Below are 144,179 nucleotides of genomic sequence, written 5' to 3' on the forward strand. Positions count from 1 at the left end.
GAGTTATGTGATGAATTTGAAATTAGACATCAATTCTCGGTCAAGTATACTCCTCAATCAAATGGGCTAGTTGAAAGAAAGAATAGAACCTTGATTGATATGGCAAGATCAATGTTGAGTGAGTAAAATGTGAGTCATTCATTTTGGGCCGAAGCAATCAACATGGCTTGCTACTATAGCAACCGACTCTATTGTCACCCCATGATGGAGAAAACACCTTATGAGCTTTTAAATAGAAGAAAGCCCAACATAGCATACTTCTGGGTTTTTGGTTGTAAATGCTATATATTGAAGAAAGGCACTAGATTGAGCAAGTTTGAAAAGAAATGTGATGAAGGTTTCTTGCTTGGTTACTCCACTACTAGCAAGGCTTATAGAGTTTGGAATTTGGCTAGTGGTACTCTTGAGGAGGTTCATGATGTGGAGTTTGATGAAACAAATGGTTCCCAAGAGGAAGATGAGAATCTAGATGATGTAAGAGGCACTCAATTGATCAATGCAATGAAGAACATTGACATTGGTGATATAAGGCCTAGAGAGGTGATAGATGTTGAAGATGACAAGAATCAAGTACTCTCTAACTCAAATGTGCAAGCTAGTGGTTCTCATGATCAAATCCAAGCAAGCACTAGTAATGGCAATGTGCAAGATCAACAAATGGCTAGTTCATCATCTCAACCAAATGATCAATCAAATGCTAGCAATCAAGTGCAAGTGCTTCAACCAACCAATGTTGCAAGAGATTATCTATTAGACACTATCATTGATGATATTTCAAGAGGTGTGCAAACAAGGTCAAGATTGGCTTCATTTTATGAGCATTTCTCATTTGTGTCATCCATTGAACCGAAAAAGATAGATGAAGCTTTGAGGGATGTTGATTGGATCAATGCTATGCATGAAGAGCTAAACAACTTCACAAGAAACCAAGTATGGGATTTAGTTGAGAGGACTAAGGATCATAATGTGATTGGAACTAAGTGGGTGTAACACCCTAAAAATTGCCCCTTTTTAAATAGAGTTAAAATGATTTAAGTTGGAATTTTTGTGCACATGAAATATAGGAAATAAAATTTTTCATTAAATTAAAATACATCATAAGGTAGTAACATGTGTGAGCATACATGCTGTTGCATCTTATTTATTGTGATGGATGGTGTTGATCCAAAACTCCAAAGTAAATTGGAATGTTTATGAAAAGAGTTTGAAAATGGCTTTGAAATAAAAGAAAAGAAAGAAAAGAAAATTAGAGAATAGAAGTATTTCAAAAGTTGTAAAATTTATTCTTTGGAAACTTACCAAAATTTCTCATTTATATTTGAGATGAAAAGTATATTGAAAACATACTTGAATTCGATTTGAAATTGGCTTGGAATTGGAAACTCAAAGTAGAAAAAGGATTTGTATTTGAAAATGTTCCTTTTCTCATTTTTAGCCCAACCTAGGAACCGGCCCGGCCCTTTTCTCCCTTTCCCTCCTCCACTTGGCCTACTGATCGGCCCAGCCACACTCCCTCTTCCCTCCCTCACGCACCCGGCCTGCTCTTCCCGGCCCCGGCCCACTGATCGCGGCCCGCCTCGGCTTCGCCCGCACGCGCTCGGCAGCGCACTGCTGCGGCCCGCTTGGCCTTCACCGCGCGCTTACGCCGCTCGCATGAGCTGTCTGCTCCCTCTCGCTGCCCGTGGGTCCCACTCATCAGCTGGCCACATCCCTTTCCCCTTCTTCCCTTTTCTTTCTTCTCCGGCCGCATCTTTCCTTTCCTCTGCTCGCCGATGGCGCAGCCCCGAATGGCAAGCCGCCCGCGCCCGTATGGAAGGCGACCGAATCCTGCCCGCGCCACTGCTCCCCTTGCTTGTACGCCACAGCCGCCCACCTATAAAGCTCCAGCCGGACCCCCCCTCCATCTCTCCCTTTTTCCAGTCGCAATCGAAGCTTGCCACTGCCGCCGGCGAACTCCCCCTCCCCGAGCATTATCCTCGTCGCCGAAGCCACCCGAAGCACCGCCGTACTCCCCTGCGCCCGTTGGTAACTCCTAATTCACATTTTGGTTTCATTTTCATCGGATTCCATCTCACCCGCACCTCCCTCTCTCTCTAGACGTCGCCGCCGCCGTCGACCCGCCCCATCAAAGCCTTCCAGACGTCGAGACCACTCCCTTCGACCCCGCAGTGAGATCCTCCACCTACCCGTGCTCTCCTTTCATTGAATAACGCTCTGTAGCGCTATATCAACGAGTTGCCGACCCACCGGCCATGGCGCCGCCATGGGTCATCATCCCGACGCGCTATTCCCGCCCTCGGTTTGCATCCGAACGTGTTCACGATTGCCCGTAGACCGTTCCGGTGTGTTCGGTTTGCTCCGAGGAGGTCTAGAACGTCCTCCCGACGTCCGCCGCCAAGCTCGGCTCACCGCCGGCCATGGTGCCCTTACCGGCCGGTCTGTGCAGCCACCGGGATCACCCGCGCACACACCTACGCCGTTGGTTTCGCGATGAAGGGCCACGATTAGATACCCCTTCGGGTTAAGTAACCGGTTCGCCGCGGACAGTGGACCCGGTCCACCCCGCCGCGTCAGCACGCGTCTACCACCCGCGTGGTGCACCGCACTAATCACGTCCTGCCGCGTGTCGCCCAGTCAGCGTCGCAGTCAAAGCCACAGACGTTTTGCAGAAAAGCCCCCGTGTTTTCCAGTAATCAACCCGCAATCCAATCAGTTCAAAATAATTTCTTTTAGGCCCTGTTTTTATTCACTTTAGACCCTGTGGTTTCCAAAAATAGTATGCCCAGTCCAAAATGCATTTAAATTCAGAATTTTAATTGTTTTAATTCAAAAATGAGTTTGAGTTAATTATAGAAATACCACTGAACCTTATTTTATGCGTAACTTTTGCGTTTGAAGTCCGATTTGACCCATTCGAATTGCGTTAGGACCGTATTTACGTTATCTACGTGTTTATACTACTGTTAGGCATGTTTTCAACACTTGAAATTCATGAGTAGATTTAATCTATTAATTAACCAAAGTAAAACTTGTTTAAATCATAACTTATTCATTTCAACTCCGAAAAAGTTCGTTCAAGTTGCGTTTGTTTCATAACGTCGAGATCTACGCATTAGTAATGATGTTTACTACATTACTATTTCATAAAAATCATAGTTTAAATTATATCTTGATTAAAGATTATGCAACTAGGTTTTATACATACAATATGATTTGTTTTACTTTTGTTTTATAATTCAAATCTAAAGTTGAATTAATATAATCTATATTATTTATAAAATATCTTTTATATATGAATTCATATAGTTAACATAAATGAAGCCTATAGCTTTCTTTTCCACGTATTAGGCAAATCTCTCGGTAGTTGTAACTTTTCAACCGTAGCTTCGATTAGCGTGCTTCTCGCAACTGTGTGTTCGTAGTGATACGTAGAATCGTATATCAATCTCTTTTACTTAATTTTTCTATGATTGGTGTACTATTCTAATATAGATGCAATTGTATGCTATGCATGTATGTGCATGGATGTTTGTGTGGTGTTCTACGATTGTCCAGTCGGTGAGATACACGTGGTGATCCAAGAAGAAGAAGAAAGACATCGAAGATTAAAGCTTACCGAAGGATCGGTGTGTAAGGCAAGTATAGCATAGGACCATCCTTGTTACCTATTCACATTTAATCACTAAATTCAAATTGCATGTGTCTCCCTTGTTACCATTAAGGATATCCTAGATATTTGATAACTTGTACCTTGAAAACCTTTGGGATATTGCATGGGATAGTTTTTGCTAGTGCTTAATCAAAACCATGATCTTGTAACTTGACTAATGATATATGCAATAAACATTAAAACATGACTTTTTAGTAACATGGAAACAGGGGGCTGAAGTGTTTATATGCTTCAGATTCCTCTCCCTAAGGACTTATTTGTAAGCAATCATCCGGGACTTATAGTACAGCTGTGAGGGCCATATGGCTCTGGCTTTAGCTCAGTATGAGGATCTTTTCTAGCTTGTTAGTGGTTACCGTTGAGGCATAGGGTATGTTTCCTTTGCTACTGGGAAGTGTGTACCGTGCTGCGATGCCCACGCGTGCCACTCCTAGAGATGAGCCACATACACCTGGCGGCCCTAACTTGTTAGATGAATCTTTTGAAAGGCTTCATAGTGAACCCTACCGACCTTCCTTGGTAGTGGGTCAAGAGGCTGATCACCTCGGGCAAAAGGGTAAATCACGACTCACAGTGAACGTGTACAACCTCTATAGAGTGTAAAACTGTTATAACAACCATGCTCATGGGCACGAGCGGCCTTAGACCCTTATGAAATAGAGATGATCACTAATGGATAATGATGATGCTAATAATTGATTCTTTATGCTATACATTATTCATGTTTACCTGATCATGTGTTTATGGGAATGATAAATTCTTTGCCACCCAACTGCTTAAAAAGATGAACTATTAAAGCTAATCGCAGTAAACCAGTGTCAGTCCTTTTGAGCCCCATGAACCCCATGATATAATTGTTAAGTATGACATGTACTTACGCTTGTTTTATTTTTCTATACATTGGATAAAAATCTAGGATGGGTACCAGATTGCTGGTTTGGAGAAGTTAGGCTTGTGGTCAACCAGTCAGTCGTCCCTATGGATTTGGAGTCTTCGCTAGAAGATCGGAGTCAACTTTCCACTGTCCATACTCTGAGGTTATTTTCCTTTTACTAATACGTTATGTAATAAGTATTGTCTCTTGATATTACCTTTAGTTGTGGCTATATGTGGGATTTGACTTCCTAGGCTCACATATAGTGTGTATCTGGTTTTGTCTTTAAAACCGGGTGCTACAAAGTGGTATCAGAACAATGTTGACTGTAGGATGCAAGCCTAGATAGAATTAGACATTTTAGCATGCTTTTATCTTGCTTAGTTCTTGATTTCTCTCCAACCTTGCTATTTGCTAAAACTTATGCTCACTTCAGCCTCTGTCTGTTATGAAAACTTTGTCTCTATTCTCAATCCTCTATCTTTGTCTATATAGATGGATCGTAATGAGGAGACCACCGGTATCAAAGGTTAGGAGGACCACGCTACGTTGTCCTTGACTACATTTAATAAGGAGAAGTTTGTAGCTATGCAACAACAAGCACCAGAAGGTATGGCTCAACCTAAGAGTTTTCAACAGTGCTTGCCACAAGGTCAAGCCAACATACCAAAGGGACCAGTGAAGAGACAAGTAATAGAAGCTTAGAATAATATGAAGTCCAATGAAGATACTGGAAGAAAGGCACAGGAATGCCAGGATCACCCACAGCAGAAGCAAGAACAGAAGGTCTAGAAGAAACAGGAGCAAGGAAGTAAAGCAAAGAGAAACTACATCCAAGGAAGATTGAATAATGTGGATATGACGACCACTCATGGAGCTAAGGAGGTTGTGTGTGGTTTCATTTCAGTAAACTCAACTTCCGCCACAGTGTTGTTTGACGCTAGAGCTTCACATTCATTTATCTCTAGTGCATACGTAAAGGAACATAAGATAGCTATGCTTCTAATGAGGAAACTAGTGATAGTTAAGTCCCCAAGAGGAGAAATGAAGGCAAACCGCATATGCCCAAGAGTTAGTCTTAACATCAAAGGAGTAAAATTTGAAGCAAACCTCATTGTATTAGAGTTAGTAGACATTGATGTCATTCTTGGAATAGGATGACTATCTGCTTGTAAAGGAGTGATCAAGTATGCCCAGCGTTCAGTGCTTCTAACAACACCGTCAGGAGAAAGAATTGAGTATGAAGGTATTCAGCCTATACCTGAGGACAATGTGGATAAGAAGAGAAAGGAGATCTCACCAGAGTTAGAATCAGGAAGCAATCAACATTTGAGTTCTATTACATCATCACATCCAACTCCAACCCCTAGTTAGTTAAACTCAGACTCTAAAGAATTAGAAGTTTCTCAAGCTAAGGTTACTCCACTCTTTCCACATAAGGTATGCATAGATGGGTGGACAATCACCTACACAGAGTTTCAACCCCGAAAGATCAAGCGAGCAAAAAAGCGGTCTAGTCAAACAAAGATGAACTTATAGAGTCAGCAAGCTAACAATACTCTAAGCAACAATTCTGTGGAGTATGACATCACTAAAGATCCAGCTAAGAGAAAGTGTTATCATTGCCAGCAGGAAGGACATTATGTTAAATCTTGCCCACAGAAGAATCAACAATTATGCCATGGAGGTAGCTAGAGTTAGGTCAATACAGGACTACCACCAGCAAGCGATGGTGACACACAATACAAGGGAAGCCCATGATGAAATTGATGTAGTGGATGATGTGTCACTCCCATGCGAGAGATGTCCCTGTAATCATTCCATTTTTAAGAATTAGGAATTTGTGCCCCTTATGTAATAAAAACAATAGCATCATAAGTTGATTCGATGATTGAGTTGTGCATCTTTAAGTGCTTTATTGATTTGTCATTATGTTATGCCTATTTTGCATCTTTGTAATGATTGCAATGATCTTGTTGGGTGTTCCCACAATTTCATTTAGTTCATAGGTTTAAGGTATAAGGATTAATGAAATAAATAGTTGGGTTATCGTTCTTCTATTTTTACTATCCTGTCTTCGGAGCAGCATGTCTATTCATATCTCTAATTTTGGACAGTCAAAAATCCTGAGGAAATTATGGACAATAGTAGACTTCAATCACAAGACGATGCAAGCTATACTTTGGTGTCCCCTACTTTACCTTATCTTAAGGGGGGTAGCCAAGTTGAGGAATTCATAAAATCAAGTATCACACGTTCGAGTTTGCGCAGCGGAAGCGTGGTGGTACCCAAAGATGCAAGAGGAACTTAGAGTTTCAATGAGGCTTGGTTAGAAGTCCAAGAAAGTTTTATCCAAGATCATCAAGATTTTGTTAGAGCTACTGGAGAAGCTTTTAAGTTAGTTTGGATCGAGAAACCTCAGTCAAGTGTTTGAAGGAATCCAAGAGGTCTAAGTAAAACCTGAGTATTAGCTTTGTTAGATCAGGACAAGAGCTTTCTATCTACAATAATGCATCTGTGAAGATGTGGGATGTGTCCTTACATGTGTGAGTGGAACTAACCTGTTATTTGGAGCTATCTATTGTAGAGCATGGAAGTACCATCTTCTTGAAAGTAAAAGTGACATCTAGGAGGATCACAAGAATATATAGGACATATTCACTAAGTTGATCTTGAGCTTGTGATAACCTCATTGGAATAAGATCAATTGTGACTCAGAAAAGTGCTATCACTTCGAGAAGCAAAGTCATGGCCGATGCCCTTAGCAACGGAGAATTGCGCTAAGACAGTTTGAGTGACACTAAGGATTAAGAGTTGTATTCCCAGTTTGAACAACATAACTAGGATCATTAATGTTTTTAAGATTGGTGGTAGATTCTCCTTAGGACCAAGAACATAAGGAAACTATGTTGGATGGTGAACATATGAGGAAAGAGAATTATGACCTAGTGATTACGGTTACCTGACAGTTGTTCAAGGTACCTGTCAAAATTTTGGAATTAGTTAGGCAAATTACTTGGAGTAAGGGCAACAAGTATGCAAAGTAAAGTGGATCTTTATCAAGACGATGGAACTGCACGAGAAAGTGAAGAAGAATCCAAGGACGGAGTATTCCCATATCTTAGTCGACGTCTTCCGAATCTCGAGGACGAGATTCATCTTAAGGGGGTAGAATTGTAACACCCTAAAAATTGCCCCTTTTTAAATAGAGTTAAAATGATTTAAGTTGGAATTTTTGTGCACATGAAATATAGGAAATAAAATTTTTCATTAAATTAAAATACATCATAAGGTAGTAGCATGTGTGAGCATACATGCTGTTGCATCTTATTTATTATGACGGATGGTGTTGATCCAAAACTCCAAAGTAAATTGGAATGTTTATGAAAAGAGTTTGAAAATGGCTTTGAAATAAAAGAAAAGAAAGAAAAGAAAATTAGAGAATAGAAGTATTTCAAAAGTTGTAAAATTTATTCTTTGGAAACTTACCAAAATTTCTCATTTATATTTGAGATGAAAAGTATATTGAAAACATACTTGAATTCGTTTTGAAATTGGCTTGGAATTGGAAACTCAAAGTAGAAAAAGGATTTGTATTTGAAAATGTTCCTTTTCTCATTTTCAGCCCAACCTAGGAACCGGCCCGGCCCTTTTCTCCCTTTCCCTCCTCCACTTGGCCTGCTGCCCTGCTGATCGGCCCAGCCGCACTCCCTCTTCCCTCCCTCATGCGCCCAGCCTGCTCTTCCCAGCCCCGGCCCACTGATCGTGGCCCGCCTCGGCTTCGCCCGCACGCGCTCGGCAGCGCACTGCTGCGGCCCGCTTAGCCTTCAGCGTGCGCTTACATCGCTCGCACGAGCCGTCTGCTCCCTCTCACTGCCCGTGGGTCCCACTCGTCAGCCGGCCACATCCCTTTCCCCTTCTTCCCTTTCCTTTCTTCCCCGGCCACATCTTTCCTTTCCTCTACCCGCCGATGGCGCAGCCCCGAATGGCAAGCCGCCCGCGCCTGTATGGAAGGCGACCGAATCCTGCCTACACCCCTGCTCCCCTTCCTTGTATGCCACAGCCACCCGCCTATAAAGCTCCAGCTAGACCCCCCCCCCCTCCATCTCTCCCTTTTTCCGGTCGCGATCGAAGCTTGCCACTGTCGCTGGCGAACTCCCCCTCCCCGAGGATTACCCTCGTCGCCGAAGCCACCCGAAGCACCGCCGTACTCCCCCACGCCCGTTAGTAACTCCCAATTCACATTTTGGTTTCGTTTTCATCGGATTCCATCTCACCCGCACCTCCCTCTCTCTCCAGACGTCGCCGCCGTCATCGACCCGCCCCATCGAAGCCTTCCAGACGCCGAGACCACTCCCTTCGACCCCGCAGTGAGATCCTCCACCTACCCGTGCTCTCCTTTCATTGAATAACGCTCTGTAGCGCTGTATCAATGAGTTGCTGACATGCCGGCCATGGCGCCGCCACGGGCCGTCATCCTGATGCGCTATTCCCGCCCTCGGTTTGCACCCGAACGTGTTCGCGATTGCCCGTAGATCGTTCCGGTGTGTTCGGTTTGCTACGAGGAGGTCCGGAACGCCCTTGCGACGTCCGCCGCCAAGCTTGGCTCATCGCTGGCCATGGTGCCCTCACCGGTCGGTCTATGCAGCCGCCAGGATCACCCGCGCACACACCTGCGCCGTTGGTTTTGCGATGAAAGGCCACGATTAGATACCCCTTCGGGTTAAGTAACCGGTCCACCGTGGACCCGGTCCACCCCGCCACGTCAGCACGCATCTACCACCCGCGTGGTGCACCGCACCAATCATGTCCTGCCACGTGTCGCCCAGTCAGCGTCGCAGTCAACCCACAGTCAAAGCCACAGACGTTTTGCAGAAAAGCCCCCGCGTTTTCTAGTAATCAACCCGCAATCCAATCAGTTCAAAATAATTTCTTTTAGGCCCTGTTTTTATTCACTTTAGACCCTGTGGTTTCCAGAAATAGTATGCCCAGTCCAAAATGCATTTAAATTCAGAATTTTAATTGTTTTAATTCAAAAATGAGTTTGAGTTAATTACAGAAATGCCACTAAACCTTATTTTATGCGTAACTTTTGCGTTTGAAGTCCGATTTGACCCGTTCGAATTGTGTTAGGATCGTATTTATGTTATCTACGTGTTTATACTACTGTTAGGCATGTTTTCAACACTTAAAATTCATGAGTAGATTTAATCTATTAATTAACCAAAGTAAAACTTATTTAAATCATAACTTATCCATTTCAACTCCGAAAAAGTCCATTCAAGTTGCGTTTGTTTCATAACGTCGAGATCTATGCATTAGTAATGATGTTTACTACATTACTATTTCATAAAAATCATAGTTTAAATCATATCTTGATTAAAGATTATGCAACTAGGTTTTATACATAAAATATGATTTGTTTTACTTTTGTTTTATAATTCAAATCTAAAGTTGACTTAATATAATCTATATTATTTATAAAATATCTTTTATATATGAATTCATATAGTTAACATAAATGAAGCCTATAGCTTTCTTTTCCACATATTAGACAAATCTCTCAGTAGTTGTAACTTTTCAACCGTAGCTTCGATTAGCGTGCTTCTCGCGACTGTGTGTTCGTAGTGATACGTAGAATCGTATATCAATCTCTTTTACTTAATTTTTCTATGATTGGTGTACTATTCTGATATAGATGCAATTGTATGCTATTCATGTATGTGTATGGATGTTTGTGTGGTGTTCTACGATTGTCCAGTCGGTAAGATACACATGGTGATCCAAGAAGAAGAAGAAAGACATCGAAGATTAAAGCTTACCGAAGGATCGGTGTGTAAGACAAGTATAGCATGGGACCATCCTTGTTACCTATTCACATTTAATTACTAAATTCAAATTGCATGTGTCTCCCTTGTTACCATTAAGGATATCCTAGATATTTGATAACTTGTACCTTGAAAACCTTTGGGATATTGCATGGGATAGTTTTTGCTAGTGCTTAATCAAAACCATGATCTTGTAACTTGACTAATGATATATGCAATAAACATTAAAACATGACTTTTTAGTAACATGGAAATAGGGGGCTGAAGTGTTTATATGCTTCAGATTCCTCTCCCTAAGGACTTATCTGTAAGCGATCATTCGGGACTTACAGTACAGCTGTGAGGGCCATATGGCTCTGGCTTTAGCTCAGTATGAGGATCTTTTCAAGCTTGTTAGTGGTTACCTTTGAGGCGTAGGGTATGTTTCCTTTGCTGCTGGGAAGTGTGTACCGTGCTGCGATGCCCACGCGTGCCACTCCTAGAGATGGGCCACATACGCCTGGCGGCCCTAACTTGTTAGACGAATCTTTTGAAAGGCTTCATAGTGAACCCTGTCGACCTTCCTTGGTAGTGGGTCAAGAGGCTGATCACCTCGGGTGAAAGGGTAAATCACGACTCACAGTGAATGTGTACAACCTCTACAGAGTGTAAAACTGTTATAACAGCCGTGCTCACGGACACGAGCGGCCTTGGACCCTTTTGGAATAGAGATGATAAGTAATGGATAATGATGATGCTAATAATTGATTGTTTATGCTATACATTATTCATGTTTACCTGATCATGTGTTTATGGGAATGATAAATTCTTTGCCACCCAACTGCTTAAAAAGATAAACTATTAAAGCTAATCGCAGTAAACCAGTGTCAGCCCTTTTGAGCCTCATGAACCCCATGATATAATTGTTAAGTATGACATGTACTTACGCTTGTTTTATTTTTCTATACATTGGATAAAAATCCTGGATGGGTACCAGATTGCTAGTTTGGAGAAGTTAGGCTTGTGGTCAACCAGTCAGTCGTCCCTATGGATTTGGAGTCTTCGCCAGAAGATCAGAGTCAACTTTCCGCTGTCCATACTCTGAGGTTATTTTCCTTTTACTAATACGTTATGTAATAAGTATTGTCTCTTGATATTACCTTTATTTGTGGCTATATGTGGGATTTGACTTCCTGGGCTCACATATAGTGTGTATCTAGTTTTGCCTTTAAAATCGGGTGCTACAGTGGGTCTTTCGGAACAAGCAAGATCAAGATAGGATAGTAATAAGAAACAAAGCAAGATTAGTGGCTCAAGGTTACACCTAAGTTGAAGGTCTTGACTTTGGAGAAACATGTGCCCCGGTTGCAAGATTGGAAGCAATTAGGATCTTGTTAGCCTATGCTTGTGCCCACAACATCAAGTTGTACCAAATGGATGTGAAAAGTGCATTTCTCAATGGGTACATCAATGAGCTTGTGTATGTCGAGCAACCTCCCGGTTTTGAAGATGAAAAGAAACCCAACCATGTTTACAAGTTGAGAAAGGCTTTGTATGGATTGAAGCAAGAACCTAGAGCATGGTATGAGAGATTGAGGGATTTCCTACTCTCTAAGGGATTCAAGATGGGAAAGGTTGACACCACTCTCTTCACCAAGAAGCTTAGAAATGACTTGTTTGTAATGCAAATCTATGTTGATGATATCATCTTTGGATCAACAAATCAAGAATTTTGTAAGGAGTTTGGCAAGATGATGGCAAGTGAGTTTGAGATGTCTATGATTGGAGAGCTTAGTTACTTCCTTGGTCATCAAATCAAGCAAATGAAGAATGGCACATTTGTGAGTCAAGGCAAGTATATCAAGGACATGCTCAAGAAGTTTGAAATGAATGAGAGTAAAGCTATTAGTACACCAATGGGGACAAGTGGAAGCTTGGATAGTGATGCTAGTGGCAACATGGTGAATCAAAAGATGTATCGGTCTATGATTGGAAGCTTACTCTATGTGACCGCATCAAGACCGGATGTGATGTTTAGTGTATGCATATATGCTAGATTTCAAGCCTCACCAAGAGAAAGTCATTTGAAGACAACTAAGAGAATATTGAGGTACTTGAAGCATACAAAATATGTTGGATTATGGTATCCCAAAGGAGCAAGATTTGAGTTGATTGGATATTTGGATTCCGATTATGCGGGATGCAAAGTCGAGAGAAAGAGCACATCGGGCACATGTCAACTATTAGGAAGATCACTTGTATCTTGGTCATCAAAGAAGCAAAATAGTATAGCACTTTCAACTGCCAAAGCGGAGTACATTTCGGTCGGTAGTTATTGTGCACAATTACTTTGGATGAAGGCTACCTTGAGTGACTTTGGAATCAAGTTCAAGCAAGTGCCATTACTATGTGACAATGAAAGTGCCATCAAGCTCACCAACAACCCGGTTCAACACTCAAGAACAAAGCATATTGATATCCGCCATCATTTCATAAGAGATCACCAACAAAAAGGGGACATTTGCATAAAGAGTGCGAGCACCGATGATCAACTTGCCGATATATTCACCAAGCCACTTGATGAGAAGAGGTTTTGCAAGCTAATGAATGAATTGAACATACTTGACTTCTCCAATGTGTGTTGATGCACCCCCCCCCATTATATGACATGCCTCTCCTTCGAGCAATATAAGGTAAAAATTGATTGGCATAACATACATCCTTGCTAAGGACATGATTAATGCATCTAGACATATTTCACATTTGAATAGACTCATACATGAAAATCAAATGAATTTGATCTTGTATGGTACCACTATTGCTTGTATGTTTGAAATGATCTAGTGGTAGCATATGACATGTTTGTGGGCTTGCAAACCTAGTGTTTGATTTAGAAAATGAGCTATAAGTGTTTAACTCAACATGGTACAAGATAACCCTTAATTGGAGGTGTGAAGAAGCTTGTCCTTGGATCAAACCGAGTTAAATATCTTTTGCAAGTAATCTAGATTGAACCAAATTCGGAAAATGATCCTCATTTCACATGGTTTCACCCCAACATATCTATAATTTGAGGCCACCTTTTGTTACTTTAAGCCTTTGTGGTCATTGATGACAAAGGGAGAGAAATAGTGTACAAAGATAGTGAAAAGACAACAAAGAAACAAAGGGGGAGAGATAATATATGACAAAGGAAGGGGATCAATTATAATTTTGAGCATACAAATAGGGGGAGCAAGCTCATGAACTTGTATGGTAAATTTGAATGTGCATTATATATGTTTGCTTGCATGGTATAAATTTTTAATTTCAATATCCATGCTTGTGTGGTGTATGCTAGTTGTAGGTTTGAATGTTGAAATGAAAAAACTAGCATGCATAGGCTAAAGTAACTAGACCTATGTTCATTCTATGGAAACTAGACCCTTATTTGTAATATTGATCTCATGGGGTATTCTAGTTTTGTGTATGTCTAGTTACTAATGGTGCTAAGGATGGTATAATGGTGCACTCCGATTGGTATCATGCTTCAAAGGTCCATCTCTTATACCTTAGCATCATTTAGTAGAAATTGACTCCTATATTTCCTATCTAAGCATATCTGCAAGCTACAATCCAAACTCTCAGCACATATGTAGGGGGAGCAATTGCTATCATATGGAGTTCATGAAACTTGTCCATATCCTTTACACATGGTAAATATGCTTAGGCAAGCAATATAGATTCAAATGAACTTTAATTCATATCTTTGTATAAGGGTTGTCATCAATTACCAAAAAGGGGGAGATTGAAAGCTCTAGTTTGGTTTTGGTTAATTGATGAAACCCTAAGTGCTAACCTAGTTTATCAAGATGATCATGAGATAGGTAGCACTACTCCAAGTGATGAAGCAATGACGAAGATCATGACATTGGTGATGATCAAATGCTTGAACTTGGAAAAGAAGAAAGAGAAAAATAAAAGGCTCAAGGCAAAGGTATAAAATGTAGGAGCCATTTTATTTTAGTGATCAAGACACTTAGTGAGTGTGATCACATTTAGGATAGATAGCCGTACTATTAAGAGGAGTGAAACTCGTATTGAAATGCGGTTATCAAAATGCCACTAGATGCTCTAATTCATTGCATATGCATTTAGGATCTAGTGGAATGCTAACACCCTTGAAAATATTTGTGAAAATATGCTAACACATGTGCACAAGGTGATACACTTGGTGGTTGGCACATTTGAGCAAGGGTGTAGAAGATAGAGTCGAAGAGGAGTTAGTCGCGCTGGTTACAGAGTGACCGAACGCGTCCGGTATGGTGACCGGACACGTCCAGTATTTTGGCGACAGACTCAGCGACCGGACATGTCCGGTCGCCACACCGGACGCGTTCGGTGTGAATTAGAAACAGTAGTATACGGAGGACAACCGATCGAACACTGGCAGTGTCTGGTCTGGTATCACCGGACGCGTCTGATCGAGCAAGGAGGCTTACTGGACTCGACCGGACGCAGCGGCTGAGCGTCTAGTCATTTGTGTTTCAGCATCTGGTGTGAGCGTCCGGTCGTCGGCAAAATGAGCAGCAATGGCTAGGCTGGTTTGAACAGGACACATGGCAGTCTGGGAGCTACCGAACACGTCCGATATGCCGACCGGACGCATCCGGTATTCACGACTGGAGCGTCCGGTGCTGCGTCCGATGCTGTGTGATCGGAGCGTCCGGTCGACGCGCAGTTAGCCCATTTTTTGAGCCAATGGCTCTATTTGATGGGGGCTTCTATTTAAAGCCCCATGGCCGGCTCAAGCTACAACTCTTGCACATTTTCATTGACATAGCAACCTTGTGAGCTTAGCCAAAGCCCTCTCACTCATCTCTATCATTGATCCATCATCATTGTGAGATTGGGAGAGAATCCAAGTGCATTGCTTTAGTGATTGCATCTAGAGGCACTTGGTATTCATGTTACGCTGTGGATTTCGCTTGTTTCTCTTGGTGGTTGCCACCACCTAGACGGTTGGAGCAGCGGTGGAGGATTGGCACGAGTTGGTGATTGTTCGTGGCCATCTCCGGTGATTGTAAGGAAAGTTGTACCTTCCCCGGTGGAGTGCCAAAAGGTAACTCTAGTAAATTGCTCGTGTCATTGAGTTACCTCACTTGTGGGTCGGTTCTTGCGGTGTCCTATCATGTGGATGAGGTTTGTGAAACACCTCTTAGCCGCCGAACCACCAAGTGTCGGTCGACACAACGGGGACGTAGCGTGTTGGCAAGCACGTGAACCTCGAGAGAAAATCGATTGTCTCTTGTCTTTGGCATTCTCCCGGTGATTGGCTATATATTCATCTTGTGATTGGTTCATCCCCTACACGGCGGTATAATCACCCTACTCACTTATTTACATTCTTGCAAACTAGTTGATACAAGCTCTTTAGTGTAATTAGAATTGAGAGCTTGCTTTATTATTATTTACATTCATCTAGTTGAGCTCTTTAGAGTAGCAAGTTTATGTGCCTAAGTAATCATTGCAACTAGAATTGTTGGATAGGTGGCTTGCAACCCTTGTAGAGCTAGAGCAAGTTTGCATTACGCTATTTGTCATACTGATCAAATTGCTCTAGTTGATTTGTAGATTTTTAAATAGGCTATTCACCCCCCTCTAGCCATATTAGGACCTTTCAATGGTGCACCGCCACCCCTGTGGCGGTGACCGGCAGAGGAGACCGAGAGGGAGGTGTTCTGGGGGGCACCGCCACCCGTAGGGCGGTGCCCACCTGGACGTGGATGAGAAGGGCTGGAGCTAGGGCTAGCACCACTAGTGACGATGTACACCACCCCAGGTGCGACGGTGCACCGTCGGGGGCACCGCCACTAACGGTGTACATCGCCTCATGCACGACGGTGCACCACCGGTGTGTGTCCAGTGCCACCGCTATTTTTCACCTGAGAGCAAGGAAAGATGTGTTGGGCACCGCCACGGTCACCGTCGCAGGGAGGGCGGTGCACCGTCATTTTTATCCAGAGAAGGGGGTTTCTCGGGCAGTGGTTGGGTGGTCACCACCACCCTAGGGGCGGTGCCACCACCGCCTATCCAATGCCCCAATGGCTAGTTAGATGACCATTGGAGGGGCACCGCCAACCCATGTCCGGTGCCGCACCAACATATCCGGTGACCCCGCAGAAGCTGACTCAAAGGGGTAACGGCTTTATTTGCTTGTGGGCTTATAAATAGAGCTAGTGGGTGGCCTTGGCCACTCTCTTGGCACTTCTAACAGCTGCATACACTCTTTGAGAGCTGAGCACACCACTCCACACACTTGCACACTTGATTTCGTCATCTTGAGTGAGATTGGAGAGCCTCTAGTGCATTGCTTAGTGTTCTAGCATCTTGTGGCACTAGTTGGGCGATCTGGGCTGGTGGAGTTCTTGTTACTCTTGGTGTTTGCCAACACCTAGATGGCCCGGTGATTGGTGTATCGTTGAGCGGCTATTGGTGATTATTGCTGGCTCTGATCGTCGACATTGTGAGGGGTTCTTGTGCCTTCCCTGTGGGAGATCACGAAAGGCAACTCTAGTGGATTGCGCGTGGCTTGTGTGATCCTCATCTTGTGTTGGTTGTGCAGCACCCTATTGAGGGTTTGGTGTGTGATGCCAATTAGCGCGTGAACTTCTAAGTGTGTGAATCACCACAATGAGGACTAGCTTGCCGGCAAGCAAGTGAACCTCGATAAAAAAATCATTATGTCATCATTTGATTTCGAGGTGATTGGTCTTCATTGGTATTCATTCTTGTGATTGATTGGCTCCTTTGGTGGTTGGCTCATTCCTCTACACGGCAGAATAACACTCCATCCTTCCCGCGCATTTATATTTCTTACTGTAGCTTGGCCCTTTAGTATAGCCGCGCGACATAATCCTTGTTTCCACACACGTTATGCGTGGCAATACATTGTCTTGCAACACATGTTCGTCGTTGCTAGTGCACCATTTACTACGACATGGGAAAGTTGCCATTGCAAGGTCCAGCAACGCCTAAGATGTTGCATTAGTTGTTGTTGCCACACCTACAACCGTAGTAAAAACTTATGTTGCAACGCCTAGGTGTTGCAAATCCCAAGCGCATTTTGCAACGCTAAGCAGAAAAGCGTTGTCCAAAGCTTTACCCACGCAAGCGCCTGCAACGTCTCCCAACGAAAAAAGTGTTATTATTTCTAATATTGCAACTATTTCGGGCCTATTGCAACACTTTTGGAGCATTGAAACAGTGTCAAAATTTAGTAGTGCGCTTTGCGTAGTGTTGTTGTAGAAATTTTATAAGCTATTCAATCTCCCTCTAGCCATTAGGATCTTTCACCGCCGCTGCACGCCGGAGAGCGGCAACGGCGGCCGGAGGAGAGGCGGGGAGGGTGTAGAGCTTGGGCGACGGCGCGGTCACCCCCAAGTCGCCCGTTGGGGCCGCTCCTGGCGTGGGCTGTGGTTGTCTCGTTCTCTTTGTTCCCGATCACACAACAAAACATTTCTGTTTAAAATTTGGCCCAGAAAATCCAGGATCCAGCTCTCTCGGACAATTTTGGCTATCACTATGAACCTAATACAAGACTTCTAAACATGACCTAAGAGACCCTTCCTATTAGGCTGTCACATTCTTTTTGGACAAAAACAGTTCAGGATCTGTAGTGTTCAAGATATAGAGGAACTGTAGTGTTCAAGATATAGAGGAACTGTGGTACTGTTCAGGATCTTCATCATGTTCGTTAGGAAACTGGATCTACTTCGTGTTACTACAACAAAAATGCAAGCAGACGATCAATCCAGTTGCGTACAGCATCCCAAAAATCTCAGGCATGACAGGAAGCATAGACTAATGGTACGAATAGCTATCGATTGTCTCTTAGGTATATCATTGAAGACCAAGTAAACATCTACTCACTTTATTCCAAATTATAAGATGTTTTAGGCTTTTCTAGATACATAGCTTTTTCTATGCAAAATGTTTTATAATTTGGAACCGGAGTGAGTAGTTACTAACATATTTTTGTAAGTTTGTACAAAAACTATTTGTCAATCACTTACTTATCTCTTCCAGGTCTTTTGTATGAATAAGGGTCCTCTCAACTTTACTCAGTATCTAAACTGAAATGTTGAATTGAAGTTGAATGCAATTCCCTGTCGTGAAATAATCGGGTTTGACTTTTGGATTCATGAACGATTCAAACATACACATTAGACTTGGTATTCATATATGTAGATATGCCGGCAGCAGCCGGCCATGGTGCAGGACATTTTCTAGATGCACAAGTGCATAACAACGTCGCGTAGTTGAAGGATGAACTAGGCGGCAAAGTTGAATAAGTCTGCAAGGATTTAGAGCCAAATGGCTCAAGATAACAAGTTCAACGTTACATGGTGGACCATTATCGAATACAACACAAGTGTCGGCTGCTTGTCCTGTTGTCCGTGCCTGGACAGGAAAATCATTCTGCGTAGCTTTGAAATAGAAACAGACTACTGGTGTGACCGGCCGGCCTGCATCCTTTGATGATATTGCGCTTATACAAGTTTTAATACACACTTCAGGGTCAAGACAGGTGAAATTTATAGATGCACAAAGCAAGAAAGTGGTCAAGATACAGAGGAACTGTAGCAGACTTCACATTCTCGTCTTGTTTGTTACAGGAACCTGAAAGACTTCGTGTTGCTAGTTGCTACACCAAACGGACGATCAATCCAATATGTACAGCATCCCAATGAAATTCACATTCTCGTTGCTAGTTGCTACACCAAACGGACGATCAATCCAATCTGTACAGCATCCCAAAAAAAATCACATTCTCGTCTTGTTTGTTACAGGAACCTGAAAGACTTGGTGTTGATAGTTGCAACCCCAAACGGACGATCAATCCAATCAGTACAGCATTCTCATTGCTAGTTGCTACACCAAACGGATGATCAGTCCAATCTTTACAGCACCCCAAAAAATTCACATTGTCTTGTTCGTTACAGGAACCTGAAAGACTTCATGTTGCTAGTTGCTACACCAAACGGACGATCAATCCTATCTGTACAGCATCCAAAAAAAAAATACCAGGCGTAACAGTTTTTTTTTTTCAAGTATAGCCTACCTATATGACCACCTTCAAATAATTGAGCCAATAGATCTTGAGATTCACAAAGTCTCGCTGTCGACGGGGAGATCGCCTACCAATGAAAACATAGCGCCGTTAAATCCTAGGAAAAATCTAAGAAAATGTGAGCACCCGTGACAAAGAAAGGACTTAACCCAGGTGGGCAAGTTCGCGGACAATCTTCATTTCTACTGCTTCTAAATGCAATCTCAACTTTCGTACTGACATGTGTGGTGGTCTGGTGGACATCAACAAGTGAAGTTGGTAGTCTTGCATTCAACAGTACCACTTTACAATAATTCATCATTAGGATCATTGATGATTTCCCTCTAGTTTTCAGCCTGCCAACAGTATGTACGTGTAGTTGCGAGTACTATGGATGTGAATGTCCTTGAGGACAGACGGAGAGCCACATACAAAAAGGCAACCCTTCAAAAGTTCATAATGAATCAATAAATACACAAACTGCAGTGCAAGAACCATTCTCCTTCAAATAAAAGTAAAAGGAGTGCGCTTTGTTTCTAAACGCCAAAGTATGCTGTTTGATTCATCTACCATAGGAAACACCACTAAATACTTCGCCATCACCTCCAAGTGATGCTTCCCGCTCAATAGAGGTGAGATGGAGGTGAGATGGATTTGACACAGAGTTGGCATGATGTCCCTCATCTCAGACCGGTTCAATGGATGCTCACTTAGGCACCACATTGAAACATTTGCCATCTATAGAACAGAGAAAGGCAAGATTCAGTTATCTGAGATCTTTAAGTGAACAGTATTATGCATTTTCACTAACCTTGCACACTTCTTCTATGGGATAGCTGTCCTTCAAGTTAGGATCTATAACTGTTTCCAATGAGCTCTCTAGATCTTCTGATTTGAAGACTTTCCTCATCTGTTCACAGAGATGTATTTCTTGATTTCATTTTATTATAATACAACCTTGCTGAAAGTTAGCATGCAAACCACAAAAAATAACCACACCAGACATTCTAAGTGCTCGCAAGGACTCTTACAATTGAGATTATTGACTTCATCTTGTTGACTTCTTTGTTATCCCGGATAAGTGCACGGAGTCCAGTAATGAGCTCTGCAAGAACTACTCCAAATGCATACACATCAGACTTGGTAGTCATGTGAAGTTCAAGAACTGACCTGCAGTATTAAATTCATACAGTGAATACTACATATGAAAATGTACCAGCTGGTTGGACTGAAAATCATATTCAAATGAAAACTAACTCAGGTGGAAGGTATCCTGGCGTTCCAACTAAACGAGTTGCCATACATTCTTCTTCATCACTACGCTCAACAAGCTTCACTAGTCCGAAATCTGCAACCTGTTCAACAGAGAATAATCAGATGCTCATGTCTGAGCAGATACAGAAATTTGGTCGTTTAAAAGAGACTTACTTTAGCTCTTAATCCATTGTCGAGCAGAATATTGCTTGTTTTGATGTCACGATGCACATAACAGGCCTTAGTATGATCATGAATGTACTCAATATCACGTGCTCTATCCAATACTATCTGTGTTCTAGCGGTCCATGAAAGAGGTTCATGACCTGAAAAAATTATCTTGAAAGCAAGTTAGTGTATATCAAAACACAACACCATGTACAGCCTCATGTAATACAGGAAATTTCTGCTTCCAGAAACTTCCTATAAGAATGAATAATGTTATACCTGTTTCTTTTAAATGTATTTGTAGAAAATAATAAATAAATAATCTTAAAAATTATGAAGACAGCATACTTACTATCATGAAGACATATTAATTTTTAAAATATATTACTTACAATTTTTACTGGAGGGGGCACTGATTAAACTTAACCTACACGGTTGTTTCTCCATCGCATACCTTTCAGCAACGGATCATGTAGATGCTCACTAAGTGATCCATTCTGGACATATTCATACACAAGGTACAGGTGATCATCCCCAGCAGCATAACCAATCAACTCAACCTATTTGTAATTGAACGCATTAGGAAAGTCTGTGTTCACAAGCAAAGAACCAATACAAAGATATCCACTTCCTATTGGATTTTAGGAATTAAGTACATACCACGTTAATGTGATGTACTTTGCACAGAGCTTTCAACTCAGCAAAGAATTCCTTCGATTTGCTTGCTTTCATCTTCTTAATTGCAATTTCCTATGAGGAAAGTAACACATAAGGATCTTTTCATGATTCTACATGAGACAATACAGAGATATCTTACATGTGCTCCTATGAAACCAAGGTAAACACTGCCATATCCTCCCTCGCCGATCTTTCTTTTCTCATCGAAATTAGCTGTAGCATCTCCAACTACTTTCAAACTAAAAATGACAGGCCTCTCTGTTTGGAATGGGTCAATATCTGCAACCATTCAATTCAGAGTAATAAGATAAGATACGTTATGTTTAGCTAAAAATTTAGAAGCAGAAGCATGTATCACAGGAGAAGACCATTAATTCTCATGGATGGAAAGAAACGGCTCTCCAGAGCAGCGATGCTGGTGTTTCTGGGAGCTCTCTCCATTTTTATTTCGGGTGCTTCAACATTTTGCTGAGAAGACCTCCTTCTCAGGCGAAGAATGACAGTGAAGACGCAGAAGAACAATATTGCAGCTGATATGGATGCTGCTATTATGATTGTCATACTACGAACCCCTAAAAAGGATCAAACAAACAACAGACAGAAAAAAAAGATCAGCTTAATGGGAGCAGAAAATGGCATGTATGGTTTAATTGAATACCACTGAAGAGCACAAGAAACAAAAATTCAATTTCAAACACATTTGGATTGCAAGAAGCATCTGCATCTTGTGTGTTACTAGACATTAAACATCAATCATACAAATATCTTGTAGCACAAGCTTTGTGCATAAATTTTAAGTAATTTAGAATAATGTAAATATGAAAATATTTAGTTGTGACTTACTTTTCTTAGAAGAACCAGCAACTCCCATTGGAATAAACAAGGCGAAGAATGACAGTGAAGATGCAGAAGAACAATATTGCAGCTGATATGGATGCTGCTATTATGATTGTCATACTACGAACCCCTAAAAAGGATAAAAAAAACAACAGACAGAAAAAAAAAGATCAGCTTAATGGGAGCAGAAAATGGCATGTGTGGTTTAATTGAATACCACTGAAGAGCACAAGAAACAAAAATTCAATTTCAAACACATTTGGATTGCAAGAAGCATCTGCATCTTGTGTGTTACTAGACATTAAACATCAATCATACAAATATCTTGTAGCACAAGCTTTGTGCATAAATTTTAAGTAATTTAGAATAATGTAAATATGAAAATATTTAGTTGTGACTTACTTTTCTTAGAAGAACCAGCAACTCCCATTGGAATAAACAAGATCCATCCTGGTTTAATGAAATCAGGATTTGTCACACTTGGATTCAAGTTTAAGATATCTTGTGGACTTGAATGGAACAAGCTTGCAATAGTAATCAGGGTATCTTCCTCCTGCACTGAATAAGACAATACTCCCTCTGATGCTGTTGAGGAACACCCGCATGGGAGGTGAACCGTAATTGTATTCCCAGGTGTCAATTGCAAACCATCACCAACATTCATTGCAAGCCCGCTGAAGGTATTACTCTTAACTTCGTCAGGTGTGTCATCCGACTCCACTTTATATTGAGTGTCATGAAAAAAAGCAGTCGTGGTGTTGCTGATAGCCTGACACTTGCATGCCACGCCCATCAACAGGTCCTCTGAACCAGAGAGCCGCTTGATAGTCTTGATGAGAGATGCATTACCGTTGAATACGGAGACAATCTCTGACAGGTTACGCCCTTGAGGAGTGACGTAAAGGAATGAGCCGCATGAAGGGTTGATGGACACAGCATTGCAGTGCAAGGGTTGCCATTCCGCAGTTGATGCTATGCTGCTTCTTGGATGATCAATGAAAGAGGCGCTTGTATAGTGGTGTTGCAGAAACCGGTGAGGAAGAACAGGAAACCATGTTTAGCCATTGGTGAGCAAGCAGAGAGGCAAATGAAGTTTGGTTACAGAGGAGGTTTATTTCATAGTACAAACCTTGGATTCTAGTGCTTGTACAGCACCTTGGGTGCCTGAGATGTTAATTGCCTGGCATGGCCAGCTATTGCACGCCTGCCACTGTTGTTTCTTGTTAAATCCGCTTCTCTGAAGCTCTGCACTGGTTGGAGCATAGGAAAATGACATCATAGAGTATCAAAGCTTATTACATCGTCCACCAACTCATGTCCAAAACAGAACAAATTGGCCAGCTAGCTGCAGGCCTCATGGTTTGATGGAGTCAAGCATGTCTTTGGCTTCCAACATTTGGCAGTTCTTGCAAGGTTCAGTGTTGGGGCGCGATGGCTGGGTCTCGAAGGTTCCCCATCTAACGTTTGTGCGATCAGCTTCATGATTTCAGGACACAGGCGGAGGCAGGCTTTGCGCCAAGAAGATGGGGCTGGAATTAAGCCTGCGGAGGGTCCGGAGGCCACCGGCGGAGGCACTCGCGGAAGACGTACGGAGCTAAGCCTTCGGGTGGGGCCCCGAAGGGCGGCGGAGGCTGGAAGAAGCGCGGCGCAAGACAGGAGCGGATAGGGCAAAGGATAAGGCTGTTGCGCGATCGGTGGCGCAGAGGGGCTAGCGCGCGTCGCTCCTCGCGAGTTTGTTGGCTGCAGCTTTGTTGATAATCCTAGCTTAGCTCAGCTCATTTATTTGTTCTCGGTTATATTTAGAATAAGGTGTGTTTGACCTTAGCCAAGTTAAGCTCGTCTAGTTTTAGCCAGAAGCATGCTGTGTTATGCAGTGGCTGTCCTTACTTTCCTGTGGTAGTGGAGGTACTCGACATGTTCTCGACCGTGGGATGGCGCGGTCCAGTCGAAGGTCATGGTGAGTGCAGCGTCATGGCGCTAAGTGTGCCGTTCTTGTTTTATATATCAATAGAGTCAGAAAACATCGCAAGTGGATTCACGGTACCAAAATCCTCTTTGTTCGTGTGCGTGTGTATTTGTGAGTTCGTGGTGTGCAATTTCAGGGGGTCTTCATCGACTCCGGCGAAGGGTCGCCGGTGGTGTCGACAACAATTGGTACCGGAGCTGTAAGATAAGAGACCTAGTGCGTCGTGATGGGGTCATCGAAGGGCCGAGGTCGCTCGCCGCGGCCGGCAGGCACGAAGGAGAAAGGCAACGGCTCGGGCAACAAGTCTCCAAGGCGTTCATCGTCCCCAAGCCGTTCACCGACGCGCCATTCGCGAACTCGCGGCGCTCGCCGTTCGCGAACAAGACGCCGTGAGGGCGCCGTCGAGCGCGTCGTTCGGGAGACGACGGGCTCCGATAACTGGCCGCAGCTCACGAAGACGAACTACGACTCGTGGTCGCTGCTGATGAAGCTGAAGCTGTAGTCTCGCTATCTTTGGGAGGCGATTGAGGACGAGGACGTCGACTACCACGACGATCGTTCCGCGCTGGAGGCGATTTGCTCCGGCGTGCCCTAGGAGATGGTGCCCACCCTGGTGACCAAGCCATCGGCCAAGCAGGCATGGGAGGCGATCTGGACGATGCGCATCAGCGACGATCGGGTGCGGAAGTCGATGGCACAGAGTCTCCGTGCGGAGTACGAGCAGATCGCGTTCCGAGATGGTGAGTCCGTCGAGGATTTCGCCCTGTGTCTGTCTAATCTCGTGCAGCGGTTGGCGATCCTCGGCGACCCAGAGCTGGAGCCGAAGGTGGTTGCCAAATACCTCCACGTCGCTCGACCGAGGTACAGGCAGCTCATCATCTCCATCGAGACGCTCCTCGACATCAACAAGCTCACGATCGAGGAGGTCACGGGGAGGCTCAAGGCGGCTGACGACGGGCACGACACTGGTGGAGGTTCAGGCTCTTCCACGGCGTGCCTCAACCACACGGAGGAGGAGCTAGTGGCGCGGGTGGTGTCCCGGCTGCAGCTCTCAGGCGAGGGCGGTTCCGGAGCTAGGTGGCCTCCACCGTCCAAGCAACAGCGCGGCCACGGTGGTGGCTCGTCCCAAGGCGGTGGAAGAGGTGGTGGTTCCAAGCCACCCGCCGGCGGCGATGGCAAGAAGAAGAAGATCGCCGGCGATGAATGTGCCTACTACGGCAAAATGGGCCATTGGGCTCGCGAATACCGCAAAAAGAAATGCGACGAGCAGGCGCACGCTGCCTAGGCGGAGGAGGAGCCGGAGGCCAGGCTGATGATGGGGGTGACGTCGCTCTACATCAACTCGGCCTCGACACGCTCGCCATCGGATCCCGAGCCACCAGCGACACCCGAGCAGCTACCCGTTTAGCTCGAAGGGGGAGGCTGCACCCGGTGGACTTTCGAGGAGGAGGAGGTCCTCCCAGTCGCGCATGCGGCCGACCCCGTCGTTCACGTGGCTCTGGCCACGGCCGGAGCTATGACATCATCACCAACGCGCCAGGAGCGCGTCCACCTAGAGGAGAACAAGTTGTTCGTCTAGTTCGGCGACAAGGGCAGTGGCGGGTCCACTCGGTGGATCCTCAACACCAGGGCAACGAATCACATGACGGGGGAGCGTGGTGCCTTCTCCAACATCAACACCGGCGTGCAAGGAACTGTCCATTTCAGAGACGGCTCGGTCATGGCCATTGAGGGCCGCGGGACCATCCTCTTCAAGTGCAAGAACGGTGACCACGAGGTGCTCGCCGGCGTGTACTACATTCCCAAGCTGATAGCGAACATTGTCAGTTTGGGGCAACTCGATGAAGATGGCTAGAAGATCCTCATCGAGCATGGAGTGCTGAGGATCTAGGACCAGCAGAGGAGACTACTAGCGAAGGTGAAGAGGACGGCGAGTCGGCTCTACGTCCTGAACCTCGACATCGATAGGCCCGTCTGCCTTGCCGCCCGGAGCTCAGAGGTTGCCTAGCAGTGGCACGCCAGATTTGGGCACCTTGGGTTCTAGGGGCTGAGGGCGCTGTCGAAGGGAGGACTAGTGCGTGGGCTGCCACCAGTTGAGCACGTTGATCAAGTGTGTGAGAGCTGTCTAGCTAGGAAGCAACGACAACAGCCGTTTCCGACGTCGAGTAGGTACCGTGCAGCTCATCTTCTAGAGATGGTGCACGCTGACATGTGTGGGCCTATCACTCCGGAAACGCCGGGTGGCAAGCGCATGTTTCTGCTCGCCGTCGATGACAAAAGCAGATTCATGTGGCTTGTGCTCGTCACGTCGAAGGATCAAGCTACAGCGACCATCGTTCAACTCCAGGCCCGGGCAGAAGCGGGGGCAGGACGGCGCCTCGGGACTCTCCACACTGATCGTGGTGGCAAGTTCATGGCGCGCACCTTCAACGACTACTATGCCGAGCACGGTGTCCAGCAACACCTCACGGCGCCCTACACTCCGCAACAAAATGGAGTGGTGGAACGCCGGAACCAAACTGTGCTGGGCATGGCACGGAGCATGCTCAAGGCGATGTGGGTGCCTAGCAAGTTCTGGGGGGAGGCGATCATGACTGCGGTCTTCATCCTGAACAGATCACCGACATGGAGTGTTGAAGGCATGACGCCGTTTGAAGCGTGGTATGATTCTAAGCCTCCTGTGCACTTCTTCCGTGTTTTTGGCTGCGTTGCACATGTCAAGGCCACCGGTCGACACCAGAGCAAACTCGATGATCGCTCCACGCCGATGGTGTTCATCGGTTATGAACCTAGATCCAAGGCATATAGATTCTACAACCCGAACACCGATCGTGTCCACATATCCCGTGATGCCGTGTTCGATGAAGGCAGGCAGTGGAACTAGGGCGAGCATGACGACGGTGAGCACACGGTGAACTTAGAACCGTTCCACGCCGAGCACATGATGGTGTTGGTTCACCGTGGTGATCCCATGGAGCTGCAGGAAGATGGTGCTCCAGACGGCCTGCTCGGGGGAAGTCCAGTGCACTCGACTAGATCGCAAGGTGGAATGTCGGCAACACCGGGTACGCCAACGGCGGCGTCGAGCGTGGGCTCACCAGCAGGCGCACATGGAGGCAGCAGACCAGCAACACCTGCGTCCCCTACATCGGTCCCAGCTATGGAGTTCGCGTCACCTCCTTCTGGTGACCCGGACCTTAATGGTGAGCACGATGACGAGGTACCACTACGGTTTAGAACACTGGAGAACATTCTGGGACCGGTGGCTACCCCAGTACTTGCTGAATGGGAGATGGACGGGGAACTCATGCTCGTCATGGACGATAAACCCGCCACGTTTGAAGACGCACGTGGTGACGAGCACTGGAGGAAGGCCATGATGGAAGAGATGGCGTCCATCGAGGAGAATGACACCTGGGTGCTCACTGATCTACCCCAAGGCCATCGCCCGATCGGCCTCAAGTGGGTTTTCAAGCTCAAGCGCAATGAACAAGGGGACATCATCAAGCACAAAGCCCGGCTCATGGCGAAGGGCTATGTTCAGCAGCACGGGATTGATTTCGACGAGGTATTTGCTCCTGTTGCTCGAATGGAATCAATCCGAACCCTTCTTGCAGTGGCAGCGTAGGAGAACTGGCTTGTACATCACATGGATGTCAACTCAGCTTTTCTCAATGGGGAGCTCAAGGAGGAGGTTATGTCCGACAGCCGCCGGGTTTCACTGCTGCCGGGCATGAAGGCAAGGTGTTGAAGCTAAAGAAGGCGTTGTACGGGCTCCGTCAAGCTCCCAGGGCGTGGAACATGAAGCTTGATCGTAGTCTGCGTGAGCTCGGCTTCAGGCGGTGTGCAAGCAAGCAGGCATGTACACAAGAGGAACTGTAGCGTCGCGGGTGGTGGTGGGCGTCTATGTTGATGATCTCATCATCACCGGCGCGACACCCACAGATGTTGAAGCGTTCAAGAAGGATATGCAGCGACTGTTTCGGATGAGCGACCTCGGCCTCCTTTCTTACTATCTAGGAATTGAGGTGAAGCAGTGAAAGGGCTTCATCTCGCTGGGGCAGGCCACCTACGCAAAGAAGCTGCTCGACAAGGCGGGTCTGGCCGGATGCAACCCGTGTCAAACTCCTATGGAGGTCCGCCTGAAGCTATCGAACAAGAGCACCACGCCGGAGGTGGATGCCACTGAGTATCGAAGCTTGATTGGCAGCTTGCGGTACTTGGTTCATACACGGCCAGACATTACCTTTGCTGTGGGATACCTGAGCAGGTTCATGGAGACGCCACGCAAGGAGCATCTTGTCGCTGTGAAGCGCCTGCTACGGTACATCACAGGCACGGTGGACTACGGCATACTCTACTCCAAGATCGCTAGCGGTGGCGACAACAAGCTGACAGGGTACAATGACAGCAACTTGGGGGGAGATGTCGACGAACGGAGGTGCACTGCAGGAGTCATCTTCTTCCTCAGGGATATGCCGATTTCCTGGCAATCCCGGAAGCAGAAATCAGTGGCACTCTCCACGTGTGAAGCTGAGTACATGGCTGGGGCACTTGCAGCATGCCAGGCTGTGTGGCTCACCCGGCTGCTGACAGACATCATCGGCATTCAGGTTCAGCCGCCGGAGTTGAAGATGGACAGTCAGTCCGCCATCGCGCTAAGCAAGAATCCCGTGCTTCACGATAGGAGTAAGCACATCGATACACGTTTTCATTTTATTCGTGACTACATGGAGGATGGGAGGATTTGCCTGGACTACGTGAGCACTCAACAGCAGCTCGCGGATGTCCTGACGAAGTCCCTTGGGCAAGGAAGCTTCTGTGAATTGCGCACCAAGACGTCAAGTTGAGCTGATCTGAGCAAGTCTTAGGGGGAGACATGTTGATAATCCTAGCTTAGCTCAGCTCATTTATTTGTTCTCGGCTATATTTAGAATAAGGTGTGTTTGACCTTAGCTAAGTTGAGCTCGTCTAGTTTTAGCCAGACGCATGCTGCGTTCGATGCGGTGGTTGTCCTTACTTTCCGGTGGTAGTGGAGGTACTCGGCATGTTCTCGACCGTGGGATGGCGTGGTCCAGTCGGAGGTCATGGTGAGTGCAGCGTCATGGCGCTAAGTGCGCCCGTTCTTGTTTTATATATTAATAGAGTTAGAAAACGTCGCAAGTGGATTCACGGCACCAAAATAGCGTGTGTATTCGTGAGTTCGTGGTGTGCAATTTCAGGGGATCTTCATCGACTCCGGCGAAGGGTCGCCGGCGGTGTCGACACCAAGCTTTCCCACAGGCTACCGTCACAGCCGCTGCTCCTACCGTATCTACGTGAGAGGAATCACCCAATACAGGTGTAGCAACTGTAAAAAAGTAGTACCGAACAGGAATATGGCTTATTATCTCTTTGCACGTTTTTCAAAAAGCAAAATAATTTTTTGAATTGTTAGAATATCTGAATGTTGTATCCATTTTTAATTCCGTTTGTACCGGTATGTTCTACGGGACGAGACGAACAAAGCTAGACCCCACCTGCCTATGTTTCGAGGAATTTTATATAACATCAATTTATGTATAAATATGTGCTATAGTTGTACAACTTGAACGACAAATTATTAAAATAAGCATAAAATAAGCTGCCAAGGGCAAATTATTATACACACCCAATCTGCGACCCCCTAATTCTAATACATTCTGCAACCTCTAATCTTAATACTTTTGTTGCGTCCTCTAATCCCAACCCAATCTACCTTGTATGTGTATGTGTTTTTCTTTTGTGGCAACTTTATATGTGCAATAGATATCCTTTTGTGACAACTTATCCATGGTAGATGAGACAACTAATATGCAGGATTTAAGAAGGTATCTGAACCTAAGGGTGACTAAAAACTGAAACTAAAAAAACACCGAAAAAACAAGACTAAAAACTAAAAAGAAAAGAAATAACATTCAATCATAAAAAGGTTGACTGAAAACTGAAAGTAAAAAATATTTAAAAACTTGATTGAAAACTGAGACTAAAAACACTAAAAATTAACTAAAAACTAAAAATAAAAAATGAAACTAAAATTGATAATAAGAAAATAAAACTAAAATTGGTAAGTATATATTAAAAACTAAAGAAAAACAGAAAAGAAATAAAGAAATAATAAAAACTAAAAGAACAAAACTGGGCCAGGCCACGATAACATTTGTGTAGGGCAAAGACCTCTAACCAAATGAGGATGCCGCCCCATGGCTTACCAAAGGCTCACGAAGTACGATTGCATCCCAAGTCGGCTCGACAAAGGCCCATAAGAGGAAGGCGGTAACCAGAAGACAAAGACAAGAGAGCCCATGAGGGGGAATTAGGGGAAAGGATCCCAAAGGAATATACTATGGCTGGGCAAGTGCAAAAGTGTAATCAGTGAATATGGTGTATAATGGCCTATAAAAACGGAACTCAACCCCAAGGGAAAGAGGAGGGTTTTGGCTCGAAACCCTAGAAACACTGTTGCCTCGGTTATTGTGCAAATTCATCGGTTATTGTGCAAATTCATTAACAGGGCCTTCGAGCATCACCGTCGGCCCTATTCGCTTGAACTTATCAGCCGCCTTTAATACCAGCCGAACAGGCCCGAAGGCTCCTCTACCCGGTCAGGATCCCATAACCCAACATTCAGAGTTCATTATACTTGTAAATCAGAAAAACATAAAGCACCGAAAAGGAAAGCATGATCTAGGGTATTTGCTAAGGGAGATTCAAAGAGCATATTGACTATTCATTCATTCAATTTCAACACATATGGATGCAGATGAAAATGTGCTACCAATATTTCTCACAGATACTGCAGGGTGTGCGGCAGAACATAAAAAAGTAACTTCATTATACAAATAGTATAGTACATAAAGCCAGCAAGAACCTCCCCCACCCCCAAGTCTCACTTCTCTAATGTGAAGTATGATCTTGTACCAAAAAAATAGTCCAGAATATATTATTAATATCACAGTTAGACACAAACAATCAGGTAAGGTTAAACTGGGAGTTTTAAAATAGTTGTTTTTTAGAACGAAAATATGTTATTTCCAGGAGACACCATCATAAAGTGGCAAACAATAAAAAAAAACTCGACTTACGGGGGGTTATGACGGCCTCCGGGTTTTTCGTTAAGAAGAAGATCTTCTTACACAGATCGATAAAACCCCTGAACCCCCGCCTCCATTCTGACACAGGAGGTGCCGTAACCCTGTGAGAATCGGGCCGGAGCCTTCCACACAGTTGGATAGGTTCGGTGTTTCCCTGCCTTGTATTTAGTTTGAGTCTGTCTACCTTCTACTCGAGTATTTTAGAAACTCGTGACATCCGAGCATTACATGCCAATAAAACACTCGAAACTGACCGGTCCATAGAATCGAGTATTTTAATGCCATGAAACACTTGAATTTTATAACCATAGGATTTAGATCTAATGATCAGAATTAATTCAAACAGATAGAACATATAAAATAAAAAATTACCCAGATTATTTCTATAAAAGCCAAATTAGAAGATTTTAAAGGAAAACCAAATAAAACAAAAAGATTAGCCAGATTATTTCTACGAAAGCCAAAATGAAAAATTTCAAAGAAAAACCAAATAAAACATACAGAAAAAGCCAAAAAACAGTCAGATAAATATTCAAGTAATTCTGATCATTCACATTTATGAATAATCAATTTATACCAATTGAATATAGAACTTACACCTAAACTGGAAATGTAAAATATGGTTTAATGAAATGCAATCTGCTCTTATATATACATACATGAGTTGGGGCTAGGTGATTTGACACCACCAGCCAGCTAAGATAAGAGTAAGTATAATAGCAGGCTGTAAGCCGACTAAATGCTGAGGTGGAGGAGGGAGGGGAGGAGAGAGAGGAGAAGCGGGCTGTAAGCTTACAGCCGGCTTGGGCACAAGAACCAAGAAAGTCTGTGAGAGAGACAAGTGGGCCATGTATTAACTGTAAAGAGCTAACTACTGTATGAGTGGGCTGAGAGAAGGCTGCAAAGAACCTTACAGCCAGCAAGCCGACTGTATTATTAGCCTTGCTCTAATGGAGTCTCTGCACCTACCCCTGCACAAAATCAGCATGCACGGGCGCAAAAGAAGCATGCATGGGCCAGCTATCAAAGGGAGGACGGTGTGGTGTGTGGGAGCTGTGACGACCGCTTGCGCGCTCACGTCTCATCGCCTCCGTCACAGCGCATCATCTGACGGCCCAAAAATCGAGTGAGCGAAGGAAGAAAAACACTCGAGTAAAGGATAGATTTACCGTTTATTTTAGGTGCGGGCGTGGGTGTGTGAGTTGGAGTGTGTCGGAGGTGTTTCTGGGAGTGTGCCTCATGCCTCTCCTTTACCTTTTGTTTTCTCCTATCTTAATTAAATGACATGCACGCGTCGTTCGAGAAAAAAAACTAGACAAAATGGACATATAAATGCACCTTTACATTTTCTAAGTCTCAACTCTATCATCTGAACATTAGTAACATATGTGACTGCACTCTCGAAATGGTAGAGGATGTACATCCAAGGGTATCATTTGAAATTTATTATCCAGTTGTCTTTCACTCTTTCCTTAAAGATTGTATGAATGAGTGAACTCCGTGCAGCACACAAACAGAATTTAACGGTAGTCTACCTTAACTTTTATAGCTGTTTGGATGAGGGTCATTTGTTCAGGAAGTTTTAGGATTTTGTTCAAATTTAAATGAAGCCCTAGGATTTGAATCCAAATGCCCTCCTATTCCATCAGGCCCTAACCCTAAGCATGTTCAGTATTTTTTTAAAACCTGAAAAAGAATATAGGCGGCATTAATAAAATACTGGGAAACTGCTAAATTCAACACTAACAGAAATGGTTGGTATTGTTAGAGAAAGAAGTGGTTGGAAGATTTGGTGGGTCAAACTGCAGAACAGACATGGGATTGGAATGTATTAAACATTACAATTACAAACTTATTGGCACAGGAGCGATCTTCATGTAAGACTACCATAGCAGAAAATAGGCAGCAGATTTCTCAAGTAACTAGCATTTCGTGGTGCAAGGAAATGCAGAGTGTTTACGGTAATTAGTTCTATGAATTTTAGGTTATCCCACATAATTAACATGTAAGCAATTTCATGTATGCAAATGAACCTTCCATGATTATAAGGAAAGACAGAGTACAGAATTGATTAAGATAAAACTGAATAAGTACATGTTTGACAGAGTTTCAGAAGATTTCGTCTCTACCACAATATAACAATATAGAGTTCATATGTACTTGATATCTGACATGCTTTACAGTGACAGATGCCAACCATCGTTTCTTTACTTCGCCAACCCAACTCATCCCTGTGTTCTTGTACATATTTTCTTTTGATAACTCATCCCTAACCTCCTCAGCATCCCACCACATCTCTTGTGAGGCATACAAGTTTGAGAGCATAACCCTGTAAGCAGCTTTCTCTGAATTGAGTTCAAAGAGCTTTCAGCAACAATCCTGCCGAGGCTAGAATCACGATGGACACAACAACCCCAAAGCAATGCACCCCACACACCACAATCTGGTTGTATTTGCATTGTCTGTATAAGATCGTATGCCTCCTTCAGCTGGCCAAATGTTGCAAGAAGCCTCACCATGTACACATAGTGCTCCATTTCAACAACTATGTTGAATTCATCCCTCATTCTCCTGAACAACTTCCATCCCTCCTCCAAGTGTCCCAACAAGCAGCAAGTAAAGCGGAGAAGGTAGCACTATCAGGCATTAGCTTATCATTAACCATCTCATCTAGGACATCAATAGCCTTAGTTGCAAACCCGTGAGATCCAAGGTTTGATATGACCGTGTTGTACATGACTGAGTTCTTATTAGGTAATTGGCGGAACACCCAGTATCCAAGCTCAGTGAAACCACATTTTGCATAAGCATCCACTAGTGAAGAAGAGACTCTTATATCCATATCTGCTCCAAGCCTGACTGCATAACAATGGACCTCCCTGGTACAACTAACAGCAGCTGTAGAAGCACATACCGAGAGAACACTAGCAATCAATATGCACATTTTCCAGAACAAATCAAATGACTCCTCGTACTTGCCAGTTTGCATTAGCCCAGTAATCAGTGACGACCAGGTAATCAAATCCGCATCGGGCAAGCTACCAAACAATCTCTGTCCAGATTCCATACACCCACACCTCATGTACATCGACACAAGTGTGCTTCTCACATGGTGTCCGGAGTCATAACCCCCCTTGACACACATTCTATGAACTGCTTGACCGAATGCAAGTATTTCCGGATTCCAGAAGCATGAGATTAAGCCAACCATTGAATACCCATCCGGCTGCTCCCCAGCTCTCCGCATTGAGGAAAACATCTGGAGACCATCATACCACATTCCTTGGTACCCGTATGCAGACAACATGGAGTTCCAAAGGACCAAGTCCGGCTCGCACAATCCATCGAACACGCTGCGAGCATTGTCCACGAGGCCAACCTTTGCGTACCCACTGACAAGCGCGCTCAGGACAATCGGACGGGAGCACATACCGCATGATGTGGCGATACCGTGGACGACCTTGACGGCGTCCGGGCGTGAGGATTCGGCGCAGGCACGGAGGACGCAGGCGAAGGTGTGCGCGTCGGGCGGAGTGGCGGAGCGGCGCATGCGGGCGAAGAGCGCGAACGCGGCGGAGAGCTCGAGGCGGCTGGCGTGGGCGCGGATTAGGGCGTTATAGAGGAGCGGCGAGGCCGGACGGGGAGCCTCGTCCAGCAGGCGGCGGGCGGAGGAGAAGTCTCCGCGGGCGGCATAGGAGCGGAGCACTAGGTGGCGGAGGTCGGCAGGGCCAGAAGCGGAGGAGGGGGAGGCGACCATGAGGCGCGCGTGGAGCTGCTTCGTGTGCGAGAGGGACAGAGGGAGGGCAGCGCCATTGCTGGACCCAGCGGCGGCCGCCGCGGCGAGGAACGGGAGGTTCCCGCGCATACCATGGACGCGAGGCTCACTGGCTCAAAGCACTTGTCTTTTTTTTTTTTTTTTGACTTAAATCATCCTGGGCGTGTGAACTTTTTTTTTCCAACAGGTCTTTTGAAAACAGCTTCACGTAATCACGTATGACTCCTTAAATCCTACTGTTATATATATATATATATATATATATATATATATATATATATATATATATATATATATATATATATATATATGAAAATAGGGTGAGATGAAACTAACACCCTCTTCGCTTGAACTTACCAGTCGTATTATTTCAGCGAAATAAATTTCTCACACAACAAATCAGCATCAGCATTACCCGTTTTTCCAGCCACACGAACCGGGCCTAAAAATAGTATTTTCTCATAGTTTTACCTTCACACTTGTTGGCCCGATGTAAGATTACGTAAGAGCATATTTTAATAGAATCTATACGTAGAACTATTTTGCTGAACTGATCTTCAAAATAGTTTTAGTTTCATCGAGAAAGCTACTCACGATCGTAAAGTTGAAATCCAAAACTATAACTTCACTGTAAAACTGAACTATATCAAACCGGAGCTAACTCAGGCCTGGAAGTTCTAAGGGCAGCTCCGACAATGCCAAGTTAGCTGACTCATAGGTGTACATGTCATCATTTGTCCTAGGTGGAAGAGGGAGAAGGGAGAAAATCAAAACAGCTAGGGCCATGTTTAGTTCATCCAGAATCCAAATTTTGGCACTATGTAAAAAGAAGATTTCCCGTCATATCAAACTTGTGGTACATGCATGGAGTACTAAATGTTGACGAAATAAAAAACTAATTACACAGTTTAGTTGTACTTTGCGAGATAAACGTTTTAAACCTAATTAATCAACGATTAGACAATTATTATCGAATACAATAACGCCAAGCGCCAATTCGGACCAACTAAACACGGCCCTAGCTCTTATTCCTGCGCTAGGCTCGCTCAGAAAACGAGAACGCCAGGAGTCAATGAAATCGTCGGGTGCTGACTCTTCTCGGTGAAATCGGATCTACTGCTCCCTGCTCCCTGCTCCCTGCTCCCAACTGCATGTCTGCATGCAAGTAAGAGAGCAGCCTTTTATTTCCCTCCATTTCCCTTCCTCTTTCATTCGCCGCATTCCTAGCTGCTGGAAACGGTGCACCTGCTGCAGCATGTAACCTCCTATTACTTTTTCCACTTATTAATCCAGTTCATTTTTTCCCCTTCCCAATCTGTTGCTGACTATTTATTTTGTTTGCTTCTCAACCTTGCTGAATGATGTGTGGTAACAGTTGTAGGTGAGCCCATTACGAAATAAATTATTGTTCCATGTTCACGGCTCTTGAAATGAGATGTGTTTACTCGTAAATGTTAGTAACACACATGAGACCATAGAGATGTTGTGTAGTTTATCCTCATGTCTTATGTACATACATGTATTAAAAACAACAAAAAAAACAACCTGAGAGATACTCCCTCCGTCCCGCAATATTTGTCATTTTGGCACAGCATTTAAGCGTCCAGGTTCACAGGGTAGTCCATGCATCCAGACACAATGACGCCCAGGTTCAAACAACGTTTGATGCACCTCGTTCAGGGCTACAACGACTAATATATCGGGACAGAGGGAGTAGCTCATTGAAGACAATACGTGGCGAACTATGAGCTGGCAAGCTAGCTCAACTGTTGCGGGTGCCCTAAGCGTCAAAGGCATGCTGACCACCAGCGGTGTGGACGCCATGGCAGAGCAGGAAGCCATTGGCGGGCAGGAGCCCACGGTGGGATCGATAGCCTTGTTAGTACGTTCTTCTCCATGGGCATCGCTTTGTGAGTTGTGATTGTCGCGGTCCACGTCGGGGCCAAGGCTTGGGGCCGCGTGATCCCCTGGTCTCCATGGCCGCCACGAATGGGACAGCGGTTGCTCGTCGCTGGCCGTTGGGTGGTGTTGCCAGTTGCCACCTGTCTGTATGGCGCTGTCGTCGCGCTACTACGAGAGCCGGACTGAATGAAATAAACCACAATTAAATTCACTGGAGGTTCGTTAACTTATACTCCGGGATTAAAAGTTGATTTCCAGATCCATATAAACATTTTAGGTGGACCCTAGGCCTATGCCCTTTCAAACCTTTATATTGAACTTCCAGGTCCATAAACTTTTTAAGTGATTCGTCACAGGTTCATACTCCTTTGTTGGACCCTTTGATCTGATGTGGCATGTAGATTGTGGAGTCAACGGTCGGCATGACATGAAAATTGCTGAGCTCATGCTTACCCCAACTACGTTGCCTTCCTTTTCAATCCCTCAAGCCTAGCATTTGTGCATCTGCTCTATCTCTACTCCAGTGCTCGCATCACCATTATCGGCCACCGTACTCCTACTATCACCGCTATTGCTCACCTTGTGGTTCACCTCTGTCCTAGAAATGAGCTCTATATTGATTTAGGTAAGAAAGAAGAGGAAGAAGATGACTCGTGGGATCCACGTGCCACCACATCTCCGTAATGCGCCCCTGCAACCCTATGCCTCGTGTCATCGGGCCTTCATCGTGCGCCACCATCTCCTACTCTCGTGCCGCTCGCCGGCGCATGCTCTCATCACCTTGCATGCTCAGAGAACAAAGCAAGAATGAGAAGTGAGGGAGGAGGGGTGATGGAAAATTTCATGTCATGTTGGCTGTTGACTCAACATGTCACATTAGATGTAAGGGTCAAACGAAGAGGTATGAACCTGTAGTGAATCACTTAAAAAGTTTATGGACCTAGAGGTTTAAACTAAGAGCCAAACAAAGAAGTATGGACCTCTCGATGAAGCACTTAAAAGTTTATGTAACCGGAAATCAAGTTTTATAGTTGATGGATCTATCTGGAACCCCGGCCTAATGGACCTTTGGGGGTATTTAAGCCGGCAGGTCCATTGGCCCACAAATATCGGCCTAGGTTGGGCTGGACTTGCTATGAGCACATACTGGCCCGGACCTAGATACTATCTAGGCCAGGTTAAATTAAATTATATATAGCTGCTTTAAGATTCATACAGAATACTCTGCGAGTACCACCGGAGCAAGTCTCGACATCAGCGATACATCTTAGAAATGTTATATTTAAAATTGCATAAAACAACTTAAGATGCAGTACACCAGTAAAGAACATAATTTAAAATTTGACAACACTGACTTGGATTCCAAAAAATGCTACTAGTTCTTACAAAAATTGTAGAAAGCAAAACATTAACAGTATACCTGTTCTCATATTCTAAGACTTGAGTATCAGTCTTAACTTTTATTTATTAATTTACTAGATACTAGAAATATGAAAACACTTTTAGTTGGCCGGTAACCAGTGGCTCATCATTCACGAGGAATCATCAACTCCAATTGGGACAAACAAGATCGACCCTGGTTTAACAAAGTCGGGATTCACCAAGCTCGGGTTCAAGTTTAAGATGTCTCGCGGAGTTGATCTGAACAGGCTTGCAATCTGAGAGCAACTCCAACAGTTTCCCATCCCTCCTCCCCATCCTTCATTTTTTGGCAAATTGAGAAAAAACAACCTCCAACAGTTTCCCATCCCTCCTCCCCATCTTTGGCAAGTTCCGAAAAACGCCTCCCCAGCGCGCATATATGCGCGCGGGATACGACTTCGCATCGCGATTCTACACGCGCCGCCGGCCTTCTTCCCGCGCGCGCGCAGGGCTTCTTCCCTTCCCGCACAAAGGGCTTCGTCAAGCGACGGTGTTCCACACGCGAAGTCAAGTCGTCCAAGAGAGACCACGCCGGCGATCCACGCGAAGCCAAGTAGCCGTCCAGGGGATTCCACGCCGGCAACGATCCACATCTTCGACGGAGGCGGCTCCTAGGGTTGCGGTATGGACCACTCATCCAATTCGATTCTGCCGCGCCGGTAGGGTTCAGATAGGGTTTAGTGTTGCGGCATGGTGCTTTGCCTGATTGCTGCGCTGATGGCCGAGAAGACCGTACCAGATAGCAAAAGTAGACCGGCTGATGTATGCGGCAACAGAGATTGCTACTCACATGGGAACTTGCATGGTCCTGTTGATTTTGTACTCTGCTGAATGCTACCTCGAGACAGAGATTGCTACTGCTACTCTGCAAGTCTGATAGCTTCTACTGCTATAGCTGATAGTTGAAGTAAAAAGTTCACTGAATTATTGTCGAAGTGCGTTTATGCATCAGTACTATTTTGTTTGTATTTTTAATTTTTATATATGATTGTACGCTGTGCTTCTGTGCTTTCTTCTCCTACGTACTGCATGGTACTGGCCGACAGATGTCACACAGAAGATCTGCAGATGCCTGCTAGCTGTGCTCTTTGTCTCATGCCGCTGAAGACTCCCTTTTCATTTATTTTATCTTAGTTTAATGCACACATCAGTTGTATATTCATGACGTATTATTTGAAGAGTTAATTTGTAATTCTTCTTTATTTGTAGATTCATTCAAATGGAAGGAGGCGGATTTTGGACAGGCTTTTTGACAGGAGATGATGCTCATGTTGCTGGTTTGGACGACCTCTCGTTACCGATGACACAAGAAACTCTGATAAATCATGATCTTACTTTTCAAGCTGAATAACTTGGCGTGCAAGTGCAGCCAAGTCAAGGTGTTGAGCGCCGTCGTACAACAAAGGGATTGGCTAAGAGGACGAAGAATTTTGATCCAAAGGAGGATCTAATTGTCTGCTCAGCTTGGTTGAACGTGAGCAAAGATCCCATTAATGGGGCCAATCAATCTCGTGGCACGTTTTGGAAGAGAGTTCATGCATACTTTGAGAAGAACAAAAAAACAACAGCTGTCAGGACAGAGAGTTCCCTTATGCATAGGTGGCTGACAATTCAGTATCAAGTGAACAAGTTTTGTGCATGCCACGAGTCGATTGAGCATAGGAATGAAAGTGGAAAAACTATCCAAGACAAGGTTTGTTTTGCACCTTTTTGTATTTGGTTTATTTTAAAACATATATTCATGGCCCTATTTAACATGTGCAGATATCAGACGCTTTGGAGCTGTACAAGGAATTAGACAAGGAGAAGAAGTCATTTAGTCTTGTACCTTGTTGGAACAAATTGAAGGAAGAAGAAAAGTGGAAAGCCAAGAGGGTGGAACTGGCCGAGCAAGAGAAGCTAGCAGCCAAGAAAAAATAGAAGGTGCACATAGACTCGACGACAAGGAATGTCGAAGCCACAATCACTGAAGATGTCACAGAGATTGCAGCTCAAGAATGTGAAGAAAGAAAAAGGCCACATGGTGTCAAGAAGGCAAAAGAAGCTCTTAAGCGAGGACCTGGCGAAGCTTGCATGGAAGCTTTGGACAAGATGTTGGCTAAGAAGGAGGCATTTGACTTGGAGAGAGAAGAAGAAAGATGAAAGGTTCCAGGTTTCACTTGAGCTAGAGAAAAAGAGACTGGAAATAGAACAAAAAAGAGCTGAAGCGGACTTGCTCAAAGAGGAAAAAGAAATAATGCAGATGGACATGACCTCTCTCACCCCGCTGCAGCGACAGTACTACGAAACAATGCAGCAGCAGATCATCGCTCGACGTTTGGTAAATTAGATTTAGTTCAATTCATTTAATTAGAATAAGCAGTAAACATTTGTTTTGGATGTGATTCAGAGAACCTTGTTTCTCATATGTTGCTTTTGTTTAGTACTGTGGCATTGTGATTCACTGATAGCACACAGAATTTACAGGTAACACACAGCATACTCAATGTACTGATAACGCACTTTAAAAAAATATTATTCATTACAGTAGACTGATAACATAAAATGATCTTAACAATTAAATGAAAATGCAATATGTAGCTAATATAAATCCGGATGATGGTTCCATAGGTGCTCGATGAGGTCTTCTTTCAATTGGAAATATGCTTCCTGGTCTCTAATCCTTTTATGAGCATCAATAAATTCTGCAAGTGGTCGAGTAGCCTGGCCACGATTAGGTTGCACATTTTGACAACCATAATCGAACCGCTCATCAGGGTCGACAAATCCTTCATCTTCAACAATCATATTGTGCATGATCACACAGGCCCTCATGATCAAAGCAAGTGTCTCTGTGTCCCACAAGCGAGCTGGTCCTCGAACAATGGCAAACCTAGATTGCAGAACCCCGAAAGCTCTTTCCACATCCTTCCTCGCTGCTTCTTGTGCTTTGGCAAAATATTTGTTCTTGTTCCCCATAGGTAGAGAGATGGACTTGACTAAAGTAGCCCATGAGGGATATATACCATCTGCTAGATAATACCCCATGGTGTAATCATGACCATTAATGGTGTAGTTCACATCTGGAGCTCTACCCTCTGCCAGGTTTACAAATAACGGAGACCGATGAAGGACATTGATGTCATTATGCGACCCAGGCATTCTAAAAAAGGTATGTCATATCCAAAGGTCATTCGAAGCAACAGCTTCTAAAATGATAGTGGGCTTCTCCACATGCCCCTTGTACTGACCCTGATGTTCGACTGGACAATTCTTCCACGCCCAATGCATACAGTCAATGGACCCTAGCATTCCAGGAAAACCCCTTCTCTCACCGAGTGCCAGTAAGCGTGCTGTGTCTGCCTCATTGGGATGTCTCAGGTACTCATCTTCAAATAAATCAACAACTGCAGCAACAAACCTACGTAGGCTCTCAAGTGCAGTACTCTCTCCAATGCGAACATACTCATCTGTAGCATCAGCGGGAACCCCATATGTGAGCATACGAAATGCAGCAGTGACTTTTTGGAAGCAACTTAATCCAAGTACGTTGGCCGCATTTCTTTTTTGCACAAAGTAATCATCATGTGACTCAACAGCATTCATTATGCGTAGGAAAAGCTCCCTACTCATCCTGTACCTGAAGAAAAATAAACAAAAGTTTAATAACACATATAATACTTAAGTGCATAGTACAGGGCAATCAAAGGTGAATGACCACAAACCTCCGACGAAATAAATGTGGTCCGTACGTTGGATTATCCGCCAAATAATCTTGAAACATCCTTCGATGGCCGCCTTCTCTATCTCGATAAATAACAGCATGGCCAGGGACAGAACCACCAGGTCTTCGTTTATGACCCGAAAACGTTTGGACAATTGCAGCAGCTGCGATGATGAAATAATCATCGTCGTCTGTAGATGAATCATCCTCCAATTCTCTTTGGAGAAGTGATTTGACACCACTCATGACGTCGCCTGGAAATGACAATTGTACAACATCAATCAATCTGTACATAGCACCCTGACCATTCCCAAAACACTCAAGTACTGTGTACCTGATGGATGGCCAAGGATGGCCGCCCTGCAACTCCTGCCGGATGGCGACCAGGAGACCTGACGACGTCCACGGCGACCTGATCACGGCGCTCCAAGATGGAACCACGACACGCAGGGAGGAGAAGTACCAGCGATGGAGAAGTACCAGCGATGAACCACGACCTGTATATGGTTGCCGCCTGGGACTTCCTGGTGGCCGCCTGGCAGGACACAAGTACCAGCGATGGACTGCAGGGAGGAGACAAGACCGGCCAGGAAGGATCTGCCGCCGTCAAGGAGTCGTGACACGAAGGAGATGGCAGCGATGTTTTGGCGTGACGACGCAAGTAAAAATTCGCGCGGAAAGGCCTTCATCCCGCGGCAAAAACCCAGCTCGTGGGCCCAACTTTTCAGATTGGCAAGTGAAATTTGGCAAACTATTGGAGATTGATCTTTTTTTCCTTTGGCAAAACATCTGGGGAGTTGCCAAACTACAAGATTTGGGAAACAAAAAATCCCAAACTATTGGGGTTGAGGCAGGGTATCCTCCTCCTGCATTGCATAGGACACCACACCCTTGGATGCTGCGGAGGAACACCCACACGGCAGGTGAACCGTTATTGTGTTACCTGAAATCAGGGGGGCACTCATCGCCAAAGTTCATTGCGAGCCCACTGAAGATCCCGCGATTGACAGTATCAGCTGTATCTGCTGGCTTCATCACATATCGAGTGTCATGGAAGAGAGCACTCATGGTACGGTGGCGTTGATCACCTCACACGCGCAGGGCACAGCCACCAGCACGTCCACCGCACCGGAGGGCCGCTTGATCGGCCGGAGGAGAGCTGTCGACGACGCTGTAGCGTTGAAGACGGCGGCTATTTCGGACAGGTTACGCCCTTCCGAGGTGGCGTAAAGGAACGAGCTGCTGCTGCATGAAGGTGGGTTCATGGATACGGCGTCGCATTGCATGGGTTGCCACCCCGCTGCTGATGCTACGCTAGTATCAAGGCGTTGCAGAAACAAGGCGAGGAGGAAGAAGATGAGGCCATGTTTACATGAACAACGACACTGGTTAGCCATAATGAGTATAGGCAAATGGCCGGAATTTGGTTCAGAGGGATCGGAATTTATTTGATACTCCATTGGCTTCTAGTGCTTGCAAGATGCTTTTGGCGTTCCTGTGATATCATTTTTTTGAAAACGAATCAGGCAGGAGAGCTACCGATTATATTAAAAAAAATATAAGTCCAAAATGGACACAACGATACAACAATGACCAACAACCATGTTATAAAACAAACTCAACAAAAGGAAAAGAAAAAAACTTTAGCCGGTTGGATTGGGACATCGACACGAACCACACTCAACAACTGCTGGTTGAATTGATACATCAATTTGGGCACACCAACTCCAAATAGTTCCCCACGCCGCACTCCCACAAACTAAGAGTAGAGCCGACAAGTAGCCCTCATCACAGTCGATGCCATGCAGAACTAGCCACCACAGTCCGGTGCAAGTCGTGTAGCTACCACGACTCCCCCACCAAGCCATCGTCGTCTTCAGGTCATGCACACACGATCGTCGATCTCCCAACCACGGCCATACGTTGGCAAAAGTCAGAAGAGAAGCCCATCGCGCCACACCGAAGAGGCCACCGCCATGCAGGACCCCTCGCCGAAGTACCGCTGCTACACCTTACACACCAAACAATCGAAACACCACACCGGATCCTAGATCTCCAAGGCAACTCAATCGCATGGGGGCCTCGTCACATCCACCGCAGCACACCATTCCTCGGACACACCACCTTAAAGCGCACGGGGGCCTCGCCACTCCCGCCGCTGGACTCTCCGAGGATCCGGGCTTGCTTCGACGTCAGGGTGACTTGGTACCACCGAGCCGCTCCATTAACTTCACCTTCGTCTCGCCGCCACCAGAATCTCAGCCGCACCACGTGCACGGACACAAAGCTTCCAGAGACACAGCTCACCACCTTGGCCTTCTCCTCACCCGGCCCGGTCAGATTGGGACATCGACACGAGCCTCAATGGAAAAACCTCTGCTCGGTCGGATTGGGTCGTCGACGCGAGCCTCCACTTCGCTGCCATCGCCACGCCACGCTACCCACTCGCCGCCACCGTAAGAACACTTCCGCAGCCCCCTTACTGCCTTCCTTGCGTGGCTCCGAGCCACAGCCTCTTGGCCTTCAAGAAGCAGCCAGGTTCCTCCAGCCATGCCACCATGGCGCCACTGGTGCCCCTGCTTGGCTACTGCCAGCCACACCACCACGGCGTCACTAGCACTCATCCAAGCAAGCCGTTGTCGGCCACGCCACCACGGCACAGTCGACGCATCTCTGCAGTTGGCCGGAGTGGGAAAACATCATGACAACGCCTCCAAGGAGGAAGACGACGCCCGAAGGCATTACCGTCGTCTTGCCGGCAGATCCGACATGGCTTTCGTCGGTGCTCGCCCACATCCAGCACAATCGAAACAGCGAGCCTTGAAGTCACACCACCCCTCCCCTCCACCGCTGCATCGCCGCCCGCACCAGCGAGTTCCAGCCAGATCCACATGGACGGCAGCAGCTGCAGCCGCGGAATGGCTGGATCCGGAGGAAGGGGAGCTGGAGCAGCCTCGCCGCCACGCCCGTGCAGGCGCACGGGCCCCTGCCGCAGCCACTACAGCACCCGCATCGACGCCTTGGCCTTCGCCGCCGCCGTAGCTGCACCACCATAGATCCACGCCGAAGGGCACCAGATCCGCGCAGAGCTCGGCCCATGGACGCCGGAACCACCGAGGGCGGAGGCGGCGCCACCACCCCGCCATAGTCACCCGCGCATCCAGAAAAACGCCCCACCGCCGCCCTCCTCGTGACCACCGACCATCGGTGGCGCGCTCCGGAGGCGGCGAGGGGAATGGGATGGGGAGAGAGAGGCCCGGCTGGGGGGGGGGGGGGGGGGGGGGGGGGGCGAGGGGCTCCGCCTGAGCCGCCCAGGCGGGTGACACGACGCGGGGGTCGGGGTGGTGATGGCGAGGATTGTTGTCCTGTGATATCATTTGCCTCTCGGGTCTCGGCCGGCTATCATACACAGTTGGAACTAGCCGGTTTTCCTTGTTTAATCCGCTGGCCCGAAGCTTCACATGGCTTGGAACATAGGAAAATGACAGCACGGCAGACTAATAAAGTATCGCGTTAGCGATCAACGGCAACGGCGAGCTGCACAAACTCAAGACATGCGACTACGAGTGGATTTTGGTGGAACGGTGGTTAGTGGTTACTCTGCAGTAATGCACTAGAGTCAGTGGCCGATGGACTTGATTACAATTAATCAGGTAACGTGCCAGTGACCTAACTGCGAGAGGAGACTCGTGTCTGACTCTAGTTTTTTTTTAATACACGGTGCAACATAAACTCCCACTAACACGCACGTACACAAGCCTTACCCATATGAGCACATCCGAAGGAGATCTCGAGATTCACGAAGTCACTACTGACGTCTCATTGTCAAGGAGGACGTCGCCTACCACTGAATGTATAGATCTTGAGATTCACGAAGTCATCACTGACGCATCGCTGTCGAGGGGGACGTCGCATACCATTGAAAGCATAGCGCCGTTAAATCCGGGAATAAATCCAGAAAAATGCGAGCACCCGTGCCAAATCTAAGACTTAAACTCGGATGGACAGGTTCCACCACAAGAAACCTAATCAACTGATTTATGATCTCTAATTGCTACTACAACCGCAACATTACTTTTTTTAGCTGCAATTTTCTATTTATTAGCATTATTTATTCTATGCTCATGACTCAAACACTTGATACACGACACACACGATTTCGCCGAGCTAATATACCGGAACAATGACCAAAGAGAGGGAGAATAGTGTTGAGAAAACGAGTTCTTCCACACGAGCACAAGACACTCACATAAGAGGGACAGAGATGTAGAGAGGAAAATGAACTCTTTTTTTTGTAGTTGTTACATGCTGGATATTCAATTCAGCTCTTCATTCGCCTCCTTTTACGGGGGAGGCTAATGTTGTTCACAGTCTCCCAAGCAATCTCCTGAAAACTTTCCTCTTATGAATTGGTCACCATCAAAGTCTCTTCATAGTGTCTGTTGACTTCGATTTGGAATCACTCCCCCTTGGCCAATTTTATCTATGTGTATGTCTCGTTAAAAACTCCCTCGAAAAATCAGTGAAAAAATAATAGGAGAAAAGAGTACATCACATGTATAATCAAGGAGCCAACTAGAGAGGGGTGAATAGTCATTTCTAAAACTTATTAATTGCGTCGGCTAACCGAAACAAATGCAGAATTAAATTAATCGGTCTAGTCAGGACAACACCCCTCTTTCTATGTTTGCAAGCACCTTACAAATATCCTAATTTAGCGATTAAGGGACGAGCTAGAGAGAGCTTACCTACACAAGTCTAGTTGGTAAGGTCACATAAACCTATGCAATTAGTACAACAAAGCACATCGGGAGCTTGTACATATACTAGTGAGTAAAGTGCACAAATCAGTAAATAGTACTTTTCAGCCTGACATATCAGCCATGGTATAATATTTTTCTCTCACAGTAAATTAGCAACCAATACTTTTCAGCCTGACTTATTAGCCAAGCGAACAGGGCCAAAGCCTAAGCACACTAGCATTATTCAACTAGCAAAGCTACACAAGCTAAACTAGAGAGCTGAACAGATTAGCTACACAATAAGCTAAGCATAAAGGCCACTAAGCTACACAAGCTTACTAGCACGAGAGAACAATTACTTTGCTACACAAGCAAACTAGCTACACAAAACCAACACTAAACACTAGCACAAGTATGAACAAGTAAGAAAGAGCTAGTGTTGGAGATTTGCAAACCAACGTAAAGACAAGTGTTGACAATATGATTTTTATCTCAAAGATTGGTGGTTTTCCAACCACTTAATCCCCCTTGAGGTAAGCCCAAAGTTGTTTCCAATCCTCTTGCTAGTGGTGGACCACAAGCCTACTCTCCACGCAAGGAGTGCTCCAACGTGAGCTCTACCACTTGATCCGAATAAAACCACTTGGCACTCTTTACACATTGCTCTACTAGTGTTACTCTTTGCGTCTCCTGCAGGGTTAGCATGGTACCCTTCACAATTCTTCTCTGGAGTCATGCACAAGCTTCTTGCAGGCTTCATAACGGAGATCATAAGCCACCAAGCCGTTTAGGAGGTGGCAACCTCCAAGAGAACCAGCACACCGGTTTGCAACTCGATCACCTAGTGCCACACCTTGCAATCTCTCAATGCAAATGTTGACGGTAATAATTTCATCATAGTTTTACATAGAGTTGAACCTTCGACTCAAGACCGTCGACTGCTACAGAGGCAAGAGGGACGAAGACTCGGCGGAACCTTCAACGGGGATCCTAAGGAGGGGAGACTTTAGAGGAGTCTGCGACCTTTGGGATGCCTGGTCATTGGGACGGCGAGTGCAGCATCCTCCGGCTAATGGAGGATTGTCAATCTAATCGGAGGTCGTGATCGCCTGGCGCCCTAGACCAAAGGAGCGTGGCGGCGGCAGCAAGACAGAGCCAAAAGGGGCCTCCTGGGCTAGGGAACAGGCTCGACAAAGGCCCATCGGCAAAGGCAGATGAAGATGGAAGAGACGTTGAGTCCCTAGCTGGTTGCTCAACGGACAGTCGAATATACCAGAATATGTCTTAGCTGTCACAAGGACATTTATGCACTCGATATGTAACCGTACCCTATAAAAGGGGGCTCCGTCCCCGATCAGATAATTCTGTGGCTCGAAACCCTAGACACTGCCTCGGTATTCGCACACCTTCGTGCCGAAGGCCTTCATCTTACAGTGAGGCCGCCATCGGCGTCCAAGGGGAGAGCTGCAACACGCTCTCTCCTGCCTTGTCGGGGCCCTTGATTCCCAACATGTCTTGGACTTTTACATGTACTCGAAGGTCTTCATCACTATTTCTAATGTCTTGCTTGAGGTGTTGATCATCTGGATCACATTGTTGCCTAAGTTCATGTCCACTTTGTACCCTTTGAACTATATCCAAAGACACTAGCGAATAATGTTAGTCCAAATGGTCATGTGTTGATCATCAAACACCAAAAATCAAACTAAATAGCCCATGTGATTCATTTTTTCTTGCAGAGTGGTTAGGAGATGAACACGCGAAACCTGAGGTCATGGGTTTTTTCGCCGCCGGGCGCGAGAAGCGTGCGTTTTTCACCTAGTGGGGTCTCTCTCAATATTAAAAAATTGCTATTTTTTTTAGCTTGGATTGGGTTTTCTAAAAAAAACTTAACCGATAGTGATGAGCCCCTCCCATCACTACCGCTCGCTTTAGTTCAGCCGGTTCAAAAACCTCGTCACTAACGGTTTTTTGAACCGGGCGTGAAACCCTGTTCTGGGTAGTGCCTAACAGGAATTACTATACATGTCCACCAAACTTGATATTGACTAAGGCATGTTCGCTTAAACTCATCGGCATGCTTATCAGCTAGAATCTACAATATTTTTCTCTCACAACAAATCAGCTTCAGCCGGCTTTAATACCAGCCGAACAAACCCGTGCCTGTGACAAACTAATCCTAAAGACGAGCAGCTTTGATAGTTACGTCGCGGGAGTGTTGTGGGAGATAAACTCCTCCATATACGGATCGGAGTTGCGCCCTGTCCGTTTGAGCTTATTTGACTTATAAGCCGTATTTTTTTCAGCCAACAAATAGTATTTTTCTCTCACACCAAATTAGCCAACAGTACTTTTAGTCATGGCTTATCAGCCAAACAAGCCCAAACGAACCGGCTTTGAGCGGCATCCATCAACATCGAAACGTCGGCACCTATGACCTATCTGGATATCTCCGGTCAGCAAGGTAAACATAATTATAATTATTAATTAGACGTGCTTATAGCTAGCTAGCTACTACTAGCTCACATGGCCTGGTAGTACAATTGGTGGTCTGAAAAAGCACCCGATCGCAGATATTTCTGCACGGATGCTTCATGCTGCATGCTTCGAGATGATCTATCTTCATGCGTGCTAGCTAGCTAGCTAGCTTCCGTAGCCACGCCCACGCGCGCGTGGATGAATCCGCGCGGCAATGCGAAGATCTCGGCGCCTCTTGCATCAAGACGGGAGCACTGGTACGGTATTTGCATGGCAACTCGACACGGACGACGTACAGGATGATTATTTAGGATGTCTTGCTTGCACGCTGTGTTTCCTTAGCTTGCCAAAAACTGTAACTAGCCCCTAATTAATTTGCTAGGATAGAGATTTGTATGGAGTGAAATTAATCGTAATAGATCGATAATTTTTATATTTCAAGAGTCGAAGCCGCTGAGCTTGACTTGAGGCGAGGCGCGCACAGAGCTGCGACCGGCCGGACCAGCAGTGAGATGCGACGGTAGCGCGGCATCGTTCGTTTCGCTGAAATTTAACTTATGCCGATGCTTATATTGTTTTGTTATGAAAGTAAAAACGGCTGTTTGTTCGAGCCAACAACAGTACAACGTAAGTCTTTATTGGTACCTTTAGTTTATTCCAGCTACTAATTAGCACTAGGCAGTACTCTCCCCTCCTCTCCATCTTGCAATGCAAATTCACACCAAAGTCGTGGTTACGTTGATGATGCGCCCATTGCATTATTGCATGCATGGGCCAACAAGCTGCTAATATAAATTAGCAGTGATTAGATTTAAATAAAGTTAACCAGCCATGCCTTTGGCGACCTTGTCGTTATTTAACGACTGTCTGTAGCGACGATGGTGACTCGACACACGATTTATGATGCCTGATCTGCCATCTGGAGGGGACGACGGTTATTATGCTGCTCATGAAACGAAACAGTTTCGGTTTGTTAGGTTGTACGTCCATCAAAAGTACTCAACCTCACCTAACCAAAAATCGTGCATGCATTCAACAATACGGCCAGCACGCAGTACTCGAAACAGAAGTACTAGTATTTCTTTTAAAATATTATTAGCAATAATTATTTGTACTAGTATTTCTTCTAATTATAGCCATGTTGTTTGGATCTTCGACAGGGAATTGGTCCATATCCTTGTTTGTGAGAATACCTTATTGGTGGTACATGGATATGGTATACTACACTGATACTTGTCGCACAATCTCATTAGGAAAACTTCAAACAACTCCTCTTTAATTAAATTCCAACATGGCTCATAGGTGGCGAATTGGAGTATTTTGGCATCCACGTACTACCAACGACGGTGAGAATGACCGAAGTTTAGGGTTTTGTCTGCACTCAAGTATTTTCGTGGAGATGAAGATACACTACTACAGAAGTTAACTGTAGGGGCGGCTCTAGAGCCTCTGTAGGGGCGGCTGCGCCAGCCGCCCTTTCCATGGTGTTCCTACAGAGGGTGCCTCTATAGGGGCGGTTTCCTGACCGCCCCTGCAGTGCCCTCTGTAGGGGCGGCTGGTGTTTTCAGCCGCCCCTATAGTGCCCTCTGTAGGGGTGGCTGGTAATATCAGCCGCCCCTATAGTGGACTTCTGTAAGAGCGGCTGTATCACCAGCCGCCCCTGTTGTGTGTATTTGTAACACTAGTAGAGAACAGACCTTTGATCCTCGGCCAAAATGAGCTCTAGTCCTGGAATTTTTTACGCCCGGGACTAGAGATACCTTTAGTCCCGGTTGGTGGCTCTAACCGGGACTAAAGGTCCCTGCCCAACGGCTACTGCGCCAGACAGAGGTGGCAGGGACCTTTAGTCCCGGTTGGAGCCACCAACCGAGACTAAAGGTATACTTTTACTTCCGGTTGGTGGCTCCAACCGGGAGTAAAGGTCTACTCCCAGGCCGTGGCTGCACCCGGGGTTGGAAAGTTACCTTTAGTCCCGGTTGGAGCCACCAACCGGGACTAAAGGTCCCCCCTTTATATCTCGGCCGTCTCCTTCCTCCCCGAGCCCGAGCTCAGCATATTTTGAAGCTCACTGCAGTAGTGTTCTTGCTTCCTCCCTCCCTCCATTGTTCCTCCATCCATTCTTCGATTCCTCCGTCGATTTCTTCGATTTCTCCGTCGATTCTTTAGTTGTAAAGGTTACCAATCTCATACTCTCATTTTTCACCATTGTCTTATCTCATTTTGTTCAATATATATATATGGTTCTTTATTGTGGTTTTTTTCATTTGTAAGCAATTTGAGCTCAAAATCACTTCAAGCTTGCATATTTATATGAAAGAAGGTTAAAGTAGCTAGTTGAACTTGCGGACCGTGTTCATCTCGGCGACCATGTTCTCTGCCGAGCGGTAACGGACATCAAGGAGGAGCTTTGATTCTACGAGGGAGAGCGGCAACGGTCGTGGAAGACCGTGTTCCCTTCCTCGTAGAATCGGAGCTCTTCCGTGGCAAGTACGGTGCCGTCCGGTGGAGAAATGCTCGCCGAGATGATCACATAAGCAAGTTCAACTAGTACGGATGGTTATTTATTCACATGTCCCGATATCGTCGTAGTAGTCTGTCAATCACCATACTTTTTATTTTAATTTTTTATGAAATGAAAAACTTAGAAAATAGTTAGAAAATTATAGAAAATCCGTACTAGTTGAACTTGCGGACCGTGTTTAGCTCGGCGAGCATGTTCTCTGTCGAGCGGTAACAGACATCAAGGAGGAGCTTTGATTCTACGAGGAAGAGCGACAACGGTCGTGGAAGACCGTGTTTCCTTCCTCGTAGAATCGGGGCTCTTCCTTGACCAAGTACGGTGCCGTCCGATGGAGAATTGCTCGTTGAGATGATCACGTAAGCAAGTTCAACTAGTACGAATGGTTATTTATTCACATGTCCTGATATCGTCGCAGTAGTCTGTCAATCACCGTACTTTTTATTTTAACTTTTTATGAAATAAAAAACTTAGAAAATAGTTAGAAAATTATAGAAAATCCATACTAGTTGAACTTGCGGACTGTGTTCAGCTCGACGAGCATGTTCTCTGTTGAGCGGTAACGGACATCAAGGAGGAGCTTTGATTCTACGAGGGAGAGCGACAACGGTCGTGGAAGACCGTGTTCCCTTCCTCGTAGAATTGGAGCTCTTCCTTGATCAAGTACGGTGCCGTCCGGTGGAGAAATGCTTGCCGAGATGATCACGTAAGCAAGGTCAACTAGTACGGATGGTTATTTATTAAAATATGTTTTTGAGCTATAGTGTATTAAAAAATGAGTATAGAGATATAGATAATTTTATAGTTTATTAATTTTATTTGTTTATAAAATAAAAAATTTATAGTATATTAAAAAATGAGTATAGAGAGTAGATGGCGACTGCTTCATTGTTTAGAGATATAGATAATTTTATAGTTTCTTAATTTTATTTTTTTATAAAATGAGAAATTTATAGTGTATTAAAAAATGAGTTTAGAGAGTAGATGGCAACTGCTTCCGGGTTCTCGGCCTCTCATGGGTTTCCAAAGCGACTTAGGCCGGGCCTCCCTCTCATTCCATGCGGCAAGTGTCGTGATGAGACGAAGATTGTGATGGAGTACCGAGTGAAGGAGGGTCCCAACAAGGATCGTATCTTCTACAAGTGTCCGGATCGCAATGTGAGTTATTTTATCGTATTTAATGATTATGGTTAGTTTATACCTATTTTCATGATGGTTGTGATTAAAGTTCTAATTTTTTGTTTTAATTTCAGTGGGATGGCAGTGGATGATATTCAGGCTTCTACTGGGAGGAAGAGTATGTTGAACTCGTGCAAAAATATCTTGCACAACAGGCAGATACGGTGGCTAATGAGGCAGTGATCCAGCCGAAGAAGCCCAAAGATATTGCACAATCGGGGGATCTGTCTGTTTTAGTTGAGATTGGTCGCGAAATCCTTGTGCTCCTAAAATGTATTTTAGCTTTAGTTCTTTTAGTGGTAGTTGAGATTGTCTACATTGTAGCGATGCTTTCATAAATTTGTACCTTTTGTGGTGGCACGCATGTTGTATAAATAATTAATTATGATCTAGGTTTTAATATGGTATTTATGTCATGTAATGCAGATGAGCCGGCATTGGATGTACAATGCTGATCGCCGCTCTCAAGAGTTCATTGACGGCGTGCATTCTTTGTTACGTGCGGCTGAGACAAACAAACGTGACGATTTTATGTGCTGCCCATGTGCCATATGTAAGAATATGGTGGAATATCCTTGCTCAAAGACTCTTCATTCACACTTGTTCAAGTCGGGTTTCATGTCAAACTATATTTGTTGGACGAAGCACGGAGAAACCGGTGTTGTAATGGAAGAAGGTGAAGAAGAACAATAGGACGACAATGATATTATTCCCGATGGTGCGTGCTTCAATGATACTGCAATGGGAGAAGCTAAAGAAGAGGTAGCCGCAGAAGATGATCTGGCTGATGATCTTTGTCAGGTCATTCGTGACGCACAAAGAGAATGTGAAAGTGAAAAGGAGAAGATCAAGTTCGAGCGGATGCTAGAAGATCACAAGAAATTGTTGTACCCAACTTGTGATGCAGGGCAGAAAAAATTGGGAACCATACTAGAATTGCTGCAATGGAAGGCAAAGAATGGTGTATCTGACAAGGGATTTGGAGAGTTACTAAAAATCCAAAAGAAGATGCTTCCGAAGGACAATGAATTGCCCGCCACTACCTACGAAGCAAAACAAGTTGTCTGTCCTATGGGGCTAGAAATCAAGAAGATACATGCATGTCCTAATGACTGCATCCTGTACCGTGGCAAAGAGTACGAGAAATTGGATGTATGCCCGGTATGCCATGCATCGCGGTATAAGATCAGGCGAGATGACCCTGGTGATGTTGAGGGTGAACGTCCGTGGAAGAAAATCCCTGCCAAGGTTATGTGGTATGCTCCTATAATACTACGCTTGAAACGTCTGTTCAGAAACAAAGAATATGCAAAATTGTTGCGATGGCATAAATAAGACCGTAAGATAGACAATATGTTGAGACACCCTGCTGATGGGTCTCAGTGGAGAGCAATCGACAAAGAATTCTCGGAGTTTGCGAATGACGCAAGAAACTTAAGGTTTGCTTTAAGTACAGATGGTATCAATCCTTTTGGAGAGCAGAACAGTAGTCATAGCACTTGGCCTGTTACTCTAAGTATCTACAACATTCCTCCTTGGTTATGCATGAAGCGGAAGTTCATTATGATGCCTGTGCTCATCCAAGGCCCGAAGCAACCTGGCAATGACATCGATGTGTACCTGAGACCACTTATTGACGAACTTCTCATTTTATGGAATAAAGAAGGTGTACGTGTGTGGGATGAATACAAATAGGAACACGTTGATCTGCGAGCATTGTTGTTCGTAACAATCAATGATTGGCCTGCTCTAAGTAATCTTTTAAGACAGTCAAACAAGGGATATAATGCATGCACACACTGCTTTGGTGATATTAGAGGTGTATTCTTGAAAAAATGTCGAAAGGTCGTGTACCTTGGCCATCATCGATTTCTTCCTGCAAATCACCCCGTAAGAAAGAAAGGCAAGCATTTTAAAGGAAAGGCAGACCACCTGACCAAGCCTCACAACCGAATCAGTGAGGATGTACTCGATATGGTCAATGATGTGAAAGTTGTCTTTGGAAAAGGACATGGCAGCCAACCTATTCCGAACGACGCTAATGGTCACGCACCCATGTGGAAGAAGAAGTCCATATTTTAAGACCTACCCTATTGGCAAGTCCTAGAGGTCCATAGCTCGATCGACGTGATGCACCTGACGAAGAATCTTTGTGTGAACCTGCTAGGCTTCATGGGTGTGTATGGAAAGCCTAAGGACACATTTGAAGCACGATAGGACATGCGTTGTTTGAGAGAAAGAGACAACCTGCATCCAGAGAAGACAGATGATGGACACCATTACTTACGTCCTGCCAGCTACACTCTAAGCAAAGAGGAGAAGGAAATCATGTTTGAATGCTTAAACAACATCAAGGTACCATCTGGATTCTCCTCGAATATAAAGGGTATTATAAATGTGCTAGAGAAGAAATTCTATAACTTAAAGTCCCATGACTGTCACGTTCTCATGACGCAATTACTTCCAGTTGCATTAAGAGGAATTCTACCTCCAAATGTACGTCTAGCCACCGTGAAGCTATGTGCATTCCTCAATGCAATTTCTCATAAGGCAATTGATCCAACTGATCTAGCTAAACTATAGAATGATGTGGTTCAATGTCTCGTCAGCTTTGAGTTGGTGTTTCCTCCTTCCTTCTTTGATATCATGACACACCTCCTAGTTCACCTAGTCAAGGAGATTTTCATTCTCGGTCCTGTGTTCCTACACAACATGTTCCCCTTAGAGAGATTCATGGGAGTCTTGAAGAAATATGTTCACAACCATGCTCGCCCAGAAGGAAGCATCGCCAAGGGCTATGGAACATAAGAGGTCATTGAGTTCTGTGTTGACTTTATTCCCGACCTTGACTCGATTGGTGTTCCTGAATTGAGACATGAGGGGAGACTAAGTGGAAAGGGGACACTAGGGAGGAAAACATATATTGGTACAGATGATGATTATTTCAATAAAGCGCACTACACAGTTCTATAGAACTCCTCTTTGGTAGATCCGTATATTGAGACACACAAGGATCTCTTACGATCTGAGTTTCCAGGGAAGACTGAAGCTTGGATTACGCGTAAGCACATGGAAACCTTCGGCGGTTGGTTGCGAAAAAAATGTCAAGGTGATGAGAGCATCCATGAGCAACTATATTTATTGGCTATGCAACCATCATGGCATATCGTCACATACAAAGGGTACGAGATAAATGGGAACATATCCTACACAGTAGCCCAAGATAAAAGGAGTACCAACCAAAACAGTGGTGTCTGCATAGATGCCACAGACCCGAATGGGAATAAGCAGACATATTATGGACGCATAGATGAAATATGGGAACTAGAATATGCACCTACTTTGAAGATCCCATTGTTCAAGTGCTAATGGGTCAAGGTGACCGGAGGCGGGGTAATAGTAGACAACGAGTATGAAATGACAACAGTAGACCTTAGTAATATTGGGTACAAAGATGAACCATTCGTCCTTGCCAAGGATGTGAATCAGGTATTCTATGTTAATGATATGTCTACCAAACCAAAAAGAGGGAAAAACGATAATGACTCAACCAAAGAGCCAAAGTGCCACATAGTTCTTTCAGGGAAAAGAGTCATCGTGGGAATTGAGGACAAGTCGGACATGTTAGAAGATTATGAAAAGGATGACCGAATTCCGCCCTTCAAAGTGAACAAAGACCCTAGCATCTTGGTAAATGATGAGGACACTCTATGGTTATGACGCGATCATAACCAAGGGACATACGTAAAGAAGAAGTTCACTGCTATGCCCACTTGATGATATAGTGATTTAATGTAGTGTGTGTTTGAGATATTATGTAATAATTGTGAATTCAGATATTTATTATGTCATGTTTCAAATTAAATCAATGTTTGATTTGGTGGATTTCTCTCTCAAAAAGGTAAATTAGGATATTGAGTGATGAAAAATTAAAATATTAACGTTAAAATGATGTGAAAACAAATTTCCTGTCCAAAACCAATAGTTTTAATAATTTTAATTAAACACTACATTTTTGCATTAACGAAATAATAAATATTAGTTACATTATGTTTTATAATTGTAACAAAAAATAAAAAAGTTAGGTTATAGATTTTTCCTATGTGCAATAAAGAAAAAGAAAATCCATATTTTTAACAAAATAATTTTATGCATTTTATTTAATTTACTATGTATTTAACAAGACTATTGTATTTCTATTAAAAAATTTGCTTAAAACACTCGGGAAACGAAACTGCAGCCCACCTTTACTCCCGGGTTGGAAGCCCACCCGGGAGTAAAGATAGACCTTTACTCCCGGTGCGGGTTACCAACCAGGAGTAAAGGTATACCTTTACTCCTGGTTGGTAACCCGCACCGGGAGTAAAGGTCCTTTACTCCCGGTGGGGGGATGGCACCGGGAGTAAAGGGGCATGGCATATATATACCAGTGCCATCTTCTTCCTTGCGTTCTTCTCTGATTCCTCTCCCCCTACGCCCACACCACTCGGCCCGCCACACCGAGGACGCCGCCGCCACCCCGCCCAACGTCGGTCGTCGCCACCGCCTCACGCGCATCCGCGGTCCCCATGCCACCCCGCGCGTCGACGACCTCGTGACGCCAGCTGCTGCCCGGCCAGACGCGTGGCCACACCGCCGGTACCACCCTTACCCCGGCCGGACGCGCACGCAGCCACACCGCACCGGTACCCTCGCCCTGGCCAGACACGTGGCCACACCGCCGATACCCTCGCCCCAGCCAGACGCGTGGCCACACCGCCGACCGCCCTGAGGTACGCTAGCTGTGCTTGCTCTGATCCTATTCCATCGATCTCCATGCATGAAACACATATGTTTTAGGCAACGATCATGGTAACCGTACGTACATGTTGTTCACATTTTCTTTTATTCCTACGTGCATGCTTTGATACAGTAGCGAAACTTTGTTGGTTGTCACTTGCATACGTATGTACGTCAACAAATGTGTGTATCGATCACAAACCCAAATGTATACATAACTAATTTTCATGGCACGTCGCACACGGCGTTCAGACGGGCATTATTCTCTGTCGTGCTAACTATTATAAGAAAGAAAGCGCCAAAGGAACAGATCAAAAAAAATTCCAGTGTATACGTGCATCTATAAGCGCCATGCGTTTCTATGTATAAGCACCATGCATTTCTATGTATACGGCGGAGCACCGCCGCCCTCATTCGCCCTAGGGTTTATATGGCGGAGCACCGCCGCCCTTGTTCGCCCTAGGGTTTATATGGTGGAGCACCGCCGCCCTCGTTCGCCCTAGGGTTTAGGGTTTATACGGCGGAGCATCGCCACCCTTGTTCGCCCTAGGGTTTAGGGTTACGCCGCCCTCGTTCGATCATTTTTGGTGGGTGAAGGTTGGTTTGCAGGTGGTTGTGGATGATATAGCTAAGTCTATGAAGGGTGTAGTAGATGAAGTGGTTGAGAGTGTGCTTGAAAATACAGTTATGGAGATGGCGAGGGATATGGCATGCGTGGTGTGTTTTGAAGAGGATGCTCCCGATGTTTGGGAGTTCCAACGCCAAGGGTCGACTTGATGTCTATTTTTTATCGATGTAACGTGTGTTGTTGTATTTGTTGTAAATTTGGCGTGTTGTTGTGAACCTCTTTGAGGGTTCCAATCATTGTAAACATTATTTGGAGTTGTTTACTCGACGAGTCAGGATGCTGTGCGATTTTGTTGTCACTTTGGTTTGCAGCAACGCCCCCCTTTTCTTTTAGGCGAGGCTCATCGTTTATTGTTCTCAGAAACTTGACGCGCAACGATGCCCCCTTTCTTTTAGGCTAGGCTCGCTATTTTCCGTTTAATAAAACCTAATGCGTAGCGATGCCCCCCTTTTGTTTCAGGCGGGACCGCCGCCAAAACCTACTCGCTTCCTACTGATTCTTCTTATCATACAAACCAACCTTCACCCGTCAAAACCTACTCGTTTAGGGTTTAGGGTTTATACGGCGGAAGATTTTACACATGTAAGCAAAGATTTGACGTACTATATATTGGTTTTGTTTTTTGAAGCTAGATGGCTGACCTGAGAAACATGGATGAGGAGGAGTTGATGATGAATTTGATCAACACTGGCACTCAAGTTGCCGGCGATGATGGTGCTAAAAATAACATGCAAGAGGATGCAGATGATGGGAGTCAGTACTTAGCTCTTGAACAAAATGAGCAACAACATATTGGCCAAGTATATATTTTTTATTATTAGCTATATATATTATCATATATCTTATGTGTGCTCATGACATTAAAAATAATGTTTATGTTTTGTAGCCCTCTGGATCGACATCAACAACTACAACGAAGAGTAAAAATGTTCGAGGTCCCAAAAAGCCATTGGAGGGCCGCTTCATCATCTCAGAGTTCAATGTGGATACAGGCGAACCGGGGGGCCAAATAAAATGAAATTCGTGCACCACTGTGGTTACCTTGTACGGGACCGGCTCTCGATCAGTACCCGCGAATGGAAGAAGAAGACTAATGCTCCTCATATCAGTTTTGTCTCCGATCATGACAAGACGTTAATTTGGAAAGATGTCTTGGTACATTTCACGCTCCAAACAGATGGTTATGATGATATAATAGATGATGATGAATTGAAGTAGCGAGTTAGGGATTGGGCAATGAAGAAGATGGCCACCTAGTTTCAGACTTGGAAGAAACACCTATATACGACGTATGTCAAGAAGAACATAGCACCAGATTTTACTGTCCCAGGCCTGATCTCAAAGCAAAGGCCCTATTGGGATGAGTTTGTACAGTATAAGACTTTGGAAGAGGGTGTGAGTCGGGTGATAAAGAACCAACGTAATGCCCAATAGAAGACATACCACCATAACTTGGGATCAGGTGGCTACCCGACTGCCATTAAGAAGTGGAACAAAATGGAAGCAGATCTTCTTGCCAAGGGTATCACACCAGAATCACTCGAGTGAGGAGAATGTGCAAAGAATTGGTTTTTTGCTCATGGGGGAACACTGGACCAGGAGACAGGGAAGTGTGTTTATGGCGCAAGACTACAAGAAGCAGCAGAAAGATTGTTTTATGCTCAGAGAGCTACTGCTAGTGGTGTGTTCAGGCCCAATAGAGAGAAAGATGAGCTGACATACGCCATCGGGACTATTGAACATGGTGGCCAAACTAGAGGCAAAGGAAGAGTCTCGTGGGAGCATGGATTCCCTCAGGACAGACCTTCCTACAGAAGCCACCAAAGAAAGAAGAGGCACAGCGGCTCTAGAGGTTGGAGGAAGCGGTGCATGAAGCACAGGAGCGGGAAAAAACCTTGAAGCGAGAATGCAGGAGGAAATCAGAAGGCAAGTGCAAATAGCAGTGAGTGCAAGCAAGCAGGCATCAGAGCCAGGAATCAACATTAGCCAATCTGTTCAGTTGAAAAGCAGTTGCGCTTTCACGGAGATACCAAATCAAGGGGACACAGGACTATGCTTCCCTATGGATGACGTTACTGAACCTTGTACATCGTGTGAGCTACACATTCCGAAGGGGAATTCCATAATCAAGGTGGCTATCGGTCTTGTTAATCCTATCGACCGAACCAAGACACCAAGGATTCATGGGAATATAATCCAAGAAGGATATGCTACCATCTCAGTAGATAAAGCTGAAAAAGGTTTTAGTGATTTGCCTCTTGACATTCCTGAAGGTGATGGCGAAAAGATTCTAGGAGAAGCAGAGAAGACATTCATTCTATGGCGCAAGCGCTACATCATCATTCCTGGGATATCGGCTCCACCTCCTCCTGAACTACCTCACCATAGGTACGTGCGGATGAAAACACTACATCATTAATTTGTATTGGCTTAAATAATTAACAATCTGCTCATAATAATATATCATTCCTTTTTTTGTAGCAGATCCTCCCCCAACCTAAATCCAATTGTTCAATCGCCAGATCATCATAGTGCTCTGTACGATGACATTGTGTTGGAAGACGAGGCTGCATCCACACCATCTCCAAGGAGGTCTCCAACGCCGCAGCCGCCACCTCCAAGAAGGTCTCCAACGCCGCTGCCACCACCTCCAAGGAGGTCTCCAACGCCTCCCTCGCCCCCGCCTACCAAGAAGCCTAGCAAGAGGCCAGCCCCGCAAATGAAGAACCAGTCCTCGTCGGTAAAGAAAGCCACCGTGAAACCAAGGGCTATTCCCAAAATAATATCTGAAGAGAAGGAAGAAGGAACTGATGTATATAAAAAAGATATGTCTAGATTCTATGACAAACTTAAAAAGAATCAAGAAGCAAAGAGAAACCCGGAGAAACCGTACTTCGTCGTAGCTCCAGATATTCTAAGAAAAAGGGTGGCTTCTTACCAGCAACAACAGCGGGAATCTCGTAAGCCGTCCATATCAACGTTAACGGACTATGACCGCACTCTCACCAAGTCAATTGAGGCGGCACAGAAAAAGAAGCGGACAGGAAAAGAAGTTGCCCAACTCGGACAACAAGCGCACCAATCAGTCCCCCCGCTAGTTGTTGGTAATGAATATGGTTCGAATTTAGGATTAATGCATCAGGCAAACATACCTCCGGATGTCGATTTGGATCACCTTGGTGAATTTATTGATGAGACTGTTCTCGACCTTTACCAGATGTTTGGTGATGAAAACATTGAGAGTGCGGCGGAGGTTGATATTTGGAAGAAAAAATTTGTACTAGACCAGAGTCTATACAACCCTCAAGCCTTATCTGATCTAGGGATGCAAATGTACCTGCTAAACAAGTGGTACATGCAGGCGTCTACCGGTGGAGACTTCTGCATTGGTGTCAGAATTAGAGACGAACATTGGTTCCGTGGCGATGATGTTATGTATGTTGACTTTGCAGAATTTCATCAACTATACCACCTGACCTCTCTGGATAAAGTTATCATTAGCTGCTATTACCTGTAAGTAATAATTCTTTCGATCTATTATTAAACTCATCATATGTGTGTATATGCATATAAATTATCCTAATAAGTACTATATATATGCAGATTTACAATGACAGAGCTCAGAAAGAAAGGCTGTAATGAAATTGGTTTTGTTGATCCCCATATAGTATTCAAAGACCCAGTTACTCCAAAGACTAATTGGAAGTCTGAGTCAGAGAGTAACCTCATGAACTTTTTAGTGAACCAATGCCACAAGAAGGATATACTCTTTCCCTACAACTTCAAGTGAGTGTTAATAATGTTGATCATCCTTAATGGCTCATATGTTGATTCTAGTTAATTAATGAGTGTTATGCGTTATATCCTATAAACACATGCATCAATCACTGGATATTGATGGACATCGATCTGGTGAAAAGTCACTTGATAATCTATGACTCGATGAGAAAACCACAATAAGACTACCAAGATATGATAGATATTATCCAGAGGTAATTTCGGTATCTCTAGCAACTATATATACACACAAACATGATGATTAACTATATCTGATGACATAGCAAATTTTTTATTGGGCAGTGTTTGGAAAACCTTTATTGAGAAGCAACACATAAGAAAATGCAAAGCGCCACTGAATGTAATCCCTTTGAAAGTAAGTCCCATAAATCGCATCATCTTTATTAATTAAACATATAGCTTTCACCGGATCACCAGATTGGACGACAAATCTTTTTCTCGTAAAGTGGTGTCTGAGGTAGGAACAGGGGAACAACTACTGTGGTTACTATATTTGCAAGTTTATCAAGGTGGTCTTCCAAAAAACTCCTACAGAGAGACTCAAAGTATATTAAAAATATACTATATATTCATTTAATTATTATTATTGATTGTGTTACTATGTCTTTATATATATATGTACATATATTAATTTATTTTCCTTTAATTCAAACATGTAGACTCGATGGTTGGAGAAAAAGGTCATACGGCAAGACCAAATCAAAGCAATTCTAGAGTCTATAGCCGGATTTTTTAATGAAGGGTAAGTTCTACTTCGACCCAACACTGCCATGGAAGCCAAGCTAGAGGATAAGAGGAAACTTGTTATATCACAACAACTGTAATGCAATCTTTTTGTAATACATGCACATGAAATAATATAATGTAAAATACACATACGCATATATATATATATATATATATATATATATATATATATATATATATATATATATATATATATATATATATATATATATATATATACATACACACACGCGCGTTCATTATGCTTAAACCGAAACATACTATATACACGTATAAATGTATAATTAGCAGCGTACAATACGACTTCGAAAACCTATTTTGAAAAGAAAACAAAAAATGAAAAGAAAAGAAAAAAGAAAAAAACCTTTAGTCCCGGTTCGTATTACCAACCGGGACTAAAGGTGTCGGCCATCGTGGTATGTCAAGAGGACCTTTAGTCCCGGTATATATATATATATATATTTCTATGCTTGAATTATGTGATTTAATACGTTCATTATGCTTAAACCGAAACATACTATACACACGTATAAATGTATAATTAGCAGCGTACAATACGACTTCGAAAACCTATTTTGAAAAGAAAACAAAAAATGAAAAGAAAAGAAAAAAGAAAAAAACCTTTTATCCCGGTTCGTATTACCAACCGGGACTAAAGGTGTCGGCCATCGTGGTATGTCAGGAGGACCTTTAGTCACGGTTGATGTTATCCACCGGGACTAAAGGACCCCCTTTAGTCCTGAATGCTTGCTCCTGGGTGGGGAACCGGAACTAGAGGGGCTTCCCCACCGGGAGTAAAGCTCTGTTCTCTACCAGTGTAAGGACGGTTCAATCAAGAACCGCCCCTACAGTGGATTTTCCAACAAAAAAATAAATAATTCAAATTCAAATCTGACCCCACACACACACATATATATATATATATATATATATATATATATATATATATATGGTCAGATTTGAATACAACATCCATCTTACGCTATCTCACTTGTCTACAGTATGCAGGAGGGTTCAGATGCAAAGCGCCACATGTCGCTGGAGCAAATCAGTTTACAGAGAGTGATAAAACTAAGACAAGCTTCAGGCTGGCTGCTCATGAGTGATGCTGCTATTGTTGTTCGAAATAGTAAATCGTCAACTGGCAACTTACTCCACCTCTTCCAAGAAATCCTTGATCTCTGCTGGGCTTAGAACTCTGTATTGTGTATATGGAAACTGTTAGTTCTCAGCAAACCATTTGATTGTAGCTAAGGAGTTTGTAATATCATGGAATAGCTTTAGATTTGCAACACAAACAAAAACAGAGTAAACACAAACATTTCCCCTCCATCTAGAGGGGCACAAGTTACAGAATCTCCGTAAAATCAGAGAGCAAATGAATGTCATTTGATGAGGCAAGAGGAACATGAATCACATAAAAGTGGCAGTAAGATTGAATCTGTGCAACTTACTTGAACTCATGGTCAGCTCGAATAATTCCGATTTCAATATTGTTGGAGGAAATTTGCCCCTCATATCTGCAAGTCGAAGATCCAGAACCAATTAGTAACTACTTAGGATGTTACTAAACTAAGCAAATACAAGTGGGATGTGATACCCTTCTTTCAGAGTCAAAATTGCAGTGTGGATGGCATCATCAAGCTCCATATCTTCTGTGTATCTACAATGAAACCATAAATATAACATGTGAAATCAAAGAGGGAAAGGATGATCCGTTATGGCATACGTGCTGCTTATATTAATCAATGACGAGGTACATAAAAAATCAACTGGAATTTATTTACAATAGGATGGAAGAAAATTATCAGCAGTACTATGTCACAAATCACAACAGTGTCTAGAGCAAGTGCACAACATTACTACATTGAGACTGTACCTCTTTTCAAGAAACGTCTTTGCATTGGACACATTTTTTCCCATGGCTGATGCTTTCCAGGAGAAGCTGAAGAAATAGCCAACAATGTCAGTTGTCCTGAAATTATGAAGGTATACATCCTATGGTATCATGGTGATTGTTAGCACAAAAGCACACATTTTCCACTTTATAAGTACTACTTGTGATGATCTCTTGTAAGTTATGACTAAATGACATGTGGGAACAATATATAAATTTGTGAGGTTGACATTGTGTTAAAGTAGGCATTAGAATGATGGGAGTAAAAATTAACAGGTTTCTATCTTGTAGCTTCTTCAGTATACCTGATACAACTGCGGGCCATTGTCATCATACCCAGCAATCAGCAACGATACTCCAAATGGTCTTACACCACTGAAACAAACAAGGATAAAAAATAGAACACATTAGCATATACCTATCTCAGTCTTTCACTAATCACCTTAACACCAAACAATAGAGGCTAGTACGTGTTTTGACCAGATGGTGTATATCCCAGTAATCTTCTCGGTGGCGATGACTACACCATTGGCAGCTGCAAACATGACATATTTCAGAGTTAACTAAGAGGCACAAGTAAAATAAAATGGTTGTACTGCCTAAACAGAGACCATGCATACTACATAGAACACAACAATTCAATTGATTTGAAAAAAAACAGTATGGTGAATCATTACACAACAGCTACTAAACCTATCAATAGTGACTTCATCACTTCATAATGAACGTCAGATATCATGTTAATTAGGAAGTTCAAATAACAATGGTCATGAGGTTTGAAATAACTTTTTAACATCCACAGCCCATCTTTGGCTGAGTGGCACCATTAGTTGATTTCTGTGCAAGTGTGTTAGTCAGTGCTCTGGATATGAAGTGGGCAAACAAACTCGCAATTTTCAACAGTCCCCATTCAACATCAAAGCATCCAAACAACAATAGATCTGCATCCACTTCTACAGCACGATAAGCAATACGACATTAAATTTGGGCAGATCTAAGCATGCACATGCAGGAAAATTAGGAAAAGTTTGTCAAATGTATTAGCACCAATAGGCATCAAGGAATTTACAAACCCAACCTCAAATGACTTAATAATACAACATTAGATTAGAAAGATATCTTAATAATGACTAAAATTGGTATAATAATCTTTGAGTAGTCAGTGTTTTTTGTGTGTGTGCGCACCTCCCAACCTGAACTTATGAATCAGAATCATGCAATGCCCGAAGCAATCATCCATACAACTTGAAAACAGCTGAAATTGCGTGTAGGTATCCAGGAGATAAGAAAATCACAACTATATACACAGTTGAAATTACATCTAGGTATCCTCAATTAACACTGCGATGCTAACGAGAAAGGATGAAAGCCCTAGTCAAAGCAACGACACAAACACACGAAAAGGATAAAAGCCCTGATCAAAGCTAAGACACAAATACACGAACACAAACCCAAAATAATACACTTCACCAAGAGGACTAACCCTCCGTAATGCTCTAATGTTGTGCACGAGATAAGACGTCATAATGCCGTTTCAAATTGGTCACGAACCTCTCGCTACCTAGCAACAGCAAAATACCAACATAAGAAATCACAGGGGTGAGAGGTGATTGCTGCGCGAATCGAACCTTTGATCCCGAGCGAGGTCTGCCCAGATCCGACAGCCGTGAGCGCGTGCTCGATCTGCACAAGCTTTCCCGACGGGCTGCAGCGAAATCAACCGGAAGAGGTCAAATCAAACCACCGTAACAACACAAAATCTCCCCCGATCTCGATGGAGGGGACGAGCAAGCGAGAGATGTACAGAGAGGAGCACGAACCTGAAGGTGGTGAGGGAGGAGTACTGGCTGTCACCCATTGCCGAGGCGCTCAGTCACCTCGTTGGCTCTTCCGGGCTAGAGCGTCGGCGATTCGTGGCAAGGTTTTGCTGCTAGCGAGGGAGCGAGGCGGCTGAGGAAAAGAAGGGGAAGATAACGGGTGGAGGGGTGACATACTGCCAGAGCCGGCCGCCGAGCTGAGCTGCCGCCGGAGAGAAAGACGTCATGCGTAGCCGGGGTCATGGAGCACAGGCACCTAGGGTTTCGTCGAGGAGAGGAGGAGATGCGGAACGGTCGGAGGAGGCCGCGCCGGGAGGCATCTAGGACGGCGGCAAATGCTGGGGCCCGCTCTCGCCGCGCAGTGACCGGGGACGTCCACCGCCGGGGCTGACACGCGGCGCTGCAGCGCAGCCCGGGGGGCGCCGTCGCGCCGCCAGCGCCTTGCGCGGTGTAGCGGCGGCGCTAGGCCCCGACTGCACGGCGCCACGTCTAGAGAGATAGGGAGAAGGAGAGGGAGAGGGAGAGGAAGGCAACGCAGGGCAGAGGCGGCGGCGGCGGCGTTTCTGCATGAGGAGAATCGTCGAGCTCGGGAGAGGAGGAGACGAGATACTTTGAGAAGAATCAGGAAGGAGAAGCTGAAGCTGGGTATATATTTGCTTCACTGGATTCGGATGTGAAGCCGGAGAAAGTAGAGAGAAGGAGAGGAGAAGCTTGAAGATCGGACGGAGAGAAAATCCGGATACCTAAGAGGCACTGAGGTTATAAACCGTCTCTATAGTTGAATTTTTTTTAAAATTTTAAATCAAAATAAATTATTCATATGTAAATAATAAATAATATAGTACAAAATTTTATAATTATTTTTTTATAGATATATTTACATATACAATAACTAAAACAATTACAACAGTTTAAAATTACAAAATTGAACCTTTAAAAATGGAGAAAAAAATAAATTTTAAAATACTAAAATCAAAACTACCAAAATAATTTTAAGACACCAAATGATCTTAAATAAAAATTTGATAAACATCAAAGTTGTAGAGGTCATGAAGATCTACAACTTTTATTTTGGTCATCTTATCATTTGATAAAATTTGAACTTTTCAAATTTGAAATTTTAAAAAATGATAAGTTCGAACCAAAATTTGAGACCCAAAATGATTTCAACATAAAAAGTGATGAATACTAAAGTTGTTCAACTCATTAATATCTACAACTTTTTATTTTAGTCATCTTGTCATTTGACAAAATTTAAACCTTTCAAATTTGAAATTTTGAAAAACGACAAGTTCGAACCAAAATTTGAGACCCAAATTGATTTCAACATAAAAAGCGATGAATACCAAAGTTGTTCAACTCATGAATATCTGCAATTTTTATTTTGGTCATTTTTTTATTTGATAAATTTTTAGCACACATTATTCACTAATCTTACACATGTCTCATATAATTTATAAAACCTTACGAGAGATGTGTCACATTTATGAACAATGTCATTACCACTTTGTCATATGAAGAAATGACCAATACAAAAGTTGTAGATCTTGATGAGTTATTCAACTTTGGTATTTATTACTTTTACAACTGAAATCATTTGGGATACCAAAATCTTGTCTGAAGTTGTATTTTTTTGAAATTCAAAATTTAAATTGCTCAAACTTTTCATATGTATATATTGATAAAACCAACAAAATAAATTGATAAAGAATGATTTTAGAAAATTTTAGGAAAAAAATTATTAGATTTGGAGTTAGTATGAGAAAGAAAAACTAGTTACAAATTTGACCCATAGATTAAAAAAGAAATCACACTGTTCACTATGATCATGTAAGGATCATCTAGAACAATGTGATTTCTCTTTTTAATATGTGGGTAAACTTTGTAACTGGTTGTTCTTCCTTATACTAACTTCAAATGTGTTGATTTTTTCCTAAAAAATCTAAAATCATGCTTCAGCATTTAAGTTTGATCAAACTTCGATGTGACAATGTTTTACACATTTTAAAATTTGAAATTTGACAAGTTCAAACCAAATTTTTAAACCATAAATGATTTCATATGTAAAAGTGATGAATATTAAAGTTGTTCAACTCATCAAGATCTACAACTTTTATTTTGGTCATCTTGTCATTTGACAAAATTGGAACCTTTCAAATTTGAAATTTTAAAAAATAACAAGTTCGAACCAAATTTGAGACTTAAAATGATTTCAACATAAAAAGTGATGAATACCAAAGTTGTTAAACTCATTAATATCTACAACTTTTATTTTAGTCATCTTGTCATTTGACAAAATTTGAACCTTTCAAATTGGAAATTTTAAAAAACGACAAGTTCGAACCAAAATTTGAGACCCAAATTGATTTCAACATAAAAAGCGATGAATACCAAAGTTGTTCAACTCATGAATATCTTACAAATTTTATTTTGGTCATTTCTTCATTGATAAATTCTTAGCACACATTATTCACTAATCTTACACATGTCTCATATAGTTTATAAAACCTTACTAGAGATGTATCACATTTATGAACAATGTCATTACCTACTTTGTCATATGAAGAAATGATCCAATACAAAAGTTGTAGATCTTGATGAGTTATTCAACTTTGGTATTTATCACTTTTTCAGCTGAAATTCATTTGGGATACCAAAATCTTGTCTGAAGTTGCATTTTTTTGAAATTCAAAATTTAAATTGCTCAAACTTTTCATATGTATATATTGACAAAACCAACAAAATAAATTGAATAGAGAATGATTTTAGAAAATTTTAGGAAAAAACCATCAGATTTGGAAGTTAGTATGAGGAAGAAAAACTAGTTACAAAGTTGACCCACAGATTAAAAAAAGAAATCACACTGTTCACTATGATCATGTAAGGATCATCTAGAACAGTGTGATTTCTTTTTTTAATCTGTGGGTAAACTTTGTAACTAGTTGTTCTCGCTCATACTAACTCTAAATGTGATGGTTTTTTTTCCTAAAAATTTCTAAAATCATTCTTCAGCATTTAAGCTTGATCAAATTTGGATGTGACAATGTTTTACACATTTTAAAATTTGAAATTTGAAATTTGACAAGTTCAAATCAAATTTTCAAACCCTAAATGATTTCATATGTAAAAGTGATGAATACAAAAGTTGTTCAACTCATCAAGATCTACAACTTTTATTTTGGTCATCTTATCATTTGACTAAATTTGAACCTTTCAAATTTTGAAATTTAAAAAAAGACAAGTGGGCACTGCAGGGGCGGCCGGTGATTGAGGCGCCCCTACAGATCAGCCCCAACTGTAGGGATGGCTCAGGTTACCAGCCGCCCCTATAGTGCCATCTATAGGGGCGGCTGGGCTGCTGGGGCCTGAGGACGCCCACTGTAGGGGCGCCCCCAACCCCAGCCTCCCCTACAGTAAAAATGCCCACGTTCCTGCTGTAAGAATCTGGTGTAGTGATATACCTTTGTTCCACTATTTCGTCTCACTTTCTTGATGTACTCTGCATGATTTAGTCCAACGGATTTCTCCTATAGACTTTTAGGGCTTATGATCATGTAATAATGTTATATAATTTGTACATTGGATGTGTCAACAAATTTGTACATAATATCCTTTTCCTAGGATTATCTCGAAGGTATTGAGATTTGTGTTCTCTTGAAGCAATTCAACTATTAGTTTAAACTACTACAAATCTTATGTAGTGTTCAACAAGAACTTGTGATGACAAGGTCCAAACTTTAATATTATGATGTATTACACATGTAAAGATTAAGACAATACATGTCATCACCTTGAATAGACCTTACAATGGTCTAGAAGAACCAAAGTTCAAACCCTGATATACATTCCTATTCACTTCAGGGCATATAGTGGATCTTTAATTTCCACACCAAGATGGAGACACGTTACCTTCATGACACCTACTAACTAATACGAACATAACCAGCTTCAAAATAGATAATCAAGGTTATCACTACCTACTATCCGCATTCTTCGATGGGGCTAGTCTCAGTTTATGCTGTCACTAGAGAAAAACATCACATCTAAGACTAGCCTAACATAATTCACATGACCATTGAAAAAATAATAGCCATACTAGTTCAGTGATTAAACTCTACTACGTCTAGACAGGAAACATGTAAAAATGAAATAAATATAATAGAGGAAATCTAATAAAATGAGGAAAGATAACTTAGCAAGCTCACCGGTCTAAGAGACCACTAGATTCCATGAGATACATAAAGTACTTGAAGTTAATGCAGAATAAAAGCTTGAATCAAAGTAAAATAGAAAATCCAATATACCATAATGATAAAATTGTCTTACAACTTAAAATAAGATAGAAGAGGGACTCTGCCAAACTCCAAAGAAGGCTATTATGAAACAGGGCCTAAATTGATGAGGACATGACACCTATGGATACGTCCATGAAAGTTAAACACAAGGTGAGCTTGTTCCTAGGATTGCACAACGATATAAGTAAGAATTTGTTGCTACCTAATGTCGGCACTTTCAATGTGTTTAGGGAACGATTTGAGGATGCTAGGAACCTTGGAGAGACTTCATACATGGCCTCTATAACTCATGGGACATGGATGCACCATGCTCAAGATCCATCTTGGGGTACAAGACCATTAAAGCACAACATTTGGTTCATCAGCAGCCCGATAGTACCTCATTGGGAACACTATAACTCCTCCATCCGGAATGTGATCGATTGAGGTCAATGAGAACTTGATGAAAAGCTTGTTTCATAAGCTTTCAAATAGATCTGGTGCCACCTCAATATCGCATCAGCAAGGTCTTCAAATAATTACGACAAGCTGCTGCTATTTCTGCCAAGTGTTGCAATGTTGTCTTGGAATTGACATTTACCTTTGGAACCCTATCCCAAGTTGGAACATGTCCCAATCATGTGCAGAACACTTCAAAGATGGCCAAGTATGATCTCCTCCTTGGTCACCACTTTAGGAGGCCAGCGTGCATCTAGGCCAAGTTGGAGGTCCAATCCATATCAAGTTCGAGTCCATCTTAGACTCTAGGAGCAGCCCGCACTAGAACAGACACACTGGTCGCATACTGACTCCATTTTATTTGTTCTACATATGGATGGAAGATAATTTCATAAGCTAACCAATGACTTTGGTCCTACATCAAAATTCCTTCTAAATCGAAGATAATCATCGTCAAAACAAGTGTGGACATGCAGAATCTGTTATAGTGTTGAGTCACCGTCTTTTAGGCGGGCCTTGTAACTTTGAGTTGTCGTTATCGCCCAAATTAGGGTTTGAATTTTGCTTTAGATCAATCTGTCTTTGAACAGTTATCATTATCGGTTTGTGAGACCCTAACTTTGAGTTCTTAATAACCGCCGGCTCTCAAAAAATAGGCAGTGAAGGTCCCGGTGGTGATAACACAATATGTAGTAGTGTTGTCTCCTAGAACCATTTTTGCGGTAGTGGCAATTTGAAATATTTCATATCATAGGGCATAGGAATTATGATAACCATTTTAGTGTTGTCTCCTAAAACTATTTAGCCTTTTCTTAGCATGTTTTTCTAGATTCGTAGCTGCATGTACATACACTATCGGGAGCGGGAGCTTTGCCGTGTGCCTAGGGCACACGGCAAAGCCATGAATACACTTGGCAAAGGGTTTGCCGAGTGTAACACTTGGTAAAGGGCATTTGGCAAAAATTTCATCGGCAAACTAACTTTGCCGAGTGTTTTTCATTGGACACTCGGCGAAGACTTTGCTGAGGCCCCAAAAACACTCGGCAAACATTTTTTGAAAAAAAATAAAAAAAGCATCAGCTGCTCTGACGCTGGCCCACCACCGCCGCTCGTTGGATCCACCAGTGCCCTAGATCCGCCACCGGGGGGGCTGGCGCCCTGGTTCCACCGTCGACGGGCGCCACCGCCCTGGATCCACCGATGGAGGAAGGAGGCACCGCTCTGGATCCGCCACCGGGAGCTCTAGATCCACCATCGGAGGAAGGAGCCACCGCCCTGGATCCGCCACCGGGAGCTCTAGATCCACCGCTGGAGGACGGCGCTATGGGGAGGGAGGGGAGGGAGAGAGAGCTAAGGCCGGATTCTGGCTCTAGGCCACCGAGGCGCTGCTCCTCTGGGTCGCCGGGGCGCTGCTTCTCTTGGCCGCCGGGGAGGCCGTAGAGGATCCTCCTTGCTAGGGCACCTACCGAGGCTCCTCATCGCGGGGCCGGGGCTCCTCACCAGGGCACTCTCCGCTGGGGCACCTCCTCACCAAGGCCGGGTCTCCTCCTTGCCAGGGTGCCTACCACCGCTATGGGGGCAGAGAGGGCAGGCGCCACCACTGTGGAGGGAGAGAGGGCGAGCATTGCTGCTGTGGGGAGGGAGTGGAGGCTGCGTGCCGCTCGGTGTGGGAGAGGAAGTGAGCGCACTCAATCCAGGCAGGAGAGGGAGGAGGAGGGGGCCGTGCCAGATCCAGGTCGGAGAGGGAGCAGGGGAGGGCGCCGGAGGAGGAGGGAGAGAGAGCAGGGGAGGGCATCGAAGGAGGAGGAGGGAGAGGGGCATGCAGGGTGATGGAGGGCGCGGTGTGCGGGGTGACCGAGGGGGCGGTGTGCGGCTTTTATTTCCAGGAAAAAAATTTTTTGCCGAGTGTTGTAGATCTAGCACTCGGCAAAGGGTTTTTATTATTTTTTTCTTCTCCTTTTTTTCAGGATTTTTTTAATATTTCTTTGCCGAGTGTTGCAGATCTAGCACTCGGCAAAGATTTTTTTTCTTCTCCTTCTTTTTTAGAAAAAATATTTTATATTTCTTTGCCGAGTGTCGTAGATCTAGCACTCGGCAAATATTTATTTTCTTCTCCTTCTTTTCTAGAAATAATATTTTATTTCTTTGCTGAGTGTTTTTTACACTCGACAAACATGTTCTTTGCCGAGTATTTTTTTTTGTTTACACTTGGCAAACCCCCTATTTTACCGAGTGTTTTTAGCGCAGTACTCGGCAAATCACTTATTCACCGAGTGTCCGAGAGAATACATCTCGGTAAACATAAAAACATTCGGCAAAGAGTAGGATTCCGGTAGTGATATGCATGTGTGTAGTAAGCTAGCTTATATACATAGCAGTGTCATATCCCAACCACTACTGGAGGCGCCCTGCTTTGCCGAGGGCACTAGGGCACTCGACAAAGGCCCAAAAGCCCTCGGCAAAGGCTTTGCCGAGTACCTGCCCTCGGCAAAGAGCCCTCGGAAAAAAATTTAACGGCAAAGAGGCTCTTTGCCGAGGGCCATTTGTCGGGCACTCAGGCAAATCCTTTTCTGAGTGCCAACGGGCGGCACATGACAAAGAAAAGCAGCCATCAACTGACGCTGCTCCATTGACGGCGCCTTTGCCGAGTGCCGACAGTTAGGGCACTCGGCAAAGACATTTTTTATTTTTTTTCAAAAACTCTTTGCCGAGTGCCGTGGTGGCAAGGCACTCGGCAAAGACATTTTTTATTTTTTTTAAAAAAACTCTTTCCCGAGTGCCACGGCGGCGCGCACTCGGCAAAGACGTTTTTTAATTTTTTTAAAAAGCTCTTTGCCGAGTGCCTCCCTAGCTTGGCACTCAGCAAAGATTTTTTGCTTTTTTTTAAAAAAAATCTTTGCCGAGTGCAATGTCCTGCCACTCGGCAAAGTTTCCAGCTTTGCCGAGTGCCATGACCATTGCACTCGGCAAATCAACCGAAATTGCAATTTTTTTTGTTTTTTGCATTCCACTGACACAAACAGTTCAAATATATATCACATGTCATATATATATCACAAACATCATAATAATCACATATATATCACAACGAAACCATTTTCACACATTATATCACAACCACAATTCAAATAACAACATATCGCAACCACAAGTCAAATATCACAACCACAAGTCACAAATTCACAACCACAGTCCATCAAGTCCAAGCACAAGTCACAACCACAAGTGAAGCTCAAGTCCAAGCACATGACGAAGCACAACTCCTCAAAAAGGCGGCCTATGACACGATGGTGAAGCAAAGGCTCCATCATTCGGTGATGCATGAGCGGGGTTATTCGAACCCGCCGACGGAGGCTGCAAAAAGGATAAGAGGTTGCATGTGTGAGATTCATCTAGTAAGTTTCTATGTGAAGTATTGGTGTATGTCATAGCTAGTGTAAGCATCTAGTAAGTTTCTATGTCAAGCATCTAGTAAATTGAGAATGTCAAGCATGGTTGTATGTCATAGCTAGTGCAAGCATGTAGTAAGTTTCTATGTCAAGCATCTAGTAAGTTTCTATGTCAAGTATGTAGTAAGTTTGTATGTCAACCATGGTTGTATGTCAAGGAAGCATCTAGTAAGAGTGAACTTTCATACTTACAGGAGTGGCTTGTAGAAGTAGGCGGTGGAGGAGCTGCCAATGGCAAAGGTACACCCCCTTGCTGGACACTCCGCATGATGGCCTCCATTTCTTGCATCCTCCTCTCCTGGGCCACGAATGCTTCCCTCTAGGCCTATAGCTGCATGCTCTGAGCCTCGACCACGAGCTTCTGGGCCTACAGCTCGACCTGCAATACAAACTTCAATGTTTTAGTAATGCAAATGTAACTTAGGTGTGCAAAGATGAACGTACGACGAGTAAAACAGGACGTACCTCGAGAGCGTCGACCCGCTGCAGTGACAGAGTAGGCCGTGGGCGTATGGGCTGGCTGGAGCTCGTGCTCCATGCTCGGAGCACGTCGAGAAAGGGAACAGTGGTGGAGTCGATGGCGCCGTCTGCAATCCATAGCCGCCCATGCTTCTTGCCTCCTCCTAGCCTCATGATGGTCTCTGCATCAATGGGCTCAGTGCGCACATCGTAATCTTCCCCATGGACCTCCCTCACCTTTGAGGTGTACTCTTGGACCTTAGTGTGCATGGTCGGGTCGGAGTACACCTCGCGCGGGACAGACGGGTCGAAGGAGACAGAGGAAGACGCCCTACCCATGTGGGACATAGCCCACGCAGAGAACTCCGAGACCTCCACGCCCGGGTGTGCAGCCTCCTGCGAGTAAGACGGCAAGATGGAGAGAAATAAGGCAGAACTCAACGTCAAATAAGATAAAAGAAATCACTTACATATGCTTGTTTGTAGGCGGGGAGGCTGCGACTGCCTTGATGGTGAGTAGCACCTCGCCTCAGCAGACGCTGGTCCCACTGCCTCGCGTGGTTTTGAGCGAAGTCGTTGGACAACCACCTGTCCACGATCATCTCCCAGCACACGGAGTGGGATCGGCACCACCAGGGAATCACCTACAAGTCATCGATTATTTGACATAGAAAAAGATAAAATTAAACCGACTTAATCTCAAAATGAATCATTATTAATGTTTTTTCGTCTACCTCAAGGTACTGGGCCCGGGACAGCTCCACCTGTCTTGCATCAGGCTTGCTGATGGACTGCTTCAACACCACGGCGTAGTAGTCTCTGTGGGCCTACACGCACGCCTCGTGGTGCATGTCGGTGACATACTTCCTACAGGCGGTGGCAGCCGCCTGATCCGCCCAGGCCTCAAGTCCTTCTTTCGACTTGAAATACCTCTGCATACAAAACTGATGCATCCATTCATTATTTCAATAAAAGACTTGCCCAATGAAAATGTTGTGCGAGAGAGACTTACCCAAAACTCCGCCAGTACCCGCTCCTGCTTGTTGTGGTACCTGTCGTCAGGGGCCAACTGGTACCTGTCCCACGTGTAGGCCGGCTCCCACACGTCCTCAGGACATGTTCACAAGGCCGGGGTACCATTTCCTGCACAAAACACCAAGGATGCTCCGGGGGGAGCGTGCAGGAGCACCCGACAAAACCAACCAGGCCCTGTACAAGTGATTAAGAAAATTTATCAGTTCCTCTTTTGATTTCCAACATTATCATATGAAGTAGTTGTGATAACATCTATAGTTACTTACCTCTTTGCCATAGGGCGAATCAGTGCCCGGTTGCGAGGAAGCGGAGGCTAAGGGAGGCTCGCGGGACCTCGCTGGTAGACAGTCGGGGTAGCGGAACTGTCACCCTCGGTGGCCTTGCCCTCGGTGGCCTCGTCCTCGGCCGCCTCGTCCTCAGTCTGTCGGACGTCCTCGTCCTCGACCTCATCCTCGAGCATGGCCGTCACGTGCTCCTCCTCCATCACCTCATCTAAAGGTGGCGGGGAAGGAGTCCGCTGCCTCCTGCTGACCCTTCTCCTCCTCCTCTAACCTCCTGTGGACGCTACCCCTGACCCCGACCCCTCGTCTAAAATGGGAGGGCATGGTCTCCCGTAAAGGGAGGCCGTCTCACGTCGTGGACGGCTGCTCGCCATCACCTGCAATCACAAAGAATGAACAAGACTTATTAGTATATATTTTAGAAATAGATTCAAAATAAATAAAGAAAACACAAACTAAAACAAACGTAATATTACATGTATTAGGAATAATCTTCATGATTAGGATCATATGTGTCATCATCACTGTCAAAATTGTCCAAATGGGCAACACTATCTGAAGGTTCTATGTTGTCTTCGTCGTCATTGCCTAGCCTTAATCGGTCAAGCATTTCTATGTCCTTGGCATTTTGCACCACATCTCCATCAACCTCGTCATCCTCTGTTTCATTGTCTACTTCCATTTCGATTCGCTTCGGGTAAGACTATCTCAAACGTGCCTGGTAGCCCATCTTCTTGATAGAACTGTCCATTCATATGTGTTTGCGTTGAAGTTGTAATCGTCATCGTTTGGGGCAGGTAGTTTACCGTGTGGAGACACCTGGTGCACAATAGCCCAACCCTTAAGATCCACTTTGTCTTGGTTGGCATATCACGTATAGTACACCTACACAGGCCTATTGAGCCACAATGTAGACATCTTTTCCTGGATAGACAGAATCTTCTCGAATCTCGACTAGCCCAAGATGAGGGGTCCGTCTCGTTTCTCGAGGATTAAACCAGTGGCATTTGAACACGACAGGTTTATGTTTGTGACCATGAAATGAGAGTTCACATATTTCCTCAACTCTACCATTGATAGTCGAGGCCATCAGTGTCGGGCGTACAAACTCCGCTATTTGTGGTTTTCCGTTTGGGCCGAGTCTGCTCATATCTTATTGTGTGGAAGCGATATCCGTTCATGTCATTAACCGAATAAATGACTGCACCCTAACATCATAGCCGCCTGCAACCTGTCTCAACTCCTCACTCATGGACGAGTCAGTCTGGGCCTGCAAGCTCAAGCATGATAGGTCGTTATATTAATCGAACGAACGAGAAACTTGGAATATAGAACGTGGGAGCTAAATTGGACATTACATTTTGTTTGAACCAAGAAATGAAATCAGGCCTCCCCGCACCCAGCACCCCGAGAAAGAAGGATGTCATGTTCCTGCGAGGTAGGATCCCTTGATTGATGCCAGGACTCACGAACAAATTCCCTGTCCGAACGAGAATCAGTGGGGTTGCATGAAGAATATTCAGGGCGTATTGAAACAAGTTCGTTGAGAACTTACTCAACGAATGACTGCACCTCGGGAAGGTTGGTCAACACATATAGCATGACACTTCGCCACTCTTCATTTCCTAATATCTATTGGTCGATCCACTTGCGCTGCCGAGTTGGCCTTGGAACAGGCTGTGGATCCATTCATTTTTGCCAACATTGTAACGAGGGAGTGGATTATGATTGCTAGGAAGTTTCGGCTTGTAGTATAGTGTTGTGAAGTTTGCCACCTCCTCCCTTAGACTTGCCTCTGCAATGGAAGCCTCAATTCTAGGCTTTATTTGTACATTTCTTGCGAAGAGTCTTTAGACATCTCTCGATTGGATAGCACCACCAGGCTTGCATGGGCCCCCCCAAACGTGCCTCGAACGGGAGGTGCACAATCAGATGCTGCATGGGCAAGAAGAAGCCAGGTGAAAAGATCTTTCTCAGCTTATAGAGCAACATAGGTGCCGCTTTTTACAAGTCCTAAGCGACTGGTCCTGAGATATCTCCTTGGCACTAAGCTGACGGAAGAAAAAGCTCAACTCTGCCAGCACTTGCTAGACATGGTCAGGGACATAGTCTTGGACCATCACTGGAAGAAGCCGCTCAATCCATATGTGGTAGTCATGACTCTTCATCCCGTTGACTCGTAAAGTGCCTAAGTTCACTCTCCTGCTCAGATTCGCTGCATATCCATCTAGGAATATTAACGTCTTGATCCATTTTAGTACTTCCCTCCTTTGATCGGGTTCCAAGACAAAATCGACCTTAGGTCTTTTCCATTGTTTGTTTCAGCCCACTAGGAAGCCACATCTCTTGTTTCGGTCTATCACACAACGTCGCTAGGTCCACTCTAGCCTTAACGTTGTTCTTAGACTTGTCAGTGTTCATGAGAGTTCCCCAAAGTGCCTCGGCGATATTCTTTTCGGTGTGCATTACATCAATGTTATGTGGCAGAAGAAGGTCATCAAAATAGGGGAGCCTCGTCAAGCCGGACTTATGAGTCCACATATGTTCCTCACCATATCCCACAAAACCACCTCCTTCATTAGGCACAAGAGCATCTATCTGAGCACGCACCTCAGCACCACTCTTCATGTGCGGTTTAGGGTCTATCACTGCAACACCTTTCGTAAAGTTCTTGATGTCTTGTCTGAATTGATGGTTAGAAGGGAGGAATTGATGATGCCTGTCGAACGATGAATACTTGCCACCCTTCTTCAACCAAATGAACCTCACAGCTTCCTTGCATATTGGGCACGGGAACTTCCTGTGGACACACCAGGCGGTGAATAACCCATACGTCAGGAAGTCATGCAGGGAGTAGTGGTACCAAACATGCATCTTGAAGGATGATTTTGTAGCTCGGTCCGTATGTCCATACCCCCTTCTCCCAAGCGTCGATCAATTCATCAATCGTAGGCTCCATGTACACACCCATATTACTCCCCGGGTGTCCTAGGAATTATCAACGACAAGAAGACGTTATGCCGTTGAAAGGAGATGCCGGGGGGGAGAGATTTAGGGGGATAACAAACACGGGCCAACATGTGTATGGGGCAGACAACTATCCATAAGGATTGAACCCATCTGTTGCCTAACGCGACACGTACATTATGAGCCTCAAGCTGCTTTGTCAGGATGTTTGTCATTAAAGTACTTCTATGCTTCGGCATCAGGACGGATGCACCATAGTCCATGGCTTGTACCGTACACCTTCTTTATGCCATGTCATCTAGTTTCGCGGATTCCTCGATCATGAAAAGCCGTTGGATCCTCGGCACAAACGGAAGGTGTCCGTAGGACTTTCTGCGGGGATCGTAAGCTGCCTCTTCTGGCCATCTCCAGAGTCTACCTCCAGGTACCTTGAGGATTTACACTTCAGGACAGTAGTTTGCATCCTTGTGATCTTTCCTAAATAAGACGCACCCCTTCGGAACAAACATGTATCTTGTCATATGGCATCTTAAGCATACGAAGTAGTTTCTGTGACTCGTGCAAGTTCTTCGGTCAGAATGTGCTTCTCTGGTAGCATGCTGCCAAACACGGCCAACATCTTATCAAAGCCTTAGCGACTCAAATTCAACTCGGCCTTCAACCCCATAACACGTCCAATGGCATCCAGCTGAGAAACCGTTGTACTCTCATGAAGGGGTTTCCATGCCGAGTCCAACATTTCGTAGAAGGCCTTAGCGGCTTCCTCCATCTCCTCCTTCTCACGTCCTTCTGCGAAGTGAGCTTGGTGAGTGTCATCTAGCATGTCTGCTACTCCGGCATCATCATCAAAAGCCTCGAGGCGTGGTCTCACCACCTCCGCTCTTATACGATCTGCTTCACCATGGTGGATCCACCGGTGGTAGCCAGCCGTATAACCATTGTACACAAGATGTTTACCCATGGTCACCTTGTCTACCCTTCTGTTGTTGTCACATTTGCTACAGGGACACCAAAGTTTAGAATGTCCTTTAGCTACACCCGAGCTCCATGCATGTTCCAAGAAAGCATCTGTGGAGATGTCTGAGTTTTATGCATCTGACGTCACAACTTGCTCAAAATATTCTCAATTTTTTACCACAGCCTACACATGCGATAACATGACACCTCGACAAGTTTTGTGATTTTCGAACTTCGTATGGACTTTATATAATTTTAAAACACTTTTCCGGCAAGTGGCTCGTCATGTTACATGAAGAAGATGCGCGAAATTTGATGCGAGTTCGTGGATAGAGACTCAACATACACCAAATACCATGAATAACATTTTTCGAAGCACTAAATTACAATATTCCATGCACTTGCAGTTCAAATTTGAATTATATATAAAAATTCAACATAATCAAATTAATCAACCAAATATAACAAAAAAAACTAGAAAAAGCACCAAATTTGAACATGAAGTTGTAAACAATGTAGGCGGGCCCAACAAAAAATTTGGGATCAAAAACAAAAAAAAAATGAAAATTTGCCGAGTGTCCAGCTTGGCACTCGGCAAAGACTGTCTTTGCCGAGTGCTGGGCCAGGGGGCACTCGGCAAAGAATTTTTTTTAAAAAAATTCAAAAACGGTTAAAAAGTCTTTGCCGAGGGCCTAACGGTGATGCCCTCGGCAAATATTGACGGCAGGGGGTGGACGTCGTGTCAGGCGGTGTTGCCGAGGGCCGGACCTTAGTCGAGGGCTAGCCCTCGGCAAAGAATTATTGTTGCCCCCTCGGCAAAAAATTATTGTTGTCGTGTGCTTGTATTTGTCGAGGGTCTAGCCCTCGGCAGACTGTTCTTTGCCGATGGTCAGACCCTCGGCAAAGATGCTCTGTCTGGCAGTGCACCACCACCACCACCTCTCACCCGGGACGGAGAGAAGGGAAATGACGATAAAGGGAAAAGGCATCGGAGGTTAGCTAATGACAACAATAATTAAAAAGGCTAAGCACCTTTAACCCGTACAGGTACTGTTGCTGGGAGCTGACGAATTGGCGATGATGATGACGAGACGGCGATAATGCATGTGTGGTGTGGTCGACTGATGCTGGTTGCTATTGCCCCCCGGCCGGCCCACATGCAGCTAGCTAGCTAATAATAGCATGCATTGCCATGACATGGCCATTATATTGCTGCCGATGGATCGATGGAGTTTGTTGTCGCATCGTGGGATTATTGTACTTGATCGCCTCTCTTCCCCGCACCTCAAGCTACCTGCTTTATTTCCTTACATCTCCTCCAACCCACCCCCATCCATTAGCCCACGGGGGCCTTGCCCTGCCCTTACCTTAGCTTGCTTCAACCTCACTTTATTAGTAGCTAGCTAGCTAGAGTGCCCAGTGCCCGTTCGATCTTGCTCGCAGAGAGAGACTAGCACAACGACCACTGCTGGTTGATTCTTTTTTTTCTCCCCTTTTATTTCGCTACAAGCTATAGTTTTGTTCAGCGCAACTTTAATAAGATCCAGTCTGTTATCTCTAGCTTAAGTCTCAAGCATCGAACTGCCTGCTGTCCCCTGCATGCCCTGAGAGCTGAGCTGAGCTGCTGAGATAAAGAGCCAACCGTCGCTTTTAATTTATACCGCCCGCCAGGCCATCTCATCATCATTGTTGCCATCGCCTGCCGCTAACTGGCGGCTGCTGCTGCTCTGCGACCTGCGGTACTAGTCTTGAAGAAACTGATCTGATCCCGCAGCAGAAGCAACGGTCGATCGGGCCGGCTAGCGCGTGCGGCGGGCGGTGGCAAAGAGTGTGCCCCATCCATCCGATTGATCCATGGGGCGCGAGGCGGCGGCGACGAGGTCCAAGCTGCGGAGGGGGCCTGTGGTCGCCGGAGGAGGACGAGAAGCTCTACAATCACATCATCCGATATGGCGTCGGCTGCTGGAGCTCAGTCCCAAAGCTTGCAGGTATATATAATGCTGAATGAATTTGCTTGATATATATAATCTCCTGATGTTGCCTTGCACTGTGATCGATATAGTTAATTAGAGAATGTTTTTTGTGTATGTAGGCTTGGAGAGGTGCGGCAAGAGCTGCAGGCTGAGATGGATCAACTACCTGAGGCCTGACCTCAAGAGGGGCAGCTTCTCCCAGCAGGAGGAGGATCTCATCATCAGCCTCCACAAGATACTAGGCAACAGGTATAAGCTAGTAGTAAACAACACACTTAATTTGGAGCAGGAAGCCACACACCCACACTTGCTGATTTATTTTAGTATTGCACTCAAATGAACAATGACAATCTCACTCAGAGTTTCTTATGTCAGTTAGCACCCACATACTACATACATACATGTAATGACTATAAGCTACAACACATGCATCATGTGAATATATATGTGATTATACGTGATCCATCAGGTGGTCCCAGATCGCATCGCAGCTGCCGGGGCGGACGGACAACGAGATCAAAAACTTCTGGAACTCGTGCATCAAGAAGAAGCTCCGGCAGCGGGGCATCGACCCCGCCACCCACAAGCCGCTTAACGACGACGTCGTCGCTGCGGACAACGACGCCGTGGCACCGCATCATCATCAGGACGATGACTGCGGCGCCGCCAATATTAATAACAAGCAGCAGCTCCCCTCAACTGACGACCACCACTGCTTCGCCATGAGCAGCGACGACCCTCTCGCGCCGCCCTCCCCGACCGTCAGCTTCGACCCACTGTCCGTGACCAACGTCCCGGCAATGCACCAGGGCTCCTACGGCTCGTGCGGCCGCTCCGACAACCACCTCTGCGACTACGGTGGCGGCGTGGACGTGGTCTCGGACGCCGCCACGACGTACAGCGCCGCCTACACAGGCGGCGGCCGCGGCGACAGCTCCAGCAACAGCAACGGCACCTGGACCTGCGGCGGCGGCGAGCTGATGCCGCCGCACACGGACATGTTCGGCCGCGATGCCGAGGCGGCGTACCAGTTGGACCCGGCCAAGTACAGCCCCTGGCAGAACCACCAGCAACAGCACCCGGCGGCGGCGAGACTCCATGGTCACAGCGTCAGCGGCGGCGATGCGGGCTTCCCGATCCGGCGGGACCTGCCGGATTCCTGCTTCGACCTCGCCCGTAGCGCGCTGGAGGACGAGTTCGGCGTCGACTTTCTCTAGCCCACGACTCCGCCCGCCGCCGCGCGCCGGCCGAGAGGTCGCTGATGCATGTCGTCGACGTCCAACACTCACTCGACACTCGACAGACACACCTCATTCACTACTACCTCAGAAGATCACCCAACAAAAGACACTCCTGAAGCATCTTTGTCTGGCATGCATGTTCGTTCGTTATTTCCCCCCTTCTTTTCATCAGGTCCGGTCCTACTTATTGGGACCGATCGATCAAGTTGTTTAATTAACACGTTGGTGGTATGGTATACTGCGTTTACAATAAGGGCTTTATTCTATGTATTATACATACTATATATACACCTCAATTATATTCATGGGAACCATATTTTGTCATTGTAAGTACGTAGCCCAAATTTGAGCTATATATATTACACTATCCCTAATCTGGACATCACTGTCGGTTCAAAAACCACCTTCACTGTCGGATTTTGAACTGACAGTGGCATACCGGCAGTGATGGGGGTTGGCATCACTGTCGGTTCTTAAAAACCGACACTGATCTACAGGAAACACTGTCGGTTTCTGTCTCCACCCGACAGTGTCTAGTTGAACAACACTGCCGGTTTGTAGTCCTAACCGACAGTGAAGGTTGCTTCAAGAGTGTCGGTTCATAGATCAAGCCGGCAGTGCTGAGCTAGCCCACACTGTCGGTTCATGGCTCAAGCCGGCAGTGTTGAGCTAGCCAACACTGTCGGTTGAGGGCTCAAACCAGCAGTGTTGAGCAAGACAACACTGTCGGTTCATGGCTCAAGCCGGCAGTGTTTTGTAAGACAACACTGTCGGTTTGTTGATAACCGGCAGTGTTTTGCAAGACAACACTGTCGGTTCGTTGCTAACCGGCAGTGATGGTCCATTCATATTTTATTGTTTTATAATTGATTTTAATTTATATTTTTTCGTGGAATCAAGTTTCGTTTTATATACGCTACGTAGACGACAGGTCCATCAATATTAAACATTACAAATCTTACGGTTACAGTTCAAATATTCTTATTTAGATCCCGATCCCTCAAAATAAAAAAGAAAGATTCTCAGACTTCTTACAATAATCTAGCGAGCCGCTCTGGGCCATACTGGTCCTTGTACCTCATGGATTGTGCAATGGAAAATACTCCATCGTTTTCCAATACCTCGGCTAAGATGAATTTTGCGATCTCCGATTGTAGTGCGACGATCTCCATGTCTAACAGCCATTGGTGGTTATATTTCTTGTGCTGTCGTTCAAAAAAGATGATATCCAAAGAGGAACAGTAAATCATTTTGTTGAATTATTAACAGACATAAATGAAATAAGGATTATACACACCAACTTATCGGCTTCTTCCGATTTCCCACTGATATAGCGAAGCATTGCCCACATTACATAAAACCCGTATTCATTGTTTCCTGCCGGCTATGACAGGTACTTCCCCTCCATTTCGACAACCTTGAATGGGATCGACGTCCCACCGATATGTCTTCTTCGGACACTAAGCAACATTAAAGGGAGAAACATTAGAAAGCGGTATGTGTGATTAGAAAATAATATGTTATTAGGACCGCTTACTAATTTAGCACTGCCACCAGTGCATCATGATGATGAAATGGTTTTTTCTTCGAGTCCCACATCTCGATCAGATTTTTGGCAAGATTGACACAAATGAAGATGAAATGGTTGCTACAATAACAGAATCCTAATTATCGAACAATCTTAACGAAAAAAGAAGCATAAAATTAAAAGCCAAGAACACATACTCGCAGTTGTAGGCTAGAAGTATGTGGGTTTTCTTCTTTATCGTGAATTCGTCGAAAACAACAATCAATATCTGTTTTAGGTCTTCCACGTCACATTCATAGAGGCCTAGACATGTCCTCTCATTGACTCGCAAGGGGTCCAAGAAGCCTATGTAATCCCATTTGCTTTTTAGAATACAAAATTTTGCTATACACCTACATAAGATCATGGAAAGTGCTCAAAAGTTAACAATTTATCTCGAGAGAGTAGTTAATTGTAATATCGTGCGTGTAGGGTACTTACATAGTCCACATCGTCAACATTTGAACATCGAGAGAGCATTTCTGGTATAGCTAGAACAAGCACTCCCACTCGACATCGAACTTCTCTTCTTCAAGATAATGGAAAACATGTGGTGAACGGATAATAACCTCAACCAAAGTCGTTCGTCTCTGTTGCTTGAGTCATGTAATATTCAAGCAACTGGCACATATATGTTGCCAAATTTTTATACTCGTCATCAGGAACCAAAAGATTGCCCCTTTCATACTTCATTGCCGGTGTTTCTGTCCCTTGTACATCATAATAGATGTTCGCGGCCTCTTCCATGGTTAATCCTAGGTTGTCTTCGACGTACTTTTGTATGTTCCTTAAATCTTTATTGTGTATTTCTTTGTCTCTTGTTGTAGCATATTTATTCTGTGTTTGCCTTTCGAATTCGGACTTCAACAAATACGAAGGCAGTGAGGCACAGAGATTGAAGAAACTAACACAGTCTTCCTTTGAGATGTGTGCTGTAATTTTTTCTTTCATCAAGGTGGTAAAGCTGCCACTGAACGACCTTTTTCTTTTCTGTTGGTCCACTTTAGGAGCATTAGCGACCGAATCCAAGGACCTTTTCTGCGACTGGGAGGATGTCCTTGATCTTGTTTTGGATTGAGGTGGAGGAGGAGGAGGATGACGACGAGAATTCTGTTTTCCCGGCACTGATGAAGATGGAGGAGGGGGAGGAGGAGGAAGAGGAGGAGTCTCTTTTCTCGAGGCTGATGAAGATAGAGTCGGACGAGGAGGAATAGAAGGAGACCTCTGTCTTCTTGGGGGTGATAGCTCCGGATGAGGAGGGGAGTGATCTCTATTGGGAGATGATGAGTGATCATCGCAGGTGGGCAAAGACTCGCAGTCGTCCTCATCATCAGAGAACAATTGATGGTCAAGCTTAATGAAGCGCCTGCGTCAGGCCACTTGAGAGCCCTTGTTTTGACCAAGTTTTGGCCTGTCATCCGCTACGGGGTACTCAATGGGTATCTTATTAAACTTCTTATCAAGTATTCTGTCAATAGTGACGCGAGCGTACCCCTGTGGAATTGGGTGGCCATTAATTGTCCCATCTCTCGCAGGACAGGCCTGGCCAAGCACCACCTTGTCCCACTAAAAAAATCTAGGTTTATATGACAAACTGAAAATGTCTTGGTAAATACAGGATTTGTCATAAAAAGAATCTTATGACGAAAAAGCAACGTCATGCCAGTCGTCATATAACGACCGTCACAAATTGTACCTTGTGACGATAATATAAAAAACCATCACAAAATGTGATGACCTTCTGTGATGGTTTTGTTTTGTTGTCATATATTACTGTCATTTAATGACTACTGTAACTGTCACATATTGGTTGGTCAACTCATCACCTAATACGCCAACCGTCACAAATTGTATCCTAGGAACCCTGATTTAGACATCTTATTGTGACGATAGGACAGATTTTGTGACATTTACATTATGACGAATGTGTCATTGCCATATGTATTAATTCAATGACAAATGTCACAGATGTTTCCAGCATTCTCAACATAGCTCATACATATCAGCCAAGCCATCATCCACACATTCTAGAGCATAAGGCAGAAGACACAATTACTTGTAAGTTCAAACATCACACTAGTTCCAAGTTTCATCACACAAGTTCAAACATGCAAATAGGTGAGGCCTGTTGAGCAAGAATCTGTGCTTCCAATTGTTCCTGCTTTAGATGAAGGAAAATGTGAATCCTATTAGATGTGGACATAGCTGTTACTCAACCAAATTTAAAATCACTAAGTATTATAGAGCAACAAACTGAATCATCTATTACTTATGAACTGGTGAAAAACAATTTCATTATCCAAATTTAAAATGGCTAAGTATTATAGAGCAACAAACCCAATCATCTATTACTTATCAATTATCATGTACAGGTTTAGTTAGAGAATAGTTAATAGCAGCCAATGCACATAAGCACTTAGATAACTTGGAATTCAGAGAAATAAAAATAAGCAAGTCCAGGTTCAATACAGTAAGTAAGGACATGTTTCATAAAAAAGCTTGTATTGTAACCATAAAGTTGCAACAGGGAAGGAAAATGATTATAGTCTACCTTCTTTTCTTCATAGGCTTGATTTTAATGATGCCCTCAAAGAAACTTTCCTGACAACTTATTAGTCATCCTGCTCAATGATCAAAGAGATATGACAAGCATGAGGACTTATTGTAAGTAGTAAACTGACAAGAAAGTTTACTACATGAGAACTTTGTAAGTTTACTGACAAGAAAATTAGGACCATTTTTAGGTAGCAAATTGAGTTATTAGTACTGATTCTAGGGCAAAGTAAAGCAGCAGATTAATGAGATATATCATGGCTTGCACTATCTAGTTCACTAAAAATGCATGACGGTTCCGTGTTCAACTCTACATTCACTAAAAATAGGTCGAACTTGAGTTGGCACAATTAATTTGTTTTGAGGTACTCCATCAACACTAACAATGTGGCTGCTTGTGCTGTTAACAGGTTGCTGGATGATAATCATGCCAGCTTAGTAATAATAAGATAATGGAATGCAATTTTTAAAGTTCATACCACTACACCACAGCCCACTTAATCAAACATATTCTCCTCTGATTTTTTTCTATAAAGAACATGACATTTGTGCATCTCGGTCAGCACAAAGACAATGCATTGTTTTTAAGAAAGTTTCCCATGGTTCCAAGGCTGACAGCATTTATAGTGCCACTGGAAAATGTAGTTGAAAACAAAAGCAACAAAATATAAACCATATTAATGGATAAAAAATTACATAGTGTCCATTTCGCTTCATTACAATTAGGTTATAAGTTATATGGGTCACATATACTGATTTAGAGCAGTAAAAAATACCAAGATAAGCTTGACAACCTTGTAGCAGCTGTCATCTACTACAATCCTTCCTGTCTTTAGCAGTAATGATCTCTTTAGCTGCTACAAAATAATTATATGGACCGACTACTCCACAAAAGGTCTTGCAGTTTGCTGAAATGCAAGGCTAACACTATCAACAACACTATACCACCAAACTCAGGTTTAGCAATAGTTAACAAAACAAGACCAATCTATCAAGAGATGGCAATAATTAAGAACGACAAGTAACTTGCCTGGCAGACGTCGCTTGCAGCATTGATCTAATCAGGGAGAGCTTGCATGTGCCTATGTGGCCTCCTAGGAGAGTTGCCGGGATGTCTGTCAGATATCCATTCACACTTGGATCAGATAGGGCAACAAGATGAGGAGCAAGATCAATACATCATAGCTGCTTCGCAAACATTTGTATACTGTGATGAAATTTCACCATAATATGCATGGCTCGTTAGATAACAAAAAACTCAGATACTCATGTCAAACATGTATCAACCTTTAAAGACAAGCAACGTGATAACGATCTACAACATAATTTTTTTAGAGACCAAACATTTCATATTTTGGCAAATAGAAACATCATGTGTCAGACGCATTTCATCAAACATATAGTGCCGTACTACCATTCCTGCCATGGGGGGCTTCAACTGCATTTGGCATCTTGTTAGAAAAAAAAATCTGCATTTGGCAACAGACAAAACGATTACGCAGACTACTGAAAGTTACCTCCCAAGCAAGAATCGCAGGCAGGCAAAGGGATGTGGTGCTTGGAGCTGGAGGGACACTGCTTGGCTTTGAGGTTGATGCAGACCATCCCCTACCAACTAGAGCGCTGGAGGACTACCTCACCATGTCACGGATCTAGGATCCATAGCATCCTCACCACCGAGTGGATAGTCGAGGAGCATGAGCTGCTTCTGCTTCTGCTTCCCGTGCTGTAAGCGGAGCAAAAGCCTAGCGTCCTGTTCAGCGGTACCGGCGCCCCTACAAAAACAAGCGAATGAGAACATGCCTGCGGGAAGAGGGAGAGAATCTGGTGGAAGGGGTAGGTGCTCACGCCCGTTGGTGCACAGCGGGAGTGCGCGCACGGCTAGCGGCGACGACCAGGCGGTGAGGCAGCAGCGGTAGAGGAGGAGGAAGAGCGAGTGGCACACGCGCACCGTGATACGGGCATGGCCAATACCTGCCATGAGGGCCATGGTCGCTCGGCCTCTGTGAGAGCCGCCGCGCGCTACGGCCTCCCTTAGTGTGTGGCTCGGTAGGAATGTTGGATAAGGCAGGGGAGAGATAAGACAGAGAAGCTAGGGTTTGAGAGGAAACCCATGGATCTCAACCGTCGGATCGAGAGATGGACGACTGATGGCAACTGAGGCCATAGCTGGGCCTTTGGGAGGTATTGGCCCAAGTTGTATTTTTTTCTTTTCTTTTGATAATAAATAATTTTTGGGATAGTATTTTTAGATACTAAATGAATTTAAATGAAAAAGTCATCACTAGCAAAGTTATAGAAATCATCGAGATCTATGACTTCTATTTTGGTCATTTCCCCATCCGACTTTGCTTAAAGAATTTAAATTTTAAATTTCAAAAGATGAGAACTTTGAACATAATTTGGGGGTAATAAATGTTTTCAAATGGAAAAAATATCTACAACAAAGTTGTATAACGCATCGAGATCTAGCACTTTTGTTTTGGTCATTTTTCCATATAACTTTGTTTGGACAGTTTAAATTTTAAATTTTAAAATATTAGAACTTCGAACAAAATTTTGGGGTACGAAGTAATTTCAAATGAAAAAGTCATCAACAACAAAGTTATAGAACCGATCAAGATCTACAACTTTTATTTTGATCATTTATTCATCCGACAAAGTGATAGTACCATTGTTCACAAATTTCACATATCTCTCGTATAATTTCATAAACTATAAGAGAGAAATGTGAAATTTGTGAACAATGTTACTATCACTTTGTCAGACGAAGAAATAACCAATATATAAGTTGTAGATCTCGATGAGTTATACAACTTTTATGTTCATCATCTTTTCAGCTGAAATGATTTACTACTTCAAAATGTTGTTTGAAGTTGCTATTTTTTAAAATTCAAAATTTGAATTGATAGAACAAAGTCACATGAAAAAATGACAAAAATAATAGCAGTAAGAACACAATAAATTGATAGAGCATGATTTTAGAAAATTTTAGAAAAAAAGATCATTAAATTTGAAGTTAGTACGAGGGAGAAAGACTAATTACAAGTTTTAGCCAGAGATTAAAAAGAAAAACTGGGCTTGTTCATATGATTTGTGAGAACTTCGGTATATAAGAACTTCACACATAATTTTGGGAGAGTAAATGATTTCAAATGAAAAAGTTATAAACAATAAAGTTGTAGGTCTCATTGAGACCTACAATTTTGATATTGGTCATTTCTTCATCCAAATTCGTTTGGGTAATTTTAAATTTGAGTTTCAAAATTTGATAAATTCGAATAGAATTTTGACATAGTAAAATGATTTCAAATGAAAAAGTGAGCAACAACAAAGTTGTACAACTCATTGAGATCTAAAACTTTGGTGTTGGTTATTTCTTCATATGAATTTGTTTGAACAATTTAAAGCTCTTGAATTTGAACTCAAAATGGATTTACAAATTAAAAAGAGAAAAGAAAGGAAAAAGAAAAAAAACATCTCACGGCCCTACTCTTTTTTGGGCACGGTCTGTCTCCCTCCACCCGTGCCCCCTCTTCCTTTTCACCTGGGCCAAGGCCTAGCTCTGAGCCCAACGTTGCCCATGCCTTATCCCTCTCCCGCGTTGGGCTGTCATGTTTGAAATAACAAACAGTGATGCTCCATAGCCATCACATAAAAACAGCACATATCATCATAAAAATGCCACCGTCAATCGCCTCCTGGTGTCGGGGACCTAATACTGGGGGTACCCCAGGAGGTGGACCCAATAACCATCTAACGTTAAAAACTTCTGGACAGACAAGGGCGCCGTTACGTTCCTTGCCCGAACGACGGAAGTTTGGTTTTGTCTCGCCCGACGCCTTTGGGCCAGCCTCGCCTTGCCCGAGGGCTAAGGGCTAGTCTCTGCCTCACCCAACGTCTTTGGGCCAGCCTCGCCTCGCCTGAGGGCTAAGGGCTGGCCTCCATTCCGCCCAATGCCTTCGGGACAGCTCCGCCTCGCCCGAGGGCTGAAGGCTAGTCTCCGCCTCACCCGATGCCTTCAGTACAGCTCTGCCTCGCCCGAGGGTTGAGGGATAGACTCTGCCTCGCCCGACCCCTGAGAGGTGGGCTCGGTCATGCCCAAGGGTTAAGGACTAGACTCTGCCTCGCCCGACGACTGAGGACGAACCTCGCCCCGTTCGATGTCCAAAGACTGGTTTCATCTTACCTGATAACTTCTCCCCTGTTCCCTCATGATGATGGGTATACAGCAAGACAAGACGTTCGGGTCAACTATGACTTTAAGGACCATACCCTGTGCCCCGGCAGGAAAGGTACTGCCAGGGAGCGACTGGACGGGTGCTTTAGACCCTTTCGGGCGCCGCAGAGCCCAAAAGGTATTGCAGGCGCATGCTCCTCACCCTATAGAGTTGTAGGCGCCGCCTTCAGCTCTAGGACATAGAACCCGATGAAGATATATGACAACCGCTACGCTCCAGAAAAGGATTTGCTATCTCCATGAATGATGGATATTCCGTCACCACGCTATGGACCCAAGGGAGCAGCGCCCGCTTCCCGACCCCTCGAGTCCACCAAATCAGAAGACCTTGCCCACGGCGCTACTCCAGACCCCGACCCCACGTCCCTCCGACAGAGACTCATAGGAACCAAAAGGCATGCGGAGATAGGAAGGAGGAGGCTCATAAGTCAAAACCATTGTACTACAGCCCGTACCCTACGTAGGGCAGCATTCTATAACTGACCTGACATTCTACAGAGGCATCGACAGTATTGTAGGTGCTTATCATCCTTTCACACCCATCAGAATGGGTAACTGAGCTAGGTAGACATGAGCCACAAGGCTAGGTAGAGCACGCATCCTAAGCCCTCACCCTTGTAAAGCCGTCCTCTTCATCTATAAAAGGGGATGCGCTTCCTCCAACAAAGGGAGACCGAATGACACAAGACACACACACATAGTCAAGCTGCTACCAAGCTCTTGGCCTCCTTTCGACCCTCCCATCAGAGACTTGGGACCTGTCCCTCTCTCGATCATTTGTATCCCCTACTACGAACCATTCATGGTGCTAATAACATGAGCAGCAACAAACTGGACGTAGAGATATTCAGCCCGAACCAGTATAAATCTTGTGTCCTTTAGTGCACCATCTGAGCCTAATGCGTATTACTATAAATTTACTTGCCAGTGCTTGTACAAAACACCGACAGTTGGTGCGCTAGGTAGGGGACTTTGCATGTTCCAAATCAGGCCTCGGATGGCCACCCACGCAATCAGCTGGGCCTCGGGCACACATGTGTGTTTTGGTGACCTAGATTTCATCATCACACTAGGAGGAGACCTGGCGCTGACCCATACAGCCGCACAGTCTCTCCCTTCCATCAACCTCAGTCGTTTGAGGCTTGAGGGCCCGCCGGGCAACTCCCTTGGACCCCAGTTATCTAGGGAGGCCTCGCGCAACATCGCCCTGTTTCTAGAAGGCCCCATACAGAGCGCCCTGACAGTGTTTCTGTTCGGTCTCCGCAATGCTACGGTGACCACTGGCCACCTTTTGGCACTACGCATGGTTCAGCCACCCATGGACAGTGAGTTCGTGGGGACAATTGAACCTGATATGGAGACTCTCCATAGGCTCCTCACAGAGGAGCCAGGATCATTCTCTAGCTTAGACTCTAGCAGGGGGAGCCATCACCCTTCTTGGGAGTGCTTCATGGCACGGACCCTAAGGGGCACGTCGAGGACGTCTCCGGGGAAGAGGCTACCCCGACAAACGACCTAGACGGTGGATCTAGGGGGGAGGCAACACCCCCATCTTGTTTGGGGATGGAGCAGTTGAGAGCCCACAAGCTAGAGATCGATGAGGTTGGACAAGGGCTCGTCCAGGAGTACGCAGACATCAATCGTGAGATTGAACGCCGCGAAGGCGGTGGGCACGCACACACCACGGCCTGCACTGTACATCAGAGGATGCTCACCGATTACAGGGGCCTTCCTCACTTCGCTCGGGCAAGCCAAAACATCGCTGCAGCGACGGCCTTGCTGCATGGCCTTTCAGAGGCTGCGACGTCCGAGGATCGCCACGCCTGTCGAGAAATTCGCACGTTGCTCGAGCATGCAGCGGCGCAGCAGGCGGAAAGTTCATTGTCTCAACGACGCAAACCCAACACCAGCCAACGCATGCCCTCAGTGCGTCCCACCAAGGATGCGTCCATTAACCAAACACTGCCAGGCGGCAAGCAGCCCTCCGCCGTCCCAGTGCATCAACGCCTCGGCCATGACCGCGATGTACGTAGCACCATCGATGCTCACAAACACGCCCACGGCGACGATGGAGAGGCAGCACGCCACGGCTACCATCCTCGTCGTGGCGGACGCTATGACAACAACGAGGACCGAAGCCCGAGCCCTGGCCTGCCAGGCCCTCAGGCCTTTGGCTGACACATCCTCAACGCTATGTTCCCACTAAGGTATCGACCGCCTACCAACATCCCTAAATATTCTAGGAAACAAACCTCGGGCTTTGGCTCAAAGACTATCGGCTTGCATGCCAGGCCGGTGGTGCGAGTGATGACGATTTCATTATTCGCAATCTCCCACTATTCTTGGCCGATTCGGCATGAGCATGGTTGGAGGACCTACCGTCCAATGCCATTCAAGGTTGGGTGGATCTAACAGAGATCTTCATGGGGAACTTCTAGGGCACATACAAATGCCCTAGAAACCCATGGGACCTCAAGAACTGCCACCAGAAAGTCGATGAAACCCTCTGTGGGTACATCCGATGCTTCTCTCGGTAGTGCAACAAGCTCCCTAACGTCGCCGACGCCGATGTGATAGGAGCCTTCCTATCTGGGACAACCTGCGAGTCTCTAGTACACAAGCTGGGGCACAGGGGCTCGTGGACCACCAAGGAGCTCCTGGACATCGCCACCAGCCACGCCTCAGGAGAGGAGGCGGTCGGAGCCATCTTCGACTGTTCCAATGGCAAGGTGAGGCGGGACAAGGACGTTGGCGAGGGCGCTTCCAACCGTCCTGCCAAAAGAAAGAATAAGAAGCAACGACGCGACAACTCGCTCATGGCCACAGCCGATCACAAGGGTGGCCGGAAGCCCATGGAGGGTGCTTCAAACCATTTTGAGAAAATGCTCGAGGGGCCATGCCCAAACCATGCCTTCCTGACCAAGCATCTATACAAGGATTGCGGCCTCATGCGCAAATACTTGTCCAGTGGCCTCAATAAAGGGGAGCAGGGGAAGGAACCTACCCCCACTACAGACGACACAGAGGAGAAGGACGACGCCTTCCCAATGCCAACTAGAGCGCTCATGATCTTTGGAGGATCAGTGGCCTATGACTCCAAGCGCCGTTAGAAGGTCGCACGTCGCAAGGTCTATACGGCCGGACCGACCACGCCTGCCTTCCTCTGGTGGTCAGAATCCACCATAACCTTTGACCGGACCGACCATCTGGATGCCGTCCCACACCTAGGAAGGTACCCACTTGTTGTCGATCTGATCATCAGCCCAAAGCGGCTCACAAAAGTACTGATGGACGGAGGCAGTGGCCCCAACATCATGTACGCCAAGACGCTCGACGAGATGGGCGTTGACCGAACCAACCTCTGCCCCATCCGAGCGCCTTTCCATGGCGTCGTGCCTTGTAGGCAGGCCGTGCCACTAGGGCAGATCGATCTGCCTGTCACTTTTGGGGATCGGTCCAATTACCGAACTAAGACCCTCACCTTTGATGTAGTGGGGTTCCCAGGAACTTTCTACGCCATCCTGCGATGACCATGCTACGCAAAGTTCATGGACGTCCCCAACTATACGTACCTTAAGCTAAAGATGCCGGGCCCCCACGGGGTCATCACCATCGGCACCTCCTTCCGTCATGCTTACGAGTGCGAAGTCGAATGCTGCGGCCATGCCACAGCAGTCATCGCCTCCGAAGAGCTTGCCACCCTCAGGGAGGAGGTCGTTGAAGAAGCACCCGACGTGAAGAGGTCGTCCGGGTCGTTCAAATCGGCAGAAGGACCCAAGGAGGTCCTCTTGGACCCTAGCAACTCTGAGGGCAAAAAAGTCCATATCGGGACCACGCTCTCCTCCGAATAGGAAAGCACGCTCGTCGACTTCCTCCGCGATAACAAAGACATCTTTGCGTGGAAACCCTTGGATATATCGGGCATCCCGAGGGAGGTCGTCGAGCATACTCTCCAAATCCTCCTAGGCTCCAAGCCAGTGAAGCAACGCCTGCGCTGCTTCGATGAGGAAAAACACCGAGCCATCGGTGAAGAGATAGCAAAATTGTTAGCTGCTAGGTTCATCAAGGAAGTACACCACCCAGAGTGGTTAGCAAATCCTGTTCTTGTGCAAAAAAAGAGCAGGAAATGGAGAATGTGTGTCGATTACACAGGCCTCAACAAGGCGTGTCCAAAGGATCTGTTTCCTTTGCCACAGATAGACCAAATAGTCAATTCCACCTTGGGGTGCGAAACCCTCTACTTCCTTGACGCATACTCTGGTTAGCACTAGATCATGATGAAGGAGTCCGACTAGCTCGTAACGTCTTTCATCACCCCTTTGGATCATTCTGCTACATTTTAATGTCGTTTGGTCTGAAGAACGCTGGGGCAACTTACCAGCGCTGTATGCTCAGTTGCTTTGGGGACCTCATCGGGCAGACCGTTGAGGCCTATGTCGATGACATCGTAGTCAAGTCCAAGCGAGCTGACCACCTTATCGCCGACCTTGAACAAACCTTTGCGAAACTCCGGGCAAACGGCATCAAACTCAATCCCAAAAAATGTGTTTTTGAGGTCCCAAGGGGCATGCTGCTCGGCTTCATTGTCTCCGAGCGTGGCATCGAAGCCAACCCGGAGAAGATATCAGCCATCACAAGGATGGCCCCAATCCAAAACATAAAGGGGGTTCAGTGGATCACAGGGTGCCTTGTCGCCCTCAGCCGATTCATTTTGCGCCTTAGCGAACGAGGACTCCCCCTTTATCGACTCCTGAAGAAATCTGATCGCTTTGAGTGGACAGTCGAGGCTCAGGAGGCGCTTGACATGGTTAAGCAATTTCTAACTAAACCTCCGGTCCTAGTTCCTCCATGCAACGGAGAATCCCTCCTACTGTATATATCGGCCACCACGCAAGTGGTCAGCTCCACCTTAGTGGTAGAGCAAGAGGAAGAGGGGCATGCCTTCATGGTGCAGCGCCCTATATATTTCATCAGCGAGGTGTTATCCGACTCCAAAGCTCGCTACTCCCAAATCCAGAAACTCCTCTACACCGTCCTCATCACCAAGAGGAAGCTACGCCACTACTTTGAGTCACACCCTATGACAGTCGTGATGTCATTCCCCCTTGGCGAGGTCATCCATAGCTAGGACGCTATAGGGAGAACCACAAAGTGGGCACTCGAGCTAATGGATCAAGGCATTACTTATACCTCCCGAATAGTGATCAAATCCTAGGTGCTGGCTGACTTCATCGCGGAGTGGACTGAGGTCCTGATGCTACCAGCAATCATCGATCAAGAGTACTGGATGATGTACTTCAACGGATCACTGATGAAGAAGGGCACTAGTGCGGGACTAGTCTTCATATCTCCACTCGGGGTCCGCATGAGGTACATGGTTCGACTCCATTTTCCCTCATCAAACAATATCACAGAATACAAAGCGCTCATCAATGGCCTACGAATCGCCATCGAGCTGAGCGTCTGATGCCTCAACGTCAGGGGCAACTCCTAGCTAGTCGTCAACTAGGTCATGAAGGAGTCGAGCTGCCACGACGCCAAGATGGAGGCATACTATCAAGAAGTTCGATGGCTGGAGGATAGATTCGACGGCCTTGAACTCAATCACATCCCAAGGCGCCTCAATGAAGCAGCCAACATGCTCGTGAAAGCAGCGTCCGGCCGAGAGCCAGTCCCGGTAGGCGTCTTTGCCAGCGATCAACACAAACCCTCGGTACGCTACGCGGGGTCGGAACAAGCCGACGATGGCCCATCTAGTCCGACCCTAGGGGCCGATCCACCAATTGCTCCACCCGACCCCGAGGTTATGGAGCTTGAAGAGGACCCAGCAACGGAGTTCAACCCTCTCGATGACTAGAGAACGCTTTACCTCGACTACCTCCTCCGTGACATACTACCAGTGAACAAGACGAAAGCCCGATGGCTCGCATGTCACGCCAAGTCCTTCGTTCTTGTAGAGGGCGAACTCTACAAATAAAGTCACATCAGGATCCTGCAGCTCTGTATCCCTGGTGAACAGGGAAAACTCCTAATGGGTGATATCCATGGTGGGATTTGCAGTCATCATGCCGCACCAAGGACCTTGGTTGGGAATGCATTCCGATAAGGCTTCTACTGGCCCACCGCAGTAGCCGATGTTGAGCGAATTGTACGCACCTACGAAGGATGTCAGTACTACGCTTGGCAGACTCACCTCTTGGCCTAGGCACTCTAGATGATCCCCATCACATGGCCCTTCGTGGTATATGGGCTCAACCTAGTTGGGCCACTCAAAAAAGCGCCCGGGGCTTCACTCACCTACTTGTCACCATAGACAAGTTTACAAAATGGATTAAAGCTCGACCGATGTCCACGATCAAATCCGAGCAAGCTGTGTTATTCTTCCTCGACATCATCCATCGCTTTGGAGTACCGAACTCCATCATCACAGATAATGGCACACAGTTCGCCGGCAGGAAATTCATTCAATTCTGCGATGAACAACACATCCGAATCGATTGGGCAGTCGTCGTGCACCCTCGGACGAACGGGCAGGTTGAGCGCGCAAATGGCATGCTCCCGCAAGGCCTCAAGCCTAGAATTTTCAACTGGTTGAACAAGTTTGGCACGCGCTGGCTTACTGAGCTCCCGGCCATGCTCTGGAGCCTAAGGACAACTCCTAGCCGGGCCACCAGCTACACACCCTTCTTCATGGTCTATGGTTCCGAGGCTGTTCTTCCAACGGACCTTGACTATGGAGCACCAAGAATAAGAGCGTATGACGAACAGGGGGCCGAGGCATCCCACCAAGATGCCATGGACCAGCTAGATGAGGCCCGCAACATCGCCCTTCTCCGTTCGGCTAAGTACCAGTAGGCGTTGCGACGGTACCACAGCCGACGGGTGCGGGGTCGAGCCTTCAATGTCGGGGACCTCGTTCTCCGCCTTGTACAGAGCAACAAGGACCGCCACAAACTCTCACCGCCCTAGGAGGGGCCCTACATCATCGCGGAAGTACTTCGCCCGGGTGCCTACAGGTTGAAAACCATCAACGGTGAGGTCTTCACCAATGCCTAGAACATTGAGCAGCTACGTCGTTTTTACCCTTAAATAAACACAGAGTCTTCCTTATCAGTTTTTGTCATTACAAAATCCCGATCCTTAGTGGCATCCGACCCCTGCAAATTGCGAGGGGTCAGACCTCACTCGGGGGCTGACAAGAGTGATACAAGTAGTATGCTTGCAAAAACTTCCTATGTTATATTTGCAAACATACTCTAAGTTTTCTGATTCTTCTCATAAAAAAATCCTTAGGACTAAGATTTCGGGAACAAATTATGAGTACAACTGGTAGGACTGTGGGAGACCCATGCCCCAGCGGCTACGACCTCTTTGCTCACCAGCGCAATCAGAATTAATTCACCCGCGCTCCTAGTTTCTTACGACTTAAACCATGGGAAGGGTTGAAGGGCATAAAAACCTTTTTTACAGAAAGAGGAAGCTGAAAGGCCATTTGCCGTAACAAAAGATGAAAATTTGTTCATTTTTGCACAAATTCGCCACTTACAAAGTGATTTCATTACAAAAAGGACTAATATACTTGTAAATTCAGAGGACTATTTACTCGGGGGCTCCCCCACAAATTTATTCAATTACAGTCTCTGCCTAGCTTTACTACAAGTACTGCTGCGGTCGCCGCGCCACGCTCTCCATCGGCAACGCCTGGGGCATGTACATGGGCCAGTTCATCTACTGCGACCACCGCGCCAAGCTCTCCATTGGCAACATCTAGGCATGTACACAGGCCAGTTCATCTACTGTGGCCGTCGCACCACGCTCTCCATCGGCGGTGTCCTGCCACTTCATGGGGTCCTCGAAGGTGCCGTCACCCGCAGTGTCGAGCTCCACGCAGGCAAATGCAGCACCTCCACCGGGGCGTCTAGGGACTATGCCATCGTCGTCAGCCGTAACCCTGACAACGGCGTCAGGGCAGGAAATGCCTCCCACCAAAGGAGGGACACAGCGAACGACGGCAAAGTCGACGACGTACGGCGCCCTCTAGTGCTCCTTCGGCAGCAGCGACTCCTTAGCAAGGGCGGCTCGCACCATCTCATCTACGTTGGATGACCTCCGGCTCGACATTATGCTCTAGATTCATGAGCAGATCTGTGAGTTTTCTTTCCCCCTAGCATCACCCTCCCTTACTTAGGAACCGAGGCATTCGGTGGAAAGGAACGAGGAAAAGGGGTGGCGGCTCAGAGGTTGGCAAGGAGGTGGGACAAAAACTCTTCCCCCCTATTTAAAGAAGGGGCTCAGCAGTTGAGGAAAGGCGAAAGGTTTAGCCAAAAGGATCTCTGCCTTCCCCTATTCAATACAAATGCAAAATCAATGCTGACAGGAATCTGAGGTGACGCGCCAAAAACAACGGGATACGCTCTGATCGATGGGACACCGCTTGGTAAGCCAGAATGTCACCCAGGCATGGCCCACCACTAACGTGCCCCAGATGCAAGAGCCAGGGCACACTCACCTACAAGCGACTCTCCACTTCCCCAGGCAGGGCCAGGGACGATCCAACAATGGAACCTCCATCCGGGGGGAAGCCCAATGGACCCCCTAGGTCGATCGGTCGGCCCAGGCAAAACAACGAACAACGAAGGATCGGCCGTAAGATAAGCACCCTTGTTTATTTACTTTGAGTATTGAATTCTTTGCCGAGCTTCCGACCCCAGCAACGGTAGGGACACGAACATCGCTCAGGGGCTGTCGAGGGTGCATGTTTGTTTAAACACCCTCTTAGTCCGATCCCTCCTTTATTTCAATTAAAATTATACATTCAAACATTACATATGCAAAACGTTGCATCCCAATGCTTCGTGTCGCGTCACGAAACGGCCATCGCCTCATTCGATATAGGTGGCAGCAGGCCGAGGTTCGAAGGCCGGCCCGCGAAGGGCTCGAGGCCGCCTCATGCCAAACAGAGCCAGGGAGAAATAACTGAGACAAGCCCCAGTGGCCCTGCCCGACCCCACTTAGAAGCGGACAGGGACGTTTCAACCTTTTCTTGTTCGATTCTAACCCTGAGCTAAACCCATAGAATCTCTATCGAGGAGAGGCCATCGGGCCGCCTGAGCCTATCAAATGGCTCGGGCATCTACCGGGAGGCGGGTTAAGAACTTGTGGAGTGCCACCACAAGGCTATGCCGACCCCATCAGCAAATGATGGACTCGGATTCCACATGAACGTACCCATTAGTGAGCTCATTGAGCGCGATACTTGAGCCATCGAGGCAAGTGTAGCTTACTCAGCCCCTCTGATTACGAAAATTGAGGACGGGGTAACACGCAAATTATGGCCAACCCCTATCAGACCCTGACAAGGCCCGGGGGCTCGAGCCGCTCAATATAGGGACATAGGTTCGAAGGCCCTCCCTTGTCGAGCCCATAGAGTCCCCATTTGGGGAATTCTGTTGGAAGATAGGGCGGGGAATATTGCAACGCCATCCAAGGACTTCGCCGACCCTGTCACAAAAACCATGGAATGGGATTCCATCTGAACGTTCCAGTCTCCAGTAACACCCGACCCTAGCAAATGCAGGGGGTCAGACCTTACTCGAGGGCTGGTTAAGGTACGGCTACCTCCCTTCCTTTTTTCAAAACAATCATTACATTAGATTCCCTCGCATCAAGAATCAATGGCAAGATTCAGGGGAACAGATTGGTAAGATCGCAAAAAATCAAACAAAACAAAATTATGAAGCAAAATCATGAAACTGCTTCCAGACTCGATAGTACCGAGACTTGTTCACATATTATATATAAGTTGTGCTCAAAATTATTCGACTAACTACTCCCGCAAAGGGAGAACCATTTCTTTCAGATTATCCGCTAGGTTTTTCGCAAGGGGAGCCACCACCTTCTCAATTGCCTCCAGCTCATCATCCTCATAGGTAGGCGGGAAACCTTCACTCATCACCTCCAGGTTGATCTCCTTCTCATAATGAGCATGGGCGACAGTGAAGGCCTAGGTGATCCCAGCGTGAAAAGCACTCTCCTCAAGCTGGCCCACCCGAGCCATGATACTAGCGGCATGGGTCGCAAGCGAGCTAGTCCCGTTCTCTTGTGCCACCTGCAGGTTGTCGTAGACCGCTAGAACGGCAAGGGACAGGCAATCATATTCATCACCTTCAGCTTGAAGAAGCCACCGCGCCTCGACAAGATCGGTGCGCAAACCAGCAGAAACTTCCTCAGCATCCAACCGTCAGGTCACCTCGACTCCAAGATCCGTCTGGCATGCCTTGGCCTCCTGACGTGCTTCGTCGTGCTCTCAGGTCGTCTGCTCGATCACTGTGGCATTTTGGTTTGCCTTCTCCTGCAACGTCGTGGACCTCTCCTCTACCTTTAGCTTGAGGTCCCGCTCTATTTGTAGCTCCACCAGGAGCTCACTAGTTTTCTCACTAGCCGTGGCATTCTTCTATAGCAGTTCGTCTTGCTCCTTTCGGAGCCTAGAGATTTCCTCATCATCCAGCTTTGTCCTCGCTGACAAGTCCTCAAACATCCCATGGGCCTCCTCCGTGTCCTGACGTGCCTGGGCCTCCCGCTGCTGGGCAGCAGCAAGCTACGTGCCCACATCTCCTCGCAGCCGGGCCTCTTCGGCAAGGCAATCCTATTCTACCTTCTGTTCACGAAGGAACTAGGATTTGCTCCCACTACGAGCAACGATGACTTGAAAAGAAGACTGGTATCAAAAATACGAAAACACAAAAGTACTTGAAGGAGGAAAACAAGGAAGAACGAGCAGATACCTGGCTAGTAGGAATGACAATTTCATGCAGGGCCCCTCTGACCTGGTCCAGGGCATTCATGATTGTCGAAAACCCGAAGTCGAGAGTTTCTCGCTCCATGCTCTTGGAATGGTCATCGAGCGTGAAAAGGGCCGACGTTGGGTCCTAAGCATCCATCCACTGAAGCGGTGGCTCGTCCCACATAGGGGAGCGGCTGCCTCCCAACAAAGGGTCCGGAGGTTACTCCCTCCTGGTCCTCTGTACCACTGCCACGACACCCGAGGGCCCTCTGACCAGATCCTCATCCATCGGGGTTGCTTCGAGCGCCACGGGCGGATCCACCTGGGCCCCTAGTGGCGTGGACTGCACTACGCCCTCGAGCACCACCGTGGCTATGCCCAGCTAATCCTAGCTTGGCGCGGTCATGACCACCTCCACCAGCGATATGCGACCCTTGGCCGGCTGCACCACGCCCACCACAGAGGATGCCGCCTGCTCGGCAACCACCAAGGGCGTGGGTGCCACCACAGGCGCCGTCGGATCGGCCAACACGGCTCCAACATCGGCACCACTCCTACCCGAAACAGGGGCGACGCCGGGCAGCGCCATCCGTCCCACCTGAATGGCAAGGCTCTTCTTGGGCGCCAGCCCTAGGGAGTGGCCCGTCCGTAAGAACCTACACAAAGGTAAAAGCCATTAGGTCAAAATAGAAAGGGAAAAAGGATGAAAACAGGGGAATCAGTGGCTTATGCTGACGCCTTTGGTCGGTGGAAGCGTTTTGGGGATAGATCCCTAGATCCCTGCCCCAACTTGTCTAGGTGGGACCGTTTCAAGCCTACCCCCTACTCTAAGGCAGGGGGGCTTATCTCCCTTACCTCATGGGGCGCAGCACCAGAGCCGCTCCCCTCCACCGTCTCATGGGGCGCGGCACTAGAGCCGCTCCCCTCCACCGTCTCATGGGGCGCGGCACCAGAGAAACTCCCCTCCACCATCTCATGGGGCGCGGCACTAGAGCCACTCCCCTCCACCATCACCTCGGGGTCGGTGGCGGTAGACTCACCTTCCCCCATCCAACGATCCTCGGCTGACACGCCGTGCGAAGAGGTGGACTCTCTGACCTCCACCGACCTCACCGACTCACTTCCCTCCGCGTGGAATGGGAAGGGTCCCTGCACGGACGGATGGGCACTTGTCCGCGTGTCCTCATCCTCTAGGATGCCCCAATCCACATTGACGGCTACCTCATCATCATCGTCATCATCGTCATTGTCATCATCACTGCTCACGTCCTCTCCCCGATCCCGTGCTTCCTGCTTCAGTCATCTCTCCTTCTTCATCTACTCCCTTGCCTTCTTGTCCCGCTTGGTCGCTCGGCGATTCACCACCGCCAGGGCCCTATTCCTTAGCAGTAGAACCAGACTATCTTTGAAGACTAGCCCCCCCTCGGCTGGTCCCAACATCGCAAAAGTGAGTGTCAAAAATATGGAGATTTAGGAAAAAGAAAGAGCACGGGAGAAGAAGGCTTACGAATTTGAAGAACCAGGTTCTGGCCGCATTGGGGGATGTTCGGGCACTGGATACACAATGTTGAGGACGCCGCCTGCGGAATCATTCGTCGGCTCCGTCGCCTCCTTAATGCGATGCGCCACTTCCGAGAAAGGGAGCGCCTTGTCAACAAGCACCGTCCCCTCGAACAACATCCTGGGCATCATCCGATGTAGGGGAAGCACGTGCACCATCAGCAGTGCCACCCTCCTCGCATGATAGGCACCGATAATCCCCGCCCCCTTTATGCCCCATTCCTTCAGGACTTGGAGGACAAAAAGAAGGTCAGAAAGGTGCTTCTTGTCTTTGAACTGGACGCCCCAAGTCCACGACTCTAGAGCCTCTTCAATAAGGCGCCAGGTGTACCTCGGCAGGGTGGCACTCACATCATCCCTGACATAAAACCACTGTGAGTGCCATCCCTTGTTAGAGGTCGCCAGATGAATGAACGGGTAACCCCTCGACCGAGTATGGCGCAGATGAACGCTGGCACATCCCATCGGCACATTCACCTCCTTCCCCCCGATCTGCCTCTTCGACAAACTGACGGTAAAGAAATACCGCCATAGATCAAAATGGGGATCGATCCCCAGGAAACCCTTGCACAAGGCAACAAATGCCACCATATGTTGAACCCCGTTGGGAGTTAGATGCTACAGCTCTACCTCATAATAATCCAGCAGCCCCTGAAGGAATCTATGCACGGGTACCACAAATCCCCGCTCGTGGAAGATGGCAAAAGACACAACATACCCTTTGGGCGGTGCCGGCTCACCCTCGTCACTAGGTAGCAGCCACTCCTAGACGGTAGATAGTGGACAGAGAAGGCCACGGCAGACAAGGCCCTCCAAACACCAAGAGGTGATGCTAGATCTACCCCACAACTCCATTAAAGCGATTGGGGAGAAAGGTGGGTGCGAGCTCGATGGTGGCTACAAGGCAGGCTCAAGCTTGATGGTGGCTGCAACACGGATGCAAGCCAGTCGATGGTGGCGATGCGGGCGCAGGAAGCTAGGACGATTGGCAGCGGATGTTTCAGATGCAAAGGCAAGGGAGCAAAATACGGAACCTTAGGGGCGAATCTCATGGTTTTATAGGGGCGACGGACACGAGAAGGGCAACCATCTGCCTCGATCTCTGGGCCTGCCACGTGCACCGCCATGTCACGTCGTGGGACACGCGCCCGCAGTCCCTATCCTCTCCCACCAAAAATCACGGCGGATGGTTCGCCTTCCCCAGGCGAATCCGGACTCTCTTCCCACCTGGGAAACGTAGGTCACGAAGACTTTTTTCTCTTTGGCCCACCTAGGGCCTAGAAGCTCGGTGGCTAGCCCAACTGAGGATGGGTCCACGAACGATCCAAAATCAAGGGCGCAAGGATTGCTAGGATCTCGATCCATGGTCAATTCCCAGTTAGGTCAGCCCTGAATGAGATCCCCGCGAACGGGATACCACGACCCCCTCGAAAAAATATCCAGTTGACAAAAAACTAAGTCCTTCAGCCTTACCCGCAAAGGGTCCGATACAACCCCCTGGGCGACCCTACTCGAATCACCCGGGGGCTACACCCATCGGGTGCGCTCGCGCGCACCCTCTGGCAAAGTAACTCCGACGAAATCAAAAACACCCTCCAAGCGGTTCTATCCGAATCACCTAGAGGCTTGAGGGCTACTATCGGGAACCTAATACTGGGGTACCCCAGGAGGTGGAACCAATAACCATCGAACGTTAAAAACTTCTGGACGGACAAGGGCGCCGCTACATTCCTTGTTCGAACGATGGAAGTTTGGTTCAGTCTCGCCCGACGCCTTTGGGCCAGCCCCGCCTCGCCCGAGGGCTAAGGGCTAGTCTCTACCTCACCCAACATCTTTGGGCCAGCCTCGCCTTGCCCAAGGGCTAAGGGCTGGCCTCCATTCCGCCCGATGCCTTTGGGACAGCTCCGCCTTGCCCGAGGGCTGAAGGCTAGTCTCCACCTCACCCAATGCCTTCAAGACAGCTCTACCTCACCCGAGGGTTGAGGGATAGACTCTACCTCACCTGACCCCTGGGGGGTGGGCTTGGTCACACCCAAGGGATAAGGACTGGACTCTATCTCGCCTGACGATCGAGGATGAACCTTGCCCCATTTGATGTCCAAAGACTGGTTTCATCTTACCTGATAACTTCTCCCCCATTCCCTCATGATGATGGGTACAGAGCAAGACAAGATGTTTGGGTCAACCACGACTTCAAGGACCATACCTTGCTCCCTGGCAAGAAAAGTACTGCTAGGTAGCGACTGGATGGGTGCTTTAGACCCTTCCGGGCGCCGCAGAGCCTAAAAGGTATTGCAGGCGCATGCTCCTTGCCCTGTAGAGTTGTAGACGCCGCCTTCAGCTCTAGGACATGGAACCCGATGAAGATATACGACAACCGCTACGCTCCAAAAAAGGATTTGCTATCTCCCTGAATGACGGATATTCCATCACCACGCTATGGACCCAAGGGAGCGGCGCCTGCTTCCCGACCCCTTGGGTCCACCAAATCAGAAGACCTTACCCACAGCGCTACTCCGGACCCCGACCCTACGTCCCTCTGACAGACTCATAGCAACTAGAAGGCATGTGGAGCAAGGCTGGAGGAGGCTCATAAGTCAAAACCACTATACTACAGCCTGTACCCTACGCAGGGCAGCATTCTGTAACCGACCTGACATTCTAAAGAGGCATCGACAGTATTGTAGGCGCTTATCATCCTTTCACACCCATCAGAATGGGTAACCGAGCTAGGTAGACATGAGCCACAAGGCTAGGTAGAGCATGCATCCTAAGCCCTCACCCTTGTAAAGCTGTCCCCTTCATCTATAAAAGGGGATGCACTTCCTCCAACAAAGGGAGACCGAATGACACAAGACACACACACATAGTCAAGCTGCTACCAAGCTCTTAGCCTCCTTTTGACCCTCCCATCAGAGACTTGGGACCTGTCCCTCTCTCGATCGTTTGTATCCCCTACTATGAACCATTCACGGTGCTAATAACACAAGCAGCAATAAACTAGACGTAGGGATATTTAGCCCGAACCAGTATAAATCTTGTGTCCTTTAGCGCACCATCCAAGCCTAATGCGCATTACTATAAATTTACTTGCCGGTGCTTGTACGAAACACCAACACCTGGCGACTTACATTTTGTGATGACACTTGGTACCTTTATGTGACAAAACAAAGAGTATCGTCATAAATAGTTCTGGCTCTCCTGATTTTATGATGCTACAAACTTTTGCGTCGTATTATGATACATTATATGACAAAAATTTGCCCCATCATGAGGATTTTTGTCATAGAAAAAAGGATTTCTTGTAGTGTCTTTTGTCCATCTTGACGGATGTACAACTTGACATTGATGGGTTTAGTGATGCCGTCCACCTGATGAGGCACATTCATGTCTTCTTCGTCGAGCGGGGTCGATCCACAGCTGCTGCGACCCCTAAACTGTGGGCTAAAGGTAGTAGGAGTAGGGTTTTGTGCTACTCCTGACCCCTTGGATAGCAAAATTTGCTCGACTCACGGTTCAACAGTCGCCTCAATCTGTGTTTCCATTTTATCTTCCATCTCTTTTAGTCGCCTCAAAGACTCTGCCTCCTGTTCTGCTCTACCCCTCGAGAAGCTTCAGTAAGTGTTAGATTCTTGGGGGAATGCTAGTTTCCAAGGAACAACACCAGTTCCTCTAGTGCGACCAGGATGCTCCTTGGTTTCGTGTGCTTGGGTGAGCACATCTTTCTCCCTATTAGAAGTGCGAGTCCCTTGCCTCACCTCCTTAGTTACCTAGGAGATCCTCTGGATGAGTTAGCTCATGGGTTCATTTGTGGAGCTAAAGCACTCGTCCTTGGTGTGCCGTACATTCCTCCCCATATAGTATAATACTGATTTGGGCTCCTAATCGGCTGTCTCAACCTGAATGCCTTCCTCAGCAAGGCGATCCTTCTTTTGAAGTTCTGCTTCAAATTCTGGCATCTTTTTGGTATAGCCACAAGAGCCGAGATGATGAGGATTAGTCGCTTTCTATGAGTTCTCCTTATTCTTCCTGCTCAGTGCTAAGTACTCCTCGGATAACCTGTATTCCTTGAAATGCTGCTAGAAGTCCTTCTGCTTGCTAAACTATCCACCATCGAAATCTGGCTCTTTATTTTGGAGGACAAAATTCTTATACAATGTCCCCTTGAAATTCTTGAAGCATGTCCCCATGATTTCTTTTGCTTTTTTCTTGACTAACTCCCTATCATACTCAGTTGGGAAAGTGAAATACTTTAGGATCTTGACATCCCATATGTAATCCTTCTCACTTTTGGGAACCCTCCACGGGTCATCATCTTTTCCAATCCACTTCCTGTACCTAATCGGGATGAAGTTCCTAACAAGTAACCTGTGGATAGTCTTATATTTGGTCAAAGCTATAGGCGGTGAGAGTGGGTCCCCGAATTCATCAAACTCAGTAATGTGCCAGTGTGCATTCCTACCAATAGGAATCTTTAACATGCCTTGCTTGGATCTGCCTTCCTGCTACCCGAACCCTCTGGCTCCTCGACCAATGGAGGCTCCTGCTAGAGACACCAAGTAAGCTATGACCCTCTCAATTGATTAGCGTGTGTGGCTACATAGTCACATGATACCAAAGTTACCAGGCCATCTTGGTCATTTTGACCCAGATCGAGCATGCCGGACGGGGTCCATGGCTGCTCGTTCTCACCGACCTGATTGACACTGTCACCGTTTGTCGGATCATGCGGCTCTCCTATCCCAGCGATATCAGCCGCTTCTTGTTGTCAATCTGTTCTTCGGCGATGGGGTAATAGGCGACGATGAGTCATGGCTATGACACGATCGTGGTTAGTTTTGGCCACAGACAACTACTAATAGCATATGTTCATATATATAATATGTTTAATGCAAAGTCTAATAATAAGTCCATATACAACAAAGTCAAATAATAGCATATGTTCACCTAGAACAAATTCATTATTTGATTGACCACATACAACAAAGTCCACCTACTATTCTATGAAACTAAGCCTACATCAACTTCCAAATAAGAAAAGCGATGATCATAGCCATAAATAAAAGCATGACATCTTTCCAAGACCAAAGAGCATTTCTCCTAATCTTCACATCTCTGGCGAGTGTCTTCTCTTTGATCTCTAGTGCCAGCGGATGGCCATGGTTTGCATTCATTGGACCATAGTAGGCCAGTTGCCCATGGTTTGCAAGGTAGGCCGGATGACTATAGTAGGCCCTCAAAGCTTCAGCTTCTATGTTGTATTTTTTGTGCAAATTACCAGGGTAGCGATTGACTTGAGCATAGCAATCTTCCCAGGTTCGATAAATCCCAGGCATGTGACCAACATGCACTACATACCATGCCATGGTTGCCTATACATTTAAGTAAATTAGGTTGTCATTCAAACATGATGTATTCTTATACAATTTAATATATTTACGAATAACACACAACCATTGCATAGATAGGAGTATTTGGAAAATAGCTATTCATATGCCTTAGTAATAGTTGTTAGATGTAGGAAAGATACAAAGAATATTTTTTATTCGTTAAAAACCAAATTATGATTTAGAGAGCCAGTTTAAGACTTTTGGATATACTCCTAGAGATGTCTTAGAGTCTTCAGTCTTACTATAAATCCCCCAACATTGAGACTTTCGGGGGCTAGAGATAGGAGTCTTCAGAGACTTTTGGATATACTCCTAGAGATTTTTTACTTGTAATCTTGCATAAGTTAATAATTATGCATCTTTATGTTGATAGCATGGAGAATTCCATGACAAGTTTAGACATATATTCGTTCTATAGGTCTAAAGTATGTATACTCCATCCTCACATCTAAAAACATTGAGCATTGGTGGCACAGTTCCAAAAACATTGAGTATCCGCCTGATGGGAGCGCAGTTGCAATTGCAAGCTATGAGGTGAGGCCAACCATTGGTTTCACATATGTATCCAGCCAAGCTCTAATGATGCAAAAGATGGTTTCACAGAGAAAACGTAAGTTTGTTTCACAGAGAAAATACAAGTACTCTGAAAACAAACTACCATTAACATTCTGAGAGCAATTTCTGTCAAGTATTACGAGTCCCTGCTATGTTTATCCTGGTAACCAAAAATAAAATTACGCTTTTGTTCTTATCAGTATACTGAGGAATAGAGCTGAGCAACGTGCTACTAAGTAACAATGTACTACTTACTAGCAATGCATCCAGAAACACAAAGAAATAGACAGCACACACTGTGTGGTAAACCTAGGTTCTAGCATTCATAGCTGCATGATCAAACTATATGACAGCACACACTGCATGATCAAACTGATTCAAGTAAGCAGCTGTGTGACATTTCATTAGGCACGTAGCGGGCAGTGAGCCATGCACTCACCGTGGGGGTGGGAAAGCAGCTGTCCGTGTGCTCCTGAAGGCCTCGGCGGTGGGATGGACGGTGCGATGCTCTGGCTTGGGGCGGTGGACGGCATGGGGCGGTGCTCTGGCATGGGGTGGTGCTCCTGCGTGGGGTGGTGCTCCGGAAACACGGGGGGAGGGATTGGCGCGGGGTTGAAATGAATTGGGATAATTTCAACCCACGCCACTTTTATAGTAGTAGCTCATCACTGCCGGTTCTGCTTGTAAACCGATAGTGATGGGGCACATCAGTGTCGGGTCACTATCCAAACCGGCAGTGATGTGCTGTAGCAGTTATATGTTAAGTTAGGTGTTAAGTAGGATAAGTTTCCGTTTTCTTTCGAACTCCTTCTACTGGCGCAACGGTTAAGACCCCTCAACTTAGCCCTTGAGACCCGTGTTCGAGTCCTAGGCGGTCCAAATTTTTTTGTTCTATTTTATAAATTATTAATTTATTTCAGGAAATAGCTCATCAGTGCCGGTTTTGCTTGTAAACCGACAGTGATAGGGTACATCACTGTCGGATCACTCCCCAAACCGGCAGTGATGTTGTATAGCAGTTAGTTGTTAAGTAGGATAAATTTCCGTTTTCTTTTGAACTCCTCCTAATGGCGCAACGGTTAAGACCCCTCAACTTAGCCCCCAAGACCCGTGTTCGAGTCCCAGGTGGTCCAAATTTTTTGTTCTATTTTATAAATTATTAATTTATTTTAGAAAATAACTCATCACTGCCGGTTTCGAGTCTCAGGCGGCCCAAATTTTTTTGTTCTATTTTATAAATTATTAATTTATTTTGGGAAATAACTCATCACTGTCGGTTTTGCTTGTAAACTGACAGTGATGGGGTACATCACTACCGGGTCACTCCCCAAACCGGCTGTGATGTTGTGTAGCAGTTAGGTGTTAAGTTAGGTGTTAAGTAGGATAAGTTTCCATTTTTTTAACTCCTCCTAATGGCGCAATGGTTAAGACCCCTCAACTTAGCCCCTGAGACCCGTGTTCGAGTCCCAGATGGTCCAAATTTTTTTGTTCTATTTTATAAATTATTAATTTATTTCAGGAAATAGCTCATCACTACCGATTTTGCTTGCAAACCGACAGTGATGGGGTACATCACTGTCGGGTCATTCCCCAAACCGACAGTGATGTTGTGTAGCAGTTAGGTGTTAACTTAGGTGTTAAGTAGGATAAGTTTTTGTTTTCTATCAAACTCCTCCTACTGGCAGAACGGTTAAGACCCCTCAACTTATCCATCAAGACCCGTGTTCGAGTCCCATGTAGCCCAAATTTTTTTGTTCTATTTTATAAATTATTAATTTATTTTGGGAAATAGCTCATCACTATGGGTTTTCAAAGATAAACCGACAGTGATAACCAGTATCACCGTCGGTTTATTCTCATCAATGCTGGGTTTTTAAAACCGATAATAATGTTTATATATATATATTAAAAATTTTCTTTTATATACTGAATAAATAGAAGCATATGTATTCTTATGTCAAAATGGCTTGAAATTTTTTTGGCAAGCTTGTACACCCAAATTAAGGCCCCATATAGGATCTTAGGTTTTTCTGATCAGTTTTTTTATTTATTATATTTTTCTGTGTGTTGAACAAGATAAAGAGGGTGAATTTTATCTTGGACCCAAAAGATTTTTTCATCCACCTCCACAAGATTCTTAACCCTAGGGCACATTAGAGACTGTGTAAAAGTTTGGCACCATTTCAGATCTTTTTGTGGGTAGACTCAGTTCAACCTATAATTAATCGGCGTCGTCGCGCGGAAATTCAATTAAACCTTAGAAAGTAGCAAACCATCTCCGAAAAATCCCAAACTTGGTGTTTCCTTCACACGTGGCACGTGCAAGCCTAAGAAAAAGTTTGAGATGAATACGACACCAGAATGCCTATGAACCACAGAAACCTTGATAACCTATGTCTATAGTCATGGTTCGATGAAAGGACACGTGTATCTTTGTGAAGCATGTATACTCCGCCTATGTTGAAATGGCTTAAATTTTTTTTTGACAAGCATGTACACCCAAATTAAGACCCCACACAGGATTTGAGGTTTTTTTACCTTTTTTTTATTTATTATATTTTTCTCTGTGCCGAATGAGACAAACGAGGGTGAATTTCATCTTGGACCCAATAGATTTTTCATCCACCTCCATAAAATTCTTATCCCTAGAGCACATTAGAGCCTGTGTAAAAGTTTAGCATCATTTCGGATCTTTTCGTGGGTAGACTTAGTTCAACCTATAATTAAACGGTGTCGTCGCGTGAAAATTCAATTAAACCTCAGAAAGTAGCAAACCATCTCCGAAAAATCCCAAACTTGGTGTTTCCTTCACACGTGGCACGTGCAAGCTTGAGAATAATTTTGAGACCAATACGACACCAGCATCTATATTTCTAGTTGCCTAACAAATATTACATGAATTACATGCATGACAATAATTAAACACACAAAGCCGTAGATATTAAAATTAGAACCCAATTAAACTACGACCTTGAAAACCTAGCTAAATAAACATTAATTACTATCAGAATCATTGTCGGGTTCGATCAGGCCACGCAAACTAACATGCCTCTATAGCCATATATGGTAATTAATGTCATGGATTATGTATCCACTTGTATCGATGAAGTCCAATGCCCATATGAGTGCACTCTCTCGTGCCTCATAATACCAAAAGAATGGTCAGCCATAGATGTAACCTACTGAATGACCACTGCCCCTGTTAGTAATCCTTGTGCAGTACCGGCGTCCTTCTATAGTGAGCTGGCCAAGATTTTCATTGTAGAAGTCCAATCATACCCGTGTTGCTCTGTAGCTTGGTCTAGAACGGTCTACAAGCCACATGCAGCATAGGTAAGGTCCTGGAGCGCAATCTGCATGCAGAGAAAAAGAAAAAAAATTAGAGAATATTATAATAATAATAAACAACAAATAACCACGACTCAGGTATAAATGACCCTTTTACCACATTCGCATGGTTGTAGCTCACAAACCATTCGCTTGCTTGCAGGACGAGATATCACCAGCATTCAAAGCAAGTGCCTTGAAGTACGAGAAATCAGGCACATCATAGCAAATACATCGAAGTGCCTCTAAAAAGATGTGCACGATACTTAATTGGGCGCTTATCACGTCCGGGCTCTGTATTCCTGTCCCGAGGATATGGTTCTGATGATTTGAACCCCTCATAGGGCTAAAAAAACTGAGTTCACACGTCCATAGCTGACCACTTGCATTAGATGTTGTGTTCTCGATGATGTTTGAGATAAAGAACCAGCTAAATGCTATTCATAGCCAATCTATAGGGGATATAGTCTGCGACATATATGCATGTAACAATGATATTAAACTAATTACACTTATTTATTAGCATAAAAAAATAAAAGATGTTGGAAAATATTTCATACAATAGCTAGAACAGGGAACCGTGGAATGACCACATTAGGAGCGAATGGCTCATCGCTAGGGTGAAAACCTAGTTCTTGTGGTAGGGGAGGTCCGTTGTTCATACCACCTGATCGATAAAATACAAAAAAAAATATGAACATAAAATATATGCACAAAAAATTCTTCCAAGTAAAATATGGCAAAATAATTAAATATAGATCGAATGCAAGGAATAAGAATATATATAAATGTAGAAACATGAATATAAATATAGATCAAATGAATATAGATAGAATATTGGAGAAGACAACATATCAATACCATTGAAAAATACAGGAACCATGACCAAATCACGTAGAGAGAGTAGATGTCTTGAGAAGTGAGAGTGAAACGTGAGAAATAAGACTGAGAGAGTTCATGGGTGGGTGGGATAGATGTATGTGGCTGGCAGTTTGTTTTATATAGGGGGCATGGATATCACTGCCGGTTTGTTGTGAGAGAAAAACATTATATCGTGGCTGATAAGGCCTAGCTAAAACCAACATGCATGGATAGGCTAGCTCCTGGCCAAGAGCCATTTTATAGGGGCTAGCAGTCGTGGTACATTTTTATTTTTGAACTAAAGTTGTCAGGGTAGGTGAGAGCATTGTTCCAACTATTGTGGTCATGGGAGCACTGTTGATATGTGAGGAGCATCTACATATCACTATCGATTTTAGTTTAAAAACCGACAGTGAATTGGTCCTTATGTGTCGGTTTGAGCAACCGACTGTGATAGAAGCTATCACTGCCGGTTTTAATACCAAAACCGACAGTGAAGGGCCCTGCCGCCATCTTTTAGTAAAAAAATATAAAAAAGTTTGGCCCACCTGAGATTCGAGCGTGGGTCACGGGGTCAAGAGTGCACGGCCTTAACCGTTGAGTTAGGATAGAGAGTTCGGTTAGAATGGTTTTATTTTTTTCTTTTATCCCATCGTTATGCACTACTAAATAATAAATGCAAAATCAAAAAAGTTTGGCCCACCTGAGATTCGAGCGCGGGTCTCAGAGTATAGAGTGCGCAGCCTTAACCGTTGAGCTAGGATAGGGAATTCGGTTAGTTTACTTTTCTTTATTTATTTATTAATAGAAATAATGCAGTTAGTTTATATTCTAAAATAACAAAAAAATTTATGTCTTGATTATTTAATTCTATGATAATTAATTAATGGTCTATAATTATCAAATAATAGTGTTTGTGAACATCATCTTAATATTTGATTATATAGTTAATAATTAAATTATAGAGATGCGCACAAAATATAAATTAAATATTCAGTGCAAATTACTGATACAACGTCTGCATAATGATTACATAGTTAACAATAATCTAACTATCTTTAGGTGCATCAACAATGAGGGCCTCATTGTGATCAATTCATACGTACGCAGGTTCGTCACCCTCTTGAAGGATAGGTAGGGGTACGTTCATCCCGAATAGATGCATTTTCTGATAGCCCTTGTAGTCTTCTTCGTCCGTCACCCCATCGACACCGACAATCTTTCTTTTCCCTTCTAGGACTACTTTTAGTCTTCCTTTTGTCTTGTTGTCCCTTGCATAGAAGACTTGCATAACATCTCTTGTAGGGATGAAGGGGTCGTCTCTGTATGCGGTCTTAGTGAGATCAATGGTAGTGAACCCTTCGCTGACAGTGTTGATTTCCTCGAACCGGACCCACTAGCAGCGAAAAAGAGCTGCCTTCAATGGACCGTAGGCTAGCTCCCATATCTCCTCTATGAAACCATAGTATGTCTCCTGCACGTTGTTGTTTTCATCGTGAGCATCAAAATGAACACCACAATTTTGGTATGTACTCTTTCCATCTTTATTTTTTGTGTAAAATGTGAATTCATTGATCTCATACCCTTGGTACTTAAGATATGTAATCAAAGGTCCCTTGGCTAGGGCATCTAGTTGATTACCCAACTTTATTCCAAGCAAAAGACGTTGCAACCAGCTGATATATTCCTTCTTATGTTTTTTATCTAGCCAAGCCTGTGACCTGCTCGGATACAGAGTTTGCAGCAATTGCCTATGCTCGTCAATGTATGGCATCACACCCTCAGCTTGCTAGAGAACAACGAACTATGTCTGTCTAAAATAAACAGGGTTGTTTAGTGTAACAGATTTCTCCCCGATCGTTTCTTTTCCACGTAGTCTTCTCTCGTGACGAGATTCTAGAACTCCGACCCTTTTGATGTCCAAATAATATGTGTAGAACTCAATGACCTCCTCCATTGACCATCCTTCAACCATGCCCCCTTTTGGTCTGAATCTGTTCCTAATATACCTCCTAAAAACTTTCATCAATCTTTTGAAAGGGAACATCTGATGCAGGTACATTGGGCCAATAGCTCTAATTTGGTCAACAAGATGAATGAGCAGATGCAATGAGATATCAAAGTAAGTTGGCGGGAAATGCATCTCAAGCCTAACGAGAGTTTCGGCTATGTCCTACTACAGCTGCTCTAGCGTGGACACATCAATGACCTTTTTTGAGATCGCGTTGAAGAACGAGCAAAGCTTTATGATTGGGGGCATGGACCTTTGAGGGGAGGATACCACATAGGACAATAGGGAGCAGCTGAGTCATAATGACATGATAGTCATGGGGCTTCATAGGGCCATAGTTGAGTTTGAGTTCTCTCATGTTCACTAGCCTCTTCGGGTTCGTATAGTAGCCCGTCGGGACTTTGAGTTCATTGAAGAAAGAAAAAAGCGCATGCTTTTCTTCCTTCTTCAATATCCATGACGCAATCGGAAGTTCAAACTGGCCATTCTCTAGCTTCATGGGATGCAGCTCCTTCCTGATTCACAAGTGTTGCATATCTAGGCGTGTGGCTAGTAAATCCTTCGATGTCCCCCTGGTGTCCATCAATGTGTTAAGAGTGTTAGCGCACACGTTTTTAGTGATGTGCATGAGATCAAGACAGTGGCGTACACTCAGAAGTGGCCAGTAAGGTAGTTTCCACAAAACCGATTTTTTCTTCCAAACACTCCCATCAGGTGCTGCTACTGCATTGTCCCCCTTCCCAAGGACAACCTCCAGTTTGTTGAGTTCTCGAAGTATCGCAGGCCCGTCTCAATATTTTGGAGCTAAGCGTTTCTTAATAGTACCATTAAAATCTTTTATGTTCCTGTGGTAAGGGTGATCCTTAGGTAGAAACCTATGGTGGCCCATATAAACTATCTTTGAGTTATTTAGTAGATTTACCGCATCGGTGTCATTCAAGCACTCGACACATCCAGTATAGCCTTTTGTCTTCTCTCCGAACAACGAACCTCGACCAGGTAGGTCGATGATTGTAGCGATAAGTACTCCCTTGATCATGACATATTCCATTTTGTACTTGTCCCAAACATCTGGCACACCCTTTTCAAACATCTCCACTAGTTCATCGATCACTGGTTCCAGAAACATATCGATGTCCATTCCCAGGTTGTCTTGGCCTTGGATCAGTAGTGGCATCTGGATGTACGATCGTTTCATACAGACTCAAGGTGGAAGGTTGTATATACAGAGCATCACTAGCCAGGTGCTATGATTGCTTCTAACCTGGTCGAAAGGATTCATCCCGTCTATGCTCAAAGCAAACCAAAGGTGCCTTACCTCTCTACCGATGTCCTTATAGAACATAGTATTGACAGTCCTCCAGTCATGCCCATCGGTGGGGTGCCTCATCATTGTATCTTTCTTACGCTCTTCACCATGCCAGCGCAACAGCTTGGCTGACTTTGCACATGCAAACAGCCTGTGCACCCGGGGACCTATAGGAAATACCAAACGACCTTTACGGGACCTCCTCTGGTCTTAGTACCCTCATCTGACTGACCCTTCCTTGTACCGTGGAGCTCCACACTTGGGGCACTTGTCCAAGTCTTTGTATTTTTCTCTATGGTACAATATGCAATCATTGGAACACGTGTTGATTTTATCAACCTCGAGGCCGATGGGGCAGATCATTTGCTTGGCCAAGTATGTCTTTTCTAGCAACTCATTTTTTTCTAGGAGCATTTTCCTTATTATACCTAATAACTGATCAAAACCTTTATCGCTCAATCCGTTTGTCGATTTGAACTCTAACAGCATGATGTCGGCTTCCAGTTTGCTCATTGAACAATCCCTATACAATGGTGTTTTGCCATCTTGTCTTATTTTCTTTAGCTTTCTCAGTTGTCTTTCACTAAGACAGCCGGTCTCTATATTACGTAGTAGCTGAGAAATGCTATCGTTATCCTCGGTGTCATCAGCTAGCGTGTTCCTAAACACATTATTAACTGTGGGCATAGGTTCCGTGTTGACACCGGGTTCCTCGTCACCATCGTGGATGGCTACATCAGGCATGTCCACATCATCATCGTTTTCCTGCAGAACATTCACACTAACCTCGCCATGTATAGTCCATATCGTATAGTTTGGCATGAATCCTCTGGTAATCAAGTGCGATCGTATAGACTCAATTTGGCGAAAGTTCCTTTGATTCTTGCAATCTTTGCATGGGCAGAAGACAGGGTTCCCATTCCTAGCACAGGACTTTGGCATCGGTGATAAACTTGGCTGACGCCATGCATGTACCGCTTGTCCATTCGGGACAGATACATCCACTCTCGATCCATCTCTGCACAAAAAAATACTGAGACAGTAATTACAAAGAATTAATAAGAAATCGAGCTTCATGAACAACAATTGTAGCTCGAAAGTACCATTTTTAGAAAACTATTATTGTACACTAATTATTGAAAAATTGAAATTGGTAGCCCCTAGCCCTATAAATTGAAAATCGTAGTAAAAAACAATTATTGCACAATATTGAAGAACAACTATTCTACTCTACTTCTAAGAACTAATTATAGCATCACATACTAACAATGATGATCTTGACCACCATGGAATAATTAGCCACGAATTTAAATGTGTTCATAGACACCAACCAGTTTGGATGATAGATTCACCACTATTTTTGAGCCTTGCACAAATGTCCAATTAGAAAAGTGGTCTCTAGAATGGAGAAAGAACTAGAATGAGAATCAAGCAATGTAGCCATCAAAACGAAGCTAATTAAATAACTAAATCAAAGGAGTGGATGTTTGTTACTAACCTTAAAGAAAAAAGATCAAGCCATTCTTCAAAATCCAATCGCTAGCTTCATGGTGAAGAGCAGCCGCAACAATGGAGGGAAGGGCACAAACGCGTGTCTCTGTTCTCGGGATGAAAGAGAGGAGGAAGAAGAGGACGGCTGCAGCCTTTTGTGCTGTACGCTTATCACTGTCGGTTCTTGGCTAGAACCGACAATGATAAAGCCCGGCTTAAACCGGCAGTGATGAGTGGCCGCCAAAACACTACCGGTTCAAGACACAAACCGACAGTGATGTGGTGCTTCACTACCGGTTTTAACCCAACCCCAATCATTTTTTCATTTTCGAGCTCATAATCGGCAGTGAAAGAACATCACTGTTGGTTCTCACAAATCTGACAGTGATGAGACCGACAGTGATGTCCAAATCTGATCACTGTCGGTTCTCACAAATCTGACAGTGATGAGACCGACAGTGATGTCCAAATCTGACGTAGTGTTAATTCTTTCGATGTCTCTGTTCACAAGGTGGCCATTGCAAGAGCTTGCACTGTTGCATGACTTGCACACACACTAGACTGCTGTCGTGATGTCGTCGTTCCGTCCACACGTACACTAGTATAGGAGGAGGCTAGCTAAGCTATCAAATGGTAGCAATAGCATATACGCGGTCGCTGTGTTGAGAGCCACCGACATCATAGCGCGTAGGTGTGATATATATATATATATATATATATATATATATATATATATATATATATATATATATATATATATATATATATATATATATATATATATATATATATATATATATATATATATATATATAACTACTATCCTGTAGCTAGCTACAGAATAACTTATTCTGTAGCCACTTTGAGTTATGATAATTACTATGTTAATTTACGAGATTATAGTAACTCCTTACTAAGTGGTTTAATATAACGTTATGGTAAATATCCCCATATGTTATAGTAACCCAACTATCGTAAATATGTATTGACATTATAGTAAATTAGTATATAAAATTATAGTAAATGGAAGTGGCTACAGAATAACTTATTTTGTAGCCGGCTACTGAATAGCCTCTCCCTATATATATAACTACTATCCTGTAGCTGGCTATAAAATAACTTATTCTGCATACACACATAGGCATCATCAGCTCCATCTCTATGTGAGGTCCCTTTCCCCTTTTCATGTGGCAACTACATTGCCAGAGGCATGCATGCAACATATACTTGTACAATGCACGGCTCTTGGATTTATCAGCGTGCGCGTGACGTCGACGCGTCCAATTGTTTTCCACATGATGAATACTGGCTCTCTTACGACCCTGGACCCTGCATATATGCGTACTCCGTCCTTCCTTCCGTCCACAAATTAATATATGGAGGGTCGTTTCAAAATTCATCTACACTACACCACATGCATATTTCGATCCGACAATGAGAAATCGACGGTGATACACCTGGCCTTCCACTATCGGTTGCTCGCCCGACGATGATACCTATTTTCACAAAACAAAAAGAAAACACTGGCACCGGCCATGCCCAGAGCCCCAGACTACCACCTGTGCGGGTGCCACTGCAGGGCCGTCCTCTGCTGCTACCCACGGCATGGCCGCTGGTTGTGATTGTGACCCACGCTGGGTCACCGAGGAGGAGAATAGAGGAGAGGAGAGGAGGGCGAGGAGCGACGGATATGGGAGAGGAGGCACACGGAGAGAGATAGAGGGGAGATAAGGCTTGTGAGAGAGTGAGAGGGAAGATAAGGACGCAGACGTGAATAGGATAGAGAGTTAAACACCTTAATATAAATTTTCGGTCCAGGTTCCAAGATATCACTACGTACTGGTTCGTAATACAACTAGGCGGGTTTTTGAAATTCGATTGTGATTGGCTTGTTGCTTACGAACCAACAGTGATACACCCACCACTATCAGTTTAAAATTATCTTGTAGCGATGGTTCGACAGTTATTGCCCATTTTGTAGTAGTGCTATGAGAAACGTTAGTTAAGTCTTCTTGTCAAATCCATCTGGCAGGATTTAATTGACTGCCTACGACTTGGGGGATTAATTGAGTGGTACATGCATTGTCTTTCTCCTTTCTTAAGTTGTCCGGAATGACATTGCTTAATTTGTAGAGCCAGCTGAAATCGCTTCCTAGAGGTGGCTATATGAACTTCTATCCACGTGTTTCTAGAAAATCGATGATTTCCAACCGAAGGGCCAAGAAAACAAACGGATTTCCTTTTGGGGCCAAATAGGGAAGTTCAAAATAAAAAGGGCCAAGAAAGAAAACACAATGTTTTTAGGGCCAAGGAACTAATTTTATCATTTCTATATGTGGGTACCCAGACACTCATAGAATGCTTTCTCAAGTCTTTTGGTTATTTTCTGTTTCTCCTTGGAGAAGTGAGTGGATGAAGGAGGAGGAACTTATATATTTTCATATGGCCATGACGAGTTATAACTTATAAGCAAGTGGGATAGGATTGGGCGATCCCATTTTAGCTAGTGTTTGGTTCAGGGTGAGTGGGATGAATCTAGCTGTGGAATAGTTCCTACAAATGTGGGAGGATGGATCCAGCCTAAATAAATTGAAGGGATGCGGACATCCCTCTTCATCCCCATCATATTGTCATGTGCTTCCATTCCTCCTTCATACATCAGCCTGTTCGCTTGCTCGTAAACGATCGTAAATTTCTAGCCAGAAACAGTGTTTTTCTCTCACACCAAACCAGCCAGCAGTAAATAATCCACGATACGATACGGCCTCCCGAACAGGCTGCATGTAGATGACGGGGCACTGATGGTCTGATGCAAGCAGGTGGGGCGGCTCCAGTGAGGTTGTGTAGGCTAGGCCACCCCCGACGCATAGGCAGCTCCGTGAGATAAGGATGGCATGGCAGTGCGTCTCCACTAGGGTGAGGCATAGGTGGCCACAGGCATGGGCCAGCTCCGCGCGGGCGAGGAGGCACGAGTAGGCCAGGCGGTGACGACGGCGTGGCTCCGGCGAGGCAGGGTGGGCGGGTGGCTCCGGTGCTCCATCTAGCCCATCTCTCGTCGTTCCTTCCTTCTGCCAAACAAAAAATTAAATTAAGATCATCTCATGCCACGAACCAAATACTCAATGATTCCATCTTAGAAAAGAGAGACGGATAGAACAGGGAGATGGGACCATCCATCCTACTTAGTCTCCAAATGAAATACATGCTAGGGCCGGATATCGAAACAGCTTGGCTCGGTCTAGCTCGAGTTGACTCGTTAGACTAACGAGCCAACTCGGCTCAGTTCGTTAATATTACGAGCTAGAGAGGTAACTCGGCTCGGCTCGTTACCGAGCTCGAGTTGACTCGTTTAGCTCGTGAGCTACTAAAAAATAGGACACATATATTTATAATGCTTATGCTACATTAATTCCAGAAGGTGACGTCCATCATTATGCAACCATACATGATTAATACATATTAGGTTCATCAAAAGTATCACACGTGCAACATAGCTGGTCCATCCATGATCATGCAGTTCCAGCATACTAACTAGTTGCTTCCACCACAAACTTAGAAAAATCCACAGATTCAATGTCAGCATCATCATCGTCTCCCTAAAAACAATCCATAAAATCAACATTTAAGTACCACAACCATTATAAAATTAAAATTCATATGAAACAACTGAAAACAATGATTACACACCAATAGAATAGGTGTACAATTCTAGGTCAGCATCATCATCTTCTGGATTCATGGTCGTAGGCTGATAGGCCTCAGCTCGTTTCAGCTCGTGAGCTGACTCAAGCTAGCTCGTTAAAATAGCAAGCTAGATTTTCAACTTAACTCGTGAAAAAGTTAAAACGAGCCAAGTCGAACCGAGCTGAGCCGGCCACGAGTCGAGCGAGTTGACGACCCACGAGTATTTTGTCCAACCCTAATTATATATAGTCAATATACATCAATACATGTACGTATAAGCTTTTTTTTTAGCAACACATGTACGTATTAGCTGTTTCATTCCAAACGTTAAGTGTCTTTGAGACCCAATAGGAAGCAGTCCATTTAGGCCTATCTAGTTGCTGCTGCTCCCTTCATTATTGTTTGGATTACGAAGCGTCGAGGCGTCGTGGCTCTGGCTTCGTTCGTTTCTCGCCCAAACGCTGCTGTTCGTCTTCTTGTCTTCTCCTTCGCCAGTTCGCCGGACACCGCTGCGCCGCGCTGGTACTGCTGGGCTGGGAGACTGGAGTCCGACGTGAGACGCCACGCCACGCGTCGGCCACCACGTCCGCGCAGCCACCTGTCCAAAATTGACACCCACCGCCAACTGCCGTCCACCAGCAGCAGCATGTAATCCATAATCATAAATCATCCATTTATATTCTCTTATCTGATTAACAGTCACTAGTTATTCTAAATTTCCCTTTCCAATTTCACCATTACATAGCAGATGTAGATGTGTTTAATGTTGGAATTGATCAACAACTAGCAGAGTTAGAAGATCGATTTAGTTCTTAAGCGATAGATCAGTAAAAAGTAGATGTGTGTTTAATGTCCTCCCCCCCCCCCCCCCCCCCCCACCCCCCCCCCCTACTTTGTTTGTCCATTGCCGCCCCTTACTCTAATCCTGGCTCCGCCCCTGACCCCGGCCACCACTGTTGTGCACATGCAGTGTACAAAACTCCCACGAATCTCAGCTACTGTTGCATTTGCTTTGTCCCGATCGGTGTGATTATTATGTTTAGTGTGTGCCGTCCCTCAGTGCATCACGTTTGTACGTACGTGCCATTTGTAATTCAGTTGGCCAGGCACAAGTACACGCGTACGAGCATCGATCTTTTGCTTGCACCTGGGCCACGGCAAAAGCTCTTGTTATCTGACACTGGGATCTATCTATCACTGCAGATCTGACTGATGAAGAGTAGCAGAGGAAGTACACCGATCCATCGATAGGAGGGCAACTGCAGGCGTCAAGGAATTCTAGACAGAGGAGAATACTCCCTCCGTCCCACAAGAAACGTCATTTTAGGAGTCTTCACGCATACAAGGCTGAAGGTAAAAGACACAAATGTCCCTACTCTCTCTGTCACACGACACGGCCATCTCCGCCTTCTCCGACTCTCCGTGGATGTTCCGTCGCCGCCGCCTGCAAGCAAGATCCTGCGCCATGCGACCCCTCCGCGTCGAGTGCCGCGGACGAGGGCAGGGCCGGATCTTCGACTCTCCGCCGTCCGTGCCATACGCGACCTCCTCCGCATCGAGCACCGTGGAGGCGGGGACGAGGGTGGGGCCTGGATCCTGCCTCTCCGCCGCCGCTGCCATCCACCGCACCCCCCTCCGCGTCGAGCGCCGTAGATGAGGAATGGGCCTGGATCTCGGCCATCAAACCAAGCAGCGCCGTCTCCATGCCGGTGAAGGAGAAGATGGAGGAGATGGCACCGATTGTAGCACCCGGTTTTAAGAACAAAACCAGATACGCATCATATGTGAGCCCAGGAAGTCAAATCTCACGTATAGCTACAAATAAGGGGTAATATCAAAATACAATGCTCAATATATAACATATTTAGTATAAAGGGTATAACCTTAGACAGCAAACAGCAGAAAGACAATTCTGATCTTCGGGTGAAGACTTCAATTCCACTAGGATAACTGACTGGTTGATCACAAGTCTAATTCCTCCAAGCTATAGTAATCTGGTACCCATCCGGGGGTTTTCCAAAGATTTAAAAAGTAAAGCAAGCGTAAGTACATGTCATACTAAACAAATATAACATGGGGTTCATGAGACTCAAAAGGCTGACATTGGTTTAACTGTGATTAGTTTTAATGAGTCATGATTTTAAGCAGTTGAGTAGCATCAAATTTATCATAAGCCCGTATAAACACATGATCAGGTAAACATGAATAATGAATAGCAAAAACAATAATCATAAGTGAGCATCTGTATCATCAGTATCATTAGTGTTCATCATCTATTCCGTAAGGGTTCCAAGGCCGCTCGTGACTGTGAGCACGGCTGTTATAACAGTTTTACACTCTATAGAGGTTGTACACTTTCACTGTGAGTCGTGATTTACCCTTTCACCCGAGGTGATCAGCCTATTGACCCACTACCTAGGAAGGTCGACAGGGTCACTATGAAGCCTTTCAAAGGTTCGTCTAACAAGTTAGGGCCGCTAGGTTTTTCCATCAATAAGCATGAACTCCCCTCCAAGGAGTGACTCACAAAAGGTCAAGAAACCAAAATGAACCCAACCTGGCAGACAAAGGTCATACCTGTCGGAGCCCCTTTTGCGCCATAAAGGTAACCACTAACAAGCTAGAAAAGGTCCTCATACTTGACTAAAGCCAGAGCCATGTGACCCTAACAGTTGTACTATAAGTCCCAGATGATCACTTACAGATAAGTCCTTAGGGAGAGGAATCTAGAACACCATAAAATAGCCTAATGCTCTAGCCCCCTTGTTCCATGTTGCTAAAAATCATCTTTTAGAGTTCATTGCATATACCATTAATCAACTTACAAGATCATGGCTTTGGTTGAGCACTAGCATCATACTACCCAATACAATACCCCATAGGTAATAAGGAATCCAGGATATTAAATAGCTAGGAAAAATACTACGGTTGTCAAGGTAGACACACATATGATTAAAATGATATTAAGGTGAATAGGACAACAAGCAAGATCCCATACTATACTTGCCTTAAACTCTGATCTTCTTCCAGTGAATTGTAACCTCTAAAGGACTTCTTCTGGATCACCAACTTCTTCTATGTCATTAACGCAAAGCTCACCGACTGGACATGATCATAAAGCACCACACAAGCATCCATGCAATCATAAAGCACCACACAAGCATCCATGCAAACATACACGAAGCAAACAATAGAACTAAATCAGAACAGTACACCAAACATATGAAACAACAAGTGAAAAGGTTTTAAAGACATTCTACATGTTGCTACGAACACACAGACGCGAAAAACACTCTAATCGGAGCTATAACGAAAAAGTTATGAATTAAATAAGATTTTTTTTAATAAAATAATAGATTAAATCTAACCTTGAATTTTAAAAGTTGAAAACATACCTAACAGTAGGATAAACATGTAGATTACGCAATTACAAATCTAACGCAACTTGAACGGATCAAAACAGAGTTAAAACAAAGAAGTTATGAGTAAAACAAAATCAGTGGTAATTCTGTAAATAGAAAAACATATTTTGAATCTAACCGAAGCAATTACGTTTTCAAAAGAATAAAACGTATTTTGAATCTAATAGAGGAATTCTACGCTTTCTGAAAGAGAAAACATATTCTAGAGCTAACCGAAGGAAACTACGCTTTCAGAAAGAGAAAATGTATTATTAAACTAATAGAGAGAAACTACGCTTTCAGAATAGGAAAGCGTACTCTGGGAGTACGCCTTGGATTGCGGGTTCTATTTCACGAAACTGTAGGGGCTCTTATGCAAAAATGCCATGACGAAGGGGTATCGGCTGATCTTGGCCGCTAGATCTGAGATGAACGGCGGAGATTAGATAGGAGGGAGGGAGTGAGGCGGCGGCCGGCCGAAACAGAGATAGGAGGCGGTGACGCCATGGCCGGCGGCAAGCAATTCATCGAAACTCGTTGAATCGACGACTCGGGCCTTCACTGGTCATGGAAATAGCATGGGGAGCAAGAGGAGACGATGGCGAACTCACCAAGGTAGGTCACAGCGGCACAAAGCAGATGGAGGCGGCGCACAGCTCGGCGGGGCGGACGACGACGAGCTAGGGTTGTGGCTCGGCAGCTGCGAGCTCGGGATAAGGCGAGATGGCTTCGGCAACTTGATGGGAGGCGGCACGATGTGGCCTACTATTTAAGGGGGCAGGTAAGCGTGGGGCGCACGCCATCCGAGCGAGGACGGGGCAGCAGTGGACTTCGACGTGGACACGAACTGGAGGTGGAAGATGACTCCGCTGATGCATGGGCCCGGTTTGTCAGTGACAGGAGAAGAGGGGAGCAGCGCCTGCGGCTTGCTGCTGGGCCGGCCTACAAGCGGAGACGCAGGCCTTTGGGGAAACGGCCAGCTGGGCCGAGCGGGAGGGAAGCGGGTAAGGCGGGTGGGATGATTAGAAGCAGGCCGAGTGGGCCAAAAGAAGGAGAGAGGAGAAAGGAATTCCTTTTTGCTTTTCTAAATTTCTAAAGTAAATTTTCAATTGGATTTTTGAATTTCTTTTGAATTTTGAATCAAACCACTCAGCACAAAAACTTCAATGCATCAGCATGTTTGCACAAACATGTTGCTACCTTATGATAAATTTTAATTTAATGAAAAAATATTTTTCTATATTTTTATGAGCATAGAAATATAGAATTAAATCATTTTAGCTCTATTTTAGAAGAAGCAAATTTTAGGGTGTTACACCAATGAAGTAGAAGGGAGTAGGCATGGCAAGCTCGGGATGCGCCATCAGATTAGCCTGGCAGGCTCGCCGTTGAGGCTCTCCACCTCCGCGCTGGCCGCTCTGCCTAGGGGACGTCCGCTCTCCTCTGGTTCGCGCGGACACCAGCTAGCTCCAACTCGGTGCCGGCAACCTCCGCCTTAGTGCCGCACATGAGAGAGAAGAGGAAGACCGGTGCGGGACTATGGTTGGGACAGGCGCGGCGCGGGTGGGACTGGGAACATGCGCGGCCGTCTCTGTCGTGGGGATGGATGAGGATGCAGCATGCGCGGTCGTCTCCATTGGGGATGGATGAGGATGCGGTTGAAGAGATAAGGTTGTAGGCCTGCCAGTCTTGCATGTGGGGCCATTGTCTAAAACTACGTTTTTTCCGGGACAAATCTATCGAGCCTAAACGACTCTCTTTGTGGAGCTGAGGGAGTATACGGTGATTTTTTTAATTTTAACACTTTTTGAAAACTAATTTTAAATCTAACACGATCGGTTTTTTTTAAAACTAACACTTTTGGCCGCGCCTATTGCCCTGACGCGGCCAAATGCCTGTGCCGCGCCATGCATGGTGGCGCGGTAGAGTTCTGACGTGGCGACGACCGGAATCGTGATCGTTGACGTGGCAGGGCTCTGCCGTACCACCGACCTTGGCGCGGCAGTGCCGCACCACGGAGCATGGCGCGGCTGGGCCAAATAAATATTGCGAGCGAGCCCCCCGCCCGCACGCACCCCTGCCCGCCCGCCGCCAGCGCAGCGCCCGCCGCCAGCGCCCGCACGCGGCTGCACTTGCCCACGCCATGCCCGTGCCGGCCGCGCCACGAACACCAGCGCGTCAAGGCCGCCCGCTCCTAAGGTACCTCCCTCTCGATTTTATGTTATTTTGATTATTATTGTTTTAGGATAATTAGTGATTTAGGATAATTAGTAATATAGGATAGTTAGGGTTTTATGATTGTTATTGATTTATGATAGTTAATGATTTAGGATAGTTAGGTTAGTGAATTTGTTTGTGATTTACGTAGGTAGTTTTTATGTTTGAGGTTAGGATTTTGGGTTTAGTGATTGATTAGGTATTTATTATTTAGTTTATAGTTAGTAATTTAGTTAGGGATTTTGGGTATAGATACTTGTTTTCAAAGGTCGGTACTTACTAGTGCGTGATACATCGATTTTTGATGACTTCATGAAGTTTTGTCAAATGCTTATATTCCTAGTAAAGTTGTTTATGTTACTAGTGTGTGATATGTCTGTTAATTTTACTTTGAATATATACATGTGCTTTCATATTACATAACAAGTAGTTCAAATTTTGCAACGCTACATAATGTTAATTTAAATTTTGTTAATTTGAATACTCTAACGTTTTGTTTATCAATTTATAACAGGATGGTCCCTCCCACACAGCACCCGCTGTACCCTATTCTTGAGGTGGAGTACGACGACCAGCACCGAGCACACATCTTGAATGACAACGACGCAGAGGTGGCCTTGTCTACTTTGAGGCCCTGCACACACACCAGGGTGCACCAGTGGGATGAGCATTATGCGCTGTACATATGGTGTGCCGGCTTCCTCGAGCTTGTCCATGTTGTCAACTACGGTCTTCCGCCCCTTGACCCAACACTACTTAATGCAGTTGTAGACAGGTGCGAGTGCATTCTTTGTATATAAACTTTCTTGTAACAAATTTGAGGCAACTAACAGTCGTTCTATTCTTATAACAGGTGGAGGCCTAAGACCCACACGTTCCACCTACCTTGTGGCGAGATGACCTTGACCATGCAGGATGTGAAGGCTATTTTTGGCCTTCGGTTGGGGGGACTTACAGTGACACGGATAGTTGACAACGATCACTGGAGGGAGCTGATGGCTCAATTTACTGGCTTTCTTTCATCGGACGACGAGGCTTCTAAGAAAAATAAGTGAGAAATTGAAGTCTATTTAATACTTGCATTGCTTTCCTGCAGCCATCGGGTCTCATTTTCTTTCGTAAATTTTAGGAAAACTTCTGGTGTTTCGTCGTCCAGATCACGGAGCGCTTTGATTACTTGGACCCACAGGCTGAGGAGGCTCAGATCGACAGGTTCGCTCGAGTGTGGCTCTGGCACTTTCTTGGTGCTTTCCTCTTCCCATACGCCTCGGGGCAACACCATCAGCTGGATCTTCCTTGACATACTACGCCAGCTGTGGGAGAACATAGCGACGTATAGCTGGGGCAGCGTAGTCCTAGCATGGACGTATCGACAGCTATGTGTTGCCTGCCGTCGCACCTCAGGGTATGCGAACCTTGGAGGTTGCTCGTACCTACTCCAGGTTTGGTGTTGGAAACGATGGCCCGTTGGGAGGCCCCTTAGTACTGGTTACCGGTAAGTACTTCAGTTCATTATATTCTTCGATATGGTTACATATGATGAGTTTATTAATGGCTAATTTATTATCGTGTTCAATGCAGCAATGGAACAGGTAGGATACACTCCCTACAGCTCTGTTTATCTGGACGGAATTAGAGTTAGTTAGAGGGAATGCGAGGCGTAAGTACAAGGAGTACATGAACGGTCTCGATGTCCTGACACAGCACCAGGTTACGCTCTCTTTACTATCATACATGTGTCTTGTTCGATCTACACTATATCACAGCCTAACTCAATTACGAAATGTTTAGGTGCATTGGTGTCCTTGGATGCTCTAGAGCTCCAGTACTATCTTAGTCCTGTCACTAGGGACGAGTCAGAGGAGTATCGATGCAATGTCCCTCTTATTTTCTTTCAAGTGGTCGAGATTCACTTGCCCATCAGGGTCTGTAGACAGTTTGGAAGAATGACAGGCTACCCACCACCGCTTTACTCCACCAACCAAGGATTGTACGGGTGTGTTATCGATTAATAACAAAGCTACAATTCAGAGGTGTGTGTGATACAACTAACATCGTTTTGTTGCAGGTATGACCGCAGGAAGAGGTACAAGACCAAGGATTGGCGCGTGACACACAACGCGCACATCCACTTGTGGGAGACCAGGGAACAACAACCAGTCCATGTGGGTCCTCCACACGACCAACACACCTTCGACGAGTACCTGCGATGGCTTCATAGGTCTACGAGGACACATATTAAGCCCCCGTACACTGAGGAGGCGATTGATGATGACTCAGAGGAAGATGTCATTGAAGATGTGTATGACGTTACCACTAGGGAGGACACACAGCTACAGAGAGCCCTGCTTCAAAGATACATGGTAAGATATTTGAATGGTACAATTTGTTATCATTTTGGTATTAAGTATGTGTACTAAAACTGTCCAACCGCGTTTCTGTACCCAGGCAACACAATTGTCAAGGATGTCCAACGAAGCAGCGTTCTGGCTTCACGAGTCTAGAGGACAGGGGCCAAGCGTTCTCGCGGCTTTTATGGAGGTAAACATAAACTAGTCCGTTCCAAAAATATTTCTTTAGTGTATATGCGTTTGGAAAATACACTAACTTTAATGTCTATTTATGCAGAAGGTGAAGAAGAGCTGCAAGAAGCTAGCTCAGAAGCTGAGCTGCATGGACACTCCATATGAGGAACCGTCACTCCCAGCGCGGTTGGGTGGCACGTCTTTAGTCTCTTTGAGGACACCAGCCAGCTCTTCTCAGCCGATGATAGGTGCCACTTCTGCGGTGCGTACACCACCACATCATAGCGCTGGAAAGGACCCTGCAACCGAGGACGATGAGGACGACGATGACCCCCTAGGCTTCCGCAGACAGCACGACCAGTGGGATGATTGGCCGCAGGACGAGATCAACATGTCTCAGCTAGGTGGTGCCCCGCTTGGTACCCTGGGAGCCTCACAGATACTAACAAAGATAGTTTCTTTAAATACGTAGGCTACATGAACTAACGATCATAAAGAATTCTAAGTAATCATGCATATCATATACTTGCAGGGTACGAGCCGTACGCATCGGCGACGTGACCACACCGACGTTGGCTACACTCCTAATGTGTTGCCAACAAATCCAAAGAGACAGAGGCGTCCGAGGGATCCTTACACTCATAGGTCTTAGTTTGTTAGGTCGAACTATTATTGGCGTCCGAAACTTATAGGCTTAGTTGGTTATGTTATGTCGAACTTATGTCAAACCAATAAAAATGTTATGTGGCAGCTTGTCAACTTGCGCACGGACTTCATTTATCTGCTTCATATTCGTTTCAATGCGTCGTGGCATCACTGCATGCGAGATTAAGTAGCAACTAGTTCGGAAACCGGCAGTCCCGAGGTATCTTGACGCTGGTGACCGGCGTCTTGCGCGAGGGGTCAAAGAAGCTGGGGTCCATGGTCGCGTCATCGCCGATCCTACAATATGGGGCCAAAAAGCCAAATAAATAAGTTTCCGGTGTTGCCGCGTGGCGTGCTTGCCGGCGCATGGCCGCCACGCGGCGTGCACGCTCTGCCGCGGTCGGGCATGGGCGCGGCGAATGGGTGAGGCGCGGCGCTGAGGCAGGCCAGGCCGGTCTACGCGGCTGGGCTAGAAGCGAGGCGCGAGGCCCACTATGGTGAAATGATCTTTTTTCAAATTATTTTCTATTCCTATTTCATTCAAATGAATTTTTGAACTATTTCAAAGCAGTTTCAAAAGTTGGTGTAAAAATGAAAGTTGTTCAATTTTTCAAGATCTACAACTTTGCTTTTATGACCAAAGTCAAATTCCAAATAGATTTTGAATTACAAAATAAAAATCAATATTAATTCAAAACCCCAATTTTGAAGAATTATTTTTAAAAGCAAAATTTGGCAAAAATTTAAATATAAACTTTGCTCCAAATTGTATCCTAAATATTTATAAGCTATCTCAGTGATCAAAACAAGAAATCATGGCATCCAAACATGAGCATGACATTTCACATTGTTTTAAACTTAAATGAATTTCAATCAATTTAAGCACCACATGAAATGATACTTCATTTCTTTCGAAATGAAATGCATGAATGATGCTTATGCATGAGGTGATGATGGTTATGCTCATGGGATGAAATGGTAATGCATGCTTAACACCGAGGTGTTACAAAGCTACAAGTGATGTGCATCATTTGTGAAGATTAAGCCAAGAGTTGATGATATGTGAATATATCAAGTGGCTTGAAGGTTTGAAGATGATGGAAGGATCATCAATTACATAGACAATGATCAAGAGAAGATGAAATGGTGAATTTCATGTGATGATGACATTGACATGAAGAGGATGATGTGGAGAGTGATTGCTTGTGGGAATCAACTTAGTGATTAGGATAGATATCGTACCATTAAGAGTGAAAGCATCTAGGCCCCTAGTTGGATTTCGGTGATTAATGACGACACAAGATTACTGTGACTAACGTGTGTTTTGCAGAGGCAACTTGAGTTAGGTCATGGTAATGGTAATTGATTGGACAATTATGGGTTTCATGCCCCTATCGATGGAAATCATTTCAGTTTTTAAAGAATGGACGACAAGGAAGGACGGACTAGTTCTAAGTGTCGTTTGGCGTTAGAGAGACACTTAGAGTAGTTTTAGGACTTTGTTTTTCCTTTGGCCGTACTAGGGGTATGGACTAGTAGCTTGATCTAGGTGAGACTAATGGTTTAGGAGTGGTGCACACTTGTCAAACTTAGCACTAGGTAGCTCAAGATTGAAGTCGATGTCATTCACAAAAGTTGTCGAATTTGAAGTGAATGGAGACTTGGACATTGACCGGACGCACGGGTGCCGTGTTCGATCAGTAGTGTAGCATGCATTGCAGGGGCAGAAGGACGACCGGACGCTGGTGCAGGCAAAGGATCAGACGCATAGGTCCTTACCAACCGTAGCAGCGTGGACTCGCTGTTGACTAAGGACCGGACGTAGGGACAAAATGTGACTGGACGCACAAGGTGCCAAGTCCGGTCGACATCAGAGAGTGTCTAGAGACTATTTTTGTTGACCTGACATGTCAGGTGGATAAGGATCGGACTCACCTTGGAGTCCGATCATAGTAACGGACATATTTTGGTGCTGGCTAGTGGTATAGTGATAGGACGTGTCCGGTCACATTGACCGGTGCGTCCGGTCGCCCCAAAAAACTACTGAGTTGGACAATAACGGTCATGTTTTGATTGGGGGAGTATAAATACTTCTCCTACTCGTCCAACTTAGCTCTCTTGCCCATCTGTTCAGCTGAGGAAACCATTTGGTGTGCAAGGGAGAGCAAGAGCCTAGTGCGGTGATTGAGATTTGCTAATCCAAGATTAAGGACCTCATTAGTGCATAGAAAGTAGCAAGTGTGTATCCACTCTTCTCATTTCGCTTGGTTGGGTCAAGTGAGAGTTCATGCTTGTTACTCTTGGTGATCGCCATCACCTAGACAGCTCGGTGGTGATTGGAAGCTTGGTGATCATCTGGCGGAGCTTGTGGATGACCCAAGTCATGGTATGAGCGGTTGTGGGCGATTCACCGCAACGGAGTGTCGAAGAATCAGCCCATAGAGAGCACTTGATCCTTGCTCGGATCAAGGGGGAGCTACACCCTTACGCGAGTGCTCCAACAAGGACTAGTGGAGAGTGGCGACACTCCGATACCTCAGAAAAACATCGCCGCGTTCCTCTCCTTCTCTTTACCTTGAGCAATTCAATTCATGTCTTTATATTCTTAGAATTGCCATGCTAGAATAGGATTGGAACCTAGTGTGCAAAACTTTTATGCGGTAGACTAATACAAACACTTCTAGGCACAAGAGGGTGAAATGGTCTAAGTGTAGGGCTTAATTATTGCAAGAAATTTAGAATTAGCCCAATTCACCCCTCCTCTTGGGCATCTTAATCCTTTCAAAGAGGGTCACATGTGTTTTGCTTATCAGTTATCTAGTGCCACTAGGTGAGAGATCTAAATCATGTATAGTAGTGTGGTGAGATATATGTAAGTGAAAACCTTTGAGCAATGTTTTGAAAATGCTTACAAGATTGTTTAGCACTTGCATTTCTTCTTCACAAACCATCTGGCCAGTTCATTTGCATAGTGCATTCAGTCATTGCATGGGCTAGACACACCTTTTGTGATTGTCCAGTGCTCTCATTTTCATGAGATGTGGACTATTAAAAGTTAACTTCTTTTATTTTCTTGATTTCTTCATGGCTTCTCCAATCACCATACCACAACCCAAAATTAACATCGCATGAGGGTTGTTAAAAGTACCAAAATAGTGTTCGAAGGTCGGACGGCTTCTCCAATCACTATACCATAGCCCAAAATCTTGGAGCCACTTTGTTTCCTTACATCCATAGAAACTATGTGAACATATTTAGCACATCTTAGCATACGTGTTAGTGATGGCACTGAGCTCATATTCCTTACCAAATGTACAATATAATTTTTATATAACATAACTGTTTGGTTAATCCTCAGAAAGTGACATCTACTCCCTCTGTTCCAAATTATAAGTCGTTTTGACCTTTTTTGGTTCATCCATTTGTCTAGATACATAGTGTAAGGGACCGTGACGCCTAGGAGGGGGGTGAATTAGACAACTCAAAAATCTAATCTAAACTATGGCCTCTAATTCCACCCTAGTAAAACCTATGCAAAAAAAGTAATCTATCAAAATGTGCAACTATGGTTTTGCTGATATGTTGCTATCTCTACCGCAAAAGAGTCTTGCAACCTAGGTTCCAACCCTATCAACTAGCCTATCAACTAAGCTAGGAAAGAAAAGCACACAACCTAGGTAACAATGTAAATGCGGAAGATAAAGATGAGGTAGAGATGCAAACTCCCGTCAACGACTCTGATATTTTTACCGAGGTATCGAGACAAGCTCAAGCTTCCCCCTAGTCCTCATTGGAGCCCCTCGCAAGGAATCCCTCGCAAGGGCCAAGCTCCTAGTCGGGTAACTCCATGGATAGCCTAGGGCCTTCCCCATGCGCAAGTGGGTCTCTGGTGTGCCTTCTGGCAAGCCTCTCCCGGACCGCTCCCCGCCATCTTCACTATCAAGCTTTTGGTTGAACCGCCGCTGGCCTTGTTCCCTTCGGTACACGGTGGCGGCCACACCACAAACGCGGTTGGTGTGATCTCGCAAGACTACAAGCCCCTCCAATGTACAACAATGGTGTGTGCAAGCACGAGTGATAAGAGGTGTGCAAATCTCACTAAACACTAGGCCTAAACCTAGAGCAAGCACATAAACGGTGGTCTAATCAACCTAAGCACTTTGCAAAGCACCTATGCTAATCACCTAATGAATCACTAAGCACTATGCAAGTGGAGATCACTAAAATGGTGTATCAACACCCTTGGTATGTTTTCTCAGCTCTCCACTCCTCAAATGGCCGGTTGGGAGGTCTAATTATAAGCTCCAAGTCAAAACTAGCCATTGGGGGCAAAACCTAGCTTTAAGCTAGCAACCGGACACGGGTCACGCCTTGATTGGATGTGTTCGGTCCTCCCAACCATTGGAGCGCGCGCGTTGATCGGACTCTGGGCCGAGTTCGGTCTCACTCGATCGAACGCGTCCAGTCGCGCTAGCGTCGCTCTAGAACCTTTCTGGACATAATCGGATGCTACTTCTTGGTGCGTCTGGTCATCCTACCATCGTGTCCGATCACGCTGAGAACGTTGCCGTGATGATGAACAATGTTACCTGTGCATCCAGTGACTGCTTTGCTCAACGTCCAGTCATCATGTCGGTCACTACGGTTGCACGGGCAACGATCGGACACGTCTGCTGCCTTCGTGGCAGCGTCCGATGCCTTCATGGCAACATCCGGTCATCTCTGTTGAGACCCTTCTTCATTTGTTTCTTCACGATCCTTATGTCTGGCTTGATTTCCATCTTCATGCTTGGACTTTGCTTGATATCTTGGGTCTTCTCTTGTGCTTCTAGGGTCTTGTTTATGGTGTTGATCGTCGGATCATCATGTCACCTTTGTCCAAGTCATGTCTTATACCCTATTAAACTATAAAACAATTACTTGCAAATTCATTAGTCCAATTTGGTTGTGTTGGTCATCAAACACCAAAATCTAAAGTAAATGGGCGTAGGATCTATTTTCCTTACAATCTCCCCCTTTTTGGTGATTGATGACAACACAACCAAACCAAGCAAATAATAAGAATTTTGGAATTTAAAAACTATCTACTTGCTAGGATGCAATGCAAAGGGCAAGGTTATATGACGCTAAAAGATACCACATGTAAACATCTTTGGAAACTTATCTTGCCCTTGCAAATGTCCCCATGTGGCATTATGGATTTAAGCCTCCCCTAACTCCATAATCTACTATCCTCCCTTTCTTGGACCATTACTATTTGTAAATTATTATGATCTTGCTTTTGGTCCTATAAATTCTCTCCCTTTGGAATCAAACACCAAAAAGGAAGACATTTGCAGCACAAGGGAGGGTCAAATTTTATGATCCTTTATATGTGGAGAGGAATAGATCACAAAACTTGACTCTCACATTACATATACTAAGATACTCTTAAATACATGCATACATATGATGGAGGGTGAAGTATATGCATAATTAGCAAATTAATGCACAAGGGAGTTTTATCTATATAATGCATGGAGAAAACATATAAGAGCCAAAAAGAAATCAACATGATGATATTGGTTTAGGAATACCACATGTAGAAACCAATTTGATTGACACCACTTGAAATAGGTGATGGATATTTGAAGTATGATGCTTATCTTCGGGGACTCCATTTTTCTTGCAATGAGACTACTACACACATGGTAAGCTTGAAATAGTGTTAGTCTCAAAGCATCCAACTTGTAGAGTAACCTTCCCCTAAATTTGTGCATACAAGCATGGAATACTTGTAGGAGACATGCACATTGATTTTAGAATCAAAGATACCACTTGAAAGATGATATCACATGATTGTGAGAATCATTTTCAAAAGCGATAATCGGGGGAAATTATCTACAATTTGAACTTTGACACATATTAGATAAATAATTATAAAACAAGCTATGTGTCGTGCTCCTAAGCAATTTAAACCATGTAAGTTTGCTCCAAGGGTAAGAGTGATACCAAGCAAGCCTACCATAAGATATACCTATTGTATGCATGACAAAAGATTAAGCATGTAAATGCAAACCTAGGCATGAAAAAGAACTAGATGCTAATTGAGATTGCAAGAAATTAAATCTAGTTATCTAACATGGGGAGAGAAATTTGGGTCTATAGTATTCACTAACCCACTTGGTAATTACCTTGACCATCATGATGCACCCCATGAAATGCACCCAAATTATGCCAAGTCTCCAAATTCCCTAGAAGTCCATCGGACTTCTCACTTCCCCTTCGGGATCAAATCCTTCTTGGTGCTCTTCATGTTGGACATGATCTCCTTTGGCACCCAAATACGTTTGGCCCCATTGTTGACTTGCTTATTCACGTTAATGGCCATCACCTTGTCATTTTTCTTCTTCTTCAAGAGATAAGGTGTGGAGGCCTTTGTGTCCACCTTGTTGGTGTAGGTGTTGGAGAGCTTGCTTGTTTCCATTTTGTTTTTCTCTTTCTTCTTAGCTCCTCCCCCATTCTTCACCTTGCACTCATAGGACTTGTGGCCTTCCTTGTGGCATACATAGCAAACCATGGTTTGTCCTTCATCAAGCTTCTTCACTCCCTTGACGGTGTTATCTTGATGAAGTTGGGTTTGCTCTGTTTTGCCTTTTACTTGAGTCAAGTCCTTGGTAAGGCGAGCCACTTCTTGCTTGAGTTGCTCATTCTTCATTGCGACCTCTTGTGTGCATGTATCTACAACAATTTTTTCAACACAAACTTGGTTGCACAAGGGTGAGTCTAAACATAAAATCATTGCAAGAAGTAGAGGCATCTTTTTTAGGCATGTTAAAAATTGAATTTTTCTTTTTAGGTGCCTCAGTGGGGGTCGTATCAATGGCTTCAAACTTAGCAACTTTATTAGTTATCTCATCACAATGTTTGCACATGGTTTCCATCTTAGCAAGCAAACTTTTGTAGGCATCTTGTGAGCTAACTAACTTTTCTTTTAATTTTTTATTTTTCTTTACAAGTTGCTCATCATTGATTGTCCATGCATTTGTTGTTGTACTAGCCTCAAGTTGGTCAATTTTAGTAGATAGTTCAATATTGAGATTAGCAAATGTCTCATATTGTTCAAGCAAGGTTTTATATACTTCTTGTGAACTATCTAGCTTTTCTTGCAATATTTTTAACTTTTTTATTGACTAGTGCAACTTTTAGCATATTTAAGATTTTCTTACACAAGTCACTCATAAGGAGGTGGCTCATCATCACTATCACTGTTATTGTCACTATCAATAGAGATAGACTTTTTGTTACCTCGTGCCATAAGGCACACTCGTGAAGTACTTGATGATGAGTGCTTGTACCCTTGTCTCTTGTGATGGTCTTCTTCTTCACTTGAAGAATCATCCCATGACCTTATTGATGTGAGGGCTTTGTCTTTGCACGTCTTCTTCTTTGTCTTGGGTGTGGGCTTGTTTGGACAAACTTCCACAAAGTGCCCTAATTCTCCGCATCCATAGCATCCTTTCTTCCTTTACTTATTTTTTATTGGTGAAAATGAAATCTTGAATTTGGATGGGCACACCCTTGACATTGAGCCTTTGGATCATCTTCTCTACCTTGTTGATAAGTTTGATTGATTCTTCATCAAGGTCAGAGATAGAAGAGGAAGATTAATCATCATCACTTGATTCTTCATCATCATCATCGTCCTCATCTTCTTCTTCTTCTTCTTCTTCTTCTTCTTCTTCTTCTTCTTCTTCTTCTTCTTCGGAGTTTGGGCTTGAGCTTGTCTCAACTTGCTTGCCCTTCATCTTCTTGTTCTCACTACAAGCGAGAGCTTTGCCTTTGCTTGATGAAGAGGCTTCTTCATGACCCATCTTACGTGACATCTCAAATGCCACTACCTTGCCAATGACTATGGCCGGGGTCATGATGCTCAAGTCCTCCATGTTGTGAAGGATGGTTATGATGCTTGCATATTTCTTTTGTGGTAACACGGAGATGGTCTTCCTCACGATGTCCGCATCACCTAGCTTTGTTAATCCTATAGAATTGAGCTCATTGATAATTAGATTCAAACGAGAATACATATCATGAACAAGCTCATCATCATTCATTTCAAAAGAATCATAACTTTGTTAAGCTAGGCAATGTTTTTGCTTACGGACATTACTTGTGCCGTCATGGAGCTCTTGTAATTTTAACAAAATTTCATGTGTTGTATTTAAAGTGAACACTTGGTTAAACACATCCATGCTAAAAGATTCAAACAAGCAATTTTTAGCTCTAGCATTGAAATGAATTTCTTTTTCTTCACTCTTTGTGGGTTTATCAGGATTCTTAATGGGTTTCATCCTGTCACGAGTGACTCTCCAAACACCCAAATCTACCGCCTCAAGATGACAAGCCATTCTAACTTTATAGTAGGGGAAGTTAGTGCCGTCAAAGTGCGGAGACCTAGAGGTATCCATCCCAACCACTCTAAATAGCGCCGGCTCAATGACGGTAAAGCCAAATGTCCAAATTGAGCTAACCGGCTTTGATACCACTTGTAAGGGACCGTGACGCCTAAGAGGGGGGGGTGAATTAGGCAACTTAAAAATCTACTCTAAACTATGGCCTCTAATTCCACCCCAGCAAAACCTATGCAATAAAGTAATCTATCTAAATGTGCAACTACGGTTTTGCTAATGTGTTGCTATCTCTACCGTAAAAAAGTCTTGCAACCTAGATTCCAACCCTATCAACTAGCCTATCAACTAAGCTAGAAAAGTAAAGCACACAACATAGGTAACAATATAAATGCATAAAGTAAAGATGAGGTAGAGATGCAAACTCTCATCGATGACTCCGGTATTTTTATCGAGGTATCGAGAAGCGCTCAAGCTTCCCCCCTAGTCCTCGTTGGAGCCCCTCACAAGGAATCTTTCGCAAGGGCCAAGCTCTCGGTCAGGTAACTCCGTGGATAGCCCCGGGCCTTCCTCACCCGCAAGTGGGTCTCCGGTGCACCTTCCGGCAAGCCTCTCCCGGACCGCTCCCCGCTGTCTTCATTATCAAGCTTCCGACCGAACCGCCGCGGGCTTTGTTCCCTTCGGTACACGGTGGTGGTCACACCACAAACACGATTGGTGTGATCTCGTGAGACTACAAGCCCTCCAATGTACAACAATGGTGCACGCAAACACGAGTGATAAGAGATGTGTAAACCTCACTAAATACTAGGCCTAAACCTAGAGCAAGCGCATAAGCAGTGGTCTAATCAACCTAAGCACTTCGTAAAGCATCTACGCTAATCACCTAATGAATCACTAAGCACTATGCAAGTGGAGATCACTAAAATGGTGTAATAACACCCTTGGTATGTTTTCTCAGCTTTCCACTCATCAAATGGTCGTTTGGGAGGCCTATTTATAGCTCCAAGTCAAAACTAGCCGTTGGGGGAAAAACTTAGCTTTCAGCTAGCGACCGGACGAGGGTCATGCCTTGATCGGACGCATCTAGTCCTCTCGATCGTTGGAGCGCGCGCGATGATCGGACTCTGGGCCGAGTCCGGTCTTACTCGATCGAACGCGTCCGGTCGCGCTGGCGCCGCTCTGGAACCTTTCTGGACATGATTGGACGCTACTTCTTGGTGCGTCCGGTCGTCCTGCCGTCGTGTCCGGTCACACTAAGAACGTTGCCGTGACGATGAAAAATGTCACATGTGCGTCCGGTCACTGCTTTGCTCAGCGTCCGGTTATCGCGTCGGTCACTGCGGTTGCATGGGCAACGATCGGAGGCGTCTGGTGCCTTCGTGGTAGCGTCCGGTCGTCTCTGCCGAGCCCCTTCTTCATTTGTTTCTTCGCGATCCTTGTGTCCGGCTTGGTTCCCATCTTCATGCTTGGACTCTGCTTGATATCTTGGGTCTTCTCTTGTGCTTCTAAGGTCTTGCTGATGGTGTTGATCGTCGGATCATCATGTCGCATTCGTCCAAGTCACGTCTTGCACCCTATTGAACTACAAAACAATTACTTGCAAATTCATTAGTCTAATTTAGTTGTGTTGGTCATCAAACACTAAAATCCAAGTAAATGGGTCTAAGGTCCATTTTCCTTACACATAGCAAAATGATGTACCAAAAAAAGTATAATTTAAAACGGAGAAAGTACCCTTTACGAAAGATAGATACCGTGGAGCAAATTGACCGGTCTGAGGTCTAAACCTTGTTTAACATGAATCTTCAGATCTGAGGCAAGTTGCGAAGGTTAATGGAGCCAAGCTAAACGAGCCGAGGCAGCAATTCCTATTTAGAACTATACATGCGTGTGACTGTTACGATGAATGTTTACACCATACGCAGCAGGTGCATCCAAAGACTCATCACTTTGCAACTACCACCCACACAAACGTTAACACGTTGCTGGTACGTTTGATTCGGCGCGTGTTAAGGACCGAAGGAGCCCACCAAGCAACAGGGAAGTGCACTGCAACTGTCCTGCTGGCAGCACTGCTGCTACGCTTTTGATTAGTGGTTTAGGTCTAATCATGTCAGACGTGATTAGGAAATGAGGCCACAGTGCTAGCAACGGCAGCATATAGATGATAGAACCCAGCAAGATACTTTCCAAAATGAGATGAAAGGAGGTGAAGCCACTTCAAACTGCAACGGAACTACATACGCAAATGATAGTATAGAAGTTACCCTTGTTGCAGTAAAACTCAAACCATTGCAAGAACACAAAAATCTGATATTCATTTAAAAAAATCTACAGCTAGCAATACCACTATTTAGGGAGTCACACAAATCTGGACCAGTTTAGACCTCAGGCCACATAAGTTAGGGCTAAGTGCTACAATTGATCAAATCTTCGCAACCTTGTCTATTCAAGAAAGTGGCAGATTGAGCTTATAGAAGCATCACCGCAGATGGCAGTTAACATCAAACTCTCTTCACGTTGTCTCCATGGATAATCACTGCACCTTCAGTCATCAGAGTGCCAAGAGCACCGCGGAGCTGCAACAAGAATACCACAACACTTCAGCGAATGCAACCTACAAAGATAATCAGAAGAGACTGTGCAAGCTACAGTTTCAGACTTACTTCGTGCAGATGAATTTCCATTGAGCTCTGCTTCCTCAGTTCTTCCAGCAACTGCGCACCAATCAGAATGAATACTTAGCTCACTGCTGGGGCAACTAATGATGAAAACAAGGAAAGAGGCAGCAACCCAAAGATGTTTCTTTACCTCAGTCATTCGCATTGAGGGGCCTCCAAGCTGCATTTTCTCCACGATAAGGTTACGGGTTGCAGCAACTAGGTTCTCCCGTCTCAGCCTTTCACTTGCAGATATCCCCGTCATGATTAGATCCATATCAATCGTCCCTTTTTATCATTCATTGACACACCATCAGCACAATGGTTGCAAAGTGAAAAAGAAAGGATGAACAAAGTCAAGCCAAGTGAATCTGACCAGTTGCATGATCCGTTGCAGACTGCTGCATGGCAACTTCAAGAAGCCTGAAGGCCTCCACGACATCTTGCACCTCGACCTTCAGGCAGCAAGAGCCAAATTATCAGTCATAAGAACTACAAATGGTCATAAAACTAAATAATAACCAGTAACTGATATTCAGAAATAATGATTACCACTTCAGAGAACCGCATTCGGGCTAATGCTTCACTGAGACGAATCAAACTCTCTATTTGTCTAGCAGTTGCTGTTATGACCTGTCCACCAAGCAGAAATGTATTAGGGGCTTCTCGCTATTCAAAAGGACTAGAGCATAATGAAACAAAGATGCTACCTTCTTTCTGCTCCCAGGGCTATTCCCTCTTTTCCTCATCTCAACATAGCCACGAGTTAGCTCTTCTGCAGCTTCATCAGATAACTGTGGCTGAATATACTTCCTTGCATAGCTTATGTAGGAAACTAATGTCTGCAGATCCAAGACCTCGAGCTCCTCTAACTGCACAACAGGATGAATGCACAACTAATTAGCTAAGAGAAGTATTGCACTTGTTAAATTGTTGGTCATTATCTATTTCATAGAAAAAATAAAAGAAATTCAAGTATCAAGTATAAAGGTTGAGTCAGATATCTTACATTTGGATTCTCAAAATGCAACGAAACAATATGCTTTGCCAGACGCCTATCAGTTTGTTCATCC

General features: G+C 45.1%; 5 protein-coding genes, 1 long non-coding RNA gene and 4 pseudogenes across 6 annotated transcripts in view; 4 read left to right on the forward strand and 6 right to left on the reverse strand.

Moving 5' to 3' along the window:
* Positions 1-19,883: 19,883 nt before the first annotated feature.
* On the reverse strand, positions 19,884-24,095 carry LOC136449995 (lysM domain receptor-like kinase 3; annotated as a pseudogene).
* An 848-nt stretch (positions 24,096-24,943) lies between these two features.
* On the forward strand, positions 24,944-25,630 carry LOC136454664 (uncharacterized). Its single transcript, XM_066455014.1, has one exon. It carries the CDS (start codon positions 24,944-24,946, stop codon positions 25,628-25,630), a length of 687 nt encoding a protein of 228 aa, XP_066311111.1.
* Positions 25,631-28,475: 2,845 nt separating this feature from the next.
* LOC136454665 (secreted RxLR effector protein 161-like) lies at positions 28,476-29,195 on the forward strand. The gene has a single exon (XM_066455015.1). The coding sequence runs from the start codon at positions 28,476-28,478 to the stop codon at positions 29,193-29,195; it is 720 nt and encodes a 239-aa protein (XP_066311112.1).
* Positions 29,196-33,523: 4,328 nt separating this feature from the next.
* LOC136452216 (putative pentatricopeptide repeat-containing protein At1g64310) lies at positions 33,524-35,346 on the reverse strand (annotated as a pseudogene).
* A 5,790-nt stretch (positions 35,347-41,136) lies between these two features.
* On the reverse strand, positions 41,137-42,505 carry LOC136452219 (protein ALP1-like; annotated as a pseudogene).
* Positions 42,506-64,141: 21,636 nt separating this feature from the next.
* Positions 64,142-67,476, reverse strand: LOC136454666 (proteasome subunit alpha type-2-like). Its single transcript, XM_066455016.1, has 8 exons — positions 66,846-67,476; positions 66,654-66,730; positions 65,506-65,560; positions 65,331-65,400; positions 65,008-65,126; positions 64,729-64,791; positions 64,583-64,648; positions 64,142-64,326 (listed from the first exon to the last, which is right to left on the reverse strand). The coding sequence occupies exons 1-8, from the start codon at positions 66,881-66,883 to the stop codon at positions 64,278-64,280; spliced, it is 537 nt and encodes a 178-aa protein (XP_066311113.1). The 5' UTR covers positions 66,884-67,476; the 3' UTR covers positions 64,142-64,277.
* A 14,599-nt stretch (positions 67,477-82,075) lies between these two features.
* Positions 82,076-84,248, forward strand: LOC136452220 (myb-related protein Hv33-like; annotated as a pseudogene).
* A 3,806-nt stretch (positions 84,249-88,054) lies between these two features.
* LOC136452221 (uncharacterized) lies at positions 88,055-89,887 on the reverse strand. Its single transcript, XR_010758775.1, has 3 exons — positions 89,575-89,887; positions 89,088-89,172; positions 88,055-88,125 (listed from the first exon to the last, which is right to left on the reverse strand). It is a non-coding gene; the product is annotated as an uncharacterized lncRNA (long non-coding RNA).
* A 7,922-nt stretch (positions 89,888-97,809) lies between these two features.
* LOC136454667 (uncharacterized) lies at positions 97,810-98,154 on the forward strand. The gene has a single exon (XM_066455017.1). It carries the CDS (start codon positions 97,810-97,812, stop codon positions 98,152-98,154), a length of 345 nt encoding a protein of 114 aa, XP_066311114.1.
* A 44,518-nt stretch (positions 98,155-142,672) lies between these two features.
* The window catches only part of LOC136452222 (DNA replication licensing factor MCM4-like), a 5,279-nt gene continuing 3,772 nt past the window's right edge, over positions 142,673-144,179 (reverse strand). Inside the window, exons 12-18 of the mRNA XM_066452849.1 lie at positions 144,116-144,179; positions 143,817-143,978; positions 143,659-143,739; positions 143,483-143,561; positions 143,258-143,394; positions 143,113-143,163; positions 142,673-143,025 (exon numbers count right to left, since the gene is read on the reverse strand). The exon at positions 144,116-144,179 is cut by the window's right edge and continues 33 nt beyond it. Of these exons, the coding sequence (XP_066308946.1) occupies positions 142,951-143,025; positions 143,113-143,163; positions 143,258-143,394; positions 143,483-143,561; positions 143,659-143,739; positions 143,817-143,978; positions 144,116-144,179 (649 nt within the window). The 3' untranslated portion in view covers positions 142,673-142,950. The remainder of the gene's footprint in view (positions 143,026-143,112; positions 143,164-143,257; positions 143,395-143,482; positions 143,562-143,658; positions 143,740-143,816; positions 143,979-144,115) is intronic.

The sequence above is a fragment of the Miscanthus floridulus genome, chromosome 5 (genome assembly GCF_019320115.1).
Source record: "Miscanthus floridulus cultivar M001 chromosome 5, ASM1932011v1, whole genome shotgun sequence".
Classification (NCBI taxonomy): Eukaryota; Viridiplantae; Streptophyta; class Magnoliopsida; order Poales; family Poaceae; genus Miscanthus; species Miscanthus floridulus.

Excerpts from the sequence above, each read along its gene's own strand:
- LOC136454664 (XM_066455014.1), top strand. The coding sequence starts at position 24,944 with ATGGTGCCCACCCTGGTGACCAAGCCATCGGCCAAGCAGGCATGGGAG.
- LOC136454665 (XM_066455015.1), top strand. The coding sequence starts at position 28,476 with ATGGAGGTCCGCCTGAAGCTATCGAACAAGAGCACCACGCCGGAGGTG.
- LOC136454666 (XM_066455016.1), bottom strand. The coding sequence starts at position 66,883 with ATGGGTGACAGCCAGTACTCCTCCCTCACCACCTTCAG. Across the intron at positions 65,561-66,653 it reads GACCTCGCTCGGGATCAAAG|CTGCCAATGGTGTAGTCATC; the intron begins GTTCGATTCGCG and ends TCATGTTTGCAG. Across the intron at positions 64,327-64,582 it reads CGAGCTGACCATGAGTTCAA|AGTTCTAAGCCCAGCAGAGA; the intron begins GTAAGTTGCACA and ends TACACAATACAG.
- LOC136454667 (XM_066455017.1), top strand. The coding sequence starts at position 97,810 with ATGAAGGAGTCGAGCTGCCACGACGCCAAGATGGAGGCATACTATCAA.